This window comes from Oryctolagus cuniculus, chromosome 8, assembly GCF_964237555.1.
Source record: "Oryctolagus cuniculus chromosome 8, mOryCun1.1, whole genome shotgun sequence".
Classification (NCBI taxonomy): domain Eukaryota; kingdom Metazoa; phylum Chordata; class Mammalia; order Lagomorpha; family Leporidae; genus Oryctolagus; species Oryctolagus cuniculus.
The window spans coordinates 56,447,396-56,591,216 of NC_091439.1; the positions used below are offsets into that span (position 1 = coordinate 56,447,396).

Consider the following 143,821-nt stretch of genomic DNA (forward strand, 5'->3'; position numbering starts at 1 on the left):
GCTATGACGATTACACAGTTGGCTAAAGCTTGAACTTTATAACTTCCCAACTAAATTGAACATTTCCCAAAATTTGAAAGTACAGCAGCACTGTCGAGTAAACCTCGGAACAGAGGCTTGAAAGGGTGGAGGCTGTTTAGACTGCAGTCAGATTGCCAACTCACCAGGATACAAGGACACGCCCCTTTGCAACTTTCTCTTTGAAAACGACAGCGTGACAGATCATTGTAAAGCACTTAATAGCAAGGCTTTTTTTTTTTTTTTAATTCCTGTCTCCGGCCTTCTGAAACACAATACCGTCTGCAAATCTCACGTCCAATCTCCAAAATTTGTGCAAACTGTGATTTTGGAAAATTCCATCTATATTCTTTGTAGATCACCCAAAAAGCACTGGACTCTCAGGTTTAAGCTAACACACCTAAGGATGGTCAGGTCTCTTTCCAGGTTCGAGAAAACTTAGAAGAAGTCCGACACCCTCTTGCCCAGCTACGGAAGCAGAGTAGGCCAAACTAGACTTTCCTAGGCCCTTTGACAAACCATGTATGGCAAGAATAACAAGGGCACCAATTTAGGATTGGGAAATATACTCAACTCGCATCCCCAGGATAAGAGATTAGAAGGAAAGGAGCAGCCAAGGGAGTAAGAACACTCGCTCTCTCAAGCCACGGGACAGAGCGCGGGAGCAAATAGCCTCTGGACATTCACAAGCACGACCCGAGCACTTCCCTCCACCTTCTGAAAGATCGGGAGGCAGAGCCCTGCTTTCCCCGGGGCTGAGGGAGTCAGCGGCACAGATGCACCGCCCAGGCGGGCGCGGCGCCTCTCGGGCCCCAGACACCCGAGTTACCTCCGGTGATGAGGAAGTAAGACACCACCACCAGAGCGTACACCGTCATGGCCGACGGCATGTGCACCCAAGGAGGCTTCTTCAGCTTCAGATTGGGACATTCGAGCACTAAAAACGGGACTCGGTACAAGGTCTCCATGTTAGCGGCGGCAGGGACAGCGATGGGCCCCAAGCCCCACGCGCCACCCGGAAACAGGCCCGCCCTCCTCATTATCTGCGCGTGCGCGGGGAAGGCACCGACAGGTCCGGAAAGCTCCAAGGTATATATTACATCCATAGGGGAAAAGAAAACGCCAAGGAGAACAGATAAATGATATAATTTAAAATTCTGTGTTATTTAATTTTCTTAAACTTAAATTGGGATTAGGATCTTAATGTATTTCCAAAAACTTAGATGATAACATAGATGATTTATGTACCTTCAAGGACCTTCTGAGTTTTAGACGTGGCCGTGCCTGAGGAGCAGAGGGAACCAAACCCCTCTGAGTCCCTCCCACTTGCTGACGCAGAGAGATTGGAAGCTGATTGGACGCGGGGCGCTTAGGTTTCCAGATCTCGAGGATGAATGGAATCGTGTGGAAGGCTCCGCCTTTTCTGTGAGCGGTTTGGGTTTTTTTTTTTTTCCAAAAGCCTGAAATTGCTGAACAATTACTTCCTGTTGTGTAGTAGTGATAATAATTGCTAGAATAACACATTATTAATTTAAAAATATATCCACCCCAGGTCTATCACAAATGTCAATAAGACATCTTCCTAGGGATAACTTAACGCTCTATCTTGACGTGACCATAAACACTGTGGTGAATAGCATTTACCCTCCCAGCTTTGCTTCTCCCTCCGTCACCTTCAGGTCGGTGGGAGGAAAATCTTGGAGCCGTTCAGCTTCTCTCAGACCTTTTTGATCATGCTATCCTAAGAGCTCCAATTCAAGCACGTTTCTCCATTCACGCCCTGGCCTGAAGCGCCAAGCATCCCTTATGGGCGCCGGTTCGCATCCCGGCTGCTCCACTTCCAACCCTCTCTGCTGTGGCCTGGGAAAGTAGTAGAAGATGGCGCAAGTCCTGGGGCTCCTGCACGCATGTGGGAGACCCAGAAGAAGCTCCTGGCTTCTGGCTTGGGATCTGCGCAGCTCCGGCTCTTGTGGCCAACTGGGGAATGAACCAGCGGATGGAAGACCTCTCTCTCTCTGCCTCTCCCCTCTCTGTGTAACTCTGACTTTCAAATAAATAAATAAATAAATAAGTCTTAAAAAAAAAAGATTCTTCAAATGTCATTTCCTTCTGGAGTAACAGTTTAAACTGACTGATTAAATAAATCCAGAACAGGCTGAAATATTACTGATCCAGTGTTTTTATGGTTTTTGTTTGCCTGTTACTGAGCCATTTTTTTTTACAGAATGCTGCCAAGTTTATTCTGTACTTTAATTAGTTAATGACTTAGTGGCAAATTTTTGAGGAGCATAAGAATAAAAATATTTATTTATAAACATTGCAGCATCTAATTGCAAGTATGGATGTCCAGTAGTGAAGTATTTGAGAGTCTTAGTCACCTGTATATTAAGGAAGATTCATAAATCTTAGGTGATGAATGTAACCTTAGTAGCACCGATGATGAAGTGTGTATAAACCAGAACCAGCCTGTGTACGTAGAAAGTCTGGGAAGCATGTTTCTGAAATTTCCGTAGTTTTATAAATAAAGGAAATATTGGAATAGTTTGAAATGAGTTGCCATTTAAATTGGAATTAAAAGTTTTAAAATATCAGAGACCGGAACTGTGGCATAGTAGGCTAAGCCCCCACCTGCAGTGCAGGCATCCCATATGGACACCAGTTCGAGTCCTGGCTGCTCCACTTCCAATCCAGCTCCCTGCTAATGGCCTGGGAAAGCAGCAAAGAATGACCCAACTGCTTGGGCCCCTGCAACCATGTGGAAGACCTGGAAGAAGCTCCTGGCTCCTGGCTTTGAATCAGCCCAGCTCTGGCCATTGCAGCCATCTGGGGAGTGAACAAGCGGATGGAAAACATTTCTTTCTTTCTCTCTCTCTCTCTCTCTCTCTCTCTCTCTCTCTGTCTCTCTAATTCTACCTCTCAGATAAATATCTTTTTTTAAAAAAAGTGGGTTTTTTTTTGACAGGCAGAGTGGACAGTGAGAGAGAGAGACAGAGAGAAAGGTCTTCCTTTTGCCGTTGGTTCACCCTCCAATGGCCACCACGGCCGGCGATGGCAGGAGCCAGGAGCCAGGTGCTTTTCCTGGTCTCCCATGGGGTGCAGGGCCCAAGCACTTGAGCCATCCTCCACTGCACTCCCTGGCCACAGCAGAGAGCTGGCCTGGAAGAGGGGCAACCAGGACAGAATCCGGCGCCCCGACCGGGACTAGAACCTGGTGTGCCGGCGCCGCTAGGCGGAGGATTAGCCTAGTGAGCCGCGGCGCCGGCCCAAAAAAAGTTTTTAAATCTTTTATAATTTGAGGAAGGAAATTAACAGTGATTAACTATTGCCAGGCAGATACTATATTAAGTGATTTAATCTTTGTGACAATTCTATTAGACAAATGTTAACCTAATCAACATTTTACATGACAGAGGTTAAGCTTGGCAATGAAATAAACTAAGCAAGTATGGTATAATTTGTGATTGAATAAGAACTAAAAGGCAATTTCTATAAAAGTAACACAGATTTAAGATGTACTCTTGTATATTTCTATATAGTCTGGTGCCAAATATAATCTTTCCTTAATATCTGCAGGAGGATTGGTTCAAGGATTACCTATGATAGCAAAATCTATGGATACTGAAGTTTCTTATATAAAATGTCATAGTATTTGCATATGTGTAGTCTATGTACAGCCTCCTGTATAGTTGAAATCATCTCTAGATTACTGATATCTAATACAATGAAGTGATATGTAAACAGTTGTTATGCTGTAATGTTTAGGGAATAATAGCAAGAAAAAACGGCGTACATGTTAAGCACAATTTTTAAAAAAATTTTTTTTGACCCAAGAAGAATGGAGTGTAAAACTGATATCTACCAAGACTTTTGTGTTGAATGTAGAAAATCTTAATAAAAAAAATCCTTGAAGTCAGGAGTGGCTTTGCCAATTCAAAGAAAAGAAACTTGCACAACTAAGTTTTTAATTCTTAACAAACTAGATTACAAAGGTTAATCATACTGTTGCTTTCAGTGTATAAATATGTGCTAGGGAAGAAATTAGTGGCCTTGTTTTCTGTAATATAATAATACACAGTATTAACCTGGATTTATTTTCAAGGACATTTTGCAGTTTGGTTGACAGTCTCTGAAATTATGCTCTTTCACTCTAGGTTCTGTTTAAGCACTGATATGCCTGTTTTCCCAGCTCAGCAACTTTATATTTTAAGGGCAACTGTACCAAGCACTTTTGTGGGCACTATTATGTCTCATAATCTGAACATAAATTTTCTCTAATGCAGTATTGTGGAGGGTTGTTGTTATTGTTGTCATTATTTTAAATTTTGAAAATTGTCTTCAGAATGATACTAGTAAAATGTAGTTATATCCCCTTGGTAAAATTAATTCTATTAATGTAAATAAAACAGTATAGCCTCCCTACTAGATCAAAAAATATTTCAATTAAGTTTAACTATTCAACACAATTTCTAGTACACCAGACTGACAAAAATTAAACCCAGGGATGGGAGTTGTGGCACAGCAGGTTAAGCCACCACCTGGGATACCCACATCCCATATCAGAGTGCTAGTGGGCGTCAGCTCCTCCACTTCCAGTCCAGCTTCTTGCTAATGTGCTTGGGAGGCAGCATATGATGGCCCGAATGCTTGGGTTCCTGACACTTGCATGGGAGACCCAAATGGAGTTCCAGCCCCTGACTTCAGCCTGGAAGAGTCCCAGCTGTTTTTGGCATTTGAGGAGTGAAATAAATGATGAGAACCAGCTATGTGTCTTTCTGTCTTTCTCTCTCTGTCACTCTGCCATTCAAATAAACAATTAAAGCCTTGTGCCGACCCGATGTTCACTGTTATTGTGGATGAGATAAAGTGGGCTCTTGTGGTTGACAAATTAATAAAATGGTAAAAAATTAAAATATTTTTAAAACCTCTCTAGAGGGGCCAGTGTTGTAGTGCAGCGGATTAAGCCTCTGCCTGCAACATCGGCATCTCATATGGGTGCCAGTTCATGTCCTGGCTGCTCCACTTCCAATCCAGCTCCCTGATAATGTGCCTGAAAAGAAGGCAGACTGCCCAAGTACTTCAGCGCCTGCCACCCATGTGGGCAACCTGGATAGAGTTCTGGGTTCCTGACTTCAGCCTGGACCAGCCCTGGCCTTTGCCATTTGGGGAGTTACCAGCAGATGGAAGATATTCTCTCTCTCTCTCTCTCTCTCCTCTTCTTCCCTCTCTCTCTCTCTCCTTCTCTTTATCATTCTTTCTTTTAAAAAAAAATTATTTATTTATTTGAAAGGCAGAGTTACAGAGAGGTAGAGGCAGACAGAAAGAGAAATCTTCCATCTGCTGGTTAACTCTCCAGATGACCACAATGGCCAGAGCTGCTCCGATCCGAAGCCAGGAGCCAGGAGCTTCTTCTAGGTCTCCCATGCGGGTGCAGGGGCCCAAGCACTTGGGCCATCTTCTACTGCTTTTCCAGGCCATAGCAGAGAGCTGGATCAGAAGTGGAGCAGCCGGGACTTGAACCAGCCGGCGCCCATATGGGATGCACTGCAGGTGGTGGCTTTACCCGCTACACCACAGCACCAGCCCTGATTCTGCCTTTCAAATACATATATCTAGAAGAAAATCAATAATAAAGCTATAAAAATATTCAAATATTTTTATCCAGTAATCCTTCCAGCAATTCATTCTAAAGAAATCACTAGAACACCCTTGGAGGTGCCTTTACAAGCATGTTTGACTGTTATTTGTTGCATCACTTACGACCACTCTTGGCTGCATGGAACAGAACCTCGAAGGGGCTTGTGTAAGTGGAGGGTTTACTCTCCTCAGAAATCAGGAAATTCAGAGGCCAGCAATCCCAAGCTGGTGCAGTAGCCCCTGCAGGTTTGCCATCAAGGATCCAAGCTCCTCCAGTCTTTCCCCTGAGCCATCCAAAGCACATGGCCGCCTTCCTTGTGCTGAGCTGAGCCTCTGGTACTCTTAGGTTTCACGTCTGCACTCTAAGCAAGACGAAGAGATAGGGTAGAGGCTCATGCTTGCTAAGTCAGTCCTTTCGTGTCAAAACAAAAAATGCTTTATTAAGCAGAAGTCCATGTGTATTCTTAACTCACCAGAGCTGAGTCACGTGGCTCCCGTATCAGGAGCCGAGAAGGAATTTTAACCAAGCACACTGGGGTCTCCCCTGCCCAAAGTGAGGTTCTGCCAAATGAGGAAGATGTAACTGGGTATCTGTTTAATTATGAAAGTGATTGTAATGTTTAATGTCAGGTTGCTGAAATTTACTGACGTGCACTCAAATGAGAAAATTTCATTTTGAACTGACATTCTGAAAGTGCTCACAATGTAATGTCAAGTGAGAAGCAGGACGGATAACATATGCAAACAGTCTCAGTTCTGTTCAAAAAAATGCAATTTATAGTCGTACACCCACACTTAGGAAATAAAGTGTTAATGGCAGTTAACTTTTTTGCTGGATAAATGTTGTTACTTTATTAATTTTTCCTGTATTTTCTATCTTTTTAAATGAACCTAGTCTCTTTATAATAGGAGAAAATGTTATTTTGAAACACACAGGGAAATTGTTATTTTAAAAAAAATCCAATACAATTTCAAAGGAAACAAAGTCCAAAATGTTTATGCTTACTCGTTTTCATCTTCATTGTCAAAAGAAAGGAGACTACTGTTTTTGATTTGCTTTTGTGAGTTCTTTTTAAATGAGTCCTGCTTGCTTATTTCATCTTCATTTTTCGTCTTCTTTTTTGAGCCTGTCATCAAACCTGAATAGTTTTTATCCGAGGAACACTTGGCTGGTTTTGACTACTTGGTCCCTCCATCAGCTGGAGCCGGCTCTTCATCTGTGTGGCAGCCTTTATTTCTGCTTTAATTTTCATGACTTCTTCAGCTGACAGGCCTCCTTTTATTTATTTATTTTTTTATAAAACCACCGCTTGGGGCTGTTCATTTGCTTTGTTGCTGAGTGCACCACCTTCATCAGAGAGCTGAGGCTGATTCTCCGGCTCTCCGTGGTGGTCCCTGCTCCGTTTCCCACCGGCTTCCTAAAGCAGCACAACAATGCCAGCTCGGCTAGCTCCAGCCTCGTGTACAGCGCCCGGTTCTGCTTGCCGTGCAAGTGCATGCTTGGTGGAGGTTTGGGCCGTTGCTTTGAGAGACCTGAGAAAGGAGGGATTGATGCTCACTGGTAGCAAAAGGCAGGTTTATGGAAGAGTTTGTGTTTGAGCTGAGCACTGATGCAGGGGCTGGCTTCCTGAAAGGTTGGGGATAGGTTTCTTAGGCATAGGGACCAACCAAGGTAAAAGCAGAAAGAGAGGTAGGACAGTCCAAAAGTTAGGGAGTAAGTGAGTGAGTGGGATGACAGGAGAGCAGAGTGAAAGAAAAATGGCTGGAGACAGGACCTGCAAAGGAAGAAGGAAGCCTAGTAGCAAGTTTCTTTCTTATGATTTATTTATTTATTTATTTGAAAGGCAGAGTTACACAGAGAGATGAGAGGCAGAGAGAGAGATAGAGAGGTCTTCCATCTGCTGGTTCACTCCCCAATTGGCCACAACGGCCAGAGCTGCTCTGATCCAAAGCCAGGAGCAAGGACCTTCCTCCGGATCTCCCACATGGGTGCAGCGGCCCAAGGACTTGGGCCATCTTCTACTGCTTTCTAAGGCCATGGCAGAGAGCTGGATCAGAAGTGGAGCAGCCATACCTTGAACCAGCACCTATAAGGGATGCTGGCGCTGCAGGCGGTGGCTTTACCCACTATGCCAGAGCGCTGACCCCTGCAAGTGTCTTTCCATGTATTATACATTCATATTTCATAATGTGGACAACAAGGAACCATGGAAGGATTTTTCGTTGAACAAATCATCAGCTGTGTGTTGGGAAGACAGAGGGGATAACAGGAAAACCTAAGGCAGAAAGATCTTTAAGGATCTTACTGTGGTGTCCACATGAAAGTAGTAAGGGCCTGGGATAGTCGGGGAACATGGAGAGCAGGGAGGGTGGTAAGAAGGGAACTATTGTAAAAGATCTGTTTTTGCAGATAGAATCAGTAGAATATGAAAAAAAAATGATATGAGGCTTGGATACTCAAGAAACAGAGGCTCTGATGAAAGAGAACTGTACTGAGGGCGCCAGGTGGTTTTGTAGCTGAATCCCAGAACTGGAGTGGAGGAGAAGGCTGCTCCTGGGGGAGAGGGGAGAATGGAAGCACGGATGGAGTCAGTGCTTCCGCAGAGAGCAAGAGATGAAGTCCAGGCAGAGCTGGAGCCCCGCCTAGGGTTCTGTGCACAGCCTGCCCACCCTCCCCCAGTCCACACAGCCCTCTCACAGGGAGATGCAAGGAGTGGGAGGGGGAAGTTCTGCCAGCTGCCTAGTGAAACTATTGTTCTGGAAGGACCCTCCAGGAAGGGATGAACCCTGGTGTGCCTGGGAAGACAGCCACTGGAGCATGGAAGGCAGGTGTGGAGAGCCGGGAGCCAGCAGCCTAGAGGTGACCGAGCAAGCAGACGCACGGGCTGGCAAATGAGATGGAGCAGGGAGCATGTTTTTTGGAGAGGTCAAAGACCTTCCTGAGCGGTTGATAAAAGCTAGAACTGTTCCGGGAGAAATACCCACTGAATGTCGTGCATAATTACAGGCAGGTCAGACTCAAGTTGAAAGAGTGAGAGGGAAGGGAACTGACGACAGACGCCTAGGGACTCAGCCACATGATTAGGAGGATACTACAAAGTGCGTACAGCAAGATCAAAGGGGCAGGGAGCCAAGGAGCTTCCAGCAAAACATCACTGGGTTTGACAACCGTTCCTTGGTAACCTTGGGCCAGTGAGGGGAGTGCCGTCCAGAGCACAGTACGAGAACAACTTGAATGGAGATCTGCTCGGCTACTGGGCGCAGTGTCTGAGACATGGTATCCTGATAAATGTGTGTAAATGCTGGGTGAATGAATTCTGTTAGTTTCAGTATTCAGTGTTAGAAGTAAATGGAAATTTTGAACATGATGGTGAATTCGCATGGCATCTGTCAACTCATCATGGTGGGCATGAAAAGAAGAGAGCTGAGGTGGTAGTACAGAGGGGTTAATAAGGATGCTAATGGCCGCGTCCAAATACTGATGGAGTCTGTGGTCACAAAAGGCTTCCATAGCCTTGGCAGCCCACGGCAAGAGCCTCGGGTGATCAATGACGTCATAAATAAGAATGTTGTTAAAGGAACAATAGAAGTCACTGTGCACTTACTCTCCATGTAGGACCTCCATCCTTAATGAGTTATACTATGAGAATTAACTGCAATACTTGTTCTTAAACTGTACTCTATATGTTGTATGTGTGTGGGTGGGTGCAAACTGCTGAAATCTGTACTTAACATAGAGTTAGTCCTCTGAATATAAAATTAAACTAAAATTGAACCATAATGAAGAAGGGGATGGGAGAGTGTGTAGGAGGTGGGACGGAAGTTGGGGTGGGAGGGTGGGTATGGGGGAAAGAACCACTATATTCCTAAAGTTGTACCTATGAAGAATGCATTCATTAAATAAAAGCTTTTTAAAAAAAATAAGGATGCTGAGCTTGGACACATTTGTACAAAACAAAGGAAGAAAATATGGAGAGGGGGACTGGCGCCATGGCACAGTGTGTTAAGTCACTATCTGTAGCACCAGCATCCCATATGGGCACAGGTTCAAGTCCCGGCTGCTCCACTTCTGATCCAGCTCCCTACTAATGTGCCTGGGAAAGCAGCAGAGGTGGCCCAAGTGCTTGGGCCCCTGTGTCATTGCGGGACACCCAGAAAATCTCTGGGCTCCTGGCGTCAGCCTGGCCTAACCCCAGTCATTGCAGGCATCTGGGGAGTGAACCAGTGGATGGAAGATTGATCTCTCTCTCTCTCTCTCTTTTTCTACCTCTCTCTTTCTCCCTGTCTCTTCTTCTCTCACTCTGTAACTCTGCCTTCAAGCAAATAAATAAATCTTTTTAAAAAATTATGGAAAGGAAGAAACCAAAAATACCAAAGGGAGGGGAGTAAATAATTGAGCGAAGTTAGGGCCATGGCTGGAGAGTGGAGGACAGAGCTCAGGAGGGGAGGAATTTACCTTGGAAAAGATTAGAGCAGTCTTCTCAAGACAGAGAAAGGAAAGATTAGAGGCATGAGGTGACCAACACTTAGCATCTCCTGTGCACAGGACTTGCGTTAAGTTGTCTCACCCAATCCAGTCTATTCTTTGAAGCAGATGTCAGTGATTCTATTTTTCAAATAAGGAAACAAGTCTACAGAGATGGGCAATGTGCTCAGCCAGAAAGTGGCACAGCCCTGGCCTGCCGATTCCAAAGCACAGGCTTTTACCCACATTAAAGTTTTGAGGGGTTGGCATTTGGCCTAGCAATAAAGACACAGCTTAGGACACATGCATCGTATTTCAGAATGCCTGGGTTCAGGTACTGGTTGTGTTTCTGTTTTCTCTCTTTCTGCTAATGCAGACTCTGGAAGGCAGCAGTGATGGGTTAAGTAGTTGGGTCCTTGATGAGCTCATGGTAGACCTGGATTGAGTTCCCAGTTTCAGCCTGGCCCAGCCTTGGCTGTTGCAGACATGAAGGAAGAGCAGGTTTCTCTCTTCTCTTTCTCTCTCTCTTTCTTCCCCCTCCCCCCACCTCTCTCTTTCTCTCTCTCTCTCTCCTCTCTCATCACTCAGTCTCCTTTCTCTGCCTCTCAAAGTGTTAAAAACTTTTCAGTGTTGGCCAGCACCATGGCTCACTTAGCTAGTCCTCCACCTGCGGCGCCAGCACCCTGGGTTCTAGTCTTGGTTGGGGTGCCAGTTCTGTCCCGGTTGCTCCTCTTCCAGTCCAGCTCTCTGCTGTGGCCCGGGAATGCAGTGGAGAATGGCCCAAGTCCTTGGGCCCTGCACCCACATGGGAGACCAGGAGGAAGCACCTGTCTCCTGGCTCAGATTGGTGCAGCGTGCCGGCTGTAGCAGCCATTTGGAGGGTGAACCAACGGAAGGAAGACCTTTCTCTCTCTCTCTCACTGTCTAACTCTGCCTGTCAAAACAAACAAACAAACAAACAAACAAAAAACTTTTCAATGCAAAAAAGGAAAGTGAGTTCACTTCTAATAGTTTCATGTGTTAGTCACAGAGAATGAGGACTGTATTGGGGAGAGGTACAGAATTTATGGCAGTCACTGTTAACAATGGGTTTTTATGTAGTTCCAGGGATTCAGATTTGCAAAATACATTAAAAGACATTAAAAATTTGGGGCCAGCATTCTGGCACAGCAGGTTAAGCCACCACCTGCAACGTCAGCATACCATATGGGTGCTGGTTCGAGCCCGGCTGCTCCACTTCCAATCCAGCTCCCTGATAACGCTCCTGAAAGCAGTGGATGATAGCCAAGTGCGTGGGCCCCTGCCATCAGCCTGGGAGACCTGGATGGAGTTCCAGGTTCCCAGCCCCATTGCAACCATTTGAGGAGTGAGCCGACGGATGGAAGATCTCTCTGTGTGTCTCCCCCTTTCTCTGTAACGTTGCCTTTCAAATAAGTAAATAAATATTTAAAATAAATTAAAAATTTAAAAGAAAAATGCAGCTTTGCAGAGCTGTTGTAAAACTGTTTCCCACATGTAATTTCTTTCAGTGGCCACAGCGGGGCAGGAGTCCTCTTTATAGGAATCAGTCTCGCACAACCTTACCCTCGCCAAAGTGTACTTTTGATACCTTGAGAGTTACTAAGTATATTCACAAGCAGATGTAAAAAGGCAAACTTATTTAAAAGAAACTGGCCTGAGCTCTATGATCAAATAAGTGCAATTAAACATCACATAAATGGAAAAGGCTGCTTCCCACGGCATTCAAGCATATCTTTAAAATGCAAATGGTTTACTCTTTTAATGATGAAAGAAAAATCCTGTGAAAGTATCATTTTCAGATGAATAAAATATCAAACCCAGGATTTTTTTTTTAACATCTAGCTGGCTTGTAAATCACACAGACTTGTAAAGTAAAAAAAGAAGAAGAAAATGAAGAAAGTTTATTTGACAAGTTTTGGTAATTGAGTCTTTAAAAAAATTTCTAATCAAGATTTTAAAGACTACTTATTCAATTTCACTTTTTCAATACAGAAATATATAAAGAATAAATAACAAAAATGGCCTACAACACCATCATATGGATGATGTTTCTGAAAAATAAGATTATACATTCAGAGCCATAAAATATTCCTAAAAAGGAGAAAAAAATGAAAGTCGATGTCACATTCTTCTTATCAACTTTTCCCCTTCCTTATTTTTTCTCCCCCAAAATAGCCATTGTTAACAGATTCCCCAATTGAAGTAGATTTTCCAAGGCGGGTTTTATCCCAAGATTAGGAACGGCATTTAAAGCAACAGACTTTAATCTCTTCAACAGAATCTGGACCAGAGCTCAGGTTGCAACTCAATGGCACGTGTGAAATGTGGCAAGGGCCTTAGAACCAAACGCTTGTGTAAATGGCCAGCCATACCACATCCCCTACACACACCAACACCTGTCAGGGCGAGTCAGACATCAAAGTGCCTTCTCACCTCCAGAAACGATCTTTCCAGAGGTGAGGCGTTTGGGAATGTGGAAGCAGCAGCGGCTCCTGCTGTCTGCCAGAAGCCCCGGGAAAAGACCCCTGTCTCCAGGGCTGTTAGTGGAGTCCTTCCAAACACACTGAGGTCAGTTTCACAAAACAAAAAAACAAAAATGTAAGCTTCAAAATGACAAAGGACCCTTTGAGACATTGATTTGGCCATACTTGCACACACTGAGAAGTATGTTTTATATATATATATATATATAGACACACATACTGAATAAAATATCTAACTTTTTAAGAATGTTGTAAAATATTTCCATATGTACATTATATCAAAGTCCTTTCCCCCAAGTTCAGTTGAAAGGAAATACCCAGAGCATTAGGCCCATCAGAATAGATGTCTCCAGTTGTGGTTTTCAGATGCCCTAACACGCTTCTGCCCAGAACTAATCAAATACAGCTTGGCACTTCAGCCCCTCTGTTTCCTTACAAAGAGGGGGTTGCGGGGGAGAACATTTTGGGTAAAACATGATATAGGAGGATATCAGTTGACATTTTGGTTTATTTCCAACATTATCACTTCTCTTTAATCATTCCAAATGAGAAGACTCTGGCCTGACCATCTTGATGTACTTTGCTTCTTGTAAGGATGGAAGAAGACGGTTCTTGTCCTCCAAGCAGGAGAGGGCTGCGCCAGGCATCTCCACCATACACCACACACTCTGAGCTGTGAACAACACAGGCAATTTCCCTGACCCTCAGAACTCCGAATTCACGTTCATCATCTTCATTTTTATAGGTGAGGTGACTACTATGAAACCTGCTCCATGGTACCTAGCTGGTTAATGGTAGATCTGTGACTTAAGCCCATATTTGTTTAACACCCAACTGTACGTATTTTCAACCATATCTTTGAGAAAGAGCAGTCCAAGATTCACCCTAGTGAGGATCAGCCTGGACATCTTGAAAAGTAGATTCTGGAAAATTCTGGTTCTTGGTCCGACTTTCAGCGATTCCAGTTGTGGAGATCTTAGATGGAGCTCAGGAATCTGACTTTTAACAGCTCCCCAGCAGATTCCTAAGTGAATCTAAGTGTGGGAACCATTGTCTGCATCATAATCTAATTTTTTTCTAAAGATCTATTTTATTCATCTGAAAGACTGAGTTACAGAGAGGCGGGGGGGAGAGGGTCCTCCATCAGCCATCTCACTCCGCATTTGGCACAACGGCCGGAGCTGTCTTGATCCGAAGCCAGGAGCCAGGAGCCACCTCCGGGTCTCCCACGTGGATGCAAGGGCCCAACGACTTGAGCCATCTTCTACTGCTTTCCCAGGCCACAGAAGAGAGCTGGATCGGAAGTGGAGTAGCTGGGACTCAAACTGGCACCCATATAGGATGCCAGCACTGCAGGCAGCAACTTTACCTGCTATGCCACAGCTCTGGCCCCCTTATTATATTTTTATTTACTTTCATTTTATTTGAAGGGCAGAAAGATAGAGGGAGATACAGAAAGACAGACAGGGAGATCTTCCATCCACTGGTTGATTTCCCCAAATGCCCTAACAGCTAGGGCTGGGCCAGACCAAAGTCAGGAGCCAGGAGATCAATCCAGGTGTCCTACAAGGGTGGCAACAACCTAAGTACTTGAGAAATCATCTGCTGCTTTCCAGAATGCACAGTAGCAGGAAGCTGGAATGGGAAGCGGAGCTGGGACTTGAACCCAGGCACTCGCATGTGGGATACAGGCATCCCAAGTGACGCCAAATGTTGCACCAAATACCCAAGCTTCCACCAGGAATTTAAAAAGCAAAACATAAATGCTCCTTGAGGGGATACACTGGCTCATATTCACACAATGACTGAGAAAAGATGTGTTCTGAGATTAAGTTTTGAAGAGAGCTGAAAAGGGAACCAGAGCTAACATTTATTAATTACCTACTAGGTAGTAGGCACACCTAATCCTTCTAACAGCCTAAGAAGACAACCTATTTTTAGTTCCATTTTGGAGGTTCAAAAACACAGATTCAGAGAATTTCAGTAACTTTTCAAGGCCATATAAAATCTAAGCATTGGAGCCTACACTTTGTTGTCCATGCTACATATCCACTTGTAAGGAAAGAGGGTTCAAGAAAGGGAGACAACTGGGGAAATGGGTCAGTACCCACATACTGCCTGGTATACACATGGTGCACAGCTAGTGTTTGTCGAATGAATTAATGTGAATTCTTCAAGCCATCAAAGAGAACTTTCTAAATGCTAATGGGCTTACAACACTTTGATGTCTCCCAATTACCCATAGTAGCAGTTCCCAAACTTGTTCAGAAAGCAGAGTACTTAGAGATCATGGTGCTCTTGGCAGAATATGATAGATTTATATATTATGCCACAAATTAATTTATTGTTAATCAGATTTTGTGTGAATAATATCTAACATCAAAGATTTAAGAAAAATGTAAATCAGCAAATTCACTCATACATTTACATTTTTTTCTTAAAAATTGGGAATCTTAGATTACCATGCAGAAGATCAAAGTTTTATGAATTGCTTTTTTTTTTTTACCAAAATGTTAGATTTCTCAAGATAATGCTCAAAAGAAAAATATAATCTTCCCTGGTTTTACATAGTGGTTGCATTCCTAGAAATTTAAGTATTTATTAAAACCATGCCAAAAATACTTTGTATGTTTATATTTAAGTGGAGTTTACTAAAGCTTGGATAATGATAAACAGGTTTCTTAAATATATAACAATCTGATCGGGTATTGGAAAATCATGTAGGACTCAGGGGAATTTGCTGAGCAGAAATGATCTATGTGTTACAGACGGTCCAGCACTGATGCCCCAACAAATTTCCTAAACATGTCATAGGTGCTACCTGGTTTGAACTAAGCTACTTGACCGTGAGCTCCTGGAAGGCACTTAGAGGTCTTGTATTCACCTTGAGAGCTGAGCTCCATTCCAGTGTCTGGAGCATCATGAATGCTCAATTTATTGGCAGGACAAATAAAATGAATTAGTGAGTTCATGAACAGGAGACTTTGGAGATCACTAGTCTAATCTGGAACTAGCAAACGACTTACCCAAGATCATAGAAATAGCGGCAGAGCCAGTTCTACAGCCTAGGCTTCTGATCTTCTAATACAACACTACTTCACTGTAGCAGGGATCTTCAGATTGGAGTAAAACATTCATGGGGCACCATTAATGTTCCAAGAGGGTACTGGGGCATTGCTAGTTTTAAGGAAAACAATTACTACATTATCAGCCTCCACCTGCGCTCTTTCCTACAATTGACCCCTCTGAGAAAATTTCATTCCAATTCTTCCAGTGCTCCTTTTTACAATAACTCTTCTCCCATTGTAGAAAAGAAAGGAAACCTCAAACCCTGATGATGGTCCATGGTGCTTGACTAGAGGGATATAAAATTAAAGGCAGTAAAATGGACCATCTTAAATATGGGGTCAGCACAGCCTCTTCCAAGCAGAGCACCTCTTATGGCCTTCTGTCCACTCAGAGCCAGAGTCAGACATACCCACAATGCCTCACAGGACTCAGGGCAAGAATGCCAATATGGGCCAAAATATCTTATGTCTAAATCAAGTTGACAAATGGCTCAAGAAGATATGTTCTGTCCTCCCACTTTGACAACCGTACCTCCCAAACCTCACTTCAATAGCTGGGTTTGATTTTAGAATTCTAGGGCTCTTCGGTTTCTCTGCCTAAAACATGGCAGTGCAGGAGCAGCCCATTCCCTGCCCAGCCCCCTGGTCCTTCTCACAATTGAGGGGACTCATGTGTAGGTCTGTAGACAACTCAGCCCAGTGTCCAAGCTCCATCCACACACCCTTCAGGCACCCTCAGACCTATGGATGAGCTTGTCCAAGACACAATCCTCCCTTGAGATGGCCAGAGAGGAGGAATGCTCAGGCACTGCCAATTAATGTCTAGAAGGGGATCAGGTTTTGGGGATCAGCAGCCCCCTGGTCCCCTGATGTTTCCTTGTGGTGTGAGATACTGGCAGGGGACAGCCACAGCAGCCCCCTAATGCATGGGACCCCGAGTAGTGGTCCCTCTTGCCCAGATCTGAGGGTCATATTGGTTCTAACTGTAACATACAATCTGGCACCCTGTGAACTCCTTACTCTCATTTCTAACGTTCTCTCCCTCAGCTCCATCTACCTGGCACCCTCCTGCCGTCAAACCATTCTCTGCTCAGAAAGCCCTTTCCCAGATATCTTCATGGTTCCTTTCTCTCAACCTTCAGGCTTTTCTTAAACGTCCCCTCCTTGGGAAGGTCTTCCCTCACAATATTCAAATTGAAGACTGAGCCAGCTCTGTGGCACAGCAGGTTAACGCCTTAGCATATGGGCACCAGTTCGAGACCCAGCTGCTCCACTTCAGACCCAGCTCTCTGCTATGGCCTGGGAAAGCAGTGGAGGATGGCCCAAGTCCTTGGGCCCCTGCACCCGCATGGGAGACCTGGAAGAAGCTCCTGGCTCCTGGCTTCGGATCGGTGCAGCTCCGGCCGTTGTGGCCAATTGGGGAGTGAACCATTGGATGGAAGACCTCTCTCTCTCTCTCTCTCTGCCTCTCCTCTCTTTGTGTAACTCTGACTTTCAAATAAATAAATCTTTTTTAAAAATAAAAATAAAATAAATTGCAAAACAGAAGTTGGGAGCTTGGATCTCAATCCAGGACTCCTATCTGATCACTTGAGCCACTGCTGCTGTCCTCCAGGGTCTACATTGCTCCAATGTGGATGCTGGCATCTTAACCACCAGCCTAAATATGTACTCCTTGTTCATTCATTTGTTGTTTGTGAGTCCTCCACTAGGGCAAGGATTTTTATCTATATTGTTCATCCCAGTGCCTAAAATATTACCCAGTTCATAGCCAATGTCTTAAAAATAAAAATTGACTGATAAAAAAATGATGGCAAGTCTTTCCCTGTCTTCCCCATACAGGAAACTGAGGCACTGGAGCAGGTCCTTCTGGCCCATACTGGGAACTCCCTGAACTCAGATGTAATGTAGATAGTGTTGACATGAGCAGGCAGATAGGATTAATTAGATTCATGAGCTGGAAAACCACACCCCTTCCTGCCGCCTGTGTGATCTCATGCACCTAACTGTTGATTAAATTACATAATCACTCCCCTTTGGAAGTGATTAAAAGATGTGGATCACGCTGGGTCAGCCCCCTTGTTGTCCCATGCCTTCTGGCACATGGCCTCCTGGCCCCACCTCTCTCTCCTTTCTGTCCACCCACTATGCTACCAGTGCCTACTCCTAACCCACGCTTCGCTCCACTTGGCTCCCAGCCTGCTCTCTGCCTGGTATGGACCCAGCTTATACTTTTACACTTCTTTCTCCCTTAAATAAAGCCCTCACCTTCCTTCGCACCTTCTCTCACTAAAAAAATACTAAAACTTACCTTCTTGCCTGTTTTATTTGAGCTGATATTCAGAATTTTTATCTAAACAGATAGCAAGGACCCTTAAGATATTAATATTAAAATAATTAATAACAACAGTGTGGGGACAATGATGTCAACATCCTTCTCACTTTTCACCACCTGAAATTGTCAAAGAATGCATCACTCCTGGGCGAGAGTCCCTTGAGACTGAAGCAGAGAACAGACTGAAGGGGCAGCCACAGGGGAACTGGGTGGCAGCTCTCCATGACTCTCTTTGGCTCTCTTGTAGAACTGTGAGAATTACTTATCAGTAAGGGATACTCAAGGAAATAGAACAGCAATATATGTCAAAGAAAAGGAATTCAGCTATTGGAAGAGCCTGTATTTTAAAAAGTTTCTGCTATCTAGCTTTTATTCAATATATTAAATCAAACCATTTTCTTCAAAATTATCAAAATGTTCATTCTACTGGCAATGATACACTTTAGAAGGCTATAAATTACTAAAGAAAATGTTTAGATGATGATCTAAAAATGTGCAAGGGTCTACATAGCTTTTCAGATTCTCGAAGGGGTATGTAAGCAACAAGAAATAAAGATCATTGTACTCTACCAGTTTTCATGGTATACGGCCATGTACCAAATCATGTCAGTGTTTAGAGAGATGGGGAAAAAGCAATCATTTTATTTTTTCCCATCACCCTTTGGGCTAATTAGACTTAAGACAGTTTTCTGCTTGCCTTACTTGAGGTCTCTTATGCAGTTGCAGTCCAATGGCAGTTGTCACTAGAAGCAGGGTCACCCAGCACAAAGTCCTCAAGCTATGACCTGCAGGCCAAATCCGACCTGACATCAGTATTTGCAAATAAAGCTTTACTGGAACATGGCATTTACATGGAACAGTCATTTATGAATTGTCCACGGCTACTTTCACTCTATGAAGGTCACAATTGAATAGTTGTGACAGAGACCATGTGGCCTGCAGAGTCCTTATACAACCTACATTAAAATGCAATAAACATTTGAATTTTCTTCAAGACCATTTGTTCTTTAAGCATGTCAAGCTGTAAGCTTACTCCCAACCCTACAGAGTTAAGAGGGCCCTCGGGCTATTTGTACAGGCCAAGGAATACAGAAGCTGAATGAAGGTCAGGGGAATTCAGTCAATAAGTTTGATCCTTTCCCTCCTTTATAGAAGGCTGGTGCCCAAGTTATCTAGGGAGTTGCATAATTTAAATATCTCCTGATGCAGAGGAGTTTCTTCAACTAAAGCAGTTTACAGAGCTTTTCTCTCAGTGATCTCCCTTAGGATGCAAAAAGTGGCATGGATCTTCTGGCCCTAGGGACAATATAAGTGCTCTAAGAGCTGTGTGCTGACAGGCTTGGTCCTTCCTAGTGACTAACAAGTTGTTCACACATTTCAGATTTATTGGGCTCTAAATATTGAGAGTGAACTGGGTTGCATGAATTAATTTTATTTGTAATATAAGCTGTCTGTTGACTTAAGGCAATTGCACATATTAATTCCTATGTTTGGAATGTTCTACATACTTGTCACCCAGCTAGTGTCTGCTTATCCTTGCTCTAACCTTAAACATCACCTCCATAGAAGAATACACCTTACCTGTCCATGAAGTTCTTAAATTGACCCACAGCACTATGAACTTTCCTTTATGATTTTTTTTTTTAATTTTTTTTTTATTTTTTGACAGGCAGAGTGGACAGTGAGAGAGAGAGAGAGAGAGAAAGGTCTTCCTTTGCTGTTGGTTCACCCTCCAATGGCCGCCACGGCCGGCGCGCTGAGGCTGGCGCACGGCGCTGATCCGATGGCAGGATCCAGGAGCCAGGTGCTTTTCCTGGTCTCCCATGGGGTGCAGGGCCCAAGCACCTGGGCCATCCTCCACTGCACTCCCTGGCCACAGCGGAGAGCTGGTCTGGAAGAGGGGCAACCGGGACAGAATCCGGTGCCCCAACCGGGACTAGAACCCAGTGTGCCAGCGCCGCAAGGCAGAGGATTAGCCTAGTGAGCCGCGGCGCCGGCCTCCTTTATGATTCTTATCCCAACGTGTGCAACTATCAGTGAGTTTGAGGTTCCTCCTTTACCGTTATCCCCCCTATGTACAATGTGGCAATGGGACAGTCTAGTCCACTTTGGTGAACCCTGTATTAATATTCAGCCAGCTGAAGTTTCCGGCACATGGGAGTTTCCAATAAATATCTGTTGGGTGAATGAATGAAAGCTAAATTATAAAAGAATATAAATATATGGGCTCAAACTCTTATAATCCTTCAGGTTAACCAGAAACATTTAGGATCACTAAGTTATTGAATAGCTAGTATCCTGGAAGCTAGAAAGCACCTTTTGAGCCAGAATTATTGTGGATTTTATCCTTTTAATTTACAAAGTGCTAATGGATTGGATTTTTTTTTTTAAAGATTATTTATTTGGGCCGGCGCCGCGGCTCACTAGGCTAATCCTCCGCCTAGCGGCGCCGGCACACCGGGTTCTAGTCCCGGTCGGGGCACCGGATTCTGTCTCGGTTGCCCCTCTTCCAGGCCAGCTCTCTGCTGTGGCCAGGGAGTGCAGTGGAGGATGGCTCAAGTGCTTGGGCCCTGCACCCCATGGGAGACCAGGAAAAGCACCTGGCTCCTGGCTCCTGCCATCGGATCAGCGCGGTGCGCCGGCTGCAGTGCGCCGGCCGGGGCGGCCATTGGAGGGTGAACCAACGGCAAAGGAAGACCTTTCTCTCTGTCTCTCTCTCTCACTGTCCACTCTGCCTGTCAAAACAAACAAACAAACAAACAAACAAACAAAAAAAAAGATTATTTATTTGAAAGTCAGAGTTACACAGAGAGAGGAGAGGCAGAGAGAGAGAGAGATAAAAAGAGAGAGGTCTTCCATCCAATGGCTCATTCCCCAATTCACCTCAACGGCCGGAGCTATGCCAATCCGAAGCCAGGAGCCAGGAGCTTCTTCCGGGTCTCCCACGTGGGTGCAGAGGCCCTAGGACTTGGACCATCCTCTACTGCTTTCCCAGGTCATAGCAGAGAGCTGGATGGAGAGTGGAGCAACCCAACCTTGAACTGGCGCCCATATAGGATGCCAGCGCTTCAGGCCAGAGCGTTAACCCACTACACCACAGCGCCGGCCCTTGGATTGGATGTTCTTTTCCCCTCAAGTTTTATGTGTAAATCCTAACCCTGATGGGATGGATGGTCTTAGGAGATAGAAGAAATTCTGGGAACCAACAGGTCTGGTAAGTGGCTTTCATGATGAGATTAGTGCCCTTTTAAGAAGATATAGGACAGAAAAAGCTTTCTCCACCATATGAAATAGCAAAGCAACCTGCAGACCAGGAAGAGTGCTTCATCACATGCCGAGTCATCCGCTTCCTTGATCCTGGACTTCACGACCTCCAACAGTGGTAAGTGCACGTTTCTCGTTTAATCCCTCCTGTCTATGGTATTGTTCCAACAGCCCAAACCAACTAACTCATGAAGACAATGTTAACTTTTCTACTCCTGGTTTAGAAAACAGTGCTTGTCATCTCTAGGTTTCATTGTTTGAACAAACTTTCACCATTGAAAGATTGTTTTCCCCTTCATTCACATGCTGAACTCGTCACACAGCCACAATTGGATTTAGATTCAGATTCATTTTGGAATTTGTAACATCAATCCCCAAAATACTAAGTATTAATACAGTTATAGCAAAGAACTTTTAAGTGTAAATCATTATCAAGAATGTACCATATACGAGGGGACTTGAGATTCTGGGAAAATCACATCATCTCTTTTTTTTTTTTTTTTGACAGAGTGGACAGAGAGAGAGAGACAGAAAGGTCTTCCTTTGCCGTTGGTTCACCCTCCAATGAGTGCCATGGCCGGCGCACCGCGCTGATCCGATGGCAGGAGCCAGGTACTTATCCTGGTCTCCCATGGGGTGCAGGGCCCAAGCACTTGGGCCATCCTCCACTGCCTTCCCTGGCCACAGCAGAGAGCTGGCCTGGAAGAGGGACAACCGGGACAGAATCCGGCACCCCGACCGGGACTAGAACCCAGTGTGCCGGCGCCTTAAGGTGGAGGATTAGCCTAGTGAGCCATGGCGCCGGCTCACATCATCTCTTAATTACACTTTTCATGAAAATTATTACGCCCCCTAAAATGTACCAGAGGTCCTGGGTCCAACAGCTTCTTATGTAAATTGCTAGAGACTAACCTGAGTAACGTCCAGTGGTGCACTTCTGGTGATCCTCAACATTCAGCTCCCAGAAAGAGTCTGCAGCATTTGCCAATCTTCCCACCCCGTGAAAATACTTCCACTCTAACAATCTGAAGGTATCAACCTTAAGTGGTTAAATGCAGAGCTGGAGAAGGATGCACACAACTGGCCCTCCTGAGCCAGGATATGGCAGCTTCAACACCGCACTTATATTATTGGCAATATTTAATAACTACAGAATTGTTACCAGCTAAGGAATCTACCGTAACATTCAGAACTCCTTCACCATCTTATTCCACAAGAATTGTATGATCTTAGTTGGTTCAGTAAGATTAATAGTTCATAGTTAAAAGCTGGACATAACCTTCACCATCAGAATTATGGGAACTCAAGCTCCCTATCATTAGGGAAAAATATCTAATGTTCCTAGCTTTCTGAAAACAAACTTAATTTGCTTATTTAAACATATGGAGGTTTCCTGCTTTTAAGGGTAAAAGACCACCTCAATCTTGTTAATAAAATTTATAAGCAATTCAATGGAAGGAGAAATACTAGACTTTGGGAGAAAAAAAATTGACTACATTCACTTCTTTTTAAGAATCTGTCAAGAATACTTTGTCACAGAGAGCTGGATTCAATAAAAGCTTTTTTTTTTTTTTTTTTTTTTTTTTTTAATAAAATCAAAACCCAAGAGAGGCCATTGTGGTCACTTGGACAAAGCTAGTTTTATGATCACATCAATCTAAGCACCATATTTTTCAAGTTTATGAACTGGAAAAAACAATCAGTATAAATAAGAATGGTCACCAATTTGAAAATATAGAAAAATTAAAATAGCCCAAACATTCAGAAGAAAGGAATATGTAAATTATGGCACATGGATTTAATGGTACATGCAGTCACTGAAATACATTTATAAAAGAAATTCGATCCCAAATGTTATGTCAGAGGTGGGCGGGGGGGAGGAAGAGCTGAAAATTTTTACAAACAGTATATATCCAATTCTGACTTTAAAAATCTCTTATGCCTTGAAAACAAAATGGGAGGAAAACATTCAACTATTAAAATTGTATACAAAGATGTTTTTATAAGTAAAAGCACACTAAGTTTAGAAAAGGTTAAATAAACCATTTAATAAAGAATGCTTTGAGAAGTATGTACTTTGCTTTGGCTTTCTCAAAATTTCCTAAGGTTAGCACATTACTTATTTTGCGAAAACTTGATAATCACCACAGTTAAAGTGTTGTCTTACAGAACTTCCGAAGTGGGGAGAGGGAAAGTCTTGACTGGCAAATGAGGTCTTTTTCTTCACTGTTTAACCTCCATGTCTCACGTCAACATACCTGTGTGATTTCCCTGCTTCTTGCCAATGCACCCCTGGGAGGCAACAGCAATGGCCCAGGTAACTGAGTTCCTGCACCCTACATGGGAGACCAATTATTGCAGGTATTTAGGGAGTGAACAAGCACAGGGCACACTCTCTCAAATTTTTAAGATGCAGATGCAGATGTAGAGACAGAGGTCTTCCATCCACTGGTTTACTCCTGGCTCTGAAGCCAGGAGCCAGGAGCCTCCTCCAGGCTTCCCATTGCAGGTGCAGGGGCTCAAGGACTTGGACCATTCTCTACTGCTTTCCCAGGCCTAGCAGAGCTAGATCGGAAGCAGAGCAGCCAGGACTCAAACTGGTACCCATTTGGGATGCTAGCACTACAGGCTGCAGTCTTATCCACTACGCCACAGCACCGGCCCCATAAATAAAATTTTTTAGAAAACTAAAAAACTAGTCTCCAGAGCAACTAAGTAACTGAACTTAAATTTCAAGGCAAAATGTTCAGAGCATTTTTTTTTAACAAATCCACTTTTATTTATTTACTTTTCAATAGTTTAAATCCTTGAGGGGTACAGCATCACACGGATTCTGTGTCCAATGGCCTTCCCAGGAAGGCTGCTTCGGAATTTGGCACAAACCATGCCATTGTTTCCGTGAGCGCAAGTTACCTTTCCCCAGATTACTCTGGTTTTGTTAGGTTTGCCGCCAGGAGTCACTGTGTTGTTCTTTGCTTTGTACACATAAGCACACCTCTTGCCCAAGTAGAATTCAGTTTCATCCTGAGCATAAACACCTTCAATTTTAAGCAGTGCTGTGTATTCCCTTTGGTTCCAGAGACCTCGCTTATAGCCAGCAAAAATGGCCTTGCACCACAGTCTTCCAGACATAGCTGCCTTCTAGAAGTCCTGCTCCCTGCAGGCCTCCACAGGCTCCAAGATGGCGGAAAGAGCCAGATCATTATTTTAAAACACAAAAATTTTAGATTACACAAAACACAGTAAAACACTACAGGATCACAAATATCTTGATACAGTCTATTAGTCTGGGGAAATTAGCAAGGCCTTCAATTACACCTCCACTAAAAATCCTATTTTTCATACATATTGTAACTATACATTTCTTGGTATTGGCAGATGCTTGGAAAAGCCAAGGGGTCTCAAACGTGACTATGAATGTTCACAATGCCATCATCTCAGGCCGGCACCGCGGCTCACTAGGCTAATCCTCCGCCTGCGGCGCCGGCACACCGGGTTCTAGTCCCGGTCGGGGCGCCGGGTTCTGTCCCGGTTGCTCCTTTTCCTGTCCAGCTCTCTGCTGTGGCCTTGGAGTGCAGTGGAGGATGGCCCAAGTGCTTGGGCCCTGCACCCACATGGGAGACCAGGAGAAGCACCTGGCTCCTGCCTTTGGATCAGCGCGGTGCGCTGGCAGCAGCGCGCCGGCCAAAACGGCCACTAGGGGGTGAACCAACAGAAAAAGGAAGACCTTTCTCTCTGTCCACTCTGCCTGTTAAAAAAAAAAAATAGCCATCATCTCATGCTCACGTGGCTTCAGAATTACCTGCAAGAACATTAGTGGCATGCACACAAACGGCTGAGTAACCTGTGTCCTTGTTTCCTCATATTAAAATGTGAATAAAAGTGTCCAGAGTTGTCAAGACCAAAGTTGTTTGGTATTTTTTTTTTTAACAGAGTGGACAGTGAGAAAAGTCTTCCTTTGCTGTTGGTTCACCCTCCAATGGCCGCCGCACCGTGCTGATCTGAAGCCAGGAGCTAGGTGCTTTTCCTGGTCTCCCATGGGGTGCAGGGCCCAAGTACCTGGGCCATCCTCCACTGCACTCCCGGGCCACAGCAGAGAGCTGGACTGGAAGAGGAGCAACCAGGACAGAATCCAGCGCCCCGACGGGGACTAGAACCTGGTGTGCCGGCGCCGCAGGCGGAGGATTAGCCTACTGAGCCGCAGCGCCGGCATTTTGGTACTTTAAACCAGACTCCTGGCAAACTAGGAGTCATCATTATGTGGACACGGAAGTATTGTAGTTACTCTTAACTGTTCACAGCTAGCTATTTACTAGTTCTGTAACCCCTCTCCTCTTCAAGAACTAGTTGATAGGGGCCAGTGCTTTGGAGCAGTGGGTTAACGCCCTGGCCTGAAGAGCTGGCATCCTATATGGGTAAGGGTTCGAAACCTGGCTGCTTCACTTCCTATCCATTCTCTGCTATGGCTTGGGAAAGCAGATGTCCCAAGTCCATGGGTCCCTGTCCTGATCGGTGCAGCTCCAGCCGTCGCAGCCAACTGGGGAGTGAACAACTGGATGGAAGACCTCTCTCTCTCTGCATAACTCTTCGAAATAAAAATCTTTTAGGGGAGGTCAGGGTTCTTCTGCACAGTGGGTTAAACTACCACTTGTTACATCAGGGAATGTAAAATTCACTGCCTTTCAAGTGAGCAACTTTTAGGAAAAGAAAAATCGGCCGGCGCCGTGGCTCACTAGGCTAATCCTCCGCCTTGTGGCGCCGGCACACTGGGTTCTAGTCCCGGTTGCCCCTCTTCCAGGCCAGCTCTCTGCTATGTCCCGGGAGTGCAGTGGAGGATGGCCCAAGTGCTTGGGCCCTGCACCCCATGGGAGACCAGGAGAAGCACCTGGCTCCTGGCTTTGGATCAGCGCTGTGCGCTGGCCGCGGCGGCCATTGGAGGGTGAACCATCGGCAAAGTAAGACCTTTCTGTCTGTCTCTCTCTCTCACTGTCCACTCTGTCAAAAAAAAAAAAAAAAAAAAAGGGAAAAGAAAAATTAGCAACGACATGCTGTGAATACTGAAGCCGAAAACATTTACCTATAAAGGGTATTTTTAACTTCAAAATTCAAATTTTTTTAAAAAGATTTATTTACTTGAAAGGAGTTACACACAGAGAGGAGAGGCAGAGAGGGAGGGAGGGGGAAGAGATCTTTCATCCTCTGGTTCACCCCTCACATGGCCTTAACGGCAGGAGCTGGGCTGATCTGAAGCCAGAAGCCAAGAGTTTCCTCCTAGTCTCCCATGCATGTGCAGGGGCCCAAGGACTTGGTCATCTTCCATTGCTTTCCCTGGCCACAGCAGAGAGCTGGATTGGAAGTAGAGCAGCCAGGACTTGAATCAGCACCCGTATCAGACGCCGGCACTGCAGGCGGCAGCTTTACCCTCTAAGCCACAGCACCCGCCCCTAAATTCAACTTTTAAGTTCACTAAGATTGCAAAAATTTACATAATTCCTTTGCTACTCTGAGGTTTTATATCCCTTAGTTTATGAAGGTTCTCTTCTCATTGAGACTGAAAATAAACTTGCCATGGCTCCTAGAATTGGTCTTGGATTCAAATGAGCCTACATATGCATGCACAGCACTTGGGCTGGTGCTGTACTCTCAGCATGTAAAGATCCGTCACACCACATAACCTTGTCAGGAACACAGTTCCCAAAACAAAATACAGTACAGTCCATACTTTAATGCTGGCTTGAATTATAAATGTAATATAAATTGGAACTTGATTTTACTAGACCCACCACCCAAGATTTTGTATTTAGGAGCCATTATTTGTTGAATGAGTAGTTTTAAGCTGCAAAAGATCAATTCTGAACTGAAATGAAAAAAAAAAATGGTATAACATTCCATTCTAAGTAATTTAAAATCAAGTTTCCATCCTTTGTAAAAATGATCTAAATGGTATTAAAGAAAGGTTCACGGCCATTTTTCAAGCTACTCCAATACCTTCAAAACTGTTCCATGAAAAAAAAAAATCCAGCCAATGAGCTCCACTTTTGTTTCCTATAGAAAAACAGCTGAAAAATCATTGAGCCCCCAAATACCATGACAAGAAACCTGCACACTGACAAATTAGAACAGAAAGAACACAAAACAACCTTTTGATTAATTACTTGAAAGTTTCATGTTTTTATTTAGCTTTCTGACTCTGTGCTTGTGCCTTCAACACTTTCACAACGATTTTCTGCTCCTCGATAAGGAAAGCACGCTTGATCCTAGAAAGGAAAATATTAAAAGTTCTTTAGAAAAATCAACTTCTCTTTTGATTCAACACAGGGTAGGCAGAAAAGGTACCATTTAAGACCCAAGTAAAGCAATTGAGAAATATGAGTGTACTTACCCCCCTCTTCTGAGTTATGATTATCATAAAAGCATTCCCACTGCTGCTTATGATAGCTTTCAATTAAGGTAATTTCTGTTACTAGGATCCAGGACACTACCTGATTTGTAAAATGCCTTAGGATGTTGTAACTGCATTGCTGATCCAGTAAAAAAACACAGAAGGCTATGCACTGGCAACTCAAATTAAAAAGCACTGGATCAAGACAGTAATTCCAGAGGCTATTTGGAACACACTCTACCACTTATCCAGAAGATACCTTCTCTAAGGCACTGAAATAACGTTGAACCTACTTTGCACAGATTTTATGAAGATTAAATTTGGAAGGATTCTGTGAACTTTGATGTCCCCTGTAGAGTGCATCTTATTGATTACTATCATCAATAAGTGTTGTAACAGGACTTCCCTGGCAAAAATCAGGAGCTTGCTAGCATTTATTCAATTAGTTCAAGGTAAAGAGCCTGCCTTTTCCCACTTAAAGCCTGTGCTGCTCTGTGTTACCCAATAACCCAACCACAAATCTCTGGGACTCCTTCAAATCTCCTCAATGCATTCACATTGGCAATACAACTGATACCAACCTTAAAAAAAATTCCCTCAACTTCCCCAGAGCAAAGGCCACACACACAGAACTGCTTACCACATCAGCTAATAAGGTTAGGCCATCCTGTAAAACAAAACTCAAATGCCCAGCTAGGAGTTAGGGCCTCAGAATTTGCATTCTTTACCAGCGTCCCCATGTGATCACATTTGGTCAAGCTTGGGAACCAAAAGTGAGGTAAACAAATTCCGTTAGTTGGAAAAGTTATGACCCGTTTACCTCCAATGTTCCCAATTTCACTCATGGTTCTTCACTCACAATTCCTACTGTGCCAGATCAAACCGATAGGTTACTCCTCTCCTCGAACGCTTTCTGCTTCTTGTCCACAATTTACGAACCATTCTGGATCCACCTCAAATGCCATTCTCAGATTCTCAGCTACTTCTGTATTTGTTATTTCTCTCTTATTTGTAGTAATTTAATGCCTTACTCTACACTTACAAACTTAACTCCTTAAAAGTGAAAAATGGAGCATGCAGGCATCAGGATTTGGTTTAGAAATGTATGCATACCACTTTACAGAAATAGTCAAACAAACTGGCTAAACTACTCTGTAAATCAGTTTTTCCCTTGAGAAGACAAGTTAGCTCTCAATTTGCCCTGCTCCCCAAATCTGTCAATTCCCGCATTTTAAAAATGTCAAGCTGAAAATAAGTTTTTCATTTTGTAAGCCCCTTTGTTCCATCCATCTATAACCAAACCACACATCTACAAAATCAAGGTCCTTTAATCTACCTACCATTCATTGCTTTGTCAAGGATCCTAGACTGTGAAACTTGTTTAAAGTGTCTTTTAATGATTAGCAGGCAGTGTAAAGAGACACACATCCACATATTTGCTTAAGCAAGCATGTTACCTACCTGTCACGGACACATTTAGCACACATGGAACCACCATAAGCCCTGCTGACGTGTTTTTTGGTTTTAGACAATCTCATCAGGACTTTAGGTCTCACAGCACGAACCTGCATTAGGAAAACATTGAGATTATTTTGGGATTCTTTCAAATTCAGCCCTCACTCTGTTGTTCACATCAAAAAGATCACTTACCCCACGAAGTCTGCCTGGGCACACACCGCATGCAGATTTGGGTGCCTTCCCAACCTTCTTAGTATAAAGGTAAACAATTCTGTTACCAGGAGTTCGGGACCTAGAAAGCAAGACCACAAAGCCCAACACCTCAGCATTCTTGTAGAGTAAATGTAGAAAGCACAATAAGAATTTTTTTTTTAAAGAGACTGATTTATTTATTTGAATGACAGAGTTACACAGAAAGAAGGCAAGACAGACTGACTGCCCACCCACTGGTTCACTCCCTAAATGGCCCCAACTGCTGCAGTTAGGCTGGTCGGAAGCCAGGAGCTTCTGGGTCTCCCACATGGGTGGCAGGGGCCCAAGCACTTCGGCCATCTTCTGCTGCCTTCCCGGGCACATTAGCAGGGAGCTGGATCAGAAATGGAGCAGCTGGAACTCCAACTGGCACCCACATGGGATCCCCCATCATAGGTAAAGGTTTTATCCACTATGCCACCAAGCCACTCTGACAATAAGGATTTTAAATTTCAGAACGACTTACAGTCTGGTTTTGTTGGAGGCTGTATTGTAGGACAGCCTCCGGCGGTACGTCAAACGCTGGACCATTGTGGCTGCCTAAATCAAGAAGGAAGTAAGGCCAAGTTTTCCTTTGGTAACAAAGCAGCATCACAGTTTATACACCACTCACATATATACACTCATGCAAAACACATTATCTGTCTTGTTCAAAGGATTCCACATTTCAAAACCACTTAGAGGTTTTCGTAACGGTAATGAAAGATGGTATTTGGCTAAAATTCTGACCATCAGAGTCTTTCCTCAAAGAACCTAATTTTGTTTATACTGGGGTCCAGGAAACTATTACCACTCAAGCAAGAGAAACACTGGTTTACAGAGGAGTACAAATGGGCACTGAAATTGAATCCTGAGTAGTGTCATTCCCTAGGAATACACATGCAAGGATCTAGGGTCCTTATCTCTAATAGGATTTTCACCTAGTTTCTATGACTGTCATTAGGGTTACATGCTGCCAGCTATCCCACACCACACAGTGCCTGGATGCAGTTAGGTGCTTAGAGTTCCGTCTTCCCTAAAGCAGCCTCTCATCTGTGTCAAGATTAAGTGCCCTTTAATATGGTGGATTTTGATATTACATGTGTAGCACCTGTTCCCCCGCTCCATTTATCAAATGTAAATACCTGACATTACCTGATCGAACCAGCTACAGATAAACGATTTTTTTTTCTGTTCAGCCATTTCATATAGAAGGAGGGTACCAAAACCCCCTCCCTCTTCAGATCATGGCAATTTTAATCTATCCCACAAGCATAGCCACTAAAATCTATTAATTGGAGAAAATGTGGTAGTCAAATGGGAAGACGCCTTTGCTTTTAAGTGAACTATGGAAAGCCACGTTAAGACTAACCAGTCTAATCTCTTCATTGTACACTAAAAACGGCACATAAGGCTAGAGCGAGTGATCCAAAAAAACCTCTATGCCATTTGCATCTCCACACCCAAGGCGGGTACAACATTTTTACTCGTTCTGGAAACAGAAGCCAACAGCGAAACCACACGTACCCGTCCTCCCAAAGCCTGATAGCTACAGGCCCGATATTAAAACGTGGGCATTATGTCCCGAACATGTTCTGCGAGTTCCCGGTCTCAACCAGAGGAAACACAGCTCATTTCAGCCCCCAAACGCCGGGTTTCAAGGGCGGCAAAGCCCCCCGGCGACGAGCTCCCGCGACTCACGACTTCAAGGGACGCCAGGATCGAGGGGCTTCCTAGGCTCAAAGTAGGGGAGATCGCCCATCATCAGCCTCCCTCCTGCGCCCTTAGTCTTACGTCAGCTCAAAGAACCATCCCTTAGAGGTCTGGTTTCCCGCAACTCTTGGGATGGCGGCGGATTCTAAAGCCCATAACTCCAACGAGAGAAAAACAGCTACCATACCTCTAAGCACCGTCCCGGAAGAGGAAGAAGCAAGCACGGGCGGGTTCAAAGGTCAAAAGCGATTACGCAGGACAGGAAGTTGCGTCAGAGCCAGCGGGCGTGGCCAAGAGCGCGCCGACATGTTGTACGGAAGCCGAAGCAGCTAGCCCCCGTGGGCGGGACTGCGTAGCGCCGCCACGTTGTACGGCGGCCTCCGGGAGACGGTACGTGCCCTAACCGTCCACCTGGCGCGAAACTAGACTCGTTTAGGAATCGCTGTAGGGGCGAACGCAAATGAGAGAGCCAGTCCTGGCGTTCGACCTGGATTTAAATCCCGACCATCACCTCATTAGGTGGCCTTTATGGACTTCCCCTGTTTTAGCCTGCCCCCCCCCCTTTTTTAATCATTTATTCAAGCAGAAGCTGTACAAATTAGGCTTTTGATTCAGTATCTGCTAATGACTACCTGTGTTACTTTCGGCCAAGTCCTTAAATCGCTGAACGGGAGACTTCGGTAACGAACCTACCATGTCACGTCACAGGCATCATGAAGTTAAAAGAATGGAGAGTAGTCTCTGAAGTGCTCGTAGATGATGGGTGATTTTAGGGTTAAGTACAAGGGCTACCTGAGGCTCTACATGAGTGGTAAGGTTTGAGCAGGACAGTAAAAAAAGAGTAGGAGGGCGGGAGAAACCAGCTTCTCAAATAGCAGCGTATCAAAGTTTAAGTAAAATTAGCGTTGAGTACCAAATTGTGTTTTTCCAGAGAAGAGGGTCTTTGGATTTTGCGGTATTGTCAAAGGGATTCATGACTTCCAAAAAAGTAAACTTTGGGCTTTAAGGGAGAATGCCCAAAAAGGCCTTTTTTAGGTTTTTATCTTACATGAGGTTCCCTGGCAACATACTGACAAAAAGACAGAGAGGAGAGAGTAGGGCCTGTACTTAGGAAATGCACCTGCTACCGAGCTGGGGCAGGCAGGATCGGGTGATTGACAACGTGGTGGCAGTGAGGCCCTTAGCTGTTGCAGGAGGGAGCTCTAGAATTAGGATGGTTCATCATACTTGTCCCAAATAAGCAAGCGGACTTGTTCATACTCCCACATCATCCAGTCCTTGGCCAGCTGCCCCTTGGCTGCTGCTGAGGCAGTTTCCTGAAGTTGAAGGCAACATTTAGTGAGGAAGGCAGCTGTGAACTAGTTGCCTGAACCGAAAGAAGATTTAAAAGAGCACCCGGGAGGGGTGGGTTCTGTGGCATAGCAGGTTAAGTGTCTGCCTGCCTGCGGGGCCAGCATCCCATTTGGGCCCAGTTCGAATCCCAGCTGCTCCACTTCGATCCAGCTCCCTGCTAATGGCATGGGAAAGCCCAAGTGTTTGGGCCACTGCACCATGTGGGAGGCCAGGAAGAAATTCCTGGCTTCAGATGGGCCCAGCTGTGACTGTTGAGGCCATCTGGGGAGTGAACCAGTGGATGCAAGACTACTCTCTCGCTCTCTGTCTCTCTAACTCTGCCTCTCAAATAAATAAATCTTAAAAAAAGGAAAGAGCATGCTAGTATCCACTCATGTTTTCCAGGTTTCCCAATCCAAGTAGCAAACAAAGTGAGGACGTGATGGAGGGCAGATGCTCTGTCCATCCAGACGGCTGCCTGGGAGGACTGTGTGGACTGTTAATGCCATCATGTCTCACATCACTGCCATCTTTGTTGTGATGCCAGATGGAAAGCTCTGGTTACACCTTTCCCTCTGCTTGCTTTCAGATAGCTGCTTCTCTCCTGACCTGGTCGTGAGCTGCTTCCTTCCTTCCTAGTCCTTTGATTTGTGTCCAGGGCTAGGGGTTGGAATGGAGACCAGTATAGAATACCAGTGTCGTTGAATAAATGAATGAATTTACTTGGAAAATGTTCTCTGTATTTCTAGAGAGACTTGGCTGGGCAGGTGAGTACAAAGAGATGGGAGCCCTAACACACTGTATTGCAGTTTATACCTCGTTCATGCCCCTCCTTACCCTAGTAGGTAAGAATAGTGGCCTCACTATTGAAGTTTTCTCTTATTTTTCATGTGATCTTTTCATTCTTTTAATCTATATTTCCATTTTTTTATCAGTCTTGCCAGAGACACAGCAGTATTATTTAAAAATGTCAGAGAACCTTTTTGTTTTTATTAATCTTGTTTTAGCTTTCTGTTCATTAATTTCTATATATGCTTACCATATGTGTCATAAATTTTTATGAAATAAATAGGATGAACTTATACTTTCTTCTGGCTTGGACCAGGAAGCTTTAAGGTTTAACATTTGTTTATTTACAGGATTTTTGATAAAAATGATTAATTTTAATGACAAATTTCTCAGTCTTTTCTGAGTTTGTGCATCATTAAAAAATTTTTCTACTCTAAAGTTTATAAGAATTAATCTATATTTTCTAATAATTTAAAGCCTTATTGTTGACTCCTTTCAAGTTTTATTTTTATGTATGGCGTGAGAAATACCATTTTCTTTTTTTCTTTCTGTGTTTTTAGTCATTTTTCCCCTTTATTTACTCAATACTTACTCCTTTCCCCACCAATTTGATATAGTACCTTTGTTATAAACCAAAGTCCTGTGTGTCTCTGAGTGTGTTTTGGCCCTCTGTTCTATTTCACTCGTTACTGTGTCTTTTCTTTATCGGTTCCACATACTCTTAATTTTTTTAGTAAGTCCTCATCACAGGATGGGCCAATATGGACCACATTTTCTTCTTCAGAAGGGAGATTCTTGACTTTTTCTTCTCCAGGTACATGTTTAGAGTCAGCTAATCTGAATTATGTTTGCATTCGCTTTACTGATTAAGGAAAAACTGACATTTTAATGACACGAAGTTTTCCTAAGAAGGAATGTAGTATATCTTTCCATATATTTAAGTCCTCCGTGTTTTTTTTTTTTCTTTTAAAGATTTATTTATTTATGGGGCCGACGCTGTGGCGTGGTGGGTAAAGCTCTAGCCTGCAGTGCCGGCATCCCATATGGGCGCCAGTTCGAGTCCCGGCTGCTCCACTTCCAAGCCAGCTCTCTCTTATGGCCTGGGAAAGCAATAGAGGATGGTCCAAGTGCTTAGGCCCCTGCACCTGTGTGGGAGATCTGGAGGAAGCTTCTGGCTTCGGATTGGCACAGCTTCGGCCGTTGTGCCCTTTTGGGGAGTAAACCAGCGAATGGAGGAACTCGCTCTCTCTCTCTCTGCCTTTCCTTCTCTCTCTGTGTAACTCTGTCTTTCAAATAAATAAATAAATCTTAAAATGTATTGAGACAGGCCAGCAGCTTGTTATGCTAAATATAGAATTCAGTGTTGCCAGTTTTTTCCTTTTTGTACTTTGAACATATCCTGCTGGTTTGTCTAGTTGGTTGGTGAGTATTTTTTTTTTTTTTGGTTGTTTACCTCCATGGTCTATTGATAAGTCAGATTTATTCTTATTTTTACTCCTTTACAGGTAGTTTGTCTTTTTATTTTCTCTAGTAGTCTTCTGAAATATTTTCTCTTTAGGTTGTTCTTCCATTAGCTTAACTGTGATATGATTAGGTGTGCTTTTCTTTTAATTGTTCAGTGGGCCGGCACCGTGGCTCAATAGGCTAATCCTCTGCCTTGCAGCGCCGCCGGCACAGCGGGTTCTAGTTCCAGTCGGGGCGCCGGATTCTGTCCCGGTTGCCCCTCTTCCAGGCCAGCTCTCTGCTATGGCCAGGGAGTGCAGTGGAGGATGGCCCAAGTGCTTGGGCCCTGCACCCCATGGGAGACCAGGAGAAGCACCTGGCTCCTGCCATCGGATCAGCGCGGTGCGCCGGCCGCAGCACGCCGGCCGCGGCGGCCATTGGAGGGTGAACCAACGGCAAAGGGAGACTTTTCTCTCTGTCTCTCTCTCTCACTGTCCACTCTGCCTGTCAAAAAAAAAAAAAAAAAAATGTTCAGTGGGTCATAGGAACATTTTTCCCAAAGATATATTTATTTGAAAGGCAGAGTTACAGAGAGAAGGAGAGACAGATCTTTTCCCACTGGTTAACTCCCCAGATGGCCACAGTGGCCGAGGCTGGGCCAGGCTGAAGCTAGGAGCCTGGGTTGCCATCCAGGTCTGCAAGCACTTACACCATCTTCTGCTGTTTTCCCAGGCACAGTAGCAGGGAACTGGGTGGGAAGTGGAGTGGACTTGAACCGGTGCTCACACAGGATGCCAGCTTTGTAGGTGGCAACTTAATCTGCTGTGCCACAACTCTGGCCTCCGTAGGGAATTTTAACCTTTATCTTTATGTCTTTCCAAAGATTTATAAATTCTCACCTATTATCGGCTCAGATGTCACTTCTGCCCCATTCTCTTTTGTCTTTCTTGGTCTGCAGTTGCACATTGTGAATTGCAGTTGTGCCTCTACAGCCAGGATTCTCCATTGAAACAGAACCAATAGGCTAGCTAGCTGTCTGTCTATCTATCTATCTATCTATCGATAGTAGTATTAGACCAGGTGGTAATGGAGGCTTAGAGTTCCCATGATCTTCCATTTACGAGGTGAAGGACCAGAAAAACCAATGATATAAGTCTCTGAATCTAAAGTCCTAAGAAGCAGGAAAGCTGATGTCTGAGGGCAGAAAATAAATGTCCCAGCTCAGAGAGCATATTCACCCTTTCTCTACATTTTTTCTGTTCAAGCCCTCAACACCTTAGGTGGTGGCCACCCACATTGGTGAAGGTGATCTTTACTTCTTGTACAGATTCAAATGCTAATCCTTTTGCAAACACCCTTACAGACACACCAAATCAATGGTTTACCAGCTGTCCATAGCCCAGTCTTGAAATTAACCATCACAGAGGGCTGGCATCATCTGAATACTTTTTATGTTTAATCCCTGTGTTGGGATGCCTTGAAGGCTAGACTTACCTGGAATTGTCAACCAGACTGTCTATACATAAGCTTATGGAAGGCTTAGCACTCTCACAAATGGTTGTTTGCTTCTGAGAGGGAGGTTTTCATCTAGAAGGCAAGCATTCTAAGAGAACTGTTTGAAGCTGTGAACCTGCAGAAACTGTGACTTAGACTTGGTATGCACATAGCATCACTTCCATCAAGGCTGTCACAAACCCACAGATTCATAGGAAGTGGACAGGGGTGAACATTTGGTGCAGCGGTTGGAACACCACCTGGGACCCCCCTCCTGCCCCCATCCCGTGTTGGAGTGCCCGCCTGGTTGTGGTCCTGGCTACTCTGCTTCTGAACCAGCTTCCGACTAATGCTTATCCTGGGAGGCAGCAGCTGATGGCAAAAGTACTTGGGTCCCTGCCACCCACAGAATGAGTACTGGGCTTTTTTTTTTTTTTTTTTTTTTTTTAAGATTTATTTATTTACTTGAAAGAGTTACACAGAGAGGAGAGGCAGAGAGAGAAAGAGAGAGAGAGAGATCTTCCATCCACTGGTTCACTCCCCAGATGGCTGCAATGGCTGGAGCTGCGCCAATCTGAGGCCTGGAGCCAGGAGCTTCTTCCAGGTCTCCCACATGGGTGCAGGGGCCCAAGGACTTGGACCATCTTCTACTGCTTTCCCAGGCCATAGCAGAGAGCTGGATCAGAAGTGGAGCAGCCGGGACTCGAACCAGCACCCATATGGGATGCCAGCGCTGCAGGCGGCAGCTTTACCTGCTACATCACAGTTTTAACCCTCGAGTTCTGGGCTCTTTATTTCACTCTGGTCCAGCCCTGGCTGTTGAGGACACTTGGATCGTGAACCGCAGGAGGGAGATCTCTGTATTTTTGTCTCTCTGCCTTTTAAATAGAAAATGAAAATAAATTTAAAAAGTTTAAGAAGAAGGTGGACATTTATGGATAGAATGTCAGTGATTTTGAGATTATATTTGAAAACCACAACCACTTCTTTTTCTCACTTCCTCTTGATTCTTTGTTTTATCCTGGCCTGCTTTTCAGTTAATTTCTTCTCTCCTCAGCTATGTCTAATTTTCTGTTAAATTCATCCACCAAAGTTCTTAATTTTAGCTATCATATTTTTGAGTCCTAAAGTGTTATTCACTTCTCTGTTTATATTTTCCATTTCAGGCTGAATTTTTCAATCTTGACATATCATTTAGTACCTGACTACATTTAGCATAATTATTTTAATGTTTTTGTGACTGATAACTCCATTATCTGAATTCCCCGAGGATCTCCATTATCTGATATTTATCTTCACTTTTGTCGCTTTATCTCTTAATGTGCCTGGTTATCTTTGTCTTTGATTCATTTTAGGGCATTTTATGTAAAAAAATAAAAATAATTCAGGGCCTTGGATAAATACTCATTTTCAAAAAATGAACTACCTTAATTTAAGATACCTTATGATCTTATGATTCTGATGAGAGTACCCCCCACATTGCTCTATGTTTTGGGGATTTTGTTGACAATGATTACATACAGATTTTTTTAAAAAAGATATTATTTATTTATTTGAAAGGCAGAGTTACAGAGAAGCAGATGCAGAGAGAGAGAGAGAGGAGAGGTCTTCCATCCGCTGGTTCACTCCTCAGATAACTGCAATGGCTGGAGCCGTGCTGATCCAAAGCCAGGAGTCAGGGGCTTCTTCTGGGTCTCCCACGCAGGTGCAGGGTCCCAAGAACTTGGGTCATCTTCTACTGCTTTCCCAGGCCATAACAGAGAGCTTAATGGGAAGTGGAGCAGCAGAGACTTGAACTGGCAACCATAAGGGATGCTGGCACTGCAGGTGGGGCTTCAGTGACTGTGCCACAGTGTCAGCCCCAATATACAGATTTGAGAATAAATTTGTTTAAATATAGATAAAAATTTGTTGCTATTCTTTTTGTTTTAATTTTATATATTAAATTGGGGAATCTTAACATCTTTATAACATTGAGTTATTCCAGCCAGAAACATGGAATGTTTTTCTATTTGTTATGTCTATTTTTAAAATTTCACTGACATAGGTTGTAAATTTCTTAATTATTTCTAGGTATTTTACTACTTTCTTTTTTTTTATTTGACAGGTAGAGTTATAGACAGTGAGAGAGAGAGACAGAGAGAAAGGTCCTCCTTCCGTTGGTTCACTCCCCAGATGGCCACCATTGCCGGCGCTGCGCTGATCCAAAGCCAGGAGCCAGGTGCTTCCTCCTGGTCTCCCACACAGGTGCAGCGGCCCAAGCACTTGGGCCATCCTCCACTGCCCTCCCGGGCCACAGCAGAGAGCTGGACTGGAAGAGGAGCAACCGGGACAGAATCCGGCGCCCATATGGGAGCCGGCGCCGCAGGCGGAGGTTTCACCAAGTGAGCCACGGCGCTGGCCCCACTACTTTTTTTTTTTTTTAATTTATTTTATTTTATTTGAAAGACAGAATTACAGAGAGAGGTAGAGACAGAGAGAGAGAGAGAGATCTTCTATCTGCCGGTTCATTCCTCAAGTGACCTCAAGGCTGGAGCTGGGCTGATCTGAAATTAGGAGCTGGAAGTTTCTCCAGGTCTCCCATGTGGGTGCAGGGGCCCAAGCACTTGGGCCATCTTCTACTACTTTCCCAGGACAGACAGAAGCAGGGAGCTGGATAGGAAGTGGAGCAGCCAGGACTCAAACCAGCATCCATATGAGATGCCAGAGCTGCAGCCCAGGCTTTAACCTGATGCACCACAGCACCGGCCCCTGTACCTACTTTCTTGATAATGTAACTAACATCCTCTTTTTCATTATTCCACTTATCTGTTTTCTTTTTTTGTGTATGTGTATGTGTTTTAAGAATTTTTTTAAACTTATTTGACAGGTAGAGTTATAGACAGTGAGAGAGAGACAGAGAGAAAGGTCTTCCTTCTGTTGGTTCAGTCCTCAAATGGCCACTACGGCCGGCGCTGCACCAATCTGAAGCCAGGAGCCAGGTGCTTCTCCTGGTCTCCCATGAGGGTGCAGAGCCCAAGGACTTGGGCCATCCTCCACTGCCCTCCCGGGCCACAGCAGAGAGCTGGCCTGGAAGAGGGGCAACCGGGACAGAACCCGGCGCCCATATGGGATGCCGGCGCTGCAGAATGTGTATGTGTTTTTATCTGTTTTCTTTTTAAGAGAAGGCTGTGGATTTTTGTTTATTCATTTATGTCTTGCTACCTCGGTGAATTCTCTTATTACTATATGATTTTTATTTTGGAGATTTTTCCAGATGTATAAGCCAGCTGTATTACTTCTTTCTTCTTAATCCTTATGCCAGTAGTCCAGTCCCATTGACTGATACCTCAAACACAGTATTAAACCATAGTGTAGACAATGAGCATTTTTGCCTTGTTCTGTTCTTCAACAGGAAAGCATCCTATTCTCTAGTAAGTCATATGTTAAGAAAATAACCATTAATCACTATTTTTTAAATGCTGTTTCCATGTCAGGAATGTGTATTGAATTGCTTAATTTCCTTTTCACCATCTGTTAAGGTGATAATTTGAATTTTCTCTTTAGATCAACTACTGAAGTTCATCATATTTTACAGGATAATGGGGCACCTATTGTAATTTGTACAAAGGCATCACACTGCTTGTGTTTCCCTGGCTCTTTCTCTGTCTGGAAGGCTGTTTTTCCAGGAATCTGCATGGTCTCCTCTTACTTCCTTTGTGTCTTTGTTCAGTGTCACTTCTGCAGTGAGGTCTAGTCTAACTCTCCCATTTAAATTGCACTATGCTGTCTTCCAATACCATTCCTAGTTTCCCCCACCTGATTTTATTTTTCTTCATACTTACAACTTTCTTTTTTATTTTTATTTATTTATTTATTTATTTATTTTATTTTTTATTTTTTGACAGGCAGAGTGGACAGTGAGAGAGAGAGACAGAGAGAAAGGTCTTCCTTTGCCGTTGGTTCACCCTCCAATGGCTGCCGCGCTGCAGCCGCCGCACCGCGCTGATCCGATAGCAAGAGCAAGGTACTTATCCTGGTCTCCCATGGGGTGCAGGGCCCAAGCACTTGGGCCATCCTCCACTGCACTCCCTGGCCACAGCAGAGAGCTGGCCTGGAAAAGGGCAACCGGGACAGAATCTGGCGCCCCGACCAGGACTAGAACCCGGTGTGCCGGCGCCACAAGGCGGAGGATTAGCCTAGTGAGCCGCGGCGCTGGCACATACTTACAACTTTCTAACATATTCTGTGTTTATTTATTATGCTTATTGTATGTATCTGTATCCAATAGAAGTATACTCCACAAGGTTGGGGAGTTTTGTCCTTTTTCTTCTGATTGATATATTTCCAATGCCTATAGAAGTGCTTGGCACTTAGAAAGCATTACACACACATATTTACATATAAATTATTTATTTGAGAGGCAGACACAGAGAGTATGTGTGTGTGCACTCCCGTTCACTGATTCACACCCCAAATGTCCACAATTCCCGGGGCTGAACCAGGCTGAAACAGGTAGCTGGGTACACAATCCAGGTCTTCCCAGTTGAGTCGCAGGGACCCAACTACTTAAGCCGTCACCTGCTACCTCCCAGGGTATACATTAGCAGGAAGGTAGAATCAGGAGTGGAAGTAGGACCTAAACCCAGGCACTCTGATATGAGATGAAGTCTTCCCCAGCAGAGCCTTTTTCAAAAAAAATTTAATATTTTTAGATATACTTTAAAGTCTTTATCTTTTTAAAACAGATTTATTTATTTATTTGTTAGAGTTACACAGAGAAGGAGAGGCAGAGAGGTCTTCCATCTGCTGGTTTACTCCCCAATTGGCTGCAATGCCAGAGCTGCTCTGGTCTGAAGCCAGGAGCCAGGATCTTCTTCCAAGTCTCCCACATGGGTGCAGGGCCCAAGGACTTGGGCCACCTCCCAGTGCTTTCCCAGGCCATAACAGAGAGATGGATTTGAAGTGGAGCAGCCGGGACGCGAACTGGCACCGATTTGGGATGCTGGCACTGCAGGTTGCAGATTTACCCACTACACCACAGTGCCTGCCCATCTTTATCCTTATCTTTTTTTTTTTTTTAAGATTTTTTTATTTATTTGAAACATTGATGCCTCAGAGAGGCTAACTTGCTTCTTGAAGGCCACAAAGGCAGCACATAAGGAGGAAGCAATCAAACAAGAAGGCATGAGAGAAAGGGAGTGTGAGCCTTCAAGCTTAGCATTTACAGCCTTCCACGATCTGGCTTCAAACTGTCTGCCAAACTCATGCTCTCTCCACCCCACGACATTGATTCATCCAGAGTAAATCTCCAGGCATTAACTAGAACCTGGCGCCCATATGGGATCCGGCACCACAGGCGGAGGGTTAGCCAAGTGAGAAATCATCCATCTACTGGTTCATTCTCCAAGTGGAAACAGCAACTGGGGCTGGGTGCCCAAAGGCAGGAGCTGAGAGCTTTTTCTGGGTCTCACGTGAGTTCCAGGGCCCAGATACTTGGGCCATATTCTGCTGCTTTTCCCAGGCACGTTAGTAGGGAGCTAGATCAGAAGTAGGGCAGCTGGGACACAAACTGGTGCCGATATGAGATGCTGGCATCACAGGCGGTGGCTTTACCTGCTACCCCACTGTACCAGCCTCCCTCCCCCGCCCCCAGCAAAGTGTAACTACTAGGCCAGAACACCCATAGTACGAAGTATTGTTTTTTAAAGATTTATTTATGTATTTGAAAGTCAGAGTTACACAGAGAGAGAGAGAGAGTCAGAATTGCACGGAGAGAGGAGAGGCAGAGAGAGAGAGGTCTTCCATCCGATTGTTCACTCCCCAGTTGGCTGGAACTCCTGGAGCTGCGCTGATCCAAAGCCAGGAGCCAGGAGCTTCTGCCGGGTCTCCCATGGAGATGCAGGGGCCCAAGGACTTTGGCCATCTTCTACTGCTTTCCCAGGCCATAGCAGAGAGCTGGATCAGAAGTCGAGCAGCTGCGTCTCAAACCGGCACTCATCTGGGATGCCGGCACTTCAGGCCAGGGCATTAACCCGCTGCACCATAGCACCAGCCTCTACAAAGTATTTTTGTGAGTGAATAAATGAGTAGAGATTGGAGCATACCAAAGTATGATGAGAGAGAACATTTGAATTTGAGCCTCAGATTCAAGATGAACTTCAAATAAAACATTTTATTTATTTATTTGACAGGTAGAGTTACAGACAGTAAGAAGGAGAGACAGAGAGAAAGGTCTTCTTTCTGTTGGTTCACCCCCTAAATGGCCGCTACTGCCGGAGCTGCTGCTGCTTCCTGGTCTCCCATGTGGGTGCAGGGGCCCAACCACTTGGGCCATCTTCCACTGCCTTCCCGGGCCACAGGAGAGAGCTGGACTGGAAGAGGAGCAACCGGGACTAGAACCTGGCGCCCATATGGGATCCAGCGCCGCAGGCGGAGGATTAGCCAAATGAGCCGCGGCGCTGGCCCAAATAAAACATTTTTAACATAGTATCTTAGGCCGGTGCCACGGCTCACTAGGCTAATCCTCCACCTTGCGGCGCCGGCACACCGGGTTCTAGTCCTGGTCCGGGCGCTGGATTCTGTCCCGGTTGCCCCTCTTCCAGGTCAGCTCTCTGCTGTGGCCAGGGAGTGCAGTGGAGGATGGCCCAGGTGCTTGGGCCCTGCACCCCATGGGAGACCAGGAGAAGCACCTGGCTCCTGCCATCGGATCAGCGCGGTGCGCCGGCCGCAGCATGCCGGCCGCGGTGGCCATTGGAGGGTGAACCAACGGCAAAAGGAAGACCTTTCTCTCTGTCTCTCTCTCTCACTGTCCACTCTGCCTGTCAAAAAAAAAAAAAAAAAAAAAAAAAAAAAAAAACACATAGTATCTTGATGAGGTTATAGTTACAGTCCTTGAGATACAGTAAAGAGATTGAGAGATTTTCACTATAGAACATTTACACTTGTTCCACAACTGGGTCTCAAAGCAAATAGTGTACCATGAATTACTGCATTTAGTATTAAATCTTGTGATTATTTACATCTCAATTATATCACACCAAATTTTGTGTATTAAAATTAATTGGATTGATGTAAACATTTAAAATATGTCATAGTTGTGGTGATCTTGCTGCGACATGTCCTCATTTTAAAACTTATATTGAGAACCTTAAAAAAAGTATCAGGAGTGGCCCAACATTTTGTTAGCCCCTTGGAGACTTTGATAGAGACCAACCACTGACCTCTGTGGCTCTGGCTTTTTTCCTAAACTGTTGAGCCCTCTGCTGAATGTGTTCACTGCACCTTTAATTGCTTTGTCAGCTTAGCTGGAATTTACAGATAACTTTTGCTACAAAGAGTTAAAATATCAGAGCGTTTTACCATTCCAAATTTTAGAAATAGGAATTTGAGACAAATTAGATTTTTCTAATAGAAATGTTCTGAGCCCAAAGCCCTAAAGGGGAGTAAGGAAACCAATTAACTTTAATTTAAATAATCATGTCTTAAGTAGCAAATGAGCCAAGTTCTATTGTTAAAGAACAACTGTATTAAATCCCCAAAAGGTTAGCTTCAGAATGGCATAAATGCTGTGGTTTCATGTCTTACTAATAAAGTCAGTTTATATTGGTCACTGGAACCTGTTTGTTGTCTTACTGGACATTGTTATTGAGAGCAGACGAGGAGAATGATTAAGAGATCAAAGATAGGAATAATTGTGGGAAATTCCCATTGATGTTCCTATTGTTAGTAACTTGTTCTAAAAGAAACAAACAAAACAGCTAATGGTATTCCTGGGAAAAAATAATTTAAGAAAATGTGAGAAAAAAACTTATGTTCTTGTCACAAAACTTGTAAATATAGTATATATGAATTTCTGCTTGTTCCTGTGATTCAAAAATAATGTGTTTATGATGACTGCACTCATTATTGCTGCTGTAGATACAAACATCCCAAGTGTTTATAGCCACAATGACTGGCTTTCTGCCAACATCTCTGAACTGTGAAGAAACCATCGAAACCATATTAATGAGGTATATATTATTAATAGAGTATAAAAGGTGTATACCAAGCTCTGGGTGGTGAGTTAATGCCTGGAGATTTACTCTGGATGAATTAATGTCGTGGGGTAGAGAGGGCATGAGTTTGGCAGACAGTTTGAAGCCAGATCGTGGAAGGCTGTAAATGCTAAGCCTGAAGGCTCACACTCCCTTTCTCTCATGCCTTCTTGTTTGATTGCTTCCTCCTTGTGTGCTGCCTTTGTGGCCTTCAAGAAGCAAGTTAGCCTCTCTGAGGCAGTCTCTGCATCTGTAACGGGGATAACAATCCTGTGTTACAGATACGCTGGGAGGATTAAGGCAGGGAAAGCGTGTAACCAACACATATTTGTCTTAGCGTTGTTTTCTACAAATGAAATGCCGCTCTCTGTTCCCCCTTATTAACTACTTTTGCACACCAGTGTCACATCCTGGACCTTACTGCTCTGGGATATTTTGGGGAAGTTTAACAAAACCGCTATAGAATTTGTCAAAATGGAAAATAGCCTGGATTGACAAGAACAGTTTTGAAAAAGAAAAGAATTAGAAGGATTAGTAAAGACCTTCTGGAAATAGTTTTTTCTTCAAAACATAGCCACCACCTTTGCTGGCAACGTGACCTGTGTCTTGTCCCAATTATTTATGCAAATCAAGACAACTGTTTTCCTGGGACAGGCTTAGGTGAAATTATGCTATTAAAGAAAAATTTTTAAAAAACCCACTGTATTTCTATTATTGCTTGCTCAACAGCAACACTGTTTTGCTGCAAGAGGAAAATAATTGTACAGAATGCTCCCCCACCCCCACCTAAAAAAGTACATAATACCATGTTTGTGTTGAAACTTTTTCTTCTGAAATGTCACCACCCCATAAAAAGAATTAAAATCCTGTTATTTTAATTTACATCTAGCCACAAGATAAGTAAAGTTATCATTGAAATTCTAATTAAATGGGATGATTGACTAAGGTAGCACATCAAAGAAGAGAAGTGAATATGATAAGTCGAAGACTTATTAATTAGTCTGCGTGGAAGAAATTCCAGGGATGTCAAGCTGAGCCTGCTGCAAGGAGAAAAAAAGCAGACAAGAAAACGTTCGTTTCTTTGAAGTTAGGAACTGAGATAGTGATGGAGGTAATTGCGTCTGACTGGATCCAGTAATGAAGAGCTGTAAATCAGAGCCCAGAATCGAAGGAAAGATTCAAGTAACGAATGTGGCCGCCCCCCTGCTGCGAAGAAGCAGAATGCAGAGCGCACTAATTGACCCAGCCTATTTCCCAGTAGTTCTCTGTTATTATTTATTAATTTTTAATTTCTGAATTATTTACGTCCTGGGAAATTATTCTTGACAGCCTGTTAGGCGTGCCAGAGTTAATGGAGGATGAAAGGACTGGTCCCAGAATTAGCAGGGATATAGTCACAGGCTACTGGATTTAATGATTTTGGAAAGAAAAATTGATTTCACACAGCGTGTCACTTTATACTACTTTAGGGATACACCAGCTATTTGATTAATTGAGGAATAACCGACTCAAAGTATATTTGAAGTGTAAATGAGTCACAGTGCTCAGCTGTTTACTTTTTCCTCTTTCAGAGAGATCTGAATTTTCTTGAAGCTGATGATTAAAAGCTGATGAAGACACACTTGCACGCTTTGAATGCACACCTGTTAGATTCGTGTTCACTCAGGAGGGAGGGAAACCCTGAAATACAAGAGCAGATATCTTCACTTCTCTTCTTCTTTCTCTCTCCTAATCTCTTCATGCAGTGTCTTTACTGCACAGCAGTAGTTGCAATCTGCGTCCCTTCAGACTGAGGCTCAGGGAAATTTCTCATTTACTTTACGGCCTATGAGCAAAATTAGAAAAAGCAGAGCTTGCTCGTGAATAGCAGGAGCCAATAGAAGAAAATTGCATTAAGAGAAAACAATGACTTTAATGAGTAAAAAAAAGAGGATTAATCTGTTACAAAAATAAGAGAGGCAAAAATACACTACCATCATCTTGCCCGAAAGCCCTGAAGCATTTGTGACTTCCCATTGCAGTGTCCCTTAGCCTTGATGCATCTCCTGTCAGCATCTCTGGCTCTTCTGTCTTTGTCCTTGTCTTCTAACTGGTCTGCTTAGGACAGGTGTTCTTTCACTGTCTCCACACTGTGCTCCTCAGGTGCTATCATGCAAGCAAATCACCTGGGGGTCTTGCTGCTCTGCCGATTAGGGTTCAGTGGACCTGGGAGGGGAAGCTCAGAGTCTACATTTCTGATGGACCCTCACCCAGTGAAGCCCCTGCTGCTGGTCCTTGACCACTCTCTGAGTGGCAACGTCATAGAAGACTCTTGACAAGCTTGTTTTCTTTCTTTCTTTCTTTTTTTTTTTTTTTTTTTAAATACTGCTTTTAACCATGCAGCTCTTCCATTCAGAAACTTTAAGCAGCTTCCAGTGCTATCACTAAGCACAGATTTCTTAGCCTGGCATTCAAGATCTTCCTGATAGGATCACAACCTACCCTCCTGGGTGTTTCCAGTACTTTCCCATCTCTAGGCTTTGGTTTATTCTTTTTTCTCCTCCTCCTCCCCTCCCTCTCCCCTCCCCCTCCTCCTCCTCGCGTATTTCTATTGCTGTATCCCCAGTGGTGACTATCCTATTCTCCCACTCAGTAGGATATGAGCTCTTTTGCAAATTCTTGCTCTCCTGCTTGTTTTTACCTTTTTCCTGCCATGTGATATCTTCAGTCTTGGATTATTGCTATTCCTATTAGTGCTTAGTTTTCCCTACTCACACACAGGATTGGTGAGTGATGTAAAAGAAAGCAGGAGCCAACATTGTGGCACAGTGGCTTAAGTCACCACTTGCAATGCTGGTATCACATATGAGCACCAGTTCAAGTCCTGGATGCTCCACTTCCAATCCAGCATTCTGCTAATGTGCCTGAGAAAGCAGCAGAAAGTGGCCCAAGTGCTTGGGCCCCTGCCACCCATGCCAGAGACCTGGGCAGAGTTCCAGGCTCCTGGCTTTGGCTTGGCTCATCGCTGGTTATTGTGGCCATTTGAAAAGTGAATTAGTGGATGGAAGATCTCTTTTTCTGTCTCTTCCTCTGTCTCTGTAATTCTGCCTTTCAAATAAATAAAAATCTAAACAAAGAATAGGCAGTGTGCTTTTGTGTCTTTCCCAAGAGCAAGGGTATGATTCTAACAAATAATTTAGATTAAACTATGTCAGAGTATTCCTGCCATGGTCATTCCAATCTTGTAGATTTGCTTGAAAGCCTTAAAAGTAGTTACAAATTCTGATTTTTTTGCTAGTTCATTTATTCATTCATTCACTTAACTACTTAGACTAACTTACTAACTAACCAAAAGAGACAAAATTATTGGTTGCAGGTGACAGAAACCAACTCTGGGTAACAAAGGAGGGAGAATGATGCAGGGGTTGCTCAGAGAATAGATGGTATCATTCCATGAAACTGGTTTTAGGAAACCAAGGATGGCACCCATAATGACTGGTCCCTTAGTGCCCATGCTAGGAAAACCTGCTTGGGTCTAGATCTCACTCTCCGTCTCCTAAGCACTGGCTCATAGGTGGAGTGATGCAAAAAGGAAAAATGACTGGAGCTAGTCCATTCCCCCAGAGAGACTAGCTACTACAATCCTTTAACCTCCGAGCTGTCTTAGTTCTGGTTCTTTTAGAATACTGGCTGCTCAGCTTTTTCTTCAAATGATTTTTATCTTTACAAGCAAAAGAAGAGTAACTGATGCAGGAGAGAGTTAAAATAGCAGGTGCTCAGTAAAAGTTTGTTCATCATCCACTGGTATATCTCCTGTGAACAGATTGCTTTTAACTCTGTCTTGGCTCTAAAAGGTTCACTGAGAACAACAAACACCCTTAAAGAAGAGGCAGTCAAGAAGGCCTAGTGGCACAAAAGACCAAACCAGATAGCTGATAAGATAAAGTAAAGCAAAGTATAGAAACTCTTTTGGTGGGATGATTTCAGCTGATACATTTATATCAGCATGTGAGTGAGTAGTGATTCAGTCTACTAGTTATTATGTTATATCACAGAGCAAAAAACAGTGTGGTACTGGTGTAGGAACAGACCAATGGCACAGAACAGAATTCAGAAATAGATCTGTGTGTATTTGGAAATTTGCTAAACAATAAATGTGGTTAAAAAAGAAGGGGATTCTTTTTGGTATATGGTATTGGGATAGTTGGCTCATCACCTTTAGAAAAAGCTGGGCTTTTTTTTTTTTTTTTAAGATTTATTTACTTATTTGAAAGCCAGAGTTACACAGAGAGAGAAGGAAAGGCAGAGAGAGAGAGAGAGAGAGAGAGAGAGAGAGAGGTCTTCCACCCGCTGGTTCACTCACCAGTTGGCCACAACAGCTGGAGCTGTGCCAATCCGAAGCCAGGAGCCAGGAGCTTCCCTCGGGTCTCCCACACGGGTGCAGGGGCCTAAGCACTTGGGCCATCTTTCTACTGCTTTCCCAGGCCATTGCAGAGAGCTGGCTTGGAAGTGGAGCAGCCAGGACTCGAACTGGCACCCATATGGGACTGCAGGTGGCAGCTTTACGTGCTATACCACAGCACTGGCCCCATAACTACATTAATATTAATCCTTTGGTCTAGCAAAGGATAACAGAAACAAATTTAACAGACAAGGAGAAAACATTTGAAGCACCAAAAACTAAAAAAAAAAAAAAAGATATTTAGGCCAGTGATTTTTCTATTAAGAATAAAATATGAGTCACATACACAATTTAAAATTGTCTAGTAGTCACATTAAAAAGTAAGAGGGGCTGTTCTTGTGCAGTGGGTTAAGATGCTACCAGTAACACCAGCATCTCAAATGGGCACCTATTTGTGTCCTGGCTGCACCATTTTTTGTTTTTTAAAGATTTTTATTATTTATTTGAAAGAGTTAAAGAGGTAGAGACAGAAAGAGAGGTCTTCCATCTGCTGGTTCACTCCCCAAATGGCTGCAACAGCCAGATCTGGGCCAATCCAAAGCCAGGAGCTAGGAGCTTCTTCCCAGTCTCCCAGGTGGATGCAAGGGCCCTAGCACCTGGACCATCTTCAACTGCTTTCCCAGGCACATTAGCAGAGAGTTGGATAGGAAGCGGAGCAGCCGGGACTTGAACTGGTGCCCAAATGGGGCTTCAGTCCGCTGCGCCACAGCACCAGCTCCTGATCCACTGCTGATCCAGCTCCCTGCTAATGCTCCTGAAAAAGTAACAGAAGATAGTCAAGTGCTTGGGCTCCCACCACCCCTAAGGAGACCAAGATGGAGGTCCTGGCTCCTGGCTTCAAGCTGGCCCAGCCCTGGCTTAGTTACCACTGTTTTGAGGGGAGGAGTGTGAGTGGGGGAGTGTGAGCCGGTGTATGGAAGAACTCTTTCTATCTCTCTTTCTCTCTGTAACTCTGCCTTTCAAATAAACAAATAATAAATCTTTTTGTTTGAAAAAGGACTATTATGCTTAGTGAAATAAGCCAGACCCTAAAAGACAAATATCACATATTATCTCTGATTTGTGGTAAGTAACATACAGAGTGCAAAAAAATCTTTAATGTATGTGAGTGACATTGACATCTTGGGATTTAATTATTGTTGATAGCCCTTGTCTATATTCCTGCTGAACCATGGTCTTTCTACTGTTTGCTTATCGAACTCTTTAGTGGAGTGTAACTCTATGATTATAAAGTCAATTAAAATGTTATCACAAAAATTAAAAAAGGAAGGAGGATGGAGGGAAGTATCATAAAATTCTTAATGTTGTATCTGTGAACTACATAAATTCTGTTCTCTTTATATTAATAAAAAATTAAATAAAAAATAAGTTTAAAAAAAGTTAAAAGAAAGGGTAGGCATTGTGGCACAATGGGTTAAGCCACTGCTTGGGATACCTACATCCCATATCAGAGTGTTTGGGATCGAGTCCTGCCTCTGCTTCCCGTCCAGCTCCCTGCTAATGCTGCTGGGAAGGTAGTAGTAGAAGGTGGCCCAAATACTTGGGTTCTTGCCACACACATGGAAAACCAGGATGGATTTCCTGGCTTCTGTCTTCAGTCTGGCCTAGACCTGGCTATTGCAGTCATTTGAGGAGTGAAAAAATACTCTTACATTACATGATCTATTTAAAACTAAAAAAAAATTTGGCCGGCGCCGTGGCTCACTAGGCTAATCCTCCGCCTAGCGGCGCCGGCACACCGGGTTCTAGTCCCGGTCGGGGCGCCGGATTCTGTCCCGGTTGCCCCTCTTCCAGGCCAGCTCTCTGCTATGGCCGGGGAGTGCAGTGGAGGATGGCCCAGGTGCTTGGGCCCTGCACCCCATGGGAGACCAGGAAAAGCACCTGGCTCCTGGCTCCTGCCATCGATCAGCGCGGTGCGCCGGCCGCAGCGCGCCGGCCGCGGCGGCCATTGGAGGGTGAACCAACGGCAAAGGAAGACCTTTCTCTCTGTCTCTCTCTCTCACTGTCCACTCTGCCTGTCAAAAAAAAAAAAAAAAAAAAAAAAAAAAAAAAAAAAAACTAAAAAAAATTTGCAATTATTCAAGTTATGAATCAGTTGATCTTTGATATTGTTAGGTTCTATAAACTATTACTAATAATTCATGACTTACTTGAAGATCTTTCACTTTTTATAAATTACCTTCTTAGGCCTTTCATCATAATATTCTACTAAAAATTGCCATTATTTTTTTTTATTTTTTTATTTTTATTTTTTTTTATTTTTTGACAGGCAGAGTGGACAGTGAGAGAGAGAGACGGAGAGAGAAAGGTCTTCCTTTGCCGTTGGATCACCCTCCAATGGCCGCCGCTGCAGCCGGCGCACTGCGCTGATCCGATGGCAGGAGCCAGGATCCAGGTGCTTTTCCTGGTCTCCCATGGGGTGCAGGGCCCAAGCACCTGGGCCATCCTCCACTGCACTCCCTGGCCATAGCAGAGAGCTGGCCTGGAAGAGGGGCAACCGGGACAGAATCCGGCGCCCCGACCGGGACTAGAACCTGGTGTGCCAGCGCCGCAAGGTGGAGGATTAGCCTAGTGAGCCACGGCGCCGGCTAAAATTGCCATTATTGAAAATCATTTTAGGCCGGCGCCACAGCTCACTAGGCTAATCCTCCGCCTTGCGGCGCTGGCACACCAGGTTCTAGTCCCGGTCGGGGCGCCGGATTCTGTCCCGGTTGCCCCTCTTCCAGGCCAGCTCTCTGCTGTGGCCCGGGAGTGCAGTGGAGGATGGCCCAAGTCCTTGGGCCCTGCACCCCATGGGAGACCAGGAGAAGCACCTGGCTCCTACCATTGGATCAGCGCAGTGCGCCGGCCGCGGCTGACATTGGAGGGTGAACCAACGGCAAAGGAAGACCTTTCTCTCTCTCTCTCTCTCACTGTCCACTCTGCCACTCTGCCTGTCAAAAAAATATCATTTTTTGACCATATTTTTTATTTAAAATGTTTCCCTTATCTCTGCTATGCTTTGCTTTTCTTTCTCCCTCCCTTTCTTTCTTCCTTTGTGCAAGAATCTAAGGCATTGTTTAGCTGGCTAAAATTATAAATTCAGATAATGTTAGATACTACTAAAAAAGCTCATTGTTTCTTTTTTTAAAGATATATTTATTTGTTTGAAATGCAAATACAGAGAAGGCAGGAGAGAGAGAGAGAGAGAGAGCTATCTTCCATCTGCTGGTTCACTCCCCAAATGGCTGCAACATCTGGGGCTGTGCTAAGCCAAAGCTAAGAGTTTCTGGGTCTCTTGTGGGTGCAGGGGCCCAAGTATTTGAGCCATCTTCTGCTGCTTTCCCAGGTGCATTAGCAGGGAGCTGGATCAGTAGTGGGGCAGCCAGGATTCAAACCAGTGCCCATATGGAATGCTGATACTACAAGCAGAGGCTTAATCTTCTTCACTACAGCACCAGCCATCATTGTTGCTTACACATTTAATTTGTATTTCAGGGCTGGTACTGTGGCATAGAGGTAAAGCTGGTGCCTGCAGGGCCGGCATCCCATATGGGTGCCAGTTTGAGTCCCGGCCGCTCCACTTACGATCCAGCTCTCTGCTATGGCCTGGGAAAGCAGTAGAAGATGGTCCAAGTGCTTGGGCCTCTGCACCCGCGTGGGAGACTTGGAGGAAGCTCCTGGCTCCTGGCTTTGGATCAGAGCAGCTCTGGCCATTGAGGCCAACTGGGGAGTGAACCAGCAGATGGAAGACCTCTCTCTCTCTCTCTCTCTCTGCCTCTCCTTCTCTCTCTGTATAACTCTGACTTTCAAATAAGTAAATAAATAAATAAATAAATCTTTAATTTCTATTTCAAGCTACCAATGTCACTGATTTCTTTTGGAAAGAGCAATTTCTTATCAAGTTAATTACGTATTTACTTAAAATGTCTTTGTTTAAAAATAATCTTAATTATCTAATTGAAAGTTGAGAGACAGAGAGCAACAGAGATGTCCAATCATCTGGTTTACTCCTCAGATGCGCACAATGCCTGGACTGGGACAGGTATGAGCTGAGAGTCAGGAAGTCAACCCACATCTCTGATTCAGGAGGCGGAGACCTGCTGCCTCCCAGGATGTGCATTAGCAGGAAGCTAGAATCCGTAGGCCCTGGATTTAAAACAGGCACTGAAGTGGGCTGTGGGCTAATTATATATATCTATTTTTTTTTGATAGGCAAAGTTCGACAGTGAGAGAGAGAGACAGAGAGAAAGGCCTTCCTTCCGTTGGTTCACCTTCCAAATGGCCACCATGGCCGGCACGCTGCACCAATCCGAGGCTAGGAGCCAGGTGTTTCCTCCTGGTCTCCCATGTGGGTGCAGGGCCCAAGCATTGGGCCATCCTCCACTGCCCTCCCGGGCCACAGCAGAGAGCTGGACTGGAAGAGGAGCAACCCGGACAGAATCCGGGGTGCCAGCGCCGCAGGTGGAGGACTAGCCTAGTGAGCCATGGCACCGGCCAAGGGCTGTGGTCTTCTTAATGAGTGTCTTAACTGCTAGGTCGAACGCCCATCCTTAAAATATCTCTTAATGTCATCCAAGTTATTAAAGTGCTTTTTATACAACAAAACATTTGTAAATTTTGCTGTGGCTGCAACAAAGTAAGGTTTCCATTCATGATAAAGTTTTGACATACTCCTCTCCAGTCTCTGTTCAAAATATTGGCCCAGTTGTAGAACTAGTTTCTGTATCTCCACTTGATTCTACATTAATGGTACACATTCATTTTATAATTAACACATATTTTTAAGCTGTAAAAATGATTTGTTATAATTATGATAATAGTTATTTAAACTTAATTACCCTACAAACAAAAAAAAAAACTAAGAATTTGTTGTCAGTAAACATACCTTTAAAGAATGGCTAAAGGATGTTTTCCAAAGAAAATGATAACAGGCTTAGAACTTCATGAAGGAAGAAAGCACAATGGAATGTAAAGAAGGGCACATATAATGGACTCTTCCTCACTTCATGAGTTTTAAAAATCATGTTTGATAGTTTGTATTAATTTACTCTTGTTGCATTAATAAATGACCAGAAACATAATGGCTTAATCAATACAAATCTATTGTCTTAGCATTCTGAAAGTCCAAAGTCCAAAATGGTTCCCCTGGTCCAGAATCAAAGTGTCAGCAGCGTTATATTCCTTGTGGAGCCTCTAGAAATCGCTTACTTTCCTTGGCTCATGGCCTGCCTCCTCCCTCTCCAACTACAGCAACGTTGGCTGAGTCTGTCTCACTTGAACTGTCTGGTTCTGTGGTTCTCTCTTCTGCATCCCTCTTTCACTTTTAAGGATCCTTATGACTACATTGGACTCCTCTTGATAATTTAGGATAATCCCTGTACGTTACTGTCAGGTGATTAGCAACTCTGCTACCTAACCTGTTTGTTGATTATAAGGATTAAGATTTGGCCATCTTTGAAGGTGAGCACTACTCTGCCTATCTCAGTATGAGAAAATTATAAGGACAATGTCCTATGGTGTTCAATGCATGTAGAGGAAATACTTAAGACATTATTTTAAAATTAGGGCTGGATAACTCTCTAGAGAATTAGGATGAAAAATGCCACTCGCATGGCTGTGTACTATCTGATTCCATTTAATGTTTCTGAAATGACAAAAATGTTTAAACAGATGACATATTGCTGGGACAAATGGTTGTCACATGTTGGAGAGGAGGAGGGAGTTACAGATATAATAGGACAACAGGAGATCTTTGTGCGTTAGAACTGTTGAATATTGTAGTGATGGGTGCATGAACCTTACTTCGGTGATAACATTGAGTAAACCTTAATACATAAACACACACAAATGAGTACTAGTAAAATCAGGACTCTGAATATGATCGGTGCATTGTACAAATTTCAATATCTTGGTTGTGAGATGGGGTCTTGAAAGTCAATTTTTACTCATTTTTATTTTTATTTGATTATTTTGGGAGGATAAGAATTATTGTTTGTGTATTAATTTCAATGTCCCTGCAGACTGCAGGGTATTTTGGGATATTGATCATATGTTTAGTCTAAGGTCTTAAAAAATGGTTGGCAGAGTGGGAGGGAGCTGGTTTGTGAAAGACAACATGAGGTAGGGTAGCTCCCATGGTGTAGGAACTGAATCTTGACTGGTGACAGGTACACAATCCTGCACAGATTATAAGACTATGAAGAATTTAAGCGATCACACACAAAATAATTCCAATAGGGGAAATCCAAACATGATCTCTGCATTTTATCGATATCAGTATTTGTGATATTTTACTACAGTTTTAGAAAAGATTAGCATTGTTCAAGGGATCTAAAAAAGAGTAAAAGGACCTAATAAGTGAGGTTTCTATATTTCAGTTAAAATGGTAAATTTTCAACACTGGTAAACTGTGATAAATTATGTTTGTAGATTATAATAACTAAAAATTTTAAGAAAACTATACAAAAACCTATGAAGAAATCAAATTGTATTTCTGCAAAATATTCAGATGCCTCAACAAGAAAGCAATAAAAGGGGAAACAGGAATGAGACACAGAGGGAATAAACATTGATCAAATAATAAAGTAGCAAATTTAAGCCGAGCATATCAATAATCACTTCAGATATAGCTGGTAGAAATACACCAATTAAAAAGCAGAAATTGGTATGCTGATATATTTAATATTAATTGTGATTTAAATAGATATCACTGTAACTCATACTATTTGCATAAACTCATGCTTGTGTTACATGAGGAAAAAACTCTCAAACTTAATCTATTGACATTGGTTACATTGGTTGATGTCTTTAGGTATAAAAAAGAATACACTGGGGCTGGTGCTGTGGCACAGTGGGTAAAGCCACTGCCTGCCATGCCAGCATCCCATATGGGTACTGGTTTGAGCCTCAGCTGCTCCACTTCCAATCCATCTCTCTGCTATGGCCAGGGATAGCAGTAGAAGATGGCCCAAGTCCTTGGGGCCCTACACCCATGTGGAAGATCCTGAAGAAGCTCCTGGCTCCTGGCTTTGGATCGGCCCACCTCTGGCCATTGTGGCCAACTGGGAAGTGAACCAGCGGATGGAAGACCTCTCTCTCTTTCTCTGGCTTTTCTTCTCTCTCTGTGGAACTCTGACTTTCAAATAAGAAAATAAATCTTAAAAAAAAGAATACACTGTAATAAAACAATAAAATATTAACAGAACACAAGAGTTAAAGTGAAATATATATTTACCAAAATGCTGTACCAGTTTTATATTTTAATTTAAGTTGAATTAAATTAAGTTAAAAATTGAATAGGGATTGGCATTGTGACATAATGGGTTAAGCCACCACCTGCAATGCAGGTATCCCACATGGTTGCCAGTTCCAATCCTGCTGCCCCACTTTTTTTTTTTTTAATATTTATTTATTTATCTGAAAGTCAGAGTTACAGAGAGAGGAGAGGCAGAGAGAAAGAGGTCTTCCATCCACTGGTTCACTTCCCAATTGGGCGCAACAGCCAGATCCGAAGCCAGGAGCCAGGAGCCAGGAGCTTCTTCCAGGTCTCCCACGAGAGTGCAGGGGCCCAAGGACTTGGGCCATCTTGTACTGATTTGCCATAGCAGAGCTGGATCAGAATTGGAGCAGCTGGGTCTCGAACCGGTGCCCATATGGGATGCCAGCACTTCAGGCCAGGGCGTTACCCCTCTGCGCCACTGTGTAGCGCCAGCCTCCCACCCCTGCTGCCCCACTTCTGATCCATCTCATTAGTATTGCCCCTGGGACAGCAGAAGAAGATGGCTCTAGTGCTGCCACATATATGGGAGATACGGATGAATCTCCTGGCTCCTGGCTTCGTCTTGGCCCAGCGCTGGCCATTGTGGCCATTTGTGGCATGAACAAGCAGATGGAAGCGCTCTCTCTCCCTACTCCCCACACTCTGTAACTCTGCCTTTCAAAAAATAAATCATTTTTTTTTAAATTTACTATCCCAATCTTAATAGTGAAATTTCAAATGCTCAGTAGTCACAGATACAGCCTGTACTTAGACTTTCTATATAGTGGGGACAGCGCTGTGGCGCAGTGGGTTAACGCCCTGGCCTGAAGTGCTGGCATCCCATATGGGCGCCGGTTCGAGACCCAGCTGCTCCACTACCTGTCCAGCTCTCTGCTATGGCCCGGGAAGGCAGTAGAAGATGGCCCAAGTCCTTGAGCCCCTGCACCCATGTGGGAGACCCGGAAGAAGCTCCTGGCTCCTGGCTTTGGATCAGCACAGCTCCGGCCGTTGCGGTCATTTGGGGAGTGAACCATCGGATGAAAGACCTCTCTCTCTCTCTCTCTGCCTCTCTTCTCTCTGTGTAACTCTGACTTTGAAATAAATAATCTTAAAAAAAAAAAGAATTTCTATATAGCAAAAACAATAGAAAACATCTTTTATTTCTTTATTCATTTTTATTTATTTGAAAGGCAAAATGACAGAGAGAGATACTCCTTCAGCTGGTTCACTCCCCAGTTGCCTGCAAAATCCAGGGCTGAGCCAGGCCAAAGCCTGGAATTCCATCTGGGTCTCCCATGTGGGTGGCAGGGACCCAAGTACTTGAGATATCATCTCTTGCCTCCCCTGGAGCACATTAACGGGAAGCTGGATTGGAAGCGGAGACAGGACTCAATCTCAGGTACTGTTATATGGCATGTGAGCGTCCCAGTAGATTTCTTACCCACTGCTTCACAACACTTGCCCTCTCAAAATGCTTTTAAAATGAAAGTGAGTAAGGGGCATTCACAGGCAAATTCAAAGAAAATAACACTAGTAATCTGAAAGTTAATAAAATTCTATATGATTCTTAAAGCTTTCCCCCGAAAGTAATATAAATTAATTTAACTCACATTTCTTTAGCCAAAGTAACTTTTGGCCACACTTAACTTCAAAGAGAAAAACAAAACAACACAACACACAAAACAAAACAAAACAAAACAAACCCAGCTAGGTTGTGCAGTCCTACCAAGTGCTGAGGACCAGTCCTGGAAATATTTGGTAGTGGTACTATTTTCTATAGAGGCCATATAAAGTTATTTGTTTTGTTTAGTTTTTTGTCTTTTATGGTTTTTGAAGTAGAGAACTGGAAGCAATCTAGCTGTTTTTCACCAGGTGAATGACAATTTTAATTTATATTAATTATAGGTACCATTTATTGAGAGCTTGCTTTGTGACTCATTATCCCAAAGTTTTGAATATGTTGTCACAGTTAGTCAACCTATACAGACATGAAGTAGATACAGTGATTTTTATTTTCCTTGTAAGAATGTAACTGCTCAGTAAGAGTAACTTTCTCGTCCAGCGCGACGGCTCACTTGGCTAATCCTCCGCCAGCGGCGCTGGCATCCCAGGTTCTAGTCCTGGTCGGGGCGCCAGATTCTGTCCCGGTTGCCCCTCTTCCAGGCCAGCTCTCTGCTATGGCCCAAGTCCTTGGGCCCTGTACCCACATGGGAGACCAGGAGGAAGCTCCTGGCTCCTGGCTTTGGATTGGCGCAGCGTGCTGGCCATTTGGAGGGTGAACCAGCGAAAAAGGAAGACCTTTCTCTCTCTCTCTCTCTCTCTGTCTAACTCTGCCAAAAAAAAAAAAAAAAGAGTAACTTTCTCAGGCTTGTCCCTCTACTAAGTGGTAAGGCTAGAACTTGAACTCACTGTTTTCTAATTTCATCATCTAATTTCATCATTCATGTCTTCTGCTTTTTTAAAAATTTGAAATACAGAGATACAAAGAAAGAGACAGACAAGCTTCTGATCCACTGGCTCACAGCTAGATTGAAAGAATATTTGGAAAACGTGGTGATGCTGTTTATATAAGTATACCCCATTATAAGTCTCCTGGAGATCCACAAGAATTTGCTTGTGTGGGATTTGAAACAAAAGAACACGCAGCAAAAGCTATTGAGGTAGGTCCAGGTCCTAAACAGAAAGAGTAAAGCATTTAGCAAGTGTGTTTTTTTTTTCCCCCCGACAGGCAGAGTGGACAGTGAGAGAAAGAGAGACAGAGAGAAAGGTCTTCCTTTTTGCCGTTGGTTCACCCTCCAATGGCCGCCGGGGCCAGCGCGCTGCGACCAGCGCATCACACTGATCCAAAGCCAGGAGCCAGGTACTTCTCCTGGTCTCCCATGGGGTGCAGGGCCCAAGTACTTGGGCCATCCTCCACTGCACTCCTGGGCCACAGCAGAGAGCTGGCCTGGAAGAGGGGCAACCGGGACAGAATTCGGCGCCCCGACTGGGACTAGAACCCGGTGTGCTGGCACCGCAAGGTGGAGGATTAGCCTAGTGAGCCTCGGCGCCGGCAGCAAGTTTTATAAGTAATAAAACTTACTTGTAATCATTTCAGTTTCTTAACACCCCACTGGAGGAAGCACCAAGAAATCCTGGCGTATTTCCTAAAACAGTGATAGACAAGCCCATTCTGGCCCTAGGAATAGCTGGTAAGTGTTTACTTAATGTTTAAATAGAAGTGTGAAATAAAATGAAACTAATGATAGCATTGTTGAAGAAGGAAGATAGTGTCCAGACCAGAGTTAACAATGGGCACAAGCAGTACGGGTGAGGCGAAGTGAGAGGCTCCAGGGCTACATCTGAGGGCTCTGAAGCAGAAAATGAGTCCCAACAGCAACCTCCAAGGAGAAAAACTAGGAAATAGTCAAGTGCCCAACGTACCCGAAGTCAGAACAGAGATGAGGAGGAGCAGCTCTGAAGACACAGAAAGCCTGGCTCCCAGATCCAAAGTAAAGAAACGGCCCAGAAAGAGCATTAAAAATGAAGCTTCGGAAGTTTCCCAAGAAAACAGAGATACAGCTTTAACGTAAGTTAAGGTTGCATTTCATGATTTTCACAGCAAATGTCTTCACTGAGTTTCTGATTTCTCTAGATTTTGAATTCTCTATGGAAGAGGAAAAGGATGCTGGAGATATAAAAGATGATTCTCTCTTAAAAACAAAAGGGAAACGTAAGAAACACATTTTAAAAGACAAAACAAGAGATTATACCATTGAGAGTACTATCAAAGAAAGCATGTAGCATTAATTCTATTGTTAGCCACTGAAACATTACATGTTGACTTATTTTTATTTTTTTAAAGGTGGAATCTTTTTTTTTAAAGATTTACTTATTTATTTGAAAGGCAGAGTTACAGAGAGGCAAAGGCAGAAGAGAGAGAGAGAGGTCTTCCATCTGCTAGTTCACTCCCCAAATAGCTGCAATGGCTGGAGCTGGGCTGATCCAAAGTCAGGAGCCAGGTACTTCCTCCATGTCTTCCACGTAGGTGCAGGGGCCCAAGGGCTTGGGCTATCTTCTGCTGTTCTCCAGGCCCTAGCAGAAAGCTGGATCCAAAGTGGCGCAGCCAGAACTCGAACCAGTGCCCATATGGGATTCTGGCCCTGCAGGCAGTGGCTTTACCCGCTACACCACAGTGCCAGCCCAACTTATTTTTATTGATGAATTTTCTACTTTGCTTCTTTTGTTTCTTTTCCTGGAACCCCCATTACTACATGTTGGACCTGCAAGTCTTCTCAATTTGTTTTTCTTACATCTTGCCTTCTGTTTTCCTTGTCTTTGGTCTTCTTGCTGTATTCTTTTTCAGATCTTTGTTGAACTTTATCTTCCAGTTCTTCTACTGAATTTTTCATTTCAGCAATTTTTTAGCTTTCAAGAGATATTTTTATTATCTGAATTTTTCTTTTTACAAAATAACATTTATATTTTCACAAAGGAAATCTTTTCTCTGATTACTCCTAGGATATTAATAATGGCTTTGCTGAGGTTTTCTTCTCCCTGTAGTATCTGTTTCCTCTGAGTTCCTTTCTTCTGTTTATCAGTTTGATCTTTTTCTTCTATGTTAGAGGTCCTCCTTCTATGGGATACCCAAATGGAGTTTCTAGCCCCTGGTTTTGGCCTGGCCCAGTACCAGCCATCTGGGTAGGGAACCAGCAGATGGAAGATCTTTCTCTCTCTCTCTCTCTCTCTCTCTCTCTCTGTCACTCTGCCTTTACAAAAAAATTAATCCCCTTAGAAAGGAGAGAAAGAAGTTATTTTTTGTGTTATGGATGCTTCAGAGCAATAAAATGAGAATTTTGTCAAGAGTTTTTCAGACTGGCCTTAATTAACTTTTTTTTTCAAGATTTATTTATTTATTTGAAAGTCAGAGTTACACAGAGAGAGCAGAGGCAGAGAAAGAGGTCTTCACTCCCCAATTGGCCACAACGGGCAGAGCTGCGCCGATCTGAAACCAAGAGCCAGGAGCCAGGAGCTTCCTCTGGGTCACCCACGTGGGTGCAGGGGCCCAAGGACTTGGGCCATCCTCTGTTGCTTTCCCAGTCCATAGCAGAGAGCTGGATTGGAAGTGGAGCAGCCAGGACTCGAACCCAGCGCCCAAAAGGGGTGCCGGCGCTGCAGGCAGCAGCTTTACCTGCGATGCCACAGTGCTGACCCCAGACATGTTTCTTGATTCTTAGTATGTGCACAATTCTGACCTAGTTAGTGGAACTCTACCTGTGAACAAGGCAGACACTGTCCATGCCTTCTTGGAACTGGTACTCTGGTAGAAGGGACAAGCATGAGGTAAGTATTTACAGCATGACTTGGTGTGGTGAGAATATAAATGAGGGATGCTTGCCTCTATCTCAGGTGTAATGCTTGAGCTGAGATCTGACAGAAGAGTAGAAGAAGTTAATTGGGAAAAGAACAAACATAGCAGGCCCGGAAAAGCCCAGCTGCCCTATATAATAGAAAGTGTAAACAACTCAGGTATTCCCTGATGGCCAGAGCCTCAAGGCAGAGAGAAAGAGACAAGACTGGGGCAGGAAGCAGCGTCCGCACTGTCATCATCTGTAATGCTCCCTCAGAGAGCAACTGGTGCAGAGATTGAGATGCCACTTGGGACTCTTATATCTGACACTGGAGTCCGTGGGTTCAAATTCTCCTTCTGTTTATGATCCAGCTTCCTACTAATGTGACCCTGGGAGGTAGCAGATGGTGGCTCAGGTACTTGGGTCCCTGCCACCCACTTGGGAGACCCCGCATTGATTGTTACAGGCATTCGGGGAGTGCACAAGGGGTTGGAAGGTCTCTCGCTCTCTTTCTGCCTTTCAAAAAAAAAAAAAAAAGAATTCCTTATAGTAGAAACACTTGGCAGGGAAATTTACTTACTTGCATAACAGACCATCCTGATTCAAAAGGATAACACATTTCAATTAGAACATCATATGACAAGTTTTCAAAAAGTATATAAGATATATATTAATAATTTTGACATTTATTAGAACACGAAATAGGTTTTCTAACTGGCAAACAAAAGCAGTATTTATTAAGAGTACCTGATACCATGTATTGTGTGACTTGGTAATGTATTTATACTCTCTCCCCAATGTTTTTGTTTTGTTTTAATCACAATTCAATGCTTAAAAGATAAAGCTTTTTTTTTTTTAACATTCATTGTTGCTCAATAGCTGAATGCATGTGCTGTCCTAGATCATGAGGTTAGTGGTGCTTATTTTAATATTAAATAAAAGGATTCATTTTCATTGAAGCAAACAGGGAATTAAGCTTACAACTTCAATTACCAATAATTAATTCCCCACACTGCAAGCCATGCAGTTTGCATTTAAACTCCCAATGCCCACAGGATAACAAAAATCTATTTTGATCACTTTTTATTTTCATCATTTAAGAAGTACATCTTATTTCAATTAGGCACGTACATTTCCAGATTATAAGAGAGAACAAATACTCCTTCTAAAAAGCCAGGGAGTTGGGGGTGGGGGAACCTTTTAAGTATGACAAAGAAATTTCTGAGATATTTTCTTTCTCTTGTTTTTATTGAAGGAGCACCTAATATCTTGTAGAATTAGCTACCTCATGTATATAAAGCTATTACTTACAAGCAGATGGATACTTTCCTCAAATTTATTTCTTTTTATTAAGCTATTTTTTTTCCTAGCTTTTTCAAAAGAAATTGAGCACATGATTTAAAACAAGGCAAAATTAAGTCCTGCTCCAGAGCTGACCCCCAACCCCGACCGCAGGCATGAGGATAAGACAGACTCTTAGCCGGCGCCGTGGCTCAATAGGCTAATCCCCCGCCTAGCGGCGCCGGCACACCGGGTTCTAGTCCCGGTCGGGGCGCCGGATTCTATCCCGGTTACCCCTCTTCCAGGCCAGCTCTCTGCTGTGGCCCAGGAGTGCAGTGGAGGATGGCCCAAGTACTTGGGCCCTGCACCCCATGGGAGACCAGGAGAAGCACCTGGCTCCTGCCTTCGGATCAGCGCGGTGCGACCGCCGGGGCGGCCATTGGAGGGTGAACCAACGGCAAAGGAAGACCTTTCTCTCTGTCTCTCTCTCTCACTGCCCACTCTGCCTGTAAAGACAGACTCTTCAGACAGGGAAGCTTGCCCCGGAGATGGATACGAGACACTGAGCTCACCAGGATGTCCACATTCTTTTGACCAATTCTGAGAAACAGCAAGAAATCGCCAGGTGTCACCGGAGCAGAGACACAGTCAGAGCTGGAATTCTTAGAAATCATGAGCGGCTTAGAATCAGGTTTCACAGGAAGCAGACAGACCTGTGTGATATACAGAAAATAGGTTTTTTTTTAAAAGCTTTTTTGTTTTTTGTTTGTTTTTGTGTTTTTATTGATTGAAATGTGGAGAAACAGAGAGAGAGAGATCTTCTATCCGCTGGTTCACTCCCTAAGTGGCCATAGCAGCCATGGTTGGGCCAGGAGGCAGCCAGGAAGTTGGAACTCCATCCAGGTCTCCCATGTGGGTGGCAAGGGGCCCAAGTAGTTGGGCCATCTTCTCTGCTTTCCTAGGCACATTAGCAGGGAGCTAGATGGGAAGTGGAGCAGCCAGAACTCTAACCAATACTCTGATAAGGGATGCCAGCATCACAGATGGTGGCCTAACCTTCTGAGGCACAATTCCAGTGCCAAAAGAAATTCTAACATTCATCATTCAAGTTTTATTAAGAATTAAGTGACTTCTAACCTATAAGTGTTAACTTTGCACCCAATAAAATTCATCATTCATAAGAGAATTGAACATGTTAAAGTTCATTTAAAAGAAACCATAAATTTACTGGAATTAGCTTCCACACTTGGCTTTCAGGAAAAAGAAAGCAACCATTTTTTAAAAAGAATGCATTATCAGTCATTTAATAAAAAGCAATAGCCACAGAGGCAGCTTCTAAGGTCAGTATATCTTCATTTCAATCTTCAATCCACCGCTCTACAATATCCAAACATGTCCAGAATCTTTTTTTTAAAGATCTATTTATTTATTTGAAAGTCAGAGTTACACAGAAAAGGAAAGGCAGAGAGAGAGAGAGGTCTTCCATCTGCTGGTTCACTCCCCAATTGGCCGCAACAACTGGAGCTGTGCCGATCCGAAGCCAGGAGCTTCTTCTGGGTCTCCCATACAGGTGCAGGGTCCCAAGGACTTGGGCCATCTTCTACTGCTTTGCCAGGACATGGCAGGGAGCTGGATTGGAAGTGCAGCAGCCAGGACTCGAACCGGAGCCCATATGGGATGTGGGCACTGTAGGCGGTGGCTTTACTTTCTACGCCACAGCGCCAGTCCCATCCAGAATTTTGACCCTGGTCTCCTACAAGATCTTTAACATGGTCATGATGATGTAGGCAGGAAGATAGGATAAAATTGATTATATTTGTGAGCTGGAAGACCATGCCTTCATCATGCCCCCTGTGTGATCCCCTACCCCTACCTGACCCCACCTGTATACCTACCTACCAATCAGGCTACATAACCACTCCCCTTTGGAGGTGGATAAAAGGCCTGGAACACGGTGGGCCCTGCCTTTTCCCCCTTATTTTCCCTGGCTGCCCTGGATCCCCTTGTTGCCCTGTGCCATCGGGGTGCGTGGCCTTCAGGCCACCCACTCTCTTCTGCCGTCGCTTTGCTGCCCGTGATAAGCTGCTAGTAGCTGCTCATAACTAAACGCTTGCTGCACATGTCTCGGCCTGCGCTTTGCTTGGCGTGGCCCCAACTTAATTTCCAGAGTTCCCTTTCTCCTTTAGATAGAGCCCTCATTCTCCTATGCATTTCTCTCACTGAATAAAAAGCTTAAAAACTTACCATGTTGTCTGGTCTATTTGAGCCAGTATTCAGAATTCTCTGAATTTGTGGCAAGAACCCACACAGCTTATTAATTTCAGAAAAATTAATAAGCAGATTGGTTTCATAAACATACTTAGGAAAAATAGGAAGAAATCAGATTGAGTGTGTTATATTAATACTTCCCTTTATTAGAAAACAAACCAATACTAACCAATATCTTTAAATGATTCTGTTAGCGGTTGGGAGGGAGGTTATGGAGGGGAAAAGCCGCTATAGTCCAAAAGTTGTACTTTGGAAATTTATATTTATTAAATAAAAGTTGAAAAAATGTTTCTATTAACAAGTGTTGAGGTAAGAAGTATTTTCTGCCTAAGTGAATCTTAATGATTAAAAATTATAATAGTGATTCAACCTATCATTAAAGCATTCTGATGAGTCAATCCACTTTTCCCCATATTAAGTAAAAATTCATACAACATTAAAAAAGAGATCGAACTAGGTAATGCAATTCAACTGTAAGTTTCCAAATGCAGGAAGAAAAAGAAAGCCTTTGGTGATACAGGTATGAAAACAATGAAACAAAAACAGATTCCATGCTCCCAAAGGCCAAGGGCCACGTCAACCAAAATTCAGACACAGGAACCCACCCACTACTAACCCTACAGTACGTGACTGATGCATCATTGTTAGCATAGCCAAACACCTCCACTGCAAGAAATCAACTCTAAATAATAGAGTGATGAATTCTCTTAAGAAAAACTTTATAGAAAGCATTATTTTCTTTTTTTGATGCTGAGTTTTTCTGTTTTTTTAATGAACCACTCTGATAAAAGAAAAAAAGACTTGTTTTGCTTGGGAATTAAGAGCAACTGTGTGACATTCATTCCTTCGTTTCTTGCTTCAAATCTTTTTATTTATTTATTTTTAAGATTTTATGTATTGGCCGGTGCTGCAGCTCACTAGGCTAATCCTCCGCCTGCGGCGCCGGCACCCTGGGTTCTAGTCCCGGTCAGGGTGCCGGATTCTGTCCCCGTTGCTCCTCTTCTAGTCCAGCTCTCTGCTGTGGCCTGGGAAGGCAGTGGAGGATGGCCCAGGTTCTTGGGCCTTGTACCCGCATGGGAGACCAGGAGGAAGCACCTGGCTCCTGGCTTCGGATCAGCGCAGCGCGCTGGCCATAGCAGCCATTTGGAGAGTGAACCAATGGAAGGAAGACCTTTCTCTCTCTCTCACTGTCTAACTCTGTCTGTCAAAAAAAAAAAAAAAAAAGATTTTATTTATTTATTTGAGAGGTAGAGTTACAGACAGTGAGAGGGAGAGACAGAAGTTCACTCCCCAGATGGCCACAACAGCCGGAGCTGCGCCAATCCGAAGCCAGGAGCCAGGAGCTTCTTTCTGGTCTCCCACATGGGTGCCGGGGTCCAAGGACTTGGGCCATCTTCTACTGCTTTCTCGGGCCGTAGCAGAGAGCTGGATTGAAACTGGAGCAGCCAGGCCCTGAACCGGCGTCCATATGGGATGCTGGCACCGCAGGCTGAAGATTAACCCACTGTGCCACGGCACTGGCCCCATTGCTTCAAATCTTTTCAAGGTCATGTCTTCAACAATAAAGATAAGTCATTCGTTAAGACTTTATTGGTGCTGTGTTCTAGTCCTGGTTGCTCCTCTTCCAGTCCATCTCTCTGCCGTGGCCCGGGAGGGCAGTGGAGGATGGCCCAAGTGCTTGGGCCCTGCACCTGCATGGGAGACCAGGAGAAGCACCTGGCTCCTGGCTTCAGATTGGCACAGTGCCGGCCATGGCAGCCATTTGGGGAATGAACCAACGGAAGGAAGAACTTTCTGTCTGTCTCTCACTATCTATAACTCTACCTGTCAAATAATAATAATAATAATAATAATAAAAGACTATTACCTTCTTTCTCCATACTGTCTGTTAGATGTGTTGTCTCTCTCTTTTTTTTTTAAAGATTTATTTTATTTATTTGAAAGTCATAGTTACACAGAGAGAGAGAGGAGAGGCAGAGAGAGAGAGGTCTTCCTGATGGTTCACTCCCCAATTGGCCGCAACGGCCGGAGCTGCGCTGATCAGGAGCCAGGAGCTTCTTCCGTGTCTCCCACGTGGGTGCAGGGGCCCAAGGACTTGGGCCATCTTCTACTGTTTTCCCAGGCCATAGCAGAGAGCTGGATTGGAAATGGAGCAGCCGGGTCTTGAACCAGCGCCCATATGGGATGATGGTGCTTCAGGCCAGGGTGTCAACCTGCTGTGCCATAGCGCTGGCCCCGTCTCTTACTTCATTTAAGGCTTTGACTCACTGTCAAAGCAGATAAGCAGATTCTACTCAGGCATTGTACAGATATAAATTTCCAAGAACAATGGATATTATTGGCCCAAAATATCCCTACTAGACCACACCACACAGCTCTGAGACCCACCCCTTTGTTATAGATAGCCAAGGGGGACAAAGAGAAGAGTGAGGTTTGCTTGGAGAGATAGGCCAACTACAGGAAGTCTGGGACAAGGAGCAGCTAAACTGCAGCTGGATTTTGCTGTTACCAGCTGTTGCTGCTTGGGAAGAGGGGAAGCAACGCTTGTACTCACTTTCCGAGGTTCTGTGAATGGCAGACTCCTGCAGGCAGCAGCATTCCACTAACTAAAAACATCCAAGAGGACTCAAACAGACTGGAGTGGAAAGCCACTGAGATCGACGACATTTCCCATGTGGAACAGAAGCTGTCCCCGAGGTTGTGGCCACTGCCTGTCACTCCGGCATGTTTGAGTTGTTTTTCCACTAGAGGTGTTGATTTCACACTCCTCTGTGCTCCATGTGAGCAAATTACGTTGTTGGGGTGACCTCCTAGTTAAGGGACAGACTTTGCAAGAGGGAGAAGTTGATTACTTTGCAAGGCAATGAACCTCTGCTTGAGCCCTCACTAGGTCAAGCTTAATTGAAGTAACTGGATATTTAACATTTTTCTCCATTTATTAGTAAAAACTTGAAAATGAAAATGAATTTGATTATGAATTTAAAAAATACAATTAATATTCACTTGTTTCCAAAAATGCATCCAATTTTGCAGTTTTTTATTTTCTTTTAAGCATCACAATTTCCTACGTTGCTGGCATTTTGGGGAGACTGAAGAACAAATCAAATAGTAAGGACATCAGATTCCTTGTTGGAATTTTGAGTAAGTCGATGGTTTATGAATTTCAGTGTTTCTTTAAGTGGTGTATAGGTTGCTTCCTCACATGTCTCCTCTACCCTCTGACTGTTTCTCTGTTACTCTTTACCTGGCCTAGCTTTTTTCTTGAATTTCAGTGAATCAACGCTAAGCAATGAAAGTCTAGAGCAGTCACATGACTTGCTCATTATTGCACAGCTAATCAACATAACTGAGTCAAGTGTATACCACTTACTTGCAAGTTTAGCATTATTTTCCAATATCAAGCTTCTTCCGAGACTATAAATCATGTGACAGTTAAGAGGAATTTACCTCTACCTTAAACAGTAATTTAAAAAATAATGTGCTTAGCTTAATAGATGATAGGTTTTCTTGGCATTATTCCTTCCTTTTTTCCCCCTTTTTTGATGAACAGCACTCCCTATTAAAGGGTTAAGAAATAGTCTCTTAAATTTGCAACAAACCTGATGATAGGACCAAAAAGTAAGACTTAGGAAGAACAAGGGATGACCTAGGGGTCTTCAAGGATTCAAAAAGTTAAGAGGAGGAGGATTTATTCCTCTCCATTTTCAAAAAGAAGAACTCTGAAGTCAATGGTTTCTAATGATAGCTGCAATAAAATCTGACATTTTATTTTTTAAAAACTACTTATGTTCAGCTACAGGAATGCAGGGAATTAAGTTTAAGAAAGAATGCCTTAGAAACCGTCTGTCTTGTGTTGGAGAGAAAGTGGTCTAGACTGATGGGACAATGCACAAATATTGCACTATTCCTAATACCTAGAAGGTGTGATGATGCATGGTTTTCACATATGATGGAAAGGAGGCATTTTAGGGCCATCACTGAGGCACAGTGGGCAGTACCAGCATCCAGTGTGGGCACCAGCTCAATTCTCTGCTGCTCCACTTCCTGTCCAGCTCTGCTAATGCACCTGGGAAAGCAGTAGGTGGCCCAAGTCCTTGGGCCCCAGCACCTACATGAGAGACCCTGAAGAAGCTCCTGCCTCCTGTCTTCAGCCTGGCCCACTCCCAGCTGTTGCAGCCATTTGAGGAGTGAACCAGCAGATGGAAGATCTCCGTCTCTCTGTCTCTCCTTCTTTCTCTTTCTCTGTAACTCTGCCTTTCAAATAAATAAATCAATTTTTTTTTTAAAGGAGACATTTCAGAGACAAACAGAGCAGATAAGAGTAGGTGCATTTTGTTGTCCTCTGCAAAGTAACATCTGAGATGCCTCACTGTGTGGCAAACTATGGTGTTAGCTCTTTATTTTGAGTTAGATAAAGTCATAGATCATATACCATTAGCTCTTATTACAATGGAGATCCAAAGAGAGGCCAGCACTGTGGCGCTGTGGGTTAACACCCTGGCCTGAAGTGCCGGCATCCCATATGAACACCGGTTCGAGACCCAGCTGTTCCACTTCCTGTCCAGCTCTCTGCTGTGGCCTGGGAAAGCAGTAGAAGATGGCCCAACTTCTTGGGCCCCTGCACCAACGTGGGATACCAGGAAGAAGCTCCTGACTCGTGGCTTCAGATCAGCACAGCTCCAGCCGTTGCAGCCATCTGGGGAGTGAACCATCAGATGGAAGACCTCTCTCTCTCTCTCTGCCTCTCCTCTCTCTGTGTAACTCTTTCAAGTAAATAAATAAATATCTTTAAAAAAAAAAAAAACAATGGAGATCCAAAGAGATCAAATTTAAAACTTACTGAGGTCATAAAACTAGTTAACAACTGAGCACAAGCTTCAATTCTGATCTTGTCTCCTTACTCCAGAATTATTCTCACTTTATATCTACTGTGCTGACATATTAGTCATTCCAGCCTTTAAGATTGTTTCTCCATTCTCTGGTAGTCAAAAGAGTGGCCCCCAAAAATGTGCGGGGGCCCTAATCTCTGGAACCTATGAATAAGTTTCATTACAGGCTCGAGAGGAATTAAGGTTGCAGATGGAACTGAGGTTATTGATTAGCTGACCCAAAAAGAGGGGGTTATTCTGTATCACTGAAGTAGGTACAACATAATCCCAAAGGTCCAAACATGGAAGAAGGAGAGGGAAGAGTAAGCATCAGATTGCTGTAATGTCAGAAGGCTGTTGTTGGCTGTGAGGATAGAAGGGTGCCACCAGCCGAGGAACGTGGGCAGCCTCTCAGAAGGAGGAAACGCAAGACAGTGAATTCTCCCCAAAGCTCCCAGAAAGTAAGTGCCCTGCCAGTGCTTTGATTTTGGCGCAGGGAGACTCATTCTGAACTTCTGACCTCTGGCATTGTAAGATAACAAATTTGTGTCATTGAAATCACTGAATTTGTGGGAATATTTTACAGCATAATAGAGAACGAATACACATTCTAAAAAGAATTTCAAATTAAAACTCAACAACACTCTATTATTATACATGAAGTTATTCACAAAAATGCCATTAATTCTTTTGAGGCTTGATCTTTACCAAATAGTAACAAGTAACAGCGAATATTCAAGGATAATACCTAATACATACCAAGGACTATTCTAGATGTTAGCTATGTTACTATATTTCAACCTTGCGAGAGCATTGTGAGATGGACAGTTACTATCCCCACTTTACTGAGAAGACAGGCACAGAGGAGTCATGCAGCCTGCCCAAGATCACAAAGCTGGAAGGCCACTGAGCAGGAATTGAACCTAGATGGTCACTCTGCAGTCTGCACTACGATGCTAATGTGCTTCTCTCAGATGGTAGTGCCTGCACAGATAGCTTCCTTACCAAGAGCAGACATACATGGTTTTGTCTTTGATCCAAGAGCTAAGCATAATTGCTTCTAGAGATACATTTTTTCCTAGCTCATAAATTTTCCTTTGAGACAGTATTAATTATTTTTGTAAGCTTACAATATGGCTTGTTAAACTTTTTTCCTCTCCTTAGCACTGAAATGGTTTTTATTTGTTAATCACCAATAACTTCATAATCTGGCAGAGATCAATCATTCAAGAACTGATTAATGTGGCTGTGATTTACCAGCTCAATCATCTTTCTTGCCTTTTGCCTCTTGCTTAATTCAGATCAGATCACACTTCTCCGTCTACCAGGCTACAGATTGTGAAGGCAGAGGAGGTAAAAGTAAACAGGAGTCAGCACTGTGGCTAGGCGGGTAAAGCCGTTGCCTGCAGTGCCGGCATCCCATATGGACACCAGTTCGAGACCCAGCTGCTCCACTTCCTGTCCAGCTCTCTGCTTTGGCCTGGGAAAGCAGTAGAAGATGGCCCAACTCCTTGGGCCCCTGCACCCACGTGGGAGACCCAGAGGAAGTTCCTGGCTCCTGGCTTTGGATCGGCGCAGCTCCAGCCATTGCAGCCATCTGGGGAATGAACCAGTGGATGGAAGACCTTTCTCTCTCTCTCTCTCTGCCTCTCCTTCTTTCTCTGTGTAACTGACCTTCAAGTAAAATAAAAATAAATCTTAAAAAAAAAGTAAAACCTACAGACATAGCTGCTTCTTAACAACAGTGCTGACAGAAGAAAGGATTTGGCTAGTGTTGCCTACCATGGATTTTTTTTTTCCACTTTATTTTCAGATGAAGCTTAAGTTCTTTGTATGATGTTTTATATTTACACACCATTTTCTTTTTCCCCCCAAGATTTATTTATTTATTTGAAAGTCAGAATTACACAGAGAAAGGAGAGGCAGAGAGAGAGAGAGAGAGAGAGAGAGAGAGAGAGGTCTTCCATCCGATGGTTTACTCCCCAATTGGCCGCAATGGCCGGAGCTGCGCCGATCCGAAGCCAGGAGCCAGGAGCTTCTTCCTGGTCTCCCATGTGGGTGCAGGGGCCCAAGGACTTGGGCCATCTTCTACTGCTTTCCCAGGCCATAGCAGAGAGCTGGATTGGAAGTGGAGCAGCCGGGTTTCGAACCGGTGCCCATATGGGATGTTGGGGCTTCAGCTCAGGGTGTTAACCCACTGTGCCACAGCACTGGCCCCCTACACACCGTTTTCTTTTACATCTTTATTTCTTTTTTGTTAGAGATTTATTTATTTATTTGAAAAGCAGAGTTACAGAGAGAGGGAGAGGAAGAGAGAGAGAGAGAGAGAGAGAGAGAGAGGTCTTCCCTTCGCTGGTTCACTCCCCAGATGGCTGCAACAGTCAAAGCTAGGCCAATCCGAAGCCAGGAGCCAGGAGCTTCTTCCAGGTCACCCATATGGGTGCAGGGGTCCAAAGACTTGGGCTATCTTCTACTGTTTTCCCTGTCCATAGCAGAGAGCTGGATCAGAAGTGGAGCAGCCAGGTCTCAAACCAGTGTCCATATGGAATGCTGGCATTGCAGGCGGCAGCCTTAGCCGGTACACCACAGTGCCAGCTCCTACATTTTTATTTCTAACATGGCCTTTTCAGATTTATTAATTTGATTCCTTTATGCTTGGCCATATTCTCCTTTATCACAGATGGTTATGAATTGGTTTTAATCATTGTGTTAGTCAATCTTTGTTACTATTACTGAACACCTGAGACAAGCTTACTTTATAAAGGAAAGAGATTAGTTTGGCTCATAGTTCTGGAGGTTCACAGTCCAAGATTGGGTGGGCCCCATTGCTTCAGCCTTGGGTGGTTGTGGCCTTCTCTCTGAAAGAGTCCTGAAGTGGACATTACATAGCAAAAGACAGGGAGTGTGCATGTCTGCCTATGTCTATGTGGTCTTTTATAGAGTCACCAGGATTCAGCCATGGGGGCTTTCCCCTCTGATCTAATCCCAGTCAATCCACTTCCACAAAGCCCCACCTCCAAACTTCATAACTGCGTTATGTTTCCACCTCTTAGTGCCGTTAGCATAAGGCTTGGGGGACTAAACCCCTGAGTTTGGGGAAACAAAAATTCAAACCATAGGAATTCTATACTCTTTTTGATCTTTAGACTCACAAAACCAAAATAAAGTCAAAATCAGTTTGTCGTTCTTCAAGAATTCCTTTCACTTTTAAATGTACTTCACTATGTGATAGCCTGGCGTGGAAATAGAGCATCAGTGACTGATGGCTAGGTGGGAACTGTCCACAGCTTTTCCGGAAAGGGTTTTGAGGAAGAGTTGGGACCCTGTGGGAAAGAATTGAGTGGTCTCTGCAGATGGAGTCGCTCACTAGCAGATGCAGATGTGTGTTTTGGAGGCGAGCTGGGCATTGCAACTGCTGTATACTGCGGTCCCTGCTGCAGGGAGCCAGATGCTGCTTCCCCTACCAAGCACCTGTGCAGAGGAACTTGGGTACTGTGGCACCACCCGTTTCAACATTCCCAATTTTATGAATCTTCAGCGTTTTCAAAAAAGAATAAATCAGTGAAGCTACAATCCAACATTCAGAAGATTTGTGTGACTCTTTAAAATATACCATACAATGAATGGAACCAGGATTAAATTAAACAGTTTTGAAGGACTGTTAGATAATGCAGAAGATCATTAAGAGCTGGTTTAAATTATTTTCATTAGAAAAAATAGCAGTAGCTTCCTTGTTATTTGTAAATAAGGTGACTTAAAAATTCACCCTATGCAATCCTCACCTAAAGCAATGATGTAGACATTTTTTGGAAAGATTTATTTCTATTTGAAAAGCATAATGACTGAGGAAGAGAGAGGGAAAGAGAAGTATCTTCCATCTTCTGATTCACTCCTCAGATGAGGCACAAACCAAGACTGGGCCATGATGAAGCCAGGAATCAGGAGCTCCATATGGGTTTCCCATGTGGGTGGCAGAGATCCAGTACTTGAACCGTCACCTTTTGCCTCTCAGGGAGCACATTAGTAGGAAGCTGGAATCAGAAGCGGAACTGAGACTCCAACTCTGACGTGGAATGCAGGTGTCCCAAGTAAGCATCTTAGCCCCTGAACCAAATGCCCACTTAACATTTTTAACTCCCAAATTGAAGAGAGAAAACTGAGGTTGGTGACCTGATGAACTTTCCTTTGGTTTGTAAAAGGCAGGCAGGTGTGTCGGAGGACAGCCTGAAATGGGGTTCAGAGCAGTCCAGCAGGTTGGCCTCAGCGGAGGGCTGCCTTCTAACGGGAAGTGTGCTGGAGAGATGCCTTCTCACAGTCAGCTCCAGCCCAGAGGTGAGATGGTTCACATTACCCCACCACCATTGAAATGGTGAGCAGTATGCCTGAAGTCATGGGGAGGTTAAACCAGCCCAGATCTCAGAGATTTCTGCCTCCCAGGATTGAGGGAAGTTGGAGCCACCATTCTCACTCTGCTCCTTTTATTCCTCTTTGGGGGTCGCTCCCTGCAGCGCTTCTGTCCCATCCGTTGCTTTTCCACTTTGACCGTCAATTATTTTCTGTCTTTCTCTGAGCTTGTGATAGTTAAAAGAAGATACAAATCAAGCTGTGCTTTCCTGCCTTAGTCTTCTGGGTATTTGCCTCAGTTTTCAGCTTAGCTTTTGCTTTGGAGCCTAAACAATCAGTGGGTTTTCTTTTGTGTCCGAGATCTTTTCAGACTGTTTGAAAAGCTTGATAATTAAAAAGGGTTCATGAAATCAGACCTCTGCCAGGAACTTAAATTGAATGAAATATCAGTTCAGAGGCTATTTGGATATTCTGTTGAGGCTTTGTCTGGGCCCAAGTGTTCAAAAATACATAGCTTGAAAAACATAGCTTGGGCTTCAAATTGGTTCATGGGGTGTGCTTTTGAAAGCACTGGTTTGAGTCACACGGGGCAGGAGAGAAGAAGCAAAAATAATCACATTTGGGTTATATTTAATTTGATTCGCTCCAAGTTTTAGGATTCAAGGTGGGTTGAAGTTATGGTGCCTGCTCTTTCTGACAGCCAGGTGAGTGGAAAAGAAAAGTACTTTTGGAACTCAGAGTCGGGGAATTGGATGGGAGAAACGGAATTCCTGTGTCTTGAAGAGGCACTTGAGACACAGATGTGTCATGTTGCATAGATGGTTATGATATCTTAACAACGTTTAGTTAGGATACCACTGGGTTGCTAAGTAGATTTATAATTAAATTCAACCTGAAGACTAGATGATGGGCTCTCGTTACAAGAGCAACTGTGAGATGATATTTCTTTTAGCAAGTCACTGCTGTGACTGCGACAAGAGTGCTGTGCTTTCACCAAAACCCACTTTCTTACCCCCGGGGCAGACAGCTAACCTGCATTTCCCATCCTCGCTGTACTGGGCTGTGACCATGTCACAGTTCTAGACGGTGGAATATGGGTAGAAGTGACACGCATTGCTTCAGAGACCAGTGCCCTCCACCCCCCCACCCATGTGTGGAATATTCTTCATGTGCTCTCTGACATCTTTCTCCTGCCGTACAGGATCCAGGAGAGGAATTGCCCCCCGATTATCTTGAAGCTACAAGATAGAATGAACACATCAGACTTTTTGTTTGAGAGTAACATACTTTTATCGTGTCAAGCCACTGAGACGCCGGGGTCTGTTTTAGCAGCCAGCATTATTTAACCTAACTAAGAAATGGTCTTTGCAGTCAAGGAAAAGTGTTACTATTATCAAGCTTGAATGCATAAGTCTACCACTTTTACAAGTTAAATTCGATTTGAATTGAGATCTTAAAATCTTTACTTTTCTTACGGTTGTAACACACAATACCAACAGAACTAGTAGCTATTCAGCCAGTGGATTATTATGTTATTTGTTATCATGTCCAACAACTGGCTTCTCTCATATTTTAATTAAATTAACAGGTATTTTAAATTCAAGAGGCAAGTTGGAGAACAAAATTTTTTCCCCATTTACCTTAGGACCATGAGAAATTTATTGCTTTAAACCACAATAAAATTAAGAGAATGTGGGGACTGGTGTTGTGGTATAACGGGTAAAGCCACCGGCAGCAATGCTGGCGTCCCATGTGGCGCTTGTTCGTGTTCCAGCTGTTCCACTTCTGATCTAGCTCCCTGCTAATGGCCTGGGAAAAGCAGCAGAAGATGGCCCAAGTACTTGGGTCCTTGCTGCTCACGTGGGAGACCCAGAATGGCTTCAGCATAGCCCAGCCCCGGTTATTTTGGCCATCTGGGGAGTGAACCAGTGGGTGAAAGATCTTTCTTTCTTTCTTTCTTTCTTTCTTTCTTTCTTTCTTTCTTTCTTTCTTTCTTTCTTTCTTTCTGCCTCTCCCTCCCTCGAAGTCTGATTTTCAAATAAGTTATTTCAAAAATTAACAGAATTTGTCTTTTTAAATCTTTATCTTATGAATTTGAATATTCAATTTAAAGTAACAATATTTAGTATATCTTAAGACTTTATCAATAATACTTTTACTTCTTTTATGTAAGTACATACTCTTATTTCCTAGAGAAATGTCCAAGTGAGCCTAAAATCTTCTGGGAAAGCACGACAGAGACACTGTTATAAAGCAGAGAATTCGGGGTGAATGTTTGGTACAGTGGTTAAGGCTCCATGCAGGATGCCTGAACCTCTATCAGAACGCCTGGATTTGAGTCCCAGCTCCACCCCTGATTAGCTTTCTGCTAAACCAGACCCTGGGAGGCAGTGGTAGTGATGGCCCAAGTAACTGAGTTCCTGCCACCCACATAGGGACCTGGATTGAGTTTTCTCCCACAGGTATTTGGGGAGTGACCTAGTGGATGGGGCATCTCCGTTTCTCTCTCTGCCTTTCAAATAAAGAAAGAAATGAGAATATTAAAACTACATTAAAAATAAAATATTAAGTTTTAAAATTATACTTATCATCAGGAAACTAATCTTTGAAAAACAAAATGGTGACAGGATGAGAATTTTATGAACAAATGTGCTTTTAAATAATAACTGTATGGGAGAAAAATGTAATTATTTTCAATAAATCTCAGTGGTAGAATTCAGATGCCTTTTGGAACACAAATTGGAAGCTACTTATTAAATAAGGATAATTTGTTCTGGGTTCACACCACAAAATGGCTTCAAACGTTTTAGAAGTAGGTCATTTGACTTCTCTAAAATGTCTGGTGTATGTAACATTCTTAAACAAGTTCATACGAAAGAGTGCATCCCAAAAGCATCCTTGGGATTTCTGACCATATCAAAGCAAACTGCACTACATTATCAAGGAGCTCTAATGAGACAGTTTGTTTAATTGAAATACTTTAAGTTACCATGTAGTACAGCATGCAAAAATCATTATTTTCACTGGCTTAACTATTTCTGTTAGCCCCAAACTAAAAGTTCGATATTGAAGCATGATATATAAATATATTGTAAAACAAGTTAAACAGCTGGTCACAAGGAATAATTAGGATGAAAACAATCTAAAATACCCAGATTTTGCCTTAAACATTAACTTGATTTATTTATTTTTAAAGATTTATTTATTTATTTGAAAGGCATAGTTACAGAGACGCGGAGGCAGAGAGAGAGAGAGAGAGAGATCTTCCATCCACTGGTTCACTCCCCAATTGGCCGCAAGGGCTGGAGCTGTGCTGATCCGAAGGCAGGAGCCAGGAGCATCTTCCAGGTCTCCCACGCAGGTGTAGAGGCCCAAGTGCTGGGGTCATCTTCTACTGCTTTCCCAGGCCATAGCAGAGAGCTGGACTGGAAGTGGAGCAACCTGGACTTGAACTGGTGCCCATATGGGACGCTGGCACTGTAGGCAGTGCCTTTACTGCTATGCCACAGTGTCATAATATATGCTTGTAATGAAAATATAAATGACCATATCTCCATATCAGTCCAGATTGAGTCAAACAAACAATTCAGTTAGGAATAGTAAATTTCATTGTAGAATTGTAAAGTTAACAAATAACTGGGGCTAAGTCTACAGCAGAGTATGGGAATCCAGGACCAATCAACCATTCATTCAGTTATATGGGAATTTATGGCATTGTGGGGAATGTAATCAGGGGTTTCCCAGAAGTTCTTTTTTTTTTTTTTTTAAGATTTATTTTACTTATTTGAAAGTCAGAGTTGCAGAGAGGTAGAGCTAGAGGAAAGAGAGAGAGAGAAAGGTCTTCCATCTGCTGGTTCACTCCCCAAATGACTGCAACAGCCAGAGATATGCTGATCCAAAGCCAGGAGACAGGTGCTTTTTCTGGGTTTCCCACGTGGGTACAGGAGCCCAAGGACTTGGGCCATTTTCTATTGCTTTCCCCGGCCATAGCAGAGAGCTGGATCAAAAGTGGAGCAGTCAGGATTCGAACTGGTGCCCATATGGGATGCCAGCACTGCAGGTGACAGCTTTACCCCCTACGCCATAGCACTGGCCCCTAAACATTAACTTTAGACACCAATAACCTATGATTGTTTGTACCAAGTTAGAGGAAATATCAACCAGAAATAGGTCTGATGTATGCAAATGAAAATCTAATTGTGGCATCACCATTTAGCTGTTTTACTTGTAGCTTTAGACACAGTACACTTTACAGTTTTTTCTTTCACTGATTTATTACTAAAGGTAAGCTTATTTTGATTTATATAGGCAAGTTGAGAGAACTCATAGCATTTGCCATGGTTGATTTTCCGTGGGAGGAACTGACTTCTGAACAACAGAATATCAGAATGAAATTTTCCATTCAGTTAAAATATGGTCTGTTTTGATGTGAACCATTCCCTGGTTAAGAAGCATTAACAATTAAGAATTGTACCCCTCACCCAGTTGGCCATGACTTGGAACTGGAAGGTCCCATAGGCATGGTGGAATGTGAAAGAAGAAGGATCCTAAATCTGCGCAGAAGGCTAACCTGATGTCACCCAAGTTTTCATGAATAGAGTAGCTCTAATTTAAAAAGACAACACAGTTCAACTCTGATAACAGCTGTTTAAGATGAACTTTAAAAAAACAAGATGTGAGGAATCTCCAGACTGACTTCCATAGTGGCTTGACCAGTTTGCATTCCCACCAACAGTGGGTTAGTGTCCCTTTTTCCCCACATCCTCGCCAGCATCTGTTGTTGGTAGATTTCTGTATGTGAGCCATTCTAACCAGGGTGAGGTGAAACCTCATTGTGGTTTTGATTTGCATTTCCCTGATTGCTAGTGTCCTGAACATTTTTTCATGTGTCTGTTGGCCATTTGGATTTCCTCTTTTGAAAAATGTCTATTTAGGTCCTTGGCCCATGTCTTGAGTGGGTTGTTTGTTTTGTTGTTGTGAAGTTTGTTGATTTCTTTGTAGATTCTGGTTATTAACCCTTTATCTGTTGCATAGTTTGCAAGTATTTTTCCTATTCTATTGGTTTCCTCTTCACTTTCCTGACTGTTTCTTTTGCAGTACAGAAACTTCTCAATTTGATGCAATCCCAAATGTTAATTTTGGCTTTGACTGCCTGTGCTTCCAGGGTCTTTTCCAAGAAGTCTTTGCTGGTACCTATATCTTGCAGGGTTTCTCCAATGTTCTCTAATAATTTGATGGTGTCGGATCGTAGATTTAGGTCTTTAATCCATGTTGAGTGGATTTTTGTGTAAGGTGTAAGTTAGGGGTCTTGCTTCATGCTTCTGCACGTGGAAATCCAGTTTTCCCAGCACCATTTATTGAATAGACTGTCCTTACTCCAGGGATTGGTTTTGGATCCTTGATCAAATATAAGTTGGCTGTAGATGTTTGGATTGATTTCTGGTGTTTCTGTTCTATTCCATTGGTCTATCCATCTGTTTCTGTACCAGTACCATGCTGTTTTGATTGCAACTGCCCTGTAGTATGTCCTGAAATCTGGTATTATGATGCCTCTGGCTTTGTTTCTGTTGTACAAGATTGCTTTAGCTATTCAAGGTCTCCTGTGTCTCCATATGAATTTCAGCATCATTTTTTCCAGATCTGAAAAGAATGTCTTTGGTATTTTGATTGGTATCACATTGAATCTATAAATTGCTTTTGGGAGAATGGACATTTTGATGATATTGATTCTTTCAATCCATGAGCATGGAAGATTTTTCCATTTTTTGGTATCCTCTTCTATTTCTTTCTTTAAGATTTTGTAATTCTCATCGTAGAGATCTTTAATGTCCTTGGTTAAGTTTATTCCAAGGTATTTGATTGTTTTTGTAGCTATTGTGAATGGGATTGATCTTAGAAGTTCTTTCTCAGCCGTGGCATTGCCTGTGTATATAAAGGCTGTTGATTTTTGTGCATTGATTTTATATCCTGCTACTTTGCCAAACTCTTCTATGAGTTCCAATAGTCTCTTAGTAGAGTAGATTCCTCAGAAAACTGAATATAACCCTACCATACAACCCAGCCATTCCACTCCTTGGAATTTACCCAAAGGAAATTAAATTGGCAAACAAAAAAGCTGTCTGCACCTTAATGTTTATTGCAGCTCAATTCACAATAGCTAAGACCTGGAATCAACCCAAATGCCCATCAACAGTAGACTGGATAAACAAATTATGGGACATGTACTCTATAGAATACTATACAGCAGTCAAAAACAATGAAATCTGGTCATTTGCAACAAAATGGAGGAATCTGGAACACATCATGCTGAGTGAAATAAGCCAGTCCCAGAGGGACTAATATCATATGTTCTACCTGATTGGTGCAACTAACTGAGCACCAAAAAGGAAACCCATTGAAGTGGAATGGACACTATGAGAAACAGTGACTTGATCGGCCCTTGTTCTGACTGTTGATGTACAACTTAATACTTTATCCCTTTTAGTATATTTTTTTTGTTCTACTTAATACTATTGGTTGAACTCTGTAATTAACACACAATTATTCTTAGGTGTTTAAATTAACTAAAAAGTGATCTCTGTTAAATATAAGAGTGGGAATAAGAGAGGAAGGAGATGTACAATTTGGGACATGCTCAAGCTGACTTGCCTCAAATGGTAGAGTTAGAAATGTGCCAGGGGATTCCAATACAATCCCATCAAGGTGGCATGTACCAATGCCATCTCACTAGTCCAAGTGATCAATTTCAGTTCACAATTGATAGTACTAATAGGTCTAAGAGTCAAAAGGATCACATAAACAAGACTAGTGTCTGCTAATACTAACTGATAGAATAAAAAAGGGAGAGAATGATCCAACATGGGAAGTGAGATAAACAGCAGACTCATAGAATGGCAGATGTCCCAAACAGCACTCTCGCCTCAGAATCAGCCCTTAAGGCACTCGGATCTGGCTGAAGAACCCATGAGAGTATTTTAGGCATGGAAAGCCAAGACACTCTGTCAAAAGAAACAAACAAACAAACAACCCTAAATGAAAGATGACTATGACCTTGTCTAAATAAGATCGAAGTTGGTGAACTCAAAAGGCTTCCATAGCCTTGGCAACTCATGACAAGAGCCTAGGGGGATTACTGGCGCCATAAACAAGAGTGTCAATTTGTTAAGTCAACAACAGGAGTCACTGTGCACTTACTCCTCATGTAGGATCTCTGTCCTTAATGTGCTGTACATTGTGATTTAATGCTATAACTAGTACTCAAACAGTATTTTACACTTTATGTTCTGTGTGGATGCAAACTGTTGAAATCTTTACTTAGTATATACTGAATTGATCTTCTATATATAAAGATACTTGAAAATGAATCTTGATGTGAATGGAAGGGGAGAGGGAGCGGGAATTGGGAGGGTTGTGGGTGGGAGGGAAATAATGGGGGGGAAAAGCCATTGTAATCCATAAGCTGTACTTTGGAAATTTATATTTACTAAATAAAAGTTAGAAAAGAAAAAAAACAAGATGTGGAGCATTTGCAATAGAAAACACTTTGCTGTTGGAGCACTAAAGGACCATTTGAACAATGGTCTCCTTTTGTTTTGAGAAAAGGAATAGATATTATATAATATATATCTATGTATATAAAATAGATATAAAGAGAAAAAGTCCTTTTGGGTTGGTATATGGAGACAATAGTCTGAAGATTTATTTTCTTTAATAGTAATTTTCTGGTCTCTTGTATTTCATGATTAAATAAATGTTTTAGAAGCTATTCTGCTAATAATTAAATTTAAGAGTTTCTCCAGTTTCATATAGAGTAGCTATGCACAAGGAGAACTGGACGTGGAATGTTAGTTTCATGAATTTCCTTACACCTCTGACATTTTGTGTACAAATAGAGAGAATAGGATGTTGAGGGTTTTCTTTTAGAGACCCTGGAGGAACTCTGCTCAGAGGAAAAGCGTTCGTGTATTAATAGGTTATGTCAGTTCTTTTTTCTGCCATGTTATGAACTAGAAACTTGAATGTCCCAGCTTTTAAAAAAATGGAAACTTGAATGTTTTGATCGTTAGTCCCTTGAGTCCTGTACTTGTTTGGAGTTTTATTTTCCCATCCCTGATGCAGCCTGAACTTCTTTGTCTGCAATTTAATCTCTATTGCTTTAATCATTTTGGATTGTACCGATGACTTCTCAGTAATAAAAGAAATGGGGAGCCAGGCTTGGCATGGGACAAGCTCTTCAGCTGCAATAAGACATTATATATGAGTTGTCTACCCACAAAAGGGCCCACTGTCAGATTAAATTAATGAGCTGCATGTTTTAATCATTAAGGTAATGGCAATATGTGGATTCTTTGCCTCTGTTTTAATCATTTGTATGTTTTTACCAGCTAGATCATCAAATGCTTTCTTTTAAGATGTCTTCCCATTTCATCGCAGAGAATAGCTTCTATGTGGGGCAGAAATAAATGCTGTAGAGTCCTAAGAAACACGAAATACCTTCAGGGTTTAGTGAAATTTATAGCTAAGTCTTTGTCCTTCCAGGCAGGAATTTGGAGGGGCAGATCTGTGGCCACTATTAGCAAATGGAACCAGCATGAGTTCCAACTTGGAAAGAGTCAACATGGAATAAGTGAATCGTAAGCCTGAAGTGGAAATGGGTTATTTTGTGGGCCATGGGCAGCATTCAACCAGGTGAGTTGATAGAGATACTGCTGACTAAGGCAGCAGGGGCTCTGTTCACTCTGCTTCTGCTGGGAATTGCTTTCTGCAAACTTTCAACTCACAGGCTGGTTCCTGCATGGCAAACATGGGTCATAGGACTCGCTCTTCTCAGGAGACTCTATGGTGAGTAGATCAGGGCATGTCTCCTACATCTAATTTTTCTAATAAAGCCACACTTAGAACATGTGGATGGGTAAGTTTTAGCATTATTTGCTTTTCTCCTCAGGTACTTAGGGGATGCCCATGTGACACCTAGAGCATAGGTTCAAAAATAGAAAAATCCAATTTACTAGTTATATCTTTGGGACAGTACCAGGCACAGGGCACATCTGAATTTTTACTGAATTTGCTAAATTAATACAATGACTTTATGAACTCCACAGTAATACTTCCCAGTGTGTTATTACGGTATTTGTTCAGAGCTGAAACCTAACTCTTCCTCTAGGTGTTTGATTGCATGATATCACTCAACTCTGAGCTCCTGTAGGGGACGGCCAGTCACGTATTAATGCATGTGATCTTCAGACACAGCTGATGTTCCTTAGAAGATTGTAGAACAGAATTGATGGTACAGGGATCCACAGACTTTCTGCTTTCCTTTCTGGAAACTGGGGTTTGGTGGGGGGGACCAAGGAATATGATTAAATTACAGATGAGAAAGGGCCTCAGAGATCACCTAGCTCAACATCTTCAAAGTAAGATCTAAAGAGGTCAGTCATGTGTCAAGGTCACTTAGTTGGTGACAGAGCCAGACATAGATGCCATAGAAACTAGCATTTATCAGAAGCTTCTAGAAGACTGGGCATCATGCAAGACCGGCACTGTTCTGTACATATCCGTTGAGCCTCATGAGGCCAACAGCACTTGAAATGTGTCAGAGGAGACTGAGAAACAGAACCTTAGAGTTTGCTTCATTTTCATTTAAAATCCAAATCCTTTTTCATTCATGACAACTTTATTGCTTTGTTAATGATGGCAGTGATCATTAAAAATTTAGTGGCTGAACCAACCAGTGCTATCCAAGTTAAAATACACACTGGATTTCAAAGATTAGATGAACAAAATCTTATTAATTTTTATGCTGATTTTATGCTAAATTATAATATTTGGGGTAGATTAAGTTGAGTAAAATATGGTGTTAAAATTATACTCACCTGTTTCTTTTTACTAATTTTTATCATGGCTACTTGAAAATTTCAAATGACATACATGGCTTGTGTTTTATTTCTATTGGGCAATGTGGTTCTGGACTCTCGACAGGTAGTATTTCATTTAATCCTCACAACAACCATCTCCATTTTTCTCCAGTTCATGGATGAGGAAACTACGACTGAGAGGGGCTAAAGTATTTGCAGACTCAACATGACATCAGGCTGTTTGGCTTGGAAGCCCTTATTCTTTCCAGAAACACTTCTCCCCAGCTTCTTTGCACCAGCCAGACAGTACCCAGATACACTGTACTTAAGCTGAATTACAGATTCTAACGCAGTGATTCACTACAGGAAAGGGCAGAATTCCTTTGACAAATTTAAGGTAGCTGACTTTAATGTTTGGGGGTTCTGTTTCATGGTTGTCTCCTTCAAAAAATTCTGAAAACAAGAAGTATATAGTTAATTTATTGAGAGAGAGAAAGAGAGAGAGAGAGAGAAAATCTTCCACCTGCTGGATCACTCCCCAAATACCTGCAACAGCCAGGGCTGGGCAAGGTTGAAACCAGGAGCCAGAAACTCAACCAGGTCTCCCTGGGTGACAGGGACCCCACCACTTGTGCTATCACCTGCTGCCTCCCAGGATGCACATTAGCAGGTAGCTGGACTCGAGAGCGAAGCCAGAACTTGAACCCAGGCACTCTGATATGATACAGGAGCCTCCATGTGGGTTTCTAACCACTGTGCCAATGCCAGCCTTAAGGAAAAATTTTTTTTGCTTCAATTTTCAATGCTTTTTTTTTTTAAAGTTTCTAGCCAACAATTATGTTTGATGATATACAAAGTTAGTTTGTCCTTTTCTATTGATTCACATTTTTTAAAAGGTTTATTATTTATTTGAAAGGCAGAGAGGAAGAGAGAGAGAGAGAGAGAGAGAGAGAGAGAGAGAGAGAGAGAGATATCTTCCATCTGCTGGTTCACTCCCCAGATGGCCACAACTGCTGGAGCTGAGTCACTCTGAAGCCAGGAGCCAGGAGCTTCTTCCGGGTCTCCCATGTGGATGCAGGGGCCCAAGTACTTGGACCATCTTCACTGCTTTCCCAGGCCATAGCAGAGAGCTGGATCAGAGGTGGAATAGCCGGGACTCTATCTGGCACCCATATGGGATGCCGGCACTGCAGGCTGGGGCTTTACTCACTATGCCATAGTGTCAGCCCCTGATTCACTTATTTTTCTATGAGAAATGAGTTACTTATTTTGCAACTAAGTTATTTGGAAAACATTAAAATATTTAATGTATTTTGTAATTGTAATTTTGTAATTGTATTTTAATATTGCTCTGTCTTTATTTCTAGTATAGGACTGCTTTTCGCCTAGGCAAGAAAAACAAAACACAGTCTGGCAGCTCCTCTGTGTAAAGTATATTTCCCACCCAGGCAGCCTCAGGATGATATCTTCTTGCTGCTATTTGAGACATGGAAATTCTACCACAATTTTGTTCTGAATTCTAACATTGGCCAGATACAAATACCTAACGATGTGGCAAAAAAGTTCAGACACATGAACCCATAAACACTGCTTTTGATGAAAGGGTAGTCGGATTTCTCCAGTGCCCAAATTCACTGGGAATCTGTATTTGAACAAGAGCCTCTGTTCTCTCCAGCTGTAAAAGGAGTTGGTATAATGTCACTGCAATCGAGTTTATTGTCAATAGAGGGCACCAAAGCATGAAAAAGTAATTATCGATGGTTTTGGCTTATTTCTTCAGCTCAATTAGTATTTAAAAAATGAAAAAAGAAAATCTTTGAAAGCATGTGTCCAGCCTAGTAGTTAAGAGTTAAAATGCCCATGTCCCATATTGGAGGACCTGGGTTCAATTCCTGGCTCCAGCTCCTAACACTCCCTTCCGCTAATGCAGACACAAGGAGACAGTAGTGATGGCTCAAATAATTGGGTTCCTGCCACTCATGTGGGAGACCTGGGTTAAATTTCCTGCTTCTGGTTTTGGCTTTGGTTCAGACCCAGCTGTTGCAGGCATTTGGGGAGTAAATCAGCAGATGAGGGTTTTCTCTTTGTCTCTTAAAATAAATAAATAAATATAAATAAATAACTTTAAAAACCTTTAAAAAGTCATCTTTTCATCTTGAAAATGGAGGATTCAGTACTTTTGTCCATATGTGTCCTTTCTGCCCATTCAGGCACAGCTAAGCCAGAGCTCAGCCTGAAGCCAGTGTTTGGTGCATGGGTGGTCTCAGAAATCCAGGAGAAAAAAAATGATTCCTACTTTCTGCTTCCTACTCCTCCACCAGCCTCCCCACCCCCTCCCCCAGACTCCCGCAGGACATGACCCATGCTTCTCCAGTTAGAATCCTCTCCAGCAGCTTGATTTTCACAGGACTTTCATGTGGTTAGCAAGAATCTGTTTTTGTTGTTGTGCTGTTTTTTTTTTTTTTTTTTTTTTTTTTTTGGATTTGTTTCATTTATTTGAAAAACAGAGTTACAGAGAGAGAGAGAGAGAGAGGTTTTCCATCTGCTGGTTCACTCCCCAAATGGCCGCAATGGCTGGAGCTGAGCCGATCCAAAGCCAGGAACCAGCAGCTTCTTCCAGGTCTCCCATGCGGGTGCAGGGGCCCAAGGACTTGGGCTATCTTCTACTGCTTTCCCAGGCCATAGCGGAGTGATGGATTGAAACTGGAGCCGCTGGGACTCGAATCAGTGCCCATACGGGATGCCGGCACTACAGGCTGGGGCTTTAACCCTCTGTGCCACAGTGCGGGCCTGTTTTCTGGGTTTTGTTTGTTTGTTTTTTGATTCTAGTTCCTGTCAAGGGGCAAGGCACAGCGTCAGTTTCTGGGGATACCACATATTAAAACAGACCTGCTGAATGCAGCCTGCCGTCTAGCAGCCAGCGGAGATAGTCATCCCGCATCCCACAGACATACAGCAGAAAGTCATCTTACAAAAAGCAGTGTTTGAGCTGAGATCAGAATAGGTGTTAACTAGGATAGCAAGGAGGCTGCAGGGAAAAGATTCCAGGTACCAGGTCGCCAAGGTGGGTGAGCTTGGGAAATGACAGAGCAGCTAAGGCTGGGCTGGAGGCCAAGTGATATCATCCAGCGACTCTGGGGTCACGGCACAGAGTCTGGACTTGGTGGGATGTGCAAGGCAAAGCCCTTCATCCATGGGTGATGGGATTAGATTTACTGTTTTGAAAAGATCTCTCCAACTGCTTTATGGAGAGTGGCAGATCATAAGGAGGCTGCTGCAGCAGCTCAGAGGGGAAACCGTGATGACCTGGGCCAGGGTGGAGATGGTGGGTTGGAGAGACAGGACCAAGGAATGAGCAGGACTCCACTGTGAATCAAACACGGTGGTGAGGGAAAGAACTGCACTAAGGGTGATTTCTAGGTTTCCGGCCTGCAAAGGGCTCACAGCTTGGGAGTTTCAAAGTTAGAGAATACAGTTTGGGAAGTGTTGAGAGAAATCAGGGACTTAAACACCAGATGGTAACTTGTTGGGCAACCTTAGGCCCAGCTGTTGGTCTTTACACCAAATCTCTGAACTACCCTGTAGTGAGTGAACATTTCCAGAAGAGCTGGGAATGAGCAGCAACGTTGCAGCATGATGTCTATATCCAAGGCCAGTATCAATGTACACAAATGCAGAATGCAAAGAAAAAGTTCTGGAATATAATTAAATCACTAACTGTCATGTTTCAGGGCTGAGATGAGAGGGAACGCCAATTTGAAGTCCAGATGTTACTGTGTTGTTTGAAATTTTTTAAAGTAATCCTTAATTGGTCTTCTCATTAGCAAAACTCATAAAATCACTGTCATTTCCAATAACAAGCTTTTCGCATGGGAAATGGGAAGTCCTTTGTGGAGTCCCAGTAATCTCCCACCTCCATTCAGTCTCTCTACTGGAATTTAGAGAGCCTTTCCATTTGGGAACCTTGTAGCCCCGGAGAGCATAGATTTCTCTCACTGCAGCTCATTAGAGATCCTCAGAAAATCAACTTGAGGACCGGCTACAGAAGCCCTCCCAGCACCCTTTGATCTTTGCAGCAGCAAATGTGTCGTTTGTAGCACGAGGGTCCAGTTCTTCTGTGAGGCTAAAATAGAGCCACTCCAAGACACTTTGGAGGCTCCCTGAACTCCTACTAACTACCCATCTTTGTCCCAATTGATGTAGCAGTTCTGCCATATCCCCCAGGACGTCATTTCCACTTGCTTGGTAAATAATTAGCCTGCTGCCTTTGGCTATAGAAAGGATTATAAATATTTCAAACACTGCAAGTGATTGAAACAGTCTCTATTCGAATTCATCTATGCCTGTGATGCTTTGCGTGAAAATTTGCCTCTAAGAGGGAAAAAATCTTTGAGAAGATGAACAAGCAGAGTAAGGTGGGGTGTAGGCTGCTGAGGTCATTGGACACTCGGAATCAGGCTATCAGGAGCCAGCAGTTTGAACCTTCCAATTTTAGCTCACACCTGTCAATCTTTCTGATCTCCAGAGAAATAAAAGATCCCACTTCTTAAGAGCACTTTTAGTCTTGCAAGGATTATTTTTAAATAAACTTTATTTTTCAGAGCAGTCTTAGGTTCACAGCAGAACTGAGTCCCCACACACCCATGGCCTCCCCCACTATTGATATCCCATACCAGAATGGTACCTTTGTTACTACTGTCAGTGAAGCTACATTGACACATCGGTATCACCCAGAGTCCCTAGTTCACATCAAGGCTCTCTCTGGGCCCTGTGTATTGTGTATGTTTTGAAAAATGCAAATGGCATGTGTCTATCACTGTAGAGCACACATTCCTCTCTCCCCAAGACTTCTGGCAACCACTGGTCTTTTTACTGTCTCTCTAGTTTTGCCTCTTCCAGAATGCCTTAGAGTTGGAATCCTTATAGGAATTTTAAAAATATTCCTCTCAAGTAAGTTATAAGAACTTACAAGTTCTCATTTATATAATCGGTGATACTCTTTACAGTATGTTCTTTGTGGTTGCCATGAAAACCCATGGCTGCACTTAGACCCTGTCTGCATCTGACCAGCACTTCATGGACAGTTAGGTGAGATCCACTGCCCTACACGAGGCAGGCAGCCAGCAGGAGACTGATCTGTTGGGGTCGGGGGAGTCACACAGAGCCCTGCCGAGTGTTCTCTGCTCTTCCAATGTAACTTCTTCATTTTTTTTTTTTTAAGATGTACTTGAAAGAGTTACAGAGAGGCAGAAGCAGAAAGAGAGAGAGATCTTCCATCCGCTGGTTCATTCCCCAAATGGCCACAATGGCCAGAGCTGGGCCGATCTGAAGCCAGGAGCCAGGAGCTTCTTCTGGGTCTCCCACAGGGGTGCAGGGGCCCAAGCACTTGGACCATCTTCTACTGCTATCCCAGGCCACAGCAGAGAGCTGGATCAGAAGAGCAGCAGCCAGGACCAGAATTGACACCCATAGGGGATGCCAGCACTGCAGGTGGAGACTTAGCCCACTATGCCACACTGTGTGTCCCCCCCCCCACTATTTTTTGTGGTACAAAAATTTTGAAATCCACCCATGTGCAGGGTATTCAAAAAGTTCATGGAAAATGCACATTAAAAAAACTATATATGGATATTGATTCAGAGGATAACAGTACCATGTTTCCAAAGTAAACATTGTCTATGCTTTTTTAAAATAAATTTTATTTATTTTTATTTTTTATTTGAAAAAGATGAGAGCGAGCGGGGAATTGATCTTCAATCTACTGGTTCACTCCTTAAATGACCACAACAGTGAGGGCAGGGCCAGGATGAAAGCAGGGCCCCAAAACTCAATCTGATTCTACCATATGGGTAACAGGAACCCAAGTACCAAAGCCATCCTCTGCTCCCTCCCAGGGTGCACATTAGCGGGACTTGATCCAGGCACTCCAATATGGTATGAGAGCTTCCAAGCAGTGACTTGACCACTGTGCCAAATGCATACCCTTGTCCTTGCTCTATTGTCCTGAGATAACCATTGTTAAGTTTAACATTTTGTGTGTATCTTTACATTCTATAAATGGGTTCATGTGGGGAGCAACTAGGAGCAACTCGGACTAGACTAAGTTACTGGAATTAAGACTTATTCTATGCATCTGCTCTCCCACAATATGGCGCTGAGAAGGGAGAAACAGCTTCTACACAGCTGCCTCCAGTTCCACCAATAAACTGTAGGACCTGCTCCTGATTGGAGGAGAGCAGCGTACTTGGCGTGTGGGTAGCAGAGTTGGGATTGGCGGAAGAGGACTATAAAGGAGGAGAGAGACAACATGCACCAGGAACATCTAAGGGGAACATCTATCTGAAGGAACACCTGTGCAGCCCCCGAGAGAGCCGGCCAGCGGTGTGCCGCTCCCCCGCGGAAGTGGGGAATGTGGCAGGGGGAACCGCCCTTCCACGGAGGTGGAAGGGATGGTAGCCAACCCGGGAAGAACCAGCAGCAAACCCGAGGAGGGCCGAGCAGACAAAAGAACAGCGCAGGGTCCTGTGTCGTTCCTCCACGAAGACGGGGAGCGACAGGTTCATCCTATACTCACCACTTTGCAACATGCTGATTTTATTGGACATTTTATCGTGATCAGCTTTTCATGTCAATTCATAAACATCTGATCTTTTTAAAGACATGCAAAAATGTGTTGACCCAAACCTCTATTGAGGGCCACATGAATTATTTCCAAATATTTGCTTTGAAACACCAGCAATAAAGATTTATGTGCTTCTTTGCACATCTTTTTGATTATCCCTAGGATAAATTCCTAGAAGTTAAACTTTTAGGTCAAAAGGTAAACATTTAAAATTTTGATGCATTTTGCCAAATTATACTCTCAACAAAAGTATGAGACTATAGTTTTCTACACGCAAGCCAAGACAAAGAACATTATTTTTTTATCTTGCCAGTTTGCTAAGTAAAAAGTGTTTTCATTTTTAGTTTTAAATTTAAATATCAAGTTTAATTTTTATTTCAGTATAGGTTACATGGGGATATTAAGTTTGTACAAATTCAGTGAGCTTTATAGTTTTGATATGCATATTAAGTATATATATATATATATATATATATCCACTTTGGGAGGATTTGTTTATCTGTTAGGCCACTTAGGGCTGCAAATAACAGAACAGGCCAAGTTACACACACACACACAGTGGGTGCTTCAAAATATTTCTGGAAAATGGAATTAAAAGCTATTGTGCAATTTTCTCAATCTTTGGGTGGCACGGGTTGATTAGTCCAGCAGAGCAGTGCACCAGCAGTCATACTCTGTGTTTTGGCCCAGCTCTCCTTGCGGAGGCAAGACGGCTGCTGCAACTCCAGGCCGCACATGCAAATGTCACAATATCCAGTGGAAGAAGAGAGATGGTTTCCTCCTGTCTGTTTCTGTCAAATATCTGAGGACAAATCTTTCTTGAGTTCTTCCCCCCTCCCATGACTTGCTCTCACGTCTGTTTGATTAAAATTCCCTCGGATGGGAGCCAGCATCTAAGTGTAGCAGGGGAAGCAGCCAGATGGGATGCTGGCACCCATGCTAAGTTGACAATTTGAGTTCTGGCTGCCCCACTTCTGATCTAGCTTCCTGCTAATGCTGCTGCGAAAGCAGCCAGTGATGACCCAAGGACCCCTGCCACCTATGTTGGAGCCCAGAATAGATTGCCTGGCTCTTGGCTTCAGCCTGTTCCAGCCTTGGCTGTTGTGACCATTTGGGCAGAGAATCAGCAGGTGGAAGATCTCTCTCTCTGTCTCTCCCTCTCTCTCCATCACTCTGCCTTTCAGATAAATAAAATAAATCTTTAAAATAAAATAAAATTCCCTCACATGTCCAAAGCTGGTTAGCCAACAGTAAGAGGAGTGGGAACACCATGATGGATCTAGAAGGAGAAAGATTCCCTTTCTGCGGCTGGAGCTGAGGCCCAGCTCCCCGTCATTCGTGGCTGGGCAGAGGAGCTCAGCAATGCTTGTAGGAGAGAGAGAACCTGTGGGAGAGCAATGGGAGATCAGGATTGGGCCCGACTGGGCTGCCGCTTAGGATGGATTTGAGGAGAGGTGTCTGCACACTGAGAGAGCCACTAGAAAGCCCCAAGAAAAGTGGTTTAGCTCGATATTTTTTGAGGCCCTTCTGTGCCAGCTGATGTTCTAGGAACATCTGATGGATACGTGGACTGTGTGGACAGATTCGATCTATCATATTGAATCAGTGAGACTATGACTCTGCACAGAGTGGTATAAGCATATGTTAATAATGACAGAGCTTACTGCAGCTGGGCATTGTTCTCAGTGCTTGAGTGGATTAATTCATCTATGCTCGGGATGACTGCAGGAAATAGGCACTATTGTCGTTCCTGTTTTAGTGGTGAAGCTGCCCAAGCGCAGGGAAGTGAAGTAACCTGTCCTAGCTGAAAGAGCCAGGAAAGAGAGGAGACAGGATTGGATCTCAGGCTGCGAGATATCTGAGTCCGCCCTCCTAACCACCCTACTGTGCTGCTCACGACACCGGCACAGCAGTAGCTAGAATGCCAGTAGGAGGGACAGTGCTTAGAGTGGAAGCAGTGCAAATGGAAAAGGGTGTAGCTATGATTTAATCACATTGGACAATTAGTGCTTCCCATCTGACAGCACTGTGTTAAATGCTATTTATATGTAATCTCACTCAATCCTCACAACTCTGGAAAATAAGCACTCCAGTCCATACCTGAGGAAATTCAGGCTAAAAGATGTTCAGCCATTCACCAAAGGTCAGTATTTGATTTGAACCTGGGTCTTTTAAGACTCTGAAGTGAGTGGAGTGAGTTGATTCCACTATGTTGCTATGAAATTTATTTTCCAAATAGAAGACAGGGAATTCTGAAAAAGAGTACCGAAGGACATAAAGGTGTCTGTATGCTCCTTTTTTTTAATTGAATAACTTTAAGAAAATCATGTGGGCTTTTTTGTTTTTCTGTTTTGTTTTGTTTTCTTGCTTATTTTGAGAGGCAGAGGGAGAGACAAGAGGCAGATAGAAGGAGAGGCCCTATCTGCTGGACCACTCTCTAAATGCCCACAAGCAGGAGCTGGGAGCTCACTCTGGGTCTCCCACATGGGTGGCAGGGATCCAGCCACTTGAACCATCAGTGCTGCCTCCCAGAGCCTGCAGGAAGCCGGAGTGACAAGCTGGAGCCATGAATCAAACCCAAGCACTCTGATGTGGGATGCAGGCATCTTAACTGGTGTCTGAACCACGAAGCCAAATGCCCACCTCAAGAAAACCATCTTTGAAGTCACCATTGAGCCCTGGTTGGTCTGAGTTGGCCTCCACGTAGGCCACGGCGCTGATCGCGCAGGTACTTCAGATCACCTCACTTAATTTTCTTCAGGGAACCTAAATCCAGAATATACAAACTTTTTTCCAAACATTTTGGGCTTTCATGAAAAAATTTATGTATGTTAAAAGGTTATTATATACTTATGGTTATTCAGTAATATTTTTGTGTATGTAATTCGTACCTTGTATGAATTCATACCTTAGATGAATGCAAATTTGTTTCAATTTGCATAATCCAAGTAACTGCCCGCTATTCTCACAAACCCTTGTGGTCTCCCTGAGGAGGGGGACCTCCTGCCCAGCAGAGTTAGGGAGCAGCAATTACTCTGGAGGGTTTTTTCTTTTCTGTTTCCAGGGAAATTCTCTGAAGCCCTTGTCCAGATGTTAACAGGGCACATGTGGTCTTGGAATCTTGACTTTTCAAATCTTCTTTTGTTGGTAGCTGGGTGGAGCAAAGGAAATTGTTAAGGGGTATTATGGTTTCTTTTCTCTTGTAAGCTGAGTTGAAGCCAGCCAACACCATCAGTGACCAGAGTCACTGCCATCTGTCAGTTGCGGGTGGCCCAAACTCCCGTCTCTTGCTATTGCCAGCAGACAGGTAACTCACATCTGAAAAATCAACACACCCCATCTGGAACTTGTAGGTAGATGCTAAAAAGAATCCAAGCATGAAATTATCAGAGATAGACAGATAGTCAGAGACGAGGTCTCTCAGGATCAGGCTTGTGACATACAGGTAGAGCAATTCTAGAAAGCTCTCTGATGGCAAAGGCCCCTGAATATGCTTTTTTGAAGTGCAACCTTCTACAAAAATGGAAAGAAAAAAATAAAAGCCCCAAACCACACACACCCAAACCCACTCACTTCTCTGGCAATGCCACATAAAACAGAACTGTCTGTCATGAGGATATTTGAATTTCAATTGCTGCCAGTTCTGAGGAAAAGGTCGGGTTAGCTGCTTGAGAGATAATCAGCATTTTAACAACATACCAAGGTCTCGCTCTATAATTAGTAAACACAGGTGGAACAGCTTCTTACTTCCTCTTCCTTAGATATATAGAGATTACCGGGGGGAATAAGAATGGCAGGATGGAAAATATGTAAGGAAATAACTTTCTAAATAGTCAGAATTTAGTATAGTTCTGTATCAGAATATAAAAATAGACGTTTGTCTTTTAAAATAGTTCTATATTGTAGCATGTTGCATATGAGTGTAAGTATTTCAAGTTTCACTCACCTCACTATGAGGATTTACACTGCTTCATCCCTTACATGCACTCTGGATTACAAACATGAGAGGCCTCCAGAAAGTTGATGGAAAATGTGCACCATGAAAGAATTAAGCCTGGATTTGAAAATTACTTTTTAATTCTAGTTTCCATGAACTTTCTGAAGTCCTCTTGAAAACTCAGTGTCAAATATAAACCATGGTTCCTATTATAACAATATTATAGAGCTAGTGAGGGATTGGGTGAGCAAGGGAAATGAAAAACGCCCTGGTATATCCCTGGAGAGGCTGAACAGGCAAAGATTTTAGAGGGAATGTTTGTCCCAGAGTCAGCCGGGGGCCTTCGAGGCACACATTTTCCCTGGGTGAGCACAGAGTGGAAGGGGTGTGGGGTGAGCTCTGTTACATGGCTTTGGGCAAGTTACTTAAACTCACTGAGCTTCAGTTTCCTCATCTATGAAATGGGAGTTGTTATCACCTTCCAGGCAAGCTATGTGAAGAGCAAATAAGACAATGGCATTAAAGCTTCACCATGTTATTCCATTTCCTGCCCCTTCTCTGTAGGGGTAGGGATCAGTGTCATCCTGTTAGCATATAGGTTTCTCAAGAGACACTGTTGGCAGATTGGAATCTGGCCTTCTGGCCTCTTCTACCTTGCACCCCTTTCTCTCTCTCTCTCTCTCTCTCCCCTAATACTAGTGTCAGTACATTGCTCTCATGGAAGAACTAATTCCCTTTCAACATTCCTGTTCCCCAGCCTAAGAGTAAAGCCTAAAAAATGTACCTCTGTTAAAGAAACATTTTCCTAATTGCTAGAATAAATTCCTAATTCGTACCCACAAGGCTTGATTTATCCACCTCCACCAGGGTGTGAAGATGAAAACCACATTAAGGAGGCTTCTCTTGAGAGGTGATTTGGGGTCAGTTAGAAATTGCACTCGTCTCTTTCTGAGCCTATAGCTTGGATCTAATCCCAAGAGGTTAAGAATCCTATGGATTCTGATTCTGTCTCCAAATTCCCAACTCTCTGCTTGGATTGAGACAGTCCACTTCTTTCCATGTTGCTTTGGCATTGTACTAGCCAGGGTTCCTGGGTGTCTCCAGTGTAAAGGAATCTACTTGTTTTATACCTTTCGTTGTGCCAGCTACACATCTGAGCTTCATTCTGAGTGAGCAAGTGGGTGGATGAATGAATGAGCAGCATTTCTCCACTTCTTGAAATGATGCCAGCTTTTGATCAAAGCCTCCCACCCTCAGAGAATGATGTTCTACTGAGCCCTGTTCCTAAGAAGGTGCACTGTACTTTCAGCATATCCCTCCCGGCAAAGCTGTGTAGAGCTTCACTTTCTCTAGCCTCCCCTTGCCGCTCCCATGGCCACACTCAATAATTATTTTTATTTATTTAAATACAGAGTTAGACAGTGAGAGAGAGACAGACAGAGAAAGAGAGAGTTATAGACAGTGAGAGAGGTCTTCCTTCCATTGGTTCACTCCCCTAATGGCCTCTACGGCCGGCACTGCACCGATCTGAAGCCAGGAGCCGGGCGCTTCCTCCCAGTCTCCCGTGCAGGTGCAGGGACCCAAGCACTTGGGCCATCCTCCACTGCCCTCCCAGGCCACAGCAGAGAGCTGGCCTGGAAGAGGAGCAACCGGGACAGAATCCGGCGCCCTGACCGGGACTAGAACCCGGGGTGCCGGTGCCACAGGCGGAGGATTAGCCAAGTAAGCCACGGCGCTGGCCTCAATTATAACTTAAAAAAAAAAAATGCCATAGATAGGCTCTATCCCATCCAAGGATATTTAGCCCAGGTCCCCAAGAGTAACTGCATCATTTTAGATCAGAGGTTCCAGAAAGACAGGGGTGTGCCTACTCAAACATCTGCCATGCGTAAGATATGCTAAATAAGTACTTCTGGTAATGACACAAAGGACAGCTTTGGAAAAGCTTTAGTGCTCTACCATCACCAATTACATTTAGCACTGTTCAAAACTGGATTTAAATCCGGACCTCCCAAGAAGGGTCCCAGTAGCCCTGAGATGGAATGCGTGGTATTCTTCGACCTCTCTTCCTTAAATATCTGTCCAGCTTATGCTCTTTCATGTGTTTTTGATGTAAAAAAAAAAAAAAAGGAATCATACCCTCTACTAAAATTTTCCTGACTCAGGCATTTAATATTATTAATGAAGACTGAATGGCTGGAGTTTAATTTTGTGAAAACTTTCAGCTTGAACTCTAAGGAGTCTCGGAACCAAGGGTTTGGTCAAAGCAGTGAGGAGCCTGTCTATATTTTATATGTGCATGATTATTAAATGGAACACAAGGCAAGTGGCTTGTAATTGTATAGCAACCAAACACATGGTTTTCCGCTTTCCTCTGGGATGGAAATGCCTTCCTGCAGAAACTAAGGTTATGCCCTTGCTTGTGAAGCCCAAGGAGGAGCACTTTGATGTGAAAGAGGATCCTGGTCAAGGAGCGGATGCAGAAACCAGTGTGGGAATAGGAGGAGCCTCCAGAAACAGGAAAAGGCATTGTCCCAAGGAGGGGTTACTTCACCCCTCTCTGTCGTCATTCGGGCTGTCTGGTTTATTTCCTCCCCCCAGGTTGGTGTGAGTTGGAAGGAGAGACCTTTGTTAATAAGGTCAAGAACAAGACTGCCCATTTTGTGAGGTGGTTAGGGCTGAACTTTCAGATTTCAGATGTTATGAAAAGTGACCCAGAAAAAAAATTAATTTGGGCTTTCATGTAAGCAATGCCAAAGCAACTGGCGAGGAAGTCAGAGCGCCAATCAACTGGTGTGGCTAAGCGACATCAAACACCTTGGCTGGATTGATTTTCCAAGGTAATTCCTCAATCGGCGAACAATTTAGGCATTATATAGATACAGGACTGAAACCCTGCCCACAGCCAGGCTCCCTGCAACCAAATGAAAAGGATTTGAAGAGTTTCATAGCATAAATGAAAAGCTGCTGGTCCAAAGCACTGATAAGCACGGAGCAGTGCTTAGACCTGGGAAGAATCACACGCCTGCTTTCTGGGACAGCATCAACAATGGCCCTGTGCAGGTCCTGTTCATCCTGGGCACTGTCTCAGCACACAGCAAGCTGTTTCCAGCAGCTTCCTCGGGAGCACTGATGCCTGGGACCTGGCAGAGTCTTCAGGCAAACTGCCACCAGCTGGGAGCAGTATGGGAAAGAGTCGCCAAGGCTAGTTCCATCTGGCATGGGTCTGATGCCTCCAGTCACATTGTTTTCACTATATTTAGCATTGAGTGCTCCAGAGTGTTTAAGAGTACTTTGTCTTTATTGGTTTTCACACCAGTCCACAGTGTAGGACAACGTTATTTTCTTTTTTTATTTATTTGAGAAGCAAAGACAGGGAGTGAGAGAGAACACTCGCAGCTGCTAGTTCATTCCCCAAATGCCCACAATGACTGGAGTTGGGATGGGACTGGACCACACCCAAGGCTGGGGGCTGGGAACTCAATCCAAGTTTCCTATGTGGGTGGCAGGGACCCAACTACTTGAACCATCACAGCTGCCTCCTGAGGTCTACTTTGGCAGGAAGTTGGAATTAGGAGCTGGAGCCAGGCAATGACCCCAGGTGCTCCAGTATGGGATGTGGGTGTCTTACTTGCTGGGCTAAACACCTGCTTCCTGCAGGGCAGCTTCAATATTAGATTTTCCATTTTAGAAATCAACAAGCTAATGATCAAAAAGCTTAAAGAACTTTGCCACAATCCAGAAAATGGGCATTAGATCCAGGACGTGCCTGCATATGTGTGCCTGAGATTCTAATGGCACTACTCGCAGTAGCAAAGGGAATTGATGTTCGTTTATAAGACCCTCTAGGGATCCTAATTCTCATCCCAGGGCCTGGTGACGCCCCAGCCACCCTTACCTCAGGACATGAACTTGGCCTGAGCTGCTAGAGACTCTCTCATAAGTGAAGTTAAACTCAACCCAGCCCTTTGTTGTAGGACACACACACAGACCTTTGAGAGTTTAAGATTATTTTATAATCTGGAATATGAGTACATAACAATAAGGCTTTGGGGAGCTTGAACTGAACAAGAAGCCAAGGTTGATCTTGTAAGGCAATTCAATTTAATATGGCAAAGGTACAAGCAGTGTTCCATGTACAAACCCAAAGGTGAATAAAACTAGTTCTGGAGTGGGATCGTGGTGGGTGGGTTAAGCCACTTCTTGAGATGCCCTCATCCAGTTTCAGAGTGCCTGGGACTGAGACCTGCTTCTGCTTCAGATTCGATTCACTTAATGTGCACCCTTGGGGGCAGCAGAGGATGGCCCAAGTGCTTGTTCATGTCTCCTATGTGGCATTCCTGGGTGAAGTTCTGGCTCCTGGTTTCAGCCTGGTCCAGCCCTAGCTGTTGCCAGCATTTAGGGAGTGAACCAACAGATGGAAGGTCTTCCTCTGGCCCTTCAAATAACTAAAAACAAATAAATAAACTTTAAAAGCGCACCCAACACTGGCACTGACTGTCTAGGTGTTCATAGCCTTCTGAGGCAGACAAAATAAATACAAGTGTACTTTGAAAAGCTCATGGAAAATATTATGCTCATGGAACAATAATAAATATTATATTTAATATTAATGCATTAATATTAATACCTGCTAGTGTGGAAGTTTCTGTTTTAAACTAGGATTTTAGAATAAGATTTTGGGTACATGTCAATCTGACAGTGAGAAAATATATATACATATATTTACTGTTGTACATTAAGCTTAATATATCACCTGGTTAATACATTAATATTAAATATTAATATAATAAAGTAAATAATATAAAGCTAATGGAATTAAAATATAAATTTATTTTGGTGCAAAAATTTTTTAATCCATGCATAGTTTTTTCAGAATATTAATTCTCCACAAATTTTTGAATACACCTGGTGAACACCCTTCTGTACTATAGTGCAAACTGTGTAATTGTTACAATGGAAATAGAAATAAAGCATTAGAGATTTATATATGGAAGAAGAAGGAGATATACCAAATTATTTCAGAATCATCTTCTGAATGTTATCAATGACACATGGCATACTATGAAATTGACATGATTTTGTTCTCAACTCTATTTCACTCAAAAATTCCAGAAATGAGATAGTGGCAGAAATGACCCCATTTTTCTCAGTTTGCATAATTTTATATTTAAATTCTCACTAATGGAGACTCTGATAATAATGAGACTTATTCAGAGCCTTGCACCAGTTTTAAGGAAAGATCTTAATTCAGAGGAAAATTTTCAAAAAGATCAACCATGCATTGACACCCATTTATGTTTCCTATGTTTGTAAGTGGAATTTCCTGAAATATTTGCTATGTGCTGAATTATTTTAGCTAAGATTGAATCCCCTGGTTTTTCTACTTACTTGAGTCAGCACCAAATGGTAAAGCCAACTGTATTCCCTCTACAGAAATAGAATAAGGGTTAAAAACATAAGACTACAGGTAACTATAGTATGAAGGAGGAGACACTGTACATAACGTGTGACAACAATGATTCTTTCATGTGCAAAAATCACATATTTGTCCAAGCTTCCAGACATTCACTAAGGGATGTTTCCTAACTACTTTTTTTATGCTTCCTAACTCCTCTTTCAAAGTTTTTCTGAGAAATGTTTATTGCAAAAAATTAGTTGGTTCTGCCTGGATTGGTATGTACTTTGTTTCCAGGAACCTGCTAATGTGGAAGTTTCTGTTTTAAACTAGGATTTTAGAATAAGATTTTGGGTACATGTCAATCTGACAGTGAGAAAATATATATACATATATTTACTGTTGTACATTAAGCTTAATATATCACCTGGTTGTAGTATTATGGACAGTGTTCATTGCCTGAGACCCATACAACCCTGTTCTAAAGTTAATTAATTCAGTCATTTGGTTAATCTTTATGGAGCACATATGATGCAGCAGGCATTGTACCACATATTAGGAAAGCAAGTCTGATGTGGTCCTTGCTCTAAAGAAACCCATAGTTTTGTAGGGTCCACACATAATACCATAGATGCACATATAATACCCACAGAATATGATAAATCCTTTATTTTATTGAATGGAAATGGTACTGATTATAAGATGCAACATTATTTTTCTTTTAATCTCTTAGAAAAGCTGTGGCAAATTAGACTATGACACTCTACTGATTATAACATCCATCTTAATTTTAGAGATGTTAAATGTGGGAGAAAACTATGTCTTAGATTCAGCAAAATGGGGCAGGCATTGTAGCACAGTGGGCTAAGCTGTTGCCTAAGACACTGGCACCCCTTGTCAGGGCACCACTTCCAAGTCACTGCGCTCCGCTTCTGATCCAGCTCCCTGCTAATGCACCTAGGAAGGTAGCAGAAAAGTGCCCATGTGCTTGGAACCCCGCCACCTACATGGGAGGCCCATGAGTTCCAGGCTCCTGGCTTCTGCCTGGCCCAGCCCTGGCTGTTGTGGCCATTTGGGGAGTGAGCCAGCTCTCTCTCTCCCTCTTTTTCTGTTACTCTGTCTTTCAAATAAATAGCTCTTTTAAAAAATTAAAAACAAGAATCAGTAAAATACGGTACTCTCTTAGGCCATCACAAGGGCGTCTTTACCAGGGTGGCCTCTGTGATGACATATATTTTAGCTCATAGGTGAAGAACCAAAATTGGTCCTACTAGAGTCCAACAAAGAATAATCCAGGAAACAGAAACAGCTTTAGTGCACGGAGCCAGGAAAGTTTTGGGCACAGTCAAGGAGCCTAAATTGTGCTTTACAAGTTTGGTAGCAATCATCGTGGGGCTTCCTCTAAGCCCCAACTGAATTCCATTACAGAATTTGAAACCATTGAGGCATCTCGCTTTCCATGTGGCCCTTTGCAGCTGGTCCAGTTGTCCTGCTGTTGCCATGAGCTCTGCCTCCATGGCTGCCTGCCCCACCCCCTCTTCCCCATCCCCCCTGCCTGCATGAGGGTCCCTCTCTGCCCTTCTGCACACCATAGCCCATGGCCAGCTCCCGATGGGCAGAGCCATCCTCCCAAACGGTGTAAGAACCACTCTGGACATCTTGGGTGGTCTGACCTGTTAGTTTAGTTTCCTGGCCACAGATAGTTTAGGCCCCCAAGAGGTAGTCTTACTCTTTGGGTTTTACTGGCTCCACAGGGTGAGGAACTTGGAAGAGTTTCTCCAGGGACTGGTCTGGAGGTGCCATTGGATAACACCACAGTGTTTTCCTTCCTCCCCACAGTGGGCCAGCTGGTGTTCAAGACCAGGCGTCAACCTTTTGGAGCTCTACAAACTGAGAATGAGGGCTCTGCTTTCCTGCCCTGCGAGGTGGGAGGAGAGCCTTCTCTTCGCTACTCAAGACTTTTACCCTTGATTTTTGTTCATCTTTTTTCCCAGGAGAATTCAATGCCCTGGTGTCTTGGAACTGTCTAAGACCACTTGTGCAATTTCAGATTAGGTCTTATTTCCCCATTCTTCCCTCTACAGGAAGGAGGGAGGGAAAGGAGAGAAGGAGAGAGAGAGAGAGAAAGGGTGAGAACCCTATCATTGCCTCATTCCTCACTTAACCTGTCCACTGCCTATTAAACATCATTATGCTGGGGCTGCTCTCACTGCCCTTAGTATAGTTTTCCGAGATTCAGAGTCTTCAACTCCCTTTATACAAAGAGGAAACACAAACCACTGCAAGAGTTATATTGATACGATGGACATAACTGCACTCAGGAACAGATTTCTTTTTTGACAGGCAGAGTGGACAGTGAGAGAGAGATAGAGAGAAAGGTCTTCCTTCTTCCGTTGGTTCACCCACCAAGTGGCTGCTACGGCCAACGCACTGCGCCAATCCGAAGCCAGGAGCCAGGTACTTCCTCCTGGTCTCCCATGCAGGTGCAGGGCCCAAGCACTTGGGCCACAGCAGAGAGCTGGACAGGAAGAGGAGCAACCAGGACAGAACCGGTGCCCCAACCAGGACTAGAACCCGGGGTGCCGCAAGTGGAGGACTAGCAAGTGAGCCGCGGCGCAGGCCAGGAAAAGGTTTTTAAAACTATCAAATGTCCAGGAGTTGGTGTAGGGATAGACAAAATATGGTATATCCATATAATGGAGTGCTACTCAGCAATGCAAAGGAATTTGCCGTAACATGGGTGAACCTCAGAAATGTTCAATGAAAGGCACCAAATGCCAAAGATGATGCATTTTCTGATTCGACTTCAATAGTGTCCAGACAAGGCAAGTTTATAAAGACTAAAACTGTCAGTGGTTTCCTGGGACTTGGACTACAGTTGGTACTGACTACAAATGGGTGTGAAGTAACTGTACAGGGTGATAGTGTGGCAGGTATGCATCGATCTGACTGGTTCAGGGCATGCCCAAACATGAGTTAAGCCTTTTTTTTTTTTTTCAAATATTCATTTTCTTACTTGAGAGGCAGAGACACACAGAGAGAGGGAGAGACAAAGAGTGAACTCTATATGCTATTTCACTCCTCAAATGGCTGCAATGGCCTGAATCAAGCCAGCCTGAAGCCAGGAGCCAGGAGCTTCCTCTGGGTCTCCCACCTGGGTGCAGGGGCCCCAGCACTTGGCCCCTAGCGGAGAGCTGGATCAGAAGTGGAACAGCCAGAACTAGAACTGGTGGCCATATTGGATGCCAGCATGGCAGGTGGAAGCTTAACTTCCCACGCCACAGGGCCAACCCCTAAACCTTGCTTCTGGGTGAGTCTGTGAAGATTTCTCTGAGTGAGATTGGATTTGAGTTGGTGAACTCAGCAAGCAGATTGCTATCTCCAGTTTGGGTGGGCAACATCCCATCTATTGAGGGCTTGGCTGGAACAAGTGGCTGAGAAAGAGGAGAGGAGGAATGTGTCGCTTCCTGTCCCTGTTTGAGCTGGGACACTGGTATTCTGTCCCGAAACTGGGATTTACACCTGGTCTTTCCTGGTTCTCAGGCCTTCAGATTCAGGCTAGAATCACTGGCTCGTATAGGTTTCAAGTTTGCAGATTATGATACTTGTCAGCCTCAGTAACCGTGATCATAAATACACACATGCATGTGTATATATGAATGCATGGAGAATGTTATACTATAATATATATGTATTTATATATTTAGATGGATGACAAAAAGATATATGTGTAAAGGAGAACCCTAAGCAACACAGAGGGAAATATTATAATACTAGATTGTGGTAATAGTTACACAATTCTGTAAATTTACTAAAACATTATTGAATTTTACACTTAAAATGAGTTTTTATAGTGTGAAAATTATACCACAATAAAACTGTTTAAAAAATCACTCTCCCAAAGAAGCCTCAAGTATGACATCCATTGTGACATTAACCAGTTCTCGTTCTAACTCCATTAGCTCTTGGTCTGTGTCCTATAAGGCCTTTCACCAGTTTAAACTAGATTCCAAGAATTAGTGTTTATAGTGGGCTCTCCCAAGCTCAGTGCCAATGATCATGTTCAGATATGTGCCTTTAAAGAATTATTGCAAAGATAAATTTGACTTGAACTGGAGAAGAGACAGAATCCTGTTTTCAATATTGTCTGTCTTTAGTATTAAATATAGATCAAAGGGAGCAGGCACTGTGTCATAGCAAGTAATGCCTGCAGTGCCGGCATCCCATATGGGCACCTGTTCTAGTACTGGCTGCTCCACTTCCGATCCAGCTCTCTGCTGTGGCCTGGGAAAGCAATGGTAGATGGCCCAGGTGCTTGGGCCCCTGCACCCATGTGGGAGACCTGGAAGAAGCTCCTGACTCCTAGCTTCAGATCAGCTCAGCTCCGGCCATTGCAGCCATTTGGGGAGTGAACCAACAGATGGAAGACTTCTCTCTCTCTCTCTCTGCCTCTGCCTCTCTGTAACTCTGACTTTCAAGTAAATAAATAATTTTTTTTAAAAATTAGATCAAAGAAGAAAACATTTAGATGTAAAGGGAATCAAACCGTACTAAACCAGGTGTAACTGTGATGTATTTTTGTTCAACTGATACATGAGCAATAACCATGTGGAAGGCCAACACATCTTACTCCACTGCCCCAGCCTCTACTTCTTTGTTCATTAGGTAGTCCTAATGAGCAAGTTTCTTGTGAGAGATTTAAAGACAGTACTGTGAGTGCTGACTGTGGTGGAGGGCTGTCGACCTTGGGAGCTGTCTCTGAAAACCAGAAGTTGGGTTAAGTCCTTTCTTCCCAAAGTAGCCTCGTAGTAGGACTTTGCAAGAATAAGCTGATTTAGTCCATTTTGCTAAGCTGAACTAAGAGGTTTCCCAGTCAAAGTGGCCAGGACTTTCAGGGTGAAACTTTTGCCCTAGGAGTGGGTATTTAGCTTAGTAGTTAAGATGCCTACATCCTACATTAGAGTGCCTGGATTTCATTACAGGCTCCAGTTCAATGCAGACACTGGGAAGTAGTGGTGATGGCTCAAGTAAGTGGGTTCCTGCCATCCACCCGGGAGACCTAGATTGAGTTCCTGGCTCCTGACTCTTGTCCCAACCCAACCCAGCCTAGCCCAGCCTAGCCCTGGCTGTTGTAGGCATATGAGGAGTGAACAAACAGATGGAAGAATCTCTGTCTGTCTCTGTTTCTCCTTCAAATAAAAATGATAAAATAATTTCCTAGACTCCAGATTGATCACAATATGAAGCCCATGGGTTTGGTTTTATTACTAGCCGTGAGGCTGGTAGAAGTGGAGACTTGGCTGCCATGAACTTGGTAATGACCCATGGTTGGTGCACTCTGGATATTTCTGAAGGATAAGTCAGGACCAGAGTAGGTAAGATGAAATCCTGATTCTGTCTAGGACTAAGGGGTTGAGTACAACCTTTTCTCATTCACTGAAATTTTTAAAGGGAAGGTGATTTTTTTTCCTGGGTCATGCCCAGTCAAGAGAATTTCGGGCCAGAATCTGGCCATGTTACGGTTCTTAGCAATCATATCTTTTTGTTTTGTACCCATACTGTTACAAGAGCTCAAGGTAAGCCTGCATCGGGTGGATCAGGACTTACTCAGTTTTCTTCCATTCACATCCAGAAGCCCCGTAACATTCAACTTTGGTCTCAGTGCCAGAACTGGCCACTCGTCCAAATTCGCTGTCTCCACAATATCTTTTGGTCAAGTCGCCACAAGTCCCATCAATGTATTTTCCTAACTCTATGGCTCAAAAAGAGTAAAATAGTTGGATTCTTCATCCTTAAGCGGAACTTGGCTCCTTAAACTATCTCCACCCATTTATTCATATCCCACTCTCCCAAACCCCTCACATTCCATTCTTATGCCAGTCTACTATGGCTTTCATTTCCACAAGATTTATAGTGATACCAGCAAGCCAGTTACAACGGCCAACATTCTTTCTGACTTCGTCTTACTGACCAGTCAGTGCATAGTTAACCACACTTCTTTCCTAAAACACTCTTGACTACCTTGATACTGTGTTATTTTTTCCTCTTTCTGGATGCTCTGTCTGCTCAATTCCTAAACTGTCAAGCATTCCACAGGCTTTTAGCTTCTCCATTCTTTTCTATCTGTATCCTTGTTCTTTTTTTTTTTAATAAAGATTTATTTGTTTGTCTATTTATTTATTTGAAAGGTAGAGTTACAGAGAGGGAGGGACAGAGAAAGATCTTTCATCTGCTCGTTCATTCCCCAAATGGCTGCCAATAGCCAAGGCTGAGCCAGGCTGAAGCCAGGAGCCAGGAACTCCAGCCAGGTCTTCCATGTAAGTGGCAGGGGCCCAAGTACTTGAGCCTGCTTTCCCAGGCGTGTGAACAGGGGGCTGGATTGGAAGTGGAGCAGCCGGGACTAGAACTGGTGTTCATAATGGATGCCGGTGTTGCAGGTGGTGGCTTAGTGCTGCACCACAATGCCGGTCCCTGCAGGCTGTCAAAGGCCTGTGAAATCATCTGGTCTGCCCTTCCCAAGGCAACCACAGGCAGGACTCAAAATTTAATAAATGTATAACTGGCTAATTTGTAAGTAGACAATTTTGCATGGCCCATGAATGATGTTATAAGCATCCAAATGACCTTTGGCAATTAAAATGTTCCCCACCCCAAAACCAGTCTCACCTATTCTATTTACAAACCACTGGAATAGTGATGATTTAAAAGTTAGTTTCACCAGTTCCACTAAGCTCCAAACTTACACATCCACTCTCTTCCTTGACAGGAAATCTGAGAACTAATAATCGCTTCAAACCAGAATTCTTGGTTCCCCTCCCAAGTCTGTTCTTCTCTTTACCATTGCAATAAATGACATCATATCCACCTAAATAACTCACGTTAAAACTAGAAGTCATTTCATGAGTCTATTCTTTCTCTCACCCCATGTCCCTCCATCAGTAGGTCTAGTCAGATCACTCTCCAAAACTGATGTCAAATATGATAGCTTATTTTCCACTTTCACCCTCTTAGTGCAAATCACTGACTGAAGCAACCATTTGATTTGTCTCTCTGTTTCCATGCTTGCCCCAAAGGTAAGGAATGCATCAAGTGGCTAGCTCAATTTAGAACCAGAATAAGAATTTGGGTCTGTTTTAAAAAGCTTACTGTTCTCTATTGCACCATGTTCTTTGAATAAAAAAACAACAGTAGCAAAAAGCCCTTTGACTACACAAATTCCCCTCCAGCAACACAGCCAAAAACGAAATCATCTGGAGCAGCCATTTCATGTCATCCAACCATACTCAGTGCTGCACTGCAGCCGCGGTTGATGACAGCATTGCAAAGCATGGATTTGCAGTTACCTGTTGAGACACGCAGCACATTCAAGAGCCTTGCGTGAGCTCTTTGGATGACAGCTCTGTTTGCAGAGTGAATCCGCTCAGGCATAGCTCAGTGTTTGGTCACGGTTGGTTATTTAATGCTGTTCCACTCCCCAGCTCCACCTCTGTTCCAACCCCACCACTAAACGCCAAGGCTGGCACAAAATGCACTCTGTGCCTTCCACTCCGCGGTCCTGTTCTGCAAACGCCTTGTGATGCATTTTCAGAGGCTAATCATTTTGCTTTTGCTGCTCTTTCTGTAGAAGCCGGACAATGGCTTCCTTCCTCATTTTCTTCTCGAATTTCTGAGAGTCAATACAAGACAATAAAAGTTTCATTGACATCTTCAGAGAAGTGAAAGAGTGGAACCAAATGCATGGACTGTAAGTGCTTCTCCCCTCCCAGCTCTGTAGGATGTGTGTTCAGTCTCTCCTTTCCCTTCCCACAGGTGCCCGGTTCGTCCAGGCCCTGCAGGACTTCTCTGATGGTGTAAGTGCCCCTCTGAGCTGGGTTTTAATAGAAGTCACCCAACCTTCTCATCCGGCCACAGACCAGAGTGGATGGTCCACCATTATCCGTGACCATGATGTGGGTCTAAAGCTCCTTTCACCATGCAGGGAGAACCTGGATTCTGGATACTTCTCTGCTAACCCCCCACTGCACTCTCTCTCCCTCCACATTTATGGTCGTTTTCTTGCGTCATCTCCAGATGTGACTTGTCTCCACTAAACTGTTCCTGGCCCTGTCTACCACCTCATCCGTTGTGGCAGCCCACTCTGTGCTTTGTCCCTATGCACTAATCTGATAGGGCAGTAGATACAGTTCTAGCAGATGTGTTCTATGCTGTGTTTTGGTTGGTGTTTTTGCTTTTATTTTTATGTTTTACATACTTATTTACTTAGTGATTTTCCTATTTAGGCAGCTAGGCTAGAGAGCATTCATTTCTTCACACACTGTCTGTAATGGACCAGAAGGAATAAAGACACAAATTCTTGGCTTTGAATATCAGATATTTTTGTCTTGAACATAAGATGATAAATTTTTTAAGAGAATAACCAAATAGGTGGGATACTTTTTACTCTTTCCTCTCCAGCCACTGCACAGGATGAAGATAACAGAAACAGAGAGTGGAGGAAGAAGGTGGGGGAAGCATGGGAGCTTAACAAATCTCCTTGTCAGCACTGGTGTTGTGTCACAGCAGGTTAAGCCACCTGCGACACTGGCATCCCATGTGGGCACTGGCTCAAGTCCAGCTGCTCCACTTCTGATCCAGCTCCCGGCTGATGCACATGGAAAAGAATCAGAAGATGTTCTAAGTGCTTGGGCCCCTTCCGCCCATGTGGGAGACCCAGATGGAATTCCTAGCTCCTAGCTTCTGCCTGGCCCACTAGCCCTGGCTGTTGCAGCCATTTAGGGAGTGAATCAACAGATGGAAGTGTGCTCTCTCCCTCTTCATCTCTCTCTGTAACTCTGCCTTTCAAGTAAATAAATAATTCTGAAAGAAAGGGTGAGTGTATCTCTGGGCCTTGCCTCCTGCCCCAACCCTTGGGTGAACTGTAAGGTTTCCCTGATCTGAGATCACTGGGCTTTTCCAGTCCCTTCTAGAACCTGTCTTTATCCTAGAGAAAGAGCATAAAGAAGGCCTTTGAGGGGGTGGGAGGAATAGCATGGGCCAGTTCCCCATCTTTTGGGGGAGTCTCTAAAAGATGGCAAGTGGTCAACCTTCCTCCCTGAATCCTTAAGCCCTGGAAGTTAGGGAGAGAGGGAGAGGCAAGGAAGGGAGGGAGAGAAAGGGACATGGGGAGAAAGGGGACTCATAATTGCACTGATGGGAGGAGAGGGAAGGGAGAAAAAAAAGAAAGGAGAGGTCAAAGAAAGAAGGAGAGGAAGAACATATTTCCTGTGCTGCCTGGCTTGAGTTGAGATTTTTCATAACCTACCAAAGGGTCCTTTGAGAGCCATGTAGCAGGTCAAAGTTGTTCTGTGGGTCTATATGGGTTGATTATCAGCAGTATCATATCTTTTTTTAAAAAATATTTATTTATTTATTTATTTGAAAGAGTTACACAGAGAAAGAAGGAGAGGCAGAGGGAGATCTTCCATTGCTGGTTCACTCCCCAGATGGCCACAATGGCTGGAGCTGCACTGATCCAAAACCAGGAGCCAGGAGCTTCCTCCAGGCTTCCCACATGGGTGCGGGGCCCAAGGACCTGGGCCGTCCTCCACTGTTTTTCCAGGCCACAGCAGAAAGCTGGATCAGAAGTGGAGCAGCCAGGACTCGAACTGGCGCCCATAGGGGATGCCAGCACTGCAGGTGGCGGCCTCACCACACCACAGTGCCAGCCCCAGCAGGATCATCTCATTTAATCTTAATACAACATGCTGGGCTCCATAATGATTTTAATGAACTTTAGGTGCTTTCTCCTTAAAACAATTAAAAAATGGGGCCAGAGCTATGGCATAGCAGGTAAAGGCACTACTTGCAGCTCTGGCATCCCATAAAGGCACCAGTTCGAGTCCTGGCTGTTCCACTTCTGATCCAGCTCCCTGCTAACACACCTGGGAAAGCAGTGGCAGACCACATGGGAGACCTGGATTAAGCTCCTGGCTCCTGGCTTTGGCATGGCCCAGCCCTGATTGTTATGGCCATTTGGGGAGTGAACCAGCAGATGGAGGATCTCTGTCTCTCTCTCTCTCTCTCTCTATCTCTATCTCTATCTCTTTCTCTGCTTCTGCATCTCCTTTGTAACTCTTTTAAATAAATAAAATATTTTTTTAAATTAAAAAGTATACTTTATGACCATGTTAGATGGGCTGGTGCTGTAGTATAGCAGGTTAAGCCACCACCTGCAGTGTCAGCATCCCATATGGGCACTGGTTGGAGTCCCGGCTGCTTCGCTTCCAATCCAGCTCCCTGCTGATGTGCCTGGGAAGGCAGCAAAATGTGGTCCAAGTGTTTGGGTCCCTGCACCGGCATGGGAGACCCAGAGGAAACTCCTGTCTCTTGGCTTTGGCCTGGCCCAGCCCTGGGCGTTGTGGCCATTTGGAGAGTGGCCCAACAGATGGAAGATATCTCTGTCTCTCCATCTCTCCTTCCTTTTTAAAGTAAAATAAACAAAAAGAAAACAAAAAATGATGTTTGCATAAACATAATTATATATATGTGTGTGTGTGTGTGTGTGTGTGTGTGTGTATTTAAGGGAAAGGGTTTTTGGAGGAAACCCAAAAGACCAGAGGGAAGGGGCAAAGGAGAAAGAGGGAGAAGGACAGAGACAGAGATCAGGAAACAGAGAGAAAGAGACAGAGACACGTGTTCAGGACCAGGTCCTTTTAAAACTTTGCCGGGGAATCCCATTAGGATGGGGGTGGGGCTGACACGGGTGGTTGGGCCATGCAGCCACCTGGCTTCCAGCAATGGTAACCGTAATTATGTTAATATTATATATTCAACCATGTTCTCTCCATCCTAAAAATTCACTTTTTTCTTCTAATTTCTAAAACAAACAAACAAAACAAAAATGGACTTCTGGGGACCATGAAGCATATTGTGGGCTCCCTGGGTAATGACCCTATCGTGTCTGCTGGGGCCGTGGTTCTGACAAGATAAGGACAGGCTAGCGGGGCCTGGGGTTGAGCCACTGAGGGACAGGAAAGTGTGGCTCCATCATCCCTTTTCTCCCCTGGGTCTCAGGGGAGACCTCTTGCTGGCGGAGGATGGGTTTCCCTTGCCTTGGACTTCCCACAGCTGAACAAATCCCTCTAATCTCCAATCAGAAAGTCCAGCTCTTATAATTAGTAATGGTATTTCCATTTTAACTGGGAACTAATTGCAAATGCAGGCTTAATTACCCTGGCTATGGACTGGAGAGCTGCTCACTGTGGTACTAAAAATGAACAAACAAAACCCCAAACACTGCCCTTACCACGTGGATACAGCAGTCCTGGCCACCAGGCACAGTCTCGCGAGCGGCTGTGCAGGAGCCATGCTCTTCCTCTTTGGGTGCATTTGCACCTGGGCGAGCTCGCAGACCTGCCCGTTCCTCCTGTGCTAATTGACCTTCTAGGACAGTGGCAGAAAACACATAGGCTCCTGCTTGGAAAACCACAGGGGCTTATGCGTGAGAATGACATTTTATTACTCTGCCCTTTAGGAATTAACCTTACTGTCAGGCCAAGCACGGAACTTTGCCCCACTTCCCCCTCGGATGTCAACCATCCCCATGACAAATAACTCGAGAATGATGTGACTGGGATGATCTGCTTGCTTGAAGAATCGAGCTGCCTGCAGGCAGCGTGTGAGGCCAGGCACAGTGGCTTGAAGGAGCAGGGATTAACAGCATCTCCGCTCAGATTCCTCATCAGATGAGCTTTCAGTTACACTGATCTGGTAATTGGTTGTTTTGGATGAAACACACACACACACACACACACACACCCCCTGCTTTTATAAGAATTGCTCTGAAATTGAGGTGAGTAGAGTTTTTATCTAACTGAGTAATTCTTAGTTTTTGGAATCCACCCTTGATCTCATCATTGCCACCTATATTATTATCTATATTAAAAATTTATGGATAATTAGGTTTGATTTTGTTTTAATACTAATTTTGACCGTTTTAAGGTATCTCTTGAAATTTCTTGCAGAAGTCCAGTCTTTTTCAAAACTAAGACAGGAATTAACATTTCCAGCAACTTAACAGCATCTTTGAATTAAGACCATGAGTCTATGCTTTTTTTTTTTTTTTTTCCCACAGGCAGAGTGGACAGTGAGTGAGAGAGAGAGAGACAGAGAGAAAGGTCTTCCTTTGCCGTTGGTTCACCCTCCAATGGCTGCCGTGGCCAGCGCGCTGAGGCCGGCACACTGCGCTGATCCAAAGGCAGGAGCCAGGTGCTTCTCCTGGTCTCCCATGGGGTGCAGGGCCCAAGCACTTGGGCCATCCTCCACTGCACTCCCTGGCCACGGCAGAGAGCTGGCCTGGAAGAGGGGCACCCGGGACAGAATCCGGCGCCCCGACCGGGACTAGAACCCGGTGTGCCGGCGCCGCAAGGTGGAGGATTAGCCTAGTGAGCCGCGCCGGCACGAGTCTATGCATTTCAATTGAACAGTTGATTTTTGAAACTAAATGGGAAAATTCAAGTTAATCAGAAATTTGAATTCAACAAAATGTGAACAATTCACAAGTGTCCAGTCGTCAGGAATTATTATAGAATATCTTTGACAATAAAACTATGCTGACCAGTATTTCCTCAGTGATTTTGAAGACATTTTCTGATTGGGAAATTAATTTCTAGGTCAAAAGAGAGTCCTGGAGACAGAATGACAGTTAACATACTTGCAGGGGCCGGCATTGTGGCGTGGCAGGTTAGGCCTCTGCAATGCCATCCCATTTGGATGCCAGTTCGTCCTGGCTGCTCCATTTCCCTCCCGGCTCCCTGCTAATGGCCTGTGAAGAGCAGTGGAGGAAGACCCAGGTGCTTGGGCCCCTGTACCCATGTGGGAGACCCGGAAGAAGCCACAGGCTCCAGGTTTCAGCCTGGTCCAGCCCCAGCTGCTGCAGCCATTTGGGGAATGAGCCAGCCAATGGAAGATCTCTCTCTTTCTGTGTCTTTCTTCTCTCTGTAATTATGCCTTTCCAATAAATTTAAAAAATGAAAAAAAGGGTGTGCGTGGTTTGGAAGGAAATCCCTGCAATAACAGTGGGTGATTCATTTGAGAAATGGCATAGCACTAACAATCTGGATGGCATGGAAGAAGATACTGTGGGAAGGTCATGGACACTGACCACTCTGAATTTGAAAGGTAATGCAACAGAACTAGAGTGTGAAGACTTGGAAATCTAGGAAACAGAACACATTTATTTTGTTTATATTCTTTTTATGTGCAAGAGTGATATACTCGATGGCTGTCATTTCATACGTTCCTTACACCGAGCAGAATAAGGAGAAAGCACAATGTCATTATTTCCTTAAGCATTGCATCATAATTTTTGGAAGCTTTTCTCTCCCTTCTTCATGATATAAAATAGCAGTGTGTCTCATTGTTAAGCAGCAGTTGCAAGAGGCCGTTGTTTTGCACTAATCTTCTGCACTAAGCCCTGCCACTAGATTAAAAATATAAAAAATGGAATCACTTATACTAAAGTTCTGTGTTACCAAATAAAAACTTTATTGATTTTGACCAGGAAAGAGGGAGATAATAGGCAACTTTCCCGAAGAGGCCAGTGTCATTGAGCATGATAATGAAGTTCCTTCTGTTTAATCCTTACCAAAAAAGTAACCTGATGTTAATCAATCATTATTTTCCTACTGTTCTGTGTCCCTGTCCTTACCTTACAAGGAAAGTAACTTTGAAACAACTAATTTGTTTTTTGTTCTTTCTTCAGACCCTCTGTTCTATAAAATCAACCTCTTCTGCTCAGCTCATTGGAACATTTATTCTTTTTCCAAATTTTTTTTACATATTTGAAAGGCAGGGAGACAGAGAGACCTTCCAGGTGCTGGACTTCTCTCTCCAAATGGCCACAACAGCTGGGACTGGACCAAGTTGAAGCCAGGTGATCAGAACTCAAACTGGGTCTCCCCTATGCATGGGGAAGACCCAAGTAGTTGAGTCATCACTGGCTCCTCCCACAGTGTGCATTAGCAGGAAGCTAGAATTGGGAGCAAAGTTAGGACTCTATATGGGCACTATGCTATGGACTGTCTCAAGGCAAGTTGAGTTTTAACTACTGTGCCAAACACTCGACCCAGGGTATTTGTTTTATTTTAAGGAACGGAGTGTAGCCCAATTTTAGATTTGAAAATAAAGCCACTTAACATCATTTAACTACATTTTCTGTAATTTTTTTCAACTGCAAGTAGTTCCGGTGCTAGAGTTTTTAGTGTAATGGGCAAGAGCTGGGTCTGGAAAGGTAGCAAGACTTGGGAGAGCTTGTATGCCATGGTGAGTCTTTTGGTTTCTTTCCCAGGTGCAATGGAGGAGATACTCCAAGGCTTCATGCAGAGGATAGGCAGGATGGAATTTACATTTTAGAAAAACCGCTCTTACTGGAGTGTGCCAAGTGCATTAATCCTCTCCCTTCCCCACCTGCCCTAGCAAAGGAACCAATTGCAGTAATTCAGGAAGGAGAAGGTGGTATAGATATGTTAATTTTCCTAACGTGTTTGAGTCTTGATCCTGTTTGTGCAGGAGGGGTGGACTGAATTCAATAACTTCAGGTCTCTGCTCCAGGGGAGCCCTGTTACAGACACCACAATCATTTTTAAATGAAGTCCTGTCAAGTTATTTGACCAGAAAAGCAGATTAATAAACACACTGATCCAGTGAACAACTGATCAATAAAATCACCACCTCAATGACATAATAAAGCCAAAAATCAAAGCATACGGTTGCCTTTCTGGGCTTCTGAGTGACTGAAGAATTTCCATCTGATCTATCTGAGATTTATCAAAGAGCCTTGAGAGCCAAAGAATGGTTCAGACGAAACTCCATTGATTTTGTTTTTCTGCCAGAACCCAGAGCTTTCTATAGGTCACAGCCTGTCAGGTCTAAAAAAAAAAAAATCATAATTTTATCAGAGCTTCCTTTTATGGATTAGAAGGGAGAAGGCCCCAGCAAGTGCTAGACTGATAAATGCTGGTCACGTGTCTGCTTAAGCAGATGTAAATGAAAATGCCAAAAGGCTCAAGTTCAAAGGAAGGATTCAGTACCTGAGAAATGGCCCTTTATGGAATTCCTATGTCTTTGGAGAAGCACTTGGCAAAAAGGTCCCTGCCGGCTGCAGTGCAGTTTGCAGGACCACTGCCCGTCTTGGAGCCCTTCTAGGGCTGTAGGCCCCTGGCTGTTTCCTTGGAGGAATGTGCTGTTTGCTGAGCTACCCTGGGAGGCTCCCGGAGCAGAGGGAAAGCGCTGCCATCAGTTCCTCGGCCACTTATACCTCGGTGAAAGGAGTTGCATTTTATAAGCAACCTCTTGCAAGGAAATAAGGATGGGCCAAACAAGTCACCTCTAGACAGTTTATCCCCATGTGCTTTCGTGTTTCTGGGGTGTGCACGGGTTTACCCCTGCAGGAAACCATTTAAAGAATGTAGATAATACCTATCAGTGTTGAGTCATCCTGTCAGAAGAGCGATGTAGCATCTCGCATCCTTGTAAGTTATTTATCACACCCTGAGGCTTGATGGAATAGAGTTTCCTTGATGAAGAGATAAAAAGGAGCAACATAAAAGCAAGGTAAAAGAAGAGCGCTTCATTAAAACTGAATCCACCTTCTGGTCTTGACTTTTTGGGGAGTTTTTTTTTTTTTTTTCTGTTTTAGTATCACTGAGATTTCTCATCACAAAAATTAACTTTGTAGAACATCTTTCCAGAAAGCAAAGAGAACAGTAGAGGAGGAGGATTGGACAAGGCCAGAGAAACAGAGAAAAACAGAGAAGTTGAGAAACAAAAAGAAAGGGAAGGAGAGAAACGAAAGAAACTGACTTGCACAGAGCTGGAATCCTAAAGGAATCAGTATGGAGACCAGTTCCCCGAAGAACGGAAATAGACAGCTCTGAGAAGGCAGCATCTTTTCTCTGTTAAAATTAACGGGAGGAGTCCTGACCAGCTGGACAGACCTCCACCTCCCTCCCAAAATGGAGCTGCCAGTGAGGTCCTGGAGGGTAGGACAGGCCATCAGGAGCAATGGATTTTGCCTTAAGCAAACCAGGACCTCAACGTGAGACACACCCGGACAAAGCCAAGGTTTCTAAGGTGCCTTGGGCTCTGCAGTTCTGGAATTCTGAGAGCTAGGGGGAGGGTGACCACGGAGAAGCAGTGCTTCAGATTCAAAAAAGGCTGGAGAGAGGAGGTAGTTGGTGCTTTTTTCCCTGCTGAGGTTTGTTCAAATTCTAACTCGTTTACCTTCTCTCTTCCCAATTGCTACTAGAGCAGAATCTCAGGAGTAAGCAATCCTCGAAGAAGAGCTGATTTTCAGACAATATTAAGGTTTAGCTGAATAGAACAATGCAACAAATGAATGCTTTTTTTTTAAAGACCATGCAATCCTGCAACTGTTTAGAACAACTCAAAATTGAACCAATACACATGACAGATGCAGATTCTTTGTAAGAATGAAAATATTACATACAAGGCTATGCTTGACTTTTACCACCTTTCATATCTCAGTCTTCCCCAGCCTCTCCCCCTCAAGTTTACTGTTTTCTTCTAGGTAGAAACTATGCCATATTGTTTTTGTGTGCATGTGTTTTTATATCAGTATCTATCTATAGGCACATTTAAATGGCTATGCTTAGAGATGGATCTTTATTACTAAATAAGATCCTCCTCTTAGCCGTGAACAGTTTGGTGCTATTCTTTGACACAGATAGGTCCAGTTTGTTCAGTTGTTCCCCTGCAATCTATAATTAGGTGGCTTCCAGGTTGTCATTTGTTTTTTGCTGCTGTGAATAAATGCTGCATCCTTGAATACTCCTCTTCATGCACCTGTGGGTTTGTTTTTTTATTATTGTTTCTCTGACATAGAAATAATTTGATTTCTACCTTCTGGGTCTTATAAGGGCAGACTAAATTCAGCTACATGCCACAGACAGCCTGAAAAAGTGCCCCAAATTTGGAGTTACTTTTTCATTTTAGCAAAATATCAACCCATTTCCCAGCTACAGAAAAAACAACTATTGGCTTTCCTATCTGGGTGATTCTATTGATTCAGAATGCTACACATGACGCCATCCAGAAAAACACTCCTTTAATATTCTTTCCCTTCTTTTATAGCTTGCATGTTAAATATGCATTTCAGAAATAAAAATAATAACCATTTTGTATTTATAGAAAACCATATATAAGCCAAGGCTTTCAATATAATGCAAAGATTGACTGTAAGAATACTGCTTTCCTTTTACTAAATGGACACAATAAATAGGATGAGATGGGAAATCAAGAAAAGAGAACTACTACGTCAAAATGGAAAATCTGCTGATAAGCTCTCCGAGTCACTTCTGACAGGTAACGTCCATACTGGCTGCTTCAGGATGGTTCCTGCGGCAAATCCTCCGAGCAGCTGTTTGCATGCCATGGACTAATGAAGCTCTTTGAGTGCTCTGTTAATAACGCAGAGAAAGGCGAGAGGGGATAAGAAAGAAAAGAGTGGACCAAAGAGGAGGCATTCTAAAGAGCAACTCCCTTTCCCCAGCCACTTGTGGAAATCCATTTCAGGTCAACTGGGACCAATTGTGAGTTCTGGCCTTGGGCAAAATTCCTATTTGCAGTCAATAAATTAGTGGGTGACACCTTGAAATGGGTTGGCTTTAACTGAATCAATGTCTGATGTGGCCATCTATCCTCGGGCCAAATTCCCCCTGAAGTTCGGAGGTTGGGGCTGACTGAAGAACGGATGGATCCTTGAACGTTATTTTTTTAATCACTCCTAAAAAAAAATACAGTATTCAGGGACTAACGTTTTCATTTTTCTGTCCCTGCTTGTCCTGATGCTCATCGGTTTCATTTGTGCAAGACTTTATGCTGCTGAGAGTTTTTTGTCTGGCTGATTCCAAGTTCATGTATTTCCTCTAAAAGCATTGTCCGTAGGCCGAGAGGTAACCGTGCCCTCACAGTAGCTCCTTTTAAACCTCTAGGCAGCAGGAAAAGAGAAGGCTGCTCTGTTGGTTCAGCTGGCTTTTACAACTGAAGATAACAGGAACCACAAATCTGTCGAGGTTCATGTTTTCGTGAAGGGGGAGGAGGATTTGGGGAGCAAAGAAAGAGAAGTTCAAGTGTGATGTTTCATAACTGTGTGCGCTTTTCCAGGTTTTATTCCTGTAATATTCTCTGTGTGTGGTCAGGCCCTTCTCAACACAGCGCTATTGAAGAAGGAGCACGAAAAGGAAAAGGGGACGAAGGGTGGAGGGAGGAATAAAGACTATAGCACTTGGGGGGCTGGGGGAGACCCCTGCTCTTAAGTACCGGCTGCGACTTTAACTGCGTGTAGTCAAGGCCTCATGAAATTGAATTGACCATTTAATCCTGAAAATCGTCCAGGGGCGAGTTGTGTATGGATTTCATAGTGAAGCCAAAAAAGGGAAGTGACTCACTTACGATCTTCTCGGCCACTGTGCCCTGACGATATTTTTCCGCCATGAATGTCATAGCACGTAAATGACAAGCACACTGCTTTTCTAAGGGCTCTGAAAATAGGCATGAAGAAACTCAGCAGCACCGTTTTAACTCTTCCTTCAGAAGAACACGCCTTTCTCTAGGGCGCTCCATCACCTATGGGATTTCTGAATGTGAATGCTGAAGGTGACAATTGTTTTGATCTCGCGAGAATGAGAAGCTACAACCAAAAAACACACAGTAGGGATGAAGTCCCCGAGCCTGGAAATAGGACTAGGTACAGTTTGTGGGTTAGGTTAAGGTTAAAACTAAAGTAGAGCAGGGGGTGGAATAGTGAGGAGGCGGGGGTCCCCACGAAGGTAAGGCTGGCGGGGTGTTTGAGAAGTTACATTGGGCTGATGACCATTCCTTAGGTCCACGGTCCTCGTTGAAGAGAACCATTGACTTTGTGTAATCCAAGTCCCCCATTTTACTTAACGCCCTGCTGGTCAAGCCTAGATTCCTCCCAGGTTGGTATTTTCCATTGCTTTGACCTGGGCATTTAACAGGCGGGTGAAAACACACAGTCTCTGTCTTCTGGTAGCTTACAATTTAAACTGCCTATTTCTCATACTAAGGAGTAGTTTAGGGAATGAACCAGCACCGAGAGCGCCAAACGAGAGACTTGGCTCTAAGCCTGTGTTGCTGGGTGACATAAGAGAACCCCAGGTTTTGTCTGCGTTTGCAAATGTCCCTACTGAAGGGACAGCGGGACTCAGGGGAGGGGGGCAGGAGGGCCGGGGGAGGGGCCCTTTGTTAGCATTGCCAGGTTTGTGGTTCTGTAATAAACCAATACAGACTCCGTGAGGGACCTAAGGGTGGGCAAATGTGAGGTCACGTTTCTCGCTTGAAAGTGGGACATTGGAAGGCGGTACTACCTGCCTCTGTGTCAAAGGTCGGCGTGTGTTCTTGCACAGATACAAAATGCCCCGGCTCTGTACTTGCTCCTTGACAAACAAGCTTCCTGCCTCACTTCTGGTAAATCATCCTAAAAGATTCCTGGCATTCACCTCACAGAGGGTTAAAACTTCCTCTTCCCAAACCAAGGGTTGCACTCAGAGCACGGAGAACTCAGAGGAGGATATTGTTGCTTATTTTATAACAGCGGGGAGGAGAGAGTGCCAAGGAGAAAAAGGCTGTGGTATAGTGCCTTTTTTTTTTAAGATTTATTTATTTATTTGAAAGGTGGAGTTACAGAGAGGCAGAGGCAGAGAGAGAGAGAGAGACAGAGAGAGACAGAGACAGAGAGAGGTTTTCCATCCACTGGTTCACTCCCCAGATGGCCACAATGGCTGGAGCTGCGCCGATCCGAGGCCAGGGGCCAGGAGCTTCATCAGGGTCTCCCATGCGGGTACAGGAGCCCAAGGACTTGGGCCATCTTCTACTGCTTTCCCAGGCCATAGCAGAGAGCTGGATCAGAAGTGGAGCAGCCAGGACTTAAACCAGCGCCCATATGGGATGCTGACACTGCAGGCAGCGGCTTCACCCACTATGCCACAATGCTGGCCCCCTGTGGTATAGTTTTTAAAATCCAGATTCATTTGAGAAAAAATTTAGAGAGATTTGTTTTATTCCAGTTTTTCCTCCCCCCTTTTCATCCCACCTAAAACCATCCCTCAAAATGTACTCATTCAGGTGAGAAAGACCTCTGTGTAGAAACTCAGGAACAAAAGGTTTGACCTGACATGGCACAGCCAGGGGCTAGTGAAATTGACACACTGGTTCTCACCTTTGACCCTAAAAGGGGTCAAGTCTTCTGGAGCTACTTTCACCCCTCCCATTAGCAGGACTGGAAGAAGAACATGATGGATCAAAAGGAGCCTACACTCATTCCTCTGTCCCATCTGCTTCTTTCAGAGAAATAAGGTGGGGAGACCAGACATCTCTACCAGTGACACTGAGAGCTCCTGGACAATGGCAGGGGGTAGAACAAACTCACGCACAGGGCTGGAGACCAGGAGGAAGCTAGGAGAACAGGGTTAAGGTTAGACGCTATCTGTGCATAAAGGAGTAGTATTGGGGCCAGCGCTGTGACATAGTGGGTAAAGCCGTTGTCTGCAGTCTGGCATCCCACCTGGGCACTGGTTGGAGTCCTGGCTGTTCCACTTCCTATATAGCTCTCTGCTATGGCCTGGGAAAGCAGTAGAAGATGGCCCAAGTCCTTGGGCCCCTGCACCCGCGTGGGAGACCTGGAAAAAGCTCCTGGCTTCGGATTAACGCAGCTCCTGCTGTTTTGGCCATCTAGGGGAGTGAACACCCGCCCCCCCATCCCCGGCCTCTGCCTCTCTGTAACTCTGCCTTTCAAATAAATAAATAATTCTTTAAGTAAAAAGTGTAGTATTTTGTCTAATATAGATTTGGGTCCTCACCCCTCAAGAATACTGTGCCAGTCAGTACTATATCTTGCCATCTTTTCTTGCTATAGTTTTCTAAGTTGGAATATGGGTAATGAAGAGTTAATACCTGGTGAGGAAACAATGAGAATTTTGCTGCTGGAGACATTCAGGCTATTATATCAGGGTATGCAGACAAGCAAGTATGGTGCAGGTTCAAACAGTCCAGAAAGAGACGATATTAAAAATATTTACTTTGGGATCCAACGTAGGTGTTGAAATTTATATGAAGGGTATGTAGGCCCACCCAACTGTCTTTTTGCGAACATCCATGACATTTAAAGGGCCAGCTACCTCTTGAGAGCTGCATTTTAATTGCCAAAAGTAAAATATTCTTTGATCCCATTTTTCTTTTTGGGTAAAGAATAATGTTACAGCGGTCAAGACAGCCAGGCAGAAGAAAAAAAGACTTTCTTCTTCTTTTTCAACCAGCTTGGACGACATGGTACCCAAATAACCACACTGCGTGTACATACTCAGAATTTGGAAGGCGAGACTCTGGGGAAGTATGGGGTCATTGGGACCTTGCTAAAGTCCACCAGATCATTCTATTGTGCAGTGAGGACCGAGAAACCACTTGTCTGAAGTCTCACAGCTTGGATTGATATTACTAAGGAGAATGCTTAGTCTAAAAAGGAGCGCCAAGAAATGGAAACATGTAAATGAGCTGTGAAATATAAATGTGTTGCTTTATGAATTGCTTCATCAAATTAAGGACATAAAAAGAATTTTTGAGAGTCCAATTGTATATTTCATTCATGTGCATCCAGATAGGAATACACTTCAGGGATGGATGTTCTGTTTTTAATTACTTTCAGGGCTGGGGTTCTGAGTAGCTTTCTGTAATCCGTTCCCAAACACTGCAGTGAGTGGAAAAGCAAGCAAGTTCAGGTGCTCCTTGACTTACCATGGGATTGCGTCCTTGAAAAAACATGTCACTGCTGAAAATATCATAAGTCATACAGGATTTATACAACCTTACCTACCAAACATCCTTGCTTTGCAGCGCTGGACTGTGGGCTACTTCCCAACTGCCCTGCATCACCAGGGAGCAGCATTGCATCATTATCAAATGAAAAAAAAAATTTCAAATTTCCAAGTATAGCATCTACTCCATGGGTATCACTTTTGCAACACTGTAAAGTAAAAAAAATTGTAAATTCAGCCATGATAAGTCAGGAACCAACTGTAGACCAATAGTACAAAGCGTTATAAGCACAGAGCTTATTTTTAACAAAAATAACAATGGAAGTTAAGATGTTAAATTAGAGTTGACTTGGGACTATGCACCACGGGTAATTTTTCAAATTGCATATTACCAATAAAGCTGATTTCATAAAACTTGTTTTCAAATGCTCTTAGAACCCCGCACCACAATGCCAGGGAGTGTTTTTAGCGATTTCACTCATATCCTGTGAAGAGAATGGGGACTAGTTTTATAGGTAATTTCCAGGCCATGTCAGCAATAACCTATAGCTTACCTGTATTGTGAAGCTATAAATATTAGAGGAGACAATTAAAGAAGAATCTTTCACCTTCATTGAAACATAAGAAGATAGAAACACTTTACAAAAGGAGAGAATAAAAACATATAAATTTAACAGTTGAAAATATAAGATCTATTTTCCTTTCTTTTTTTAATATTTATTTTATTTATTTGAAAGAGTTACAGAGAGAGAGGTAGAGGCATAGAGAGAGAGAGAGGTCTTCATCTGCTGATTCACTCCCCAGATGACTGCAACAGCTGGAGCTAGGCTGATCTGAAGCCAGGAGCCAGGAGTTTCCTCCAGATCTTTCATGTAGTGCAGGGGCCCAATAACTTGGGCCATCTTCCACTGTTTTCCTAGGCCATAAGCAGGGAGCTGGATCAGAAGCGGAGCAGCTGGGACTAAAGCAGAGGGCTTTAACCCTCTGCACCATAATGCCAGGTTCTTACTCTCTCTCTCTCTCTCTCTCTCTCTCCCTCTCTTTCCTTCCTCCCTCCCTCCCTCCTTCCTTCCTTCCTCCCTCCCTCCCTCCCTCCCTCCCTCCCTCCCTCCTTCCTTCCTTCCTCCCTCCCTCCCTCCCTCCTTCCCTCTTTTCCTTCCTTCCTTCCTTCCTCTCTCTCTCTCTCTCTCTCTCTCTCTCTCTCTCTCTCTTTTTCTCTCTCTGAGTTACAGAGAGGCAGAGGCAGAGAGAGACAGAGATCTTCCATATGCTGGTTCATTCCCCAAATGACTGCAGTGTGTCGAGCCAGGCCAATCCAAGGCCAGGAGTAGTTTCTTTGGGGTCTCCCACATGGGTACAGGGGCCCTAGCACTTGAGACATCTTCTACTGTTTCCCCAAGCCATAGCAAAGAGCTGGATCGGAAGTGGAGCAGCCAGGTTTCAAACCAGCACTCATATGGGATGCCAGCTCCCACTACGCCGCAGCATGTTCAAATTTATTTATTTAAATTGATTAATAAAATAATATATTTATCGTGTCCAATATGAAGTTTTAAAGTGTGTGTGTATATATATATATATATATATATATATATAGTGGAATGGCTAAATCTGGATAAATCAAGATATTCATTAACTCACATAGCTGTTTTTGTGATGAGAACACAGCATTCGCTTTTTTTTTTTTTTTAAGATTTATTTATTTATTTGAGAGGCAGAGTTACAGAGGGAGGGAGAGACAGAAAGAAAGCTCTTTCATCTACTGGTTTATTCCCCAAATGGCCTCAATGGCTGGAGCTGAGCCAATCTGAAGCAAGTTTTCCCAGGCCATAGCAGAGAATTGGATTGAAGTAGAGTAGCCAGGACTCGAACCAGTGTCCATATGGATTGCTCGTTACACCACAGCATCACCCCCACAACAGCCACTTTCTAAGCAGTAATATGGCATTAACAGAATGTTGTGTCATACAATTTATTTCTCCTATTTAACTGTAATTTTGTATTCTTTGACCAGCATCTTCTTAACACCCAGCCTCAACCACTCCAGCCTCTGGTAAATATTCTATTCCTATTCTACTCCTATGATGCCTTTTTAAGATTTTTTTTATCTGTTCTACTTAATATGACTGGTTTAGTTCTGTAATTGATGCACAGTTATTCTTAAGTGTTGAAAATTAACTGAAATGTGATCCCTGTTGAACATGGTGGTGGGAATGGGAGAGGGAAGAGATGTATAATTTGGGACATGCTCAGGCTGACTTGCCCCAAGTGGTGGAGTTAGAAGCATACCAGGGGATTCCAATTCAATCCCATCGAGGTGGCATGTGCCAATGCCATCTCACTGTTCCAGGTGATCAATTTCAGTTCACAGTTGGTCATGGTGGAGGGACTGGGAGTCAAAGGGAGCACATAGACAAGTCTAGTACCTGCTAATGCTAACTGATGGAGTAAATAAAGGGGAGAGTGATCCAACATGGGAAGTGAGATACTCAGCAGACTCATAGAATGGCAGATGTCCTAAATAGCACTCTGGCCTCAGAATCAGCCCTAAAGGCATTCGGAGCTGGCTGAAAAGCTCATGAGATTATTTCAGGCATGGAAAGCCAAGACACTCTGGCAAAAGATCTCTGCGAGTGAGATCCCAGTGGAAAGAACAGGTCATCAAAGAAGGAGGTAACTTTCTCTGAAGGGAGGAGAGAACCTCCACTTTGACTATGACCTTGTCTAAACAAGATAAGAGTCGGAGAACTCAGAGGGCTTCCATAGCCTTGGAAACTCATGACTGGAGCATAGGGAGATTACTGATGCCATAGACAGGAGTGTCAATTTGTAAAGTCAACAACAGGAGTCACTGTGCACTTACTCCTCATGTAGGATCTCTATCTTTAATGTGCTGTACATTGAGATTTAATGCTATAACGAGTACTCAAACAATATATTTCACTTTGTGTTTCTATGGGGGTGCAAACTGTTGAAATCCTTACTTAATGCATACTAAACTGATCCTCTGTAAAAAAAAAAAAAAAGAAATTATCAATTTCCAACTTGACTCTCACTGGGATTAAACATGACAATAGGTCTGCTCTGATTTCATCATCATTTAAAAAAAATCATCTATTATTTTTCACTTTATGTTTCTGTGTGGGAGCAAACTGTTGAAATCCATACTTAATGTATACTAAGCTGATCTTCTGTATATTAAGATAATCGAAAATGAATCTTGATGTGAACGGAAGGGGAGAGGGAGTGGGAAAGGGGAGGGTTGTGGGTGGGAAGGACGGTATTGGGGGGAAGCCATTGTAATCCATAAGTCGTACTTTGGAAATTTATATTCATTAAATAAAAGTTTAAAAAAAAAGATTCTACATATGAGTAAGGTTGTGCAGCACTTGTTTTTTTGTGCCTGACTCATCTCACCTAACATAATGCCCTCCAAGTTTATCTGTATTATGGCAAACTACAGATTTCCTTCTTCTTATGACTGAATAGTACCCCATTGTATATGTGAGCCTATATACCACATAGCCCTTATCTAGTCATCTGTTTGATGGATACTTTGGTTGATTCCATATCTCAGCTGTTGTGAATAATGCTGCAATAAATGTGGGAGTGTAGATGTCTCTTTTGCATAGTGTTGTCACATACCCAGTAGTGGGATTGTTGGATCAAAGTTTATTTTCTCAATCAGGAAATTTGACCATACACAATAGTAGGGATTTTTTTTTTGAGAGCAAAATATGCAATCAGTTATGCTGAGCTCCAAGTCTGATGATCATACCTGTTAAGGTTCTTTATGGTAATTTCTTTTGTCTTGTCTCACCACAATCAAGAAATGGATGGAGATCTTTAAAGAATGTGTGAATGAGGTTGGGTGTTTGGCATAGCAGAAAAGATTCTGCTTGGGATGCTCAAATCCCATATCAGAGTTCCTAGGTTTGAATCCCAGCTCCACTTCCAATTTTAGTTTCTTGCTAATGCACACCTTGGGAGGCAACAGGCGATAGCTTAAGTGATTGAGTTGCTGTCATACATATGGGAGGCCTGGATGGAGTTGGAGGCTCCCTGGCTGGCATTTAGGGGAGTGAGTCAGCAGATGGTAGATTTCTTGATTCCTCTGTCCTGTCTCTATGCCTTTCAAATAAATAAAAACAAGTAAATATTTTTAAAAAGGTGTGAGTAACCATGTTAAGAAACTCCGGATGGGTTTCCATGTGTTGACAACAGGTTGTCATTGCTTGTGTGAAGCCAGGTTCTGAGTGCTGAGTCCATGGAAGGAAAGCAGGTGTTGCTGAAAAAATGGTGAATGGGATATGAGAGATGTAAAGCCAAAAAGCAGGGAGAGACTACTTCCTTTTTCCAACTTTATGTAATAATAAGACTTTCCCAGCTCAGCCCAGATTCAGCCTCGACTTTTCCAGGGCCACATTAGGATTTTCATGCACCACCACGCCTTTGCCCTTGTGAGTCCCTTCCTTCACTAAAAAGATAATAATAATACCACAATGGTATTTTATGGCTGTGTTGATATAAATACAAATATATTAGCATTACATGTTAAAATATCACCTTTAATCTAAAATTATTTCTATTTTTTTTAATGAAAATTTGTTGTGGTTGCTTGAAAGCATGGCTCAGATCTTGCACACTGCTGCTGCCCACCGCAATTCAGGCCAGACAGGAATGGGCTAAGGGAGGAGGGGCCGAGCTGAATAAGTGGGAATACAGCAGGCCTTCTGGGCCATGCTACAATGGAAGGATGTTGGAGTTTATTTTCATAAGTGGGATGGGATGTTTTCAAGGGTTATGCACAGGGAAATGACAGGAGGTGATTTATTTTAAAGGGATAGTCCCTTTTGTGGAGAATATGCTACAGAAACCAAGGAAGAAAAGAGTACAGACAAGTTAGGGGACTGTTTTTCTAATAATCCAAGAAAGTGCTGACATGTCTGTCCTGAAGTGTAAGTTGAACAGGAAGGGGTGGTCAAACCCTGAACCGATAATGAAGGTAAAGGCAGAAAGGATTTGCTGATGGACTGGATGCTGACTGTGATGGAGAAGATTTCAGACTGACTGCAAAGATTTTGTGTGAACAACTGGAAGAGTGAAGTCGTCATTGATTGAGAGGAGGAAAACCGTAGGGAATGCACACTTAGGGAGGAAAACAGAGTTCAGTTGTGCACAGATAAATTTTAGATGTTTATTGGACTCCAAGAACCGACAGGTATTTGGAGTATAGAAAGTGGATCAGTCTAGAGATAGACATTTGGGAATATCTGCTTACAGGTAACACCAAAGCCAGGGGAGAGGATGAGACCAGAGAGGGAGTATCATGTAGATTCAGTAGGGAAGAGCCTCAGGGACTGGAATCTCAACTCTCAAACATGCTGGCAGTTACAGGTTGGGTCCCCAAGGTGGAACCAGCAGAGGAGACTTTGTAGGTATGGCCAGTAGTGGCCAAGAAAGAGTGATGTCCTGGAGACCCAGGAAAGACCGCTCAGATCTCTATGAACGGTTGCTTTCCAGTTTGACCATCTCAGGTTAACATCAAGTGAAATCACAGTACACCCACAATCTTCCAGATAGCAAAGGAAGCCATGAACCTACTACCAACAATGGAAGGAAAGTTAGCCTACCATCCCCCCACTCCTCAATATGACACTCGAAGACACACAAATAATCTCATATGGTTCACTTCATTTAAGGCACAAATGTTCCAAGAGCATGGGACAGGCCCAAGAAATACAGAAATCTCCCCTTGAAGGAGCATCCTTTCTATAGAGGCCGCACCTTCCTGCTCACATTCAAAGAGGCGTTTTCTCCCCTAGAGCCCCAGCCTGATTCTGGCTGCTGTAGAAGGAAATGGTGGAAGCAGGGACAAAGGGTGAATCCCGCCGTGGTGGACGTGCACCTATGCTGAGCGCAGGGCTCCGAGAAAGGAACAGCATAGCTCAGACCTAGGAGGGAAGAAAATAAAATGGAATCAGAACCAAACAGAACATCTGCTACTGTGGACTGAATGCTTGTGTCCCTTTCCATCCCACATCCCACATTGGAGCCCTAATCTCTGGTGTGATGGTGCAGAGGCGTGCAGACCTAACAGTGGGATCAGTGCCTTTGTATGATGAGGTAGAGAGCTGGTCTCTCTCTCCTCGCCACACGAGGGTTCAGCGGCACAACGTCTGCTTCCACCAGACACAGCAAATCTGCCGGCACCTTGATCCTGGACTTCCCTGTCTCCAGTCTGGGGCAAGTAAATATTTGCTGTTTAAGTCACTGGGTCTGTGGTATTCTCCTATGGCAGCCCAAACTAAGGTGTGTGCTTTGCTACTGGTATGACCTCACACAACAAATAAAAGTTATGCTCAAATATGATTGTCATAGATTGAGTCAGATGTTGACCATCATAAGTATAGGGCCAGCACGCATAGCTGTTACTACAGGATCTCAGAAGATTTCTAGAGGACTGTGGAAGAAATTCGTGGGTCACATTTTATATTAGATATAGCTTTATGATTTAAAAAATTATTTATTTATTTGAAAGGCAGAGTTACAGAAAGAGAGAGAGATCTTCCATCTATTGATTCACTCCTCAAATGCCTACAACAACCAGGGATAGGCCAAGTTGAAGTTAGGACCCTGGAACTCCATCTGGGTCTCCCACATGGGTGCCAGGGGCCCAAGGACTTGGGTCATCTTCTGCTGCTTTCCCAGATACATTAGCAGGGAGCTGGATCAGAAGCGGAGCAGCCAGGACTCCAACCAGCACCAGTATGGGATGCTGGTATCTCAGGCGTTGGCTTAACTTGCTGTGCCCACCGGATATAACTTAAGAGAAAAAAGATGCAGGAAAAGGAAACAAGTTGCCATCATTACAAGAGAGGTAAAAGGGCATGCCTCAAGGTTTTAAGCATTTAAAGAATAAAATCATTTAAAAACTTCCTGCTTCTTAGATTTCATGCTAATAACAGAAATATAACATTTTATTGTATTCAAATAATAAAGAAAAAGAAAAATAAGTTGGTCCTTTAAAAAGTTCACACTAGACATTTTCAAAGAGCTCATGGATGTGCAGATTTTGAAAAAATTATACACAAATTTCAATTTCTGCAACAAAATTAACTTACCTTTAAATCCATATTTTTAGGAATTTTTGAAGTCTCCTTGTAATGAGCATTGCAAGTATAAATAAGCATGAAGTATATTCATCTTCAGGTTGTTCAATCAATAGCTATAGATCATCAGCCATGAGTTACACACCAGGGGCCAGAGTTTGATGATGAGACAGACACCCTCCCAAAATCTAAATACAATATAATGTTTACTCTGGGTAGGAGTTGTGTCACAAATACAATATCCTAGGAATAAACAATCAAGAGACAGTTCATTGCCAAAGAGCCAGGAAAAATTACAATCAAAGGAAACGCTATTTGGTGACGATGTGCCTTCATAAGGAAATGGTAGCTGATGGGTGTTGAAGAATGAGTGAGAGTTGGCTTGGTAGAGGAGTGAAGCAAGGGAAGGCATCTTTGACAGAGAGCTTCATCTGAGTAAACGTGGAAGCACAGACAAGAAGCACTCAGGATGAGTGAAAGTTCAGGGGTAGGAGACACACGAGCAGAGAGTTCTGTACCATCACAGACGCTGCTGGGTCAAAGCAAATAATGGGATTTGATCTTGTAGTCAAGTAAACTTGCACACTCAGGGAACAGGGAACATGGCACTAAACATGCAACTGGAGGCACATGATTTGTTTGAAGCCTTGTGGTTTATCTGAATTCGTGTGAAATTTGCAATCCTACTCCATATTGTATCTATATTTGATATGCTAGTATAATTTTGTAAATCCTCAAGTCAAATTGATAGCTAGAGAAACAGCTCCACTTTATTCTATGTTTTAGTCCTCCGGCATATAATGACCATCTTTAAGGGCAAATAGCTCAAACTGAGAGGCTCTCTATAGCTAAGGCGAAGCTGAAAGTGATTTTTAAGAAGTGGAGAAGGAGCAGGAGTAGTGTCTGTACTTCCCACCCTCAGAAAGCATCTCTGGTTTGGATGAGGAGGAGACAAGAGAAACAGAGACAGAGAGGAGAACGGAGAAGAGGAGAGAGAGGAGGGAGGGAGGAAAGCGGTGACATGTGAATGGAGAGAAAGCACTAAGTGGAATTTGGTGAAAAGCGCTATTTAAGCACCCATTTCCCTCCTTCCAGCGACAGGTGGCTTTGATGCATGGAGCCAGCCCTGGAAGCCCCGCCCTCCGCTCCTGTGGGCTGCACAGGGCTGTGCACAGAAACAAAGGGACAGAGTGCAGGGATCTGTCCTGAGCCAATCAGCAAACTGCATTTTCCCTGCCTCAGAGACGGAGTGAATGGGAACAAAACTCAGAACTGTACTCAGAATTTTGGGGGAGCTACTTGTTCTTTTCTACTGAATTAGAAGCTTGAAAGATGCAGGTGCAGAAACTGTAGGAAGCCTTCTGATTACTTGGCCCCAAGATAGGAGTCAGAAAGAGAGAAAGAAACATGAATGCTGGTTCACTCAAGACACTTCAGTTAGGTGAGGACATGAATCTTCCCTTGTTCAAGCCAGTAGGATTTGTATTTTCTGTCTCTTCTAACCAACAGAACCCTCACAAAGATAGAAGCAAATGATTGGGGCCAGCGCTGTGACATAGCAGGTAAAGCCACCACCTACAGTGCTGGCATCCCATATGGACGCTGGTTCTAGTCCCAGCTGCTCCACTTCTGATCCAGCTCTCTGCTGTGGCCTGGGAAAACAGTAGAAGATGGCCTAAATCCTCGGGCCCCTGCACCTGTGTGGGAGACCCAGAACACGCTCCTGGCTCCTGGCTTTGGATCCACCCAGCTCTGGCAGTTGCGGCTATCTGGGGGAAGTGAACCAGTGGATGGAAGACCTCTCTCTCTCCCTCTCTCTCTCTCTCTCTCTCTCTCTGCTTCTGCCTCTCTATAACTCTGCCTTTCAAATAAATAAATAAATCTTTACCAAAAAAAAAAAAGCCAGTGCCATTTATAAATGTGTTATATCTTCAAAAGAGACTAAGAATCTTCAAAAATTAATGAAAGTAAAATGCTTATTACAAAGGAACTATGCATGGATTTTTACATTTTTTGCATCAAAATAAACTTATCAAGGCATCTTTTATTTTCCAGGAATTCTTTTGAATTACCCTCCTTTGTCTTATGTCGAGTTCTTTGGAAAACTTAAAGATTTCAAAATCCCTGCTTTTTTAAGCTCAATTTTTTCTTGTCAAAAAGTAATCTAAGTTTTCATTGAAAGGAATAATACACACACAAAAAAGAGGGGAAAATTTGCTTTTAAAGGTTCTTTATAAATCAGACTCCATTGCTCATCTTTCTTTTTTAAGATGTATAGCTTTTTTTTATTTGAAAGGCAGGGTTTCAGAAAAGAGAAGGGGAGAGAGAGAGAGAGAGAGAGAGAGAGAGAATCTTTCACCCACTGGTTTACTCCTCAAATGGCTGCAAGTGGCCAAGGGTGACCTTGGATCCTAGAACACCATCTGGGTCCCCCACAGGTGGCCAGGGCCCAAGTACTGTATCCATTTTCTGCCACTTTTCCAGGAACATTAGCAGGGAGCTGGAGCAAAAGTGGAGCAGCCAGAACTTGGACTGCACTCCCATATGGGGTACCAGGATTGCAAGCAGTAGCTTAACCTCCTATACTATGCCAGACCCCTAAATTCTTAAAATTAGGTCTTAAAATTAGGTGTTTAAGTGGATACACTTTTCAGACTATGCTGAGAATCTCTTTTAAAAACACACACACACACACACACAACTTCAGTTGCATGGGGAATGCTTGCATAATATGGTGCAAAACCAAAATTACACACACAAGGTAACTCCTCTCTGACAAATCCACTGAAACTTGTTTTGAAGCAACTTCCTTTTAAAAATCCACTTTCTTTTTTTTTTTTTTTTTTTTTTCTTTTCTTTTTTTTTTTTTTTGACAGGCAGAGTGGACAGTGAGAGAGAGAGACAGAGAGAGAAAGGTCTTCCTTTTGCCGTTGGTTCACCCTCCAATGGCCGCCGCTGCAGCCGGCGCACCGCGCTGATCGATGGCAGGAGCCAGGATCCAGGTGCTTTTCCTGGTCTCCCATGGGGTGCAGGGCCCAAGCACCTGGGCCATCCTCCACTGCACTCCCTGGCCATAGCAGAGAGCTGGCCTGGAAGAGGGGCAACCGGGACAGAATCCGGCGCCCCAACCGGGACTAGAACCCGGTGTGCCGGCGCCGCAAGGTGGAGGATTAGCCTATTGAGCCACGTAAAAATCCACTTTCTAGGGGCCGGCACTGTGGCACAGTGGGTTAACACCCTGGCCTGAAGCACAGGTATCCCATATGGGCACCAGTTCAAGACCCAGCTGCTCCACTTCTGATCCAGCTCTCTGCTATGGCCTGGGAAAGCAGTAGAACATGGCCCAAGTCCTTGGGCCCGGGCACCCACATGGGAGCCCCAGGAGAAGCTCCTGGCTCCTGGCTTTGGATCGCACAGCTCCGGCCATTGTGGTCAATTGGGAGTGAACCATTGATGGAAGACCTCTCTCTCTCTTTCTCTCTCTCTCTGTGTAACTCTGACTTGCAAATAAATAAATAAATCTTTAAAAAAATTCACTTTCTCTGCATGAAGATCACTCATGAACACTGGAAGGGAAAAACAAAATTGTACATTAAGTAATAGCTTCTAGTCCATAAATCTGTTCTCCTGGGGGCTGAATCTGCTTAGGGCTTTGAGGAGTGAACCTGGCACTTACATGGATACTGCTTTACTTAGCAAGCTACAGCTGTTGTCAAGCTCAGGCCCACATTTCTTCATTGTGTGCCCATGGACTCAGCCCAGTGCTGGGTTACCTGTGGTGATGATTCGGCACCCCATATGGAAACGTATTGACCCAATAAACAATTACACATCTCTGGTCCACACATTTCAAGTTGGAAATATGCTATCAGCTCTGACAGCAGCTGATGCATCAGACTTCCATTTAACTATTAAAATGCAACCCAAAAAGTTAAAAAAATTTCTTTCCTTCTCACGGTGGGCATTCCAAACACAAGGTGTAGTGTGGCCAGCAGTAACCAACTTACAGAGAAACAGATCTCATTTTCAGGGTTCTGTGGAATCGTTGGATTAAATTTCCTTCAATAAATGCTCCCCAACAAAACATTGTATGTAAAACATTAAAAGTTAGGTGATTTGGGATAATAATTTGGGTGGCTATGTAGCAGATGGACTAGAATAGGGATTGTAGCTGCAACAGCCCAGATAAGATTGGGTGAGAGCAGCAGCAGTAGGTATGGATGCATGCAGCTTAGAGAAGAGCCTTAATTTGACTGCGTGCCTACTGTGTACAACATACCTTATATGTCTTGCTGGATGAATATAACCATGAATGAATGGCCCGACATACCTAGTTCTTAGTCTGCTCTCCAAACCTCTTTCCACAATAACATTTAGCTCCTCCACATCCAAATGCTACCTCTTCAGAGTAGACTGTTCAACTGTTGTATGCTGTCATTGTACCCACCAGTTTTCCTTTACCATACTCATTACACGACTCAATGTCTGTTATTCCTATTAGACTGTAAGCTCCATGAGGGCTGGAATCATGCCTTTCTTGTGTGCTGTTGGGTTTAATACATTTCCTGGATGAATGACACTACATAAATCTTATTAAGTATTCTTTAAAATTTTTTTAAATTGTATTTATTTGAAAAGCAGAGAGACAGAGAGAGAGAAAGATAGAGAAAGAGAGAGAGAGAGAGAGAGAGAGAGAGCTCTTCCATCTGCTAGTTCACTCCCCAGATGCCTGCAACAGCCAGAATTCAATCTGGGTCTCCCATAGGGGTGGCAGGAACCTAACCACTTGAGCCATCATCTGCTACATTCCAGGGTCTGCATTAGCAGGAAGCTAGCTGGAATTGGAGGCAGAGCTGGGACTTGAACTCAGGCATTCTGATATGGGATTTGGGCTTTTCAAATGCTGGCTTATCCACTGTACAAAATGCTTACCCCTTATTGAATATTTTTATCTGAAATTTTATTTATTTATTTATTTATTTATTTGAGAGGTAGAGTTACAGATAGAGAGAGGGAAAAACAGAGAGAAAGGTCTTTCATTTGCTGGTTCACTCCCCCAAATGGCCACAACAGCCAGAACTGGGCCAATCTGAAGTCAGGAGCAGGGAGCCAGGAGCCAGAAGCTTTTTCTGAGTCTCCCACAGGGGTGCAGGGGCCCAATCACTTGGCCCCTCTTCCACTGCTTTCCCAGGCCATAGCAGAGAGCTGTATCAGAAGAGAAGCAGCCGGGACTAGAACATGGGATACCGGGGTCGCAGGCAGAGGCTTAGCCCACTACACCACAGTGCCAGCCCCTTTATCCACATTTTAAATGTGAGATTAATTTCCCAGGAAGTTAAGTGACTTGGACAAGTTAATCAGAGGCATCTTGGAATATGTTAGAGAAAAATACATTAATAAGTCCATAGTAGGCTGGCACCGCGGCTCACTAGCCTAATCCTCCGCCTGCAGCACCGGCACACCGGGTTCTAGTCCCGGTTGGGGCACTGAATTCTGTCCCGGTTGCCCCTCTTCCAGGCCAGCTCTCTGCTGTGGCCTGGGAGTGCAGAGGAGGATGGCCCAAGTGCTTGGGCCCTGCACCCACATGGGAGACCAGGAGGAAGCGCCTGGCTCCTGGCTTCGGATTGGCACAGTGCGCCAACCGCAACACACCGGCCCTATCGGCCACTTGGGGGGTGAACCAACAGAAAAAGGAAGACCTTTCTCTATGTCTCTCTCTCTCTCACTGTCCACTCTGCCTGTCAAAAAAAATTTTATAAATAATTCTGTAGTAAAGTATTCTGTAAAATGCTCTAAAAGTTAATTTTTAAATCTGTAGGTTGTTTTCATTATTTTCTGGCCACGTTTGTTCATGATTCCAACTGCTTTAAGGACACATTGAATGCAAGAGATCAGGGCACACATGCATACACACATACATCCATACACCCCTGCCTGTGCTCCTCACTCTGCTAAGTGCTCTGTGTATTTAAATCTTCATCAATGTCAAAGAGTGTTGAACTATAAGCCAGAAGGCCCAACAAGATGAGAACGTGATGCGGTTGGTAGGGGAAATAAAACTATCAGTAACCAAAAACCAAAGACAAAATAAAATCTTCACATTCCAAACTAAACAAGAATAATAAAAATGGTAATGATAATTCTAGATAACTTTAATTAAGTGCTTGCAATGTCTCAGAACTGTATCAAAAACATGCTTTTCACTCTCTTTCGAGCCACAACAAAGGCATTTGCTGGATAACATTAATACTGTTATTCAATAGAGAAGTAGAGCACCTTGGAGAGGTTAATAATTCCCCCAAAGTCATATGATCTGCCAGTGGCAAAACTCAGATCCAAGCATGGATCTGTTTGACACCTGAGGCCATCTTACAGAGAGAACAAAACACTGGGGGCTGCATCACATCAAGGCACATTTTACAGCGGTGACAAACCTTGGCCTTGGAGCACTGCACATCTGGCAGTTTCTATATACATTGGACTAAAGTTTAATATTGTTTATCCACAATGCAATTTTTGAAAAAGACTTGTTTATTTATTTGAAAGGAGGAGTTACAGAAAAGGAGAGGCACAGGCAGAGAGAGAGAAATCTTCCATTCGCTGATTACTCCCCAAATGGCCAAAAATGGCCAGGGCTAGGCCAGACCAAAGCCAGGAGTCAGGAGCTTCATCTGGGTCTTCCGAGTGGGTGCAGGGGCCCAAGCACTTGGGCCACTTCCTGCTGCTTTCCCAGACATATTAGCAAGGAATTGGATCAAAAGTGGAGCATCCAGGTCTCAAACCGCAGGTAGCAGCTTAACTCACTACACCATAGCGCTAGCCCCTACGAAACAATTTTCCCCTAAATACACTGTTTATTTAATGAGTACAAATTTCTTAAGTACAGCTTCAAGAATATAGTGATTCTTCCCATCATACCTGCCCTCCCACCCCACTTCCACCTCCCTCTCCCAAACCCAGTCCCATTCTCCATTAAGGAAAAAAAGAAACAAAACTGTTCCTCGTCAGTCAAGACAAGGGCTGTTCAAATCATTGCTTCTCATAGTATCAATTTCATTTCTACAGATTTCCTTTTAGGTGCTCTGTTTTTTATCACAGATCAGGGAGAACATATGGTATTTGTCCCTTTGGGATTGGCTTATTTCACTAGTATGTTTTCCAGATTCATCCATTTTGTTGCAAATGACTGGGTTTCATTTTTTTTTTTTTACGTTGTTTAGTATTTCATAGAGTAGGTATCCCATAATTTCTTCATCCAGTTTTCAGTTGATGGGCATTTAGGTTGATTCCATGTCTTAGCTACTGTGAACTGAGCTGCAATAAACATGGGGGTGCAGATAACTTTTTTATTTGCTGATTTCTTCATTACAAAACAATTTTTTAAAACTTTTTTTGAGATTTGGAAGTGTGGCCAAGCAAGTCATTCTTATGGCAGCAAAGCTGGCTTAAAATGAATGCATTTCCTCCTCACTGTCTAAAGATTTTTCTTACCATTTTCTTTCTCACTTCACCTCCAAAGATTCTCCTATCAAAGCAACTAAATTCTTGGTGCAAATGTGGCCTCATGGTTTCCAATCCTGGCCATGTATTAGTATCATTTGGGGAATTAAACATTTTTTTTAAAATCATTTATTTATTTGTGAGGTAGGGGAGAGAGAGAGAGAGAGAGAGAGCAAGAGAGCGCACCTATCTGCTCTCCTACTCCCCAAATGCTCACAATGGCTGGGACTGGGTGAGGCCAAACCTAGGAGCCAGGAATGCAACCCAGGTATTCTATGTGTATGGTAGGGTGCCAACTACTTGAGCCATCACTGCTACCTTCCAGGGTGTGCATTAGCAGGAAACTGGAGTCAGGAGCCAGAACCAAGTCTTGAACCTAGGCTCTCTCATGTAAAATTATTATTAAATATTCATTTCTCTTATACAATTCCAATTTTATGGCTCTCCTAGCAGTATAAGCATCAGATCCCACAGAATGACATTTGTCTTGGTCTCCTAACTTCATGTTTTCACCAAAGGTCCAGCTTATTAATAGAGGCAACATACAACTTTATCACCTGCTGGGAGGTCACTTGCTATCCTAGAATTGTGCTAGAATGTCATTGATATAAATAACAGTTTCCTTAGTATCTTTCAGCTGCCAAACTGATCAAAACGAGTCTATGGGGGTGGGTGTTTAGACTAGTGATTCATCTCTCAGGGTGGGACACTTGCAGCCCATGTCAGAGTGCCTGGGTTTCTGTCCTGCCTCCGCTACTGGTTCCAGCTTCTTGCTAATGCAGACTCTGATAGGCAGCAGTGATGGCTCAAATAGTTGGGTCCCTGTCACCCATGTCATAGATCTGAATTGAGTCCCCAGCTCCTGCTGTGGGCATTTGGGGAATGAAGCAGCAGCTGGGAGATCCTCCCCCCCAGAAAAGAAAGGCTTATTTATTTATTTGAAAGGCAGAGGACCGAGAGATAGAGGAAGAAGCAGAGAGAGAGAGAGAGAGAGAGAGAGATCTTCTATCTACTGGGTCACTCCTCAAATGGCTGCAACAGGCAGATGTGGGCCTGACTTGAAGCCAGGAGCCAAGAACTTCATTCTGGTTTCCCACATGGATAGCATGGACCTCGGTACTTAGACCATATTCCACTGCTTTCCCAGGTGTATTTTTTTAAAAATTCATTTAATTTACTTGAAAATCAGAGTTATAGAGAGAGAGGGAGAGATTAGAGAAGACTGAGATCTTCCACCCACTGGTTCACTCCCCAAACGTCTACAATGGCCAGGACTGGGCTAGGCTGAAACCAGAAGCCTAAAGGTTCCTTGGGGTTTCCCACGTGGGTGCAGGGGTCCAGGCACTTGGGGCATGCTCCACTGCCTTTCCAGGCCCATTAGCAGGAAGCTGGATCGGAAGTGGAGCAGCCAGTACTCCAACCGGCATCCAAATGGGATGCAGGTGGGCGCTACAGACAGTGGTTTAACCTGCCATGCCACAGCGCCGGCCCCTTCCACATGTGTTAACAAGGAGCTGGGGGGAAGTGGAGCAGTAGGGGCTCAAACCAGCACTCCAATATGGATGCTGGCATGGCAAGCAGTGGCTTAACCTGCTGGGCCACAACACTGGCCCTGGAGCTCTCTTTTTGCCTGCCTCTCAAATAATTTTTCAAAAAAGAATGTATGTTTGAGTAGAAAGTAAAGAATGTTCAGCTACTTCTCATTTATTCCCACTTGGTTTCAAAAAGGAAGCAGCCCATAAAGCAGTCATGCAATGAAAGTGACAGAACAGTATCATTGGAAGCATTTAACATGGTGTCTGCCTTTGAGTGCTGTACCATTTGAATTCAGCCGTGCCTATGTGTTCTGTATGAACAAATATAAATATTCTTTAACTAACTGTATATAAAAATCTATTGTACTAAACTTAACTGAAGGGACTATTCAGCCATTTCAACTTTCTTGAAGATACCTCAGGATAAAGCAAAACAAACAAACAAAAGCCAAGCAAAAGTATTGTCATAATTTCCAATTATTAAAATAGGTACATTTCACCCACCAATACATCACAGAGTCTCAGTCTTAATTTAGACATCCACTAAATTTAGCTGGATAATAACTTACTAGTAAGTTTAAAGGAAGCAAGAAATTCAGAAGCCGTGTGGTGCGGCAAGGTGCTAAGAGAGGTAGAATTACTTTGGATGTAAGAAGGAAGAGAGGTATGGAAAGAACAGGACCACTTAGTGAATGGGTGAACCGTTCCATGTATTGTAATTGTTCCCGAGGACTTTGTATAATAAACAACTGTGTCATGCATAAACATTACTTTTCTTTAGTATTCCTTGGAAAATAATGTTAAATATTATGATGCTTAGAATTTCACTTATCTGGAGTGGGTGTTTGGTGCAGTGGTTAGGACGCTATTTGGGATGCCTGCATCCCATACCAGAGTGCCTGGTGGCAATCCAAGCTACTTTCTTCCAGCTTCCTGCTAATGCACCAAGCATAGGAGGAGCAGATGATGACGCAAGTCTTTGGGCCCCTGCCACTCGCTTGGGAGACATGGATTGAATTCCAGGTTCCTGGCTTTAGCCTGGCTCAGCCCTGTCTGTGGCAGGCATTTGGGGAGTAAACCAGCAAGTCTGGTTTATTGTCTGTCTGTTTCCCAGCCATTCAAATAAAAAAATTAGTTTTTAAAAGTTCAATTGTATTTAGAAAAATAATAAAGCTATGATAAAGGGCTACCTTAGAACAGCATCCTATTTTCTCTAACATTGGAGGCATTACTTCCTTTGATAGTATTAAATTATTTCAAAACCCAAGCACAGATTAACAAGTATTGTGTGATCTCACTCATGTGGAGTGTGAAGAAAGCGATCACATCTCTGTTAAAAGTCTATTAGTAGCTACCACAGGCTGGGAGGGGAAGGGAAGTTCCGGGCAAGGTTGATTGACAGGTACTAAATTATAGATAGGAGTAAGACGTTCTGGGGTTCCGTAACTACAGGCAAGGCTAATGCACTGTATATTTCTCTCTAAAAGAAAAAAAACTAGAATGTAGGATTTTTTTTAATGTTTTCATCATAAAGAAATGTTAAATGCTCCAGGATATAGACGTATTTACCTTGCTTAGCCATTGCTCAATATATCCATGTATCAAAATGTCACATTGCACCCAATAATATGTACAATTGTGTCTTTTAAAATTTGATAACAGGGGCCAGTGTCGTGGCACAGCAGGTTAAGATGCCACATGTGACACACTGCATCCCTTACTGGTGTCGTCGTTGTGTGTCCCTGCTGCTCCACTTCCAATCCAGCTCCCTGCTAACGCACCTGGGAAAGCAGCAGAAGATGGCCCAAGTCCCTGGGCCCCTGCCACCCATGTGGGAGACCTGGATGGAGTTCCAGGCTCCTGGCTTCAGCCTGGTCCAGCTCTGGCCATTGAGGCCATTTGGGGAGTGAACCAGCAGTTGGAAGATCTCTCTCTTTGTCTTTCTCCTTATGTCTTTAACACTTCCTTTCAAATAAATAAATACATTTTAAAAGACAAAGATAAAATTTGTTGATAATAAACATTTTTAAGAGGAAATCTTCAATTAAATCATTTCCTTCTATCTCCACTTCCAGAAAGTTAGGAAGCCAAATGCCTCAGGTTTGAGGCAATGTAAGGTTATACAGCAAGAGCAAATATTTTTCCGTGTAATTGCGAAGCGTATGTGTTTGAGTATAGCCCGCACACGGTGAACATTAATGGCCTCTATGGGGATGGGGTGAAGACCCTCTTCCCAGCCCTACTTGGGACCACCCGGAGCTCTCTGGCTTCCAAAGTAGCTTCGCAGTCTCCCACTAGATGGCGCTCACCCAGCAGGGAGGCCCGGACCTGGCGCCTCACCGATCCCTCCCCCATCTCGACGCCCACCTCGCCGTCCCTTTCCGTGTGCTGCTTGTGCTGAGAGCAGACGGTGGTCCAGGAATGTCGAATGATAACAAAACCCCTTTCAAACGCAGGCCTCAAACGCAGGCCGACGTGGGTAAACACCATTAGGGGACTTCTCCTTTGTTGTTATGAAAAGGAGTGTAGTCCAGTAGCCTAAAACGCAAGCCGGTGAGTCTGCGGGCATGCTTTCAATAACAAGGCACCCTTTGAATCCACGGGCTGTCTGCTCAAGGTGGAAGACGGAAGGGGAAGCTCCGAGTGGGAGAACATCTTAGAAGTGCGCGTGGGGGAGGAAAACGTGAACTTCCCTTTGACGGCGCCTGGGGAAGACTCCGGCCGGAGTCAGATGCGCTTGTGCTTGAAGCTGCACGTCTACAGAGTCATTTATACAAAGCTGAAATACCCTCCGCGTCCACAGATAGCCGCCCCTAACAGTAACTGACACAGACGTCGAGATAGTCATCGAATTTTCTTCCCGCTGAAGACCTTCTGACTTCACACGGGGGGAATGTGCCTACTGCCTTAAACACATCCTGTTAAAACAGAAGTCTGCACTTAATCGCTCCTTTGTAGAACATGAGTCTGATTTCAGGCCAGGCAAGAAATCGGGGCAAAAAAAAAAAAAAAAAAAAAAAAAAAAAAAAAAAAAAAAAACACACACACACACACTCTATAGGAAGAAAGTAACCTTTGTTTCCACATCCGCGGTGGAAAAAGTGCGACACGTTTGATTCACGTTGAGATTTAGGTCTTCACTTCAGGGCAGCTTGGGGGATCTGGCGGGTTGAAACTCACTCCTTACCTTACACCTCTTCAAGAATTTTTACGCTGAAAGAATTTAACTTAAAATCATGGTGTGAAAGAGGAAGTTAAGCATTATTACTTTATGGTTAGTGTTACTGCCAAAGCAACCAGAGCGGGATATCTTGACCAAGACCATGAATCTGCAATAGCTCCTTCTATAAGTGACCAAACCCCACACAGTGCTCTCCTATTGCTTCCTCCCAGGACAAAAGCACACAGAAGCGTGCCTTGTTTCCCCTCCTCCGGGGACTGTCGACCTGCCGCTAACGCTGGCGGTGTGGATGCTGAGCCTGTCTTGGGAGGCAGAGAGGAAATTGGGAGGTAGGGAATGCCGGAAGTTGGGATAAAGTCACAATCCTAGGCAATTGTGGGTCTGAGGACACGTGTGGGAAGTGAGAATTACCTTGGGGAGAGGAACAGTGGGAGCGGGCATGGGTGTGTGTGTTTCCGAGCTGCTGTTTGGGAGGTGCCCTTTGTTTTAGCAGAGATGAAAAAGAAGGATGCAACGGGAGGGACACGCCCAAAACTTCATGCCCAGAGCAAAGGTCAAAGGACACAGAAGTGTTCTGACGCTTGGTCAGCAAGTGTCACGCTGTGTAGACACCAGGGAGGCATCAAAGCTGCAGCCAGTGTGTGACTTCTCAGGCAGCTGGGCTGTGCCATTGCTGACTCTCTGGGTGCCCACCTAGGGAGACCATTGGCCGGTGGTCACGGGGCTCTCCCCTTGAAAGGGAGGGCCATGCAGCATTCGCTCAGGTGGCTCTACGTTGCTGGGGCCAGTCACCATTGGCAAGGGCCTGGGTGAGAAATGGTGAGGGGTAGGGAGGGTCAGTGTCATTGTGTGTCAGATACTGATTGCTGCTTTAAAGTTACTCTAAAACACACAACTTACAACAAGATACATGTGTCATTTCATCTAGTCTCTGTAGAATGGAAATCTGGGAGTGACTTAGCTGGCTGCTGTGGCTCAGAGTTTCTTCTAAGGGTGCAGCCCAGAGACCAGTCAGGGTCACCTGCAGCTTTGACTGGGGCTGGAGGACCCCCTTCCAAGGTGGTTTGATTACACGCCTGGCAAGCTCCTGCTGGCTGCTGGCAGGAGGCTTCAGTTCCTCACCCAGTGTGGGCCTTCCCATAGGGCTTCTCGAGTGTCCTCACGACATGGCTGGCTTCTCCCAGGACAAGTGACCCAAAAGAGAGAGAGTGCCGAGAGGAGGCCACGTGCCTTCCATGGCTCAGTCTTGGAAGTCACATACCATCTTCAGCCACATTCTGCTTAGTTGAAAGCCAGTGGTGAAGGCCTGGGCGCATGGAGGAGGAAGGGAAGTAAACTCCCCTCCTTGAAGCAAGAGGAATTAATTTGCACATGCGTTTATATCCAGCACAGAGAGGATGGCCTCGGACACGAGGTAGGTTTGTATCTCTTACAGCTCCTGCCACAGCTGCAAGGTGACTCAGTTGGGGGATTTAAAAAGAAGAGCCAGCCCCAGAGCCCCAGCCCCAGACTAACAGAATCAGAATTTCTGGGAGTGGAGCCTGGGAGTCTGCATCTGTAAAGCTTCCCATACAGTTCTGAATACCACAAGGCTTCAGATCTGCTGGTCTACACCAGTGCTGTCTAATGGAAATACAATGCAGGCGGATTATGTAGAAATTAAAATTCTTCTAGTTAGCTACATTAATAGAGTTAAGAGTGATGGCATTTAGTCTAGCAGTTCAGACGCCACTCAGGATGTCTGCAGCCCACATCAGAGTGCCTGGGTTTTATTCCCAGCTCCACACCTGGCTCCAGCTTCCTGCTAACGCAGACCTTTGGCGTCTGCAGTGATGGCTCCAGTAGTTGAGCTGCTGCCACACACCCAGGAGGCCTGGACTGAGCTCCTGTCTCCTGGCTTCAGCGTTGGCTTATGGACATTTGGGGAAGTGAACTAGCGGAGGGGAGCTTTCTCCCAAGCTCGCTCTCTCTGCCTCTCCAAAAAAAAAAAAAAAAAAAAAAAAGGTAAATAGAACTAGATAAAATTTGTTTTAATAATACATTTTCTTTCATCTACTATGTCCAAAACATAATCATTTCAATGTGAAACATGTAATCAATGTATAAAACGTTATTAGGGGCTGGCATTGTGGCGTAGCAGGTAAAGCTGCCACATGTGATACTGGCATCCCATATGTGCACCAATTCAAGTGCCAGATGTTCCACTTCCAATACAGCTGCATGGTAATGTGCCTGGGAAAGCAGTGGGAGATGGGTCAAGTACCTGAGCCCCTGCCACTCCCAGTGGAGGCCTGGATGGGTTCCTGGCTCGCTCCTGGCTTCAGCTTTGCTCAGCCCTGGCTGTTGGCAGCCATTTGGGGAGTAAACCTGTAGATGGAAGACCTCTCACTCTCTGTCTCTCCCTCTCTCTCTTTCTCTGTAACTGTACCTTTCAAATAAAAATAAATAAAGTCATTAGTGATGGATTTAACCTATGTTTTTGTAATAATTGTTGGAAACCTAGCATGCATTTTACAAGACATTTCAAATAGTTCTAGCTGTATTTTTTAGAAGATTTATTTGTTTATTATTTCAAAGGCAGAGTTACAGAGAGGCAGAGGCAGAGAGAGAGAGAACGAGAGGTCTTCCATCCGCAGGCTCACTCCCCAAATGGCTGCAATGGCCAGGGCTAGGCTGATCCAAAGCCAAGAGCCAGGAACTTCTTCCAGATCTCCCATGTGGGTGCAGGGGCCCAAGCACTTGGGCCATCTTCTACTGTTTCCCCAGGCCATAGCAGAGAGCTGGATCAGAAGTGGGACAGCTAGGACTTGAACCAGGGCCCAGATGGGATGCCAGCACTGCAGGCGGTATTTACCCACTACACAGAGCACCGGCCCCAGTCTAGCTGTATTTTAACTGCATAGTAGCCAAGTGTATCTAGTAGCTATCTGATTTATTA

General features: G+C 43.7%; 3 protein-coding genes, 2 long non-coding RNA genes and 1 other non-coding gene across 14 annotated transcripts in view; 1 reads left to right on the forward strand and 5 right to left on the reverse strand.

Moving 5' to 3' along the window:
* OSTC (oligosaccharyltransferase complex non-catalytic subunit) overlaps positions 1–1,076 on the reverse strand; it is an 18,209-nt gene extending 17,133 nt beyond the window's left edge. Inside the window, exon 1 of the mRNA XM_002717168.5 lies at positions 848–1,076. Within this exon, the coding sequence (XP_002717214.4) occupies positions 848–1,058 (211 nt within the window). The 5' untranslated portion in view covers positions 1,059–1,076. The remainder of the gene's footprint in view (positions 1–847) is intronic.
* A 21,991-nt stretch (positions 1,077–23,067) lies between these two features.
* Positions 23,068–25,341, reverse strand: LOC127489421 (large ribosomal subunit protein eL33-like). The gene has a single exon (XM_051840822.2). The coding sequence runs from the start codon at positions 24,418–24,420 to the stop codon at positions 24,088–24,090; it is 333 nt and encodes a 110-aa protein (XP_051696782.1). The 5' UTR covers positions 24,421–25,341; the 3' UTR covers positions 23,068–24,087.
* A 2,088-nt stretch (positions 25,342–27,429) lies between these two features.
* On the reverse strand, positions 27,430–31,332 carry RPL34 (ribosomal protein L34). Of its 4 annotated transcripts, none has more exons than XM_051820125.2 (5): positions 31,260–31,332; positions 29,847–29,920; positions 29,321–29,420; positions 29,132–29,235; positions 27,430–27,545 (listed from the first exon to the last, which is right to left on the reverse strand). In XM_051820125.2, exons 2-5 carry the CDS (start codon positions 29,909–29,911, stop codon positions 27,461–27,463), a joined length of 354 nt encoding a protein of 117 aa, XP_051676085.1. In that variant the 5' UTR covers positions 29,912–29,920; positions 31,260–31,332; the 3' UTR covers positions 27,430–27,460. The 4 variants fall into 4 exon arrangements, with proteins under 4 accessions (XP_051676085.1, XP_069903874.1, XP_069903872.1 ...); XM_070047773.1 differs by having other exon boundaries at positions 30,887–31,279; XM_070047771.1 differs by having other exon boundaries at positions 31,154–31,276.
* Positions 30,545–30,684, reverse strand: LOC127489424 (small nucleolar RNA SNORA29). Its single transcript, XR_007917360.2, has one exon. It is a non-coding gene; the product is annotated as a small nucleolar RNA SNORA29 (small nucleolar RNA).
* Positions 31,333–31,340: 8 nt separating the features above from the next.
* Positions 31,341–85,862, forward strand: LOC127483281 (uncharacterized). Of its 6 annotated transcripts, none has more exons than XR_011378313.1 (6): positions 31,341–31,462; positions 32,994–33,171; positions 58,304–58,486; positions 58,924–73,661; positions 82,456–82,550; positions 85,144–85,862. It is a non-coding gene; the product is annotated as an uncharacterized lncRNA (long non-coding RNA). The 6 variants fall into 6 exon arrangements; XR_007917356.2 differs by having other exon boundaries at positions 31,343–31,462; positions 58,924–59,017; positions 85,144–85,847; XR_011378312.1 differs by lacking the exon at positions 85,144–85,862 and having other exon boundaries at positions 82,456–85,114.
* A 40,059-nt stretch (positions 85,863–125,921) lies between these two features.
* LOC127483282 (uncharacterized) overlaps positions 125,922–143,821 on the reverse strand; it is a 32,388-nt gene continuing 14,488 nt past the window's right edge. The window contains exon 4 of the long non-coding RNA XR_007909418.2: positions 125,922–127,509. This is a non-coding gene — a long non-coding RNA (uncharacterized lncRNA). The remainder of the gene's footprint in view (positions 127,510–143,821) is intronic.

Excerpts from the sequence above, each read along its gene's own strand:
- LOC127489421 (XM_051840822.2), bottom strand. The coding sequence starts at position 24,420 with ATGTCTGGAAGACTGTGGTGCAAGGCCATTTTTGCTGGCTATAAGCGA.
- RPL34 (XM_017347368.3), bottom strand. The coding sequence starts at position 30,562 with ATGGCTGAACAGAAAAAAAAATCGTTTATCTGTAGCTGGTTCGATCAG. Across the intron at positions 29,921-30,514 it reads TCTGTAGCTGGTTCGATCAG|GCAGCCACAATGGTCCAGCG; the intron begins GTAATGTCAGGT and ends TTCTTGATTTAG. Across the intron at positions 29,421-29,846 it reads GCCTCCAACAAAACCAGACT|GTCCCGAACTCCTGGTAACA; the intron begins GTAAGTCGTTCT and ends CTTGCTTTCTAG.